At 37.9% G+C, this 144,179-nt stretch overlaps 5 protein-coding genes and 1 long non-coding RNA gene across 9 annotated transcripts in view; 1 reads left to right on the top strand and 5 right to left on the bottom strand.

Moving 5' to 3' along the window:
* Nucleotides 1-3,314, bottom strand: part of pih1d1 (PIH1 domain containing 1) — a 16,449-nt gene extending 13,135 nt beyond the window's left edge. The window contains exons 1-2 of the mRNA XM_042505763.1: nt 3,203-3,314; nt 1,049-1,135 (exon numbers count right to left, since the gene is read on the bottom strand). Coding sequence (XP_042361697.1) covers nt 1,049-1,129 — 81 coding nt within the window. The 5' untranslated portion in view covers nt 1,130-1,135; nt 3,203-3,314. The remainder of the gene's footprint in view (nt 1-1,048; nt 1,136-3,202) is intronic.
* An 8,187-nt stretch (nt 3,315-11,501) lies between these two features.
* On the bottom strand, nt 11,502-27,567 carry LOC121957224. 2 transcript variants are annotated; one of them, XM_042505761.1, is made up of 14 exons: nt 27,344-27,567; nt 21,332-21,398; nt 21,127-21,192; nt 20,459-20,509; nt 20,294-20,377; nt 20,074-20,182; nt 19,277-19,288; nt 19,053-19,091; nt 14,805-14,834; nt 14,383-14,406; nt 13,806-13,912; nt 13,549-13,608; nt 12,714-12,773; nt 11,502-12,181 (listed from the first exon to the last, which is right to left on the bottom strand). In XM_042505761.1, exons 2-14 carry the CDS (start codon nt 21,368-21,370, stop codon nt 12,098-12,100), a joined length of 765 nt encoding a protein of 254 aa, XP_042361695.1. In that variant the 5' UTR covers nt 21,371-21,398; nt 27,344-27,567; the 3' UTR covers nt 11,502-12,097. The 2 variants fall into 2 exon arrangements, with proteins under 2 accessions (XP_042361695.1, XP_042361694.1); XM_042505760.1 differs by having other exon boundaries at nt 20,074-20,185; nt 27,344-27,564.
* An 8,422-nt stretch (nt 27,568-35,989) lies between these two features.
* Nucleotides 35,990-79,416, bottom strand: cpt1a2b (carnitine palmitoyltransferase 1A2b). Its single transcript, XM_042505752.1, has 19 exons — nt 79,316-79,416; nt 73,797-73,939; nt 71,529-71,668; nt 68,394-68,571; nt 67,476-67,577; nt 66,608-66,745; nt 65,510-65,587; nt 65,158-65,265; nt 64,598-64,685; nt 63,540-63,735; nt 57,992-58,180; nt 57,441-57,546; nt 55,411-55,527; nt 42,988-43,152; nt 41,771-41,899; nt 40,770-40,925; nt 39,783-39,896; nt 39,487-39,579; nt 35,990-36,759 (listed from the first exon to the last, which is right to left on the bottom strand). The coding sequence occupies exons 2-19, from the start codon at nt 73,935-73,937 to the stop codon at nt 36,631-36,633; spliced, it is 2,367 nt and encodes a 788-aa protein (XP_042361686.1). The 5' UTR covers nt 73,938-73,939; nt 79,316-79,416; the 3' UTR covers nt 35,990-36,630.
* Nucleotides 79,417-86,594: 7,178 nt separating this feature from the next.
* On the bottom strand, nt 86,595-114,603 carry LOC121957237 (serine/threonine-protein kinase BRSK1-like). Its single transcript, XM_042505778.1, is given in 23 exon segments — nt 86,595-89,646; nt 89,842-89,931; nt 90,279-90,387; nt 91,531-91,632; nt 91,722-91,845; nt 92,400-92,448; nt 93,403-93,519; nt 93,522-93,644; nt 93,647-93,973; nt 93,976-94,012; nt 96,551-96,611; nt 97,148-97,298; nt 98,000-98,097; nt 100,608-100,772; nt 102,177-102,208; nt 104,583-104,729; nt 106,467-106,535; nt 106,655-106,688; nt 107,456-107,572; nt 108,279-108,419; nt 109,692-109,777; nt 111,014-111,108; nt 113,918-114,603. Coding segments are annotated over 23 exon segments (2,589 nt in total). The 5' UTR covers nt 114,006-114,603; the 3' UTR covers nt 86,595-89,419.
* A 6,018-nt stretch (nt 114,604-120,621) lies between these two features.
* The window catches only part of LOC121956321, a 29,417-nt gene continuing 5,859 nt past the window's right edge, over nt 120,622-144,179 (bottom strand). Inside the window, exons 2-5 of one of the 3 annotated variants that reach the window (XR_006106696.1) lie at nt 140,297-140,455; nt 133,396-133,541; nt 121,718-121,828; nt 120,622-120,984 (exon numbers count right to left, since the gene is read on the bottom strand). This is a non-coding gene — a long non-coding RNA (uncharacterized LOC121956321). Of the gene's footprint in view, nt 120,985-121,717; nt 121,829-133,395; nt 133,542-136,266; nt 136,361-137,362; nt 137,662-140,296; nt 140,456-144,179 lie in introns of those variants that run through there. The other 2 variants (XR_006106694.1, XR_006106695.1) reach the window with 2 other exon arrangements.
* Nucleotides 141,111-143,904, top strand: prl (prolactin). Its single transcript, XM_042504465.1, is given in 6 exon segments — nt 141,111-141,180; nt 142,492-142,604; nt 142,738-142,845; nt 143,054-143,104; nt 143,106-143,237; nt 143,508-143,904. Coding segments are annotated over 6 exon segments (636 nt in total). The 5' UTR covers nt 141,111-141,137; the 3' UTR covers nt 143,697-143,904.

Below are 144,179 nucleotides of genomic sequence, written 5' to 3'. Positions count from 1 at the left end.
GGGGTTCCCATACATTTTTCTCGGGCTGTCAGTGTCAACACGATAATTTAAATTGCTGGCCGACATTTCTGTCTTCAGGAGGCTGTCGGCTGATGCAAATCATTATTATATATTTTGGTCGGATGGTTTATATCAATGCAATATTCTAAACTCCAGGAGCATGAAAAACAACTACAACTCACTCACTCAACTTATGAATAGACATAGTTCATCAGATATATTTTACAGAGAAATTTAAATATTCCCTCATATTACAGCAAGATCATTTCACCAATACATGACTTTATACCTGATAAAACCAGCGCTGCCAACCATGTCATGCAAGCTTCTCAGTGAGGGGGCAGAATAATGCTGGAAAGTTAGGCTAAATTTTGCAGATGAAAAACCAGCATGGTCATTTCTATAGGAGGTCCCTTCATCTCTGACCTCCACCAGATATCTGAATGAAAATGTTTTTTTTCAGATATGCATGTGCCCCTTTATGCTGGTCCCATGCTGTCATTTGATTCCTGATCAAGATGATCTGCTAAGAACTGTGTTGAATTGTAAAAGTGGACTTCACAAAGTAATGGAATTGAAAAAATGTCCGCTTTAATTTTATTCGAACGATCGTATCGCTTTGCACATATAATTTTCAAGAACAAGCTTTATAAAACATTATTAATATACACTAATATTATTTTTTACTTTCATTGAGTTTTTTTTTTTTTTTATTTAAAGCTTTGATGGCTGTGGGATCAAAAATTGTAGTTTAAATGGGTTTCAGTGGCACATTTTTTGCACTTAACAGCATGAATGTATGAATGAATGGAAGCATCGTCCTATCAAATAAATAAATTCAAATTCGACATGGTGATCTCCATAGACGAGGACCTGCTCCGTATGTAGATATAAACATCTCATTCTAAGGTAACAAAAACACAGTGATTCTCATTTTCAGGTGATTTTACACTTAAGAAAAGACACTTTTATGAGTATTATGTTCCATTTCTGACTCTATATCCTAAGCAGTGGACCTTTAACCTAATTCACTTGAAAGTATTGTTACCTGTAACAGTAGCTGTTGGTACAGCTCCTCCTGCTGCTGTAACTCCAGCTCAGAGTTGAGGAGAGAGGAGTCTGTCGTCATAGCTACCTGCAAAAAAATCAGTTTTTTTTAATCAATAAATAACTTTCATTACCAATAATCTGAAGTTCATGTGTAAAACTACAGAAATTTTTGGCAAGCGCTTTTAACATTTAATCAGTTGTGGTAATAGTAATTATTGATATCAACAGTTGCTTTATGACCACACAGAATATAATTTTAACTCGTCAAAACAATAGTTTTGATTTGTCAAAAAGTCCACTGAAGAAAACTAAATCACTTGTCAGCCCTACTGATTAAATGTTCAAGGGGCTTGCCATAGGGAATGTCCCTTAATGCCCCTTTTCTTGCAAATGCTGTTTGGCTTGTTTTTTAAGATAATTTTACTTTTTACTTTCTACTAACTTCTTGCAAATTTTTGGGCCATCTCTTGATTAGTTGCTTGTATCTTCTTCCCTCGTTTTTGACAGAAAGCAAGCAAATTTGATTCGTATTCAAAGGGTTGAAGGGAATGTTAGAGTACACAAGGTAAATAATTGGGTAATTTATTTTTTGATGATTTGAATACTACAGGGGGTATACTATGAAGCAAGATGAACAAAGCCACTTTTGACACTTAGAAATGATTGATTGTGTGCCACCTGCTTCTGCCGTTGTAGAATATTAAACTGTATCACAGCACAAAGTAACACTGCTGCTTCAATTCAGAATAGAGCTGACAGAAAATGATGTATAGTGAATGTGCAAGTTAATATGGGCGATCTAATTAGGCTGTTGTGTCGCTCCGTTATTTCTAATGTGACAGCTGATCAGTCTGCAGCTCAGCAGATTTAAATATTATAATCAATAATCGTATTTAAGTCAGACACTGTCCCGTAATGACGGAAACTATTAATCACTTCAGCTTTTGGACAAATCAAAGTAAAATTAATTTTATAGACTGAATAATATCTGTGATAAATACAAACACACATATCTATCAGCTGTTATATAACAGCGGAGTAAAAACAGACTTCAGCTAATCAGAATTAAGCATATAAAAATAATAAGTGGGGACTGTATTGTATGATATGAAGGAATTATATCACATTTAATGTGAAATTAAATCATTCAAGCTTCTTTTAGAGCCACTGAGGACAAACTGAGCAGAAAACACCACACACACACACACATACAAACACACACACACACACACACACACACACACACACAAACATACATTCAGTCGTTCAGTCAGAGCCACAACCAGCATCTCTGATGAACTGCAGGCTCCTATGGGGGAAAAACAAAAGCTTTGCAATGCATAATGATAACTGCGCGGCTTAGTAAGGAGGCATTTGTGTAACATTACGGCTCATCAAGTAATGTACGAAATGTACGAAATGTGTTATTAACGTTTTCGGTTCATATGATGACACTGATTATGAGTGACGCTCTTTGAGGAAGATGTGAAGGACGCTTTTCAGCTGATTTTAAGCTGAACCTCTGACCATAACCTGCTGCACACCAGATTAAGTTTGACACATAATAAGTTACCATGGTGATCAAAAGCGAGCCACCGTCGTTCCTGGATTTGAACTCAACAAACCTCGCCAAGGCACTCATGTCTTCGTAGTACAGTTTCTCTTCAACACGCGTGTGCAAACATATCTACGTTAAAGTTAACATTAAATCAAGTTAATTAAGGTTACATGTCACTGAACTAAAGTGACATTTTCACAATAAAACAGAATCAACAGGTGGATAAGATTTCCGTGTTTTTCCTCACAGAAACCGGACACCTGCGTGGACGCTAGCTGTCAGTCAGCTAACTAGCTTCAGTTTGCGTGTTTTTTTAGTCCAGAAAAGGTCGTTTTTCTATCACAGATCACCAATACGCACATAAACCGACAGAAACTAACGTTAAAGTTTAGTGAATGTTTGGTGAAGGCGGTTGTCTTGGTTACATGTTGTCTCGTGAGGTGTTCCTGTCCACGGCAGTTAGCTTCGCTTTAGCTTCCTAGCAGAGCATGCTAACCGACTAGCTTCGCGCTTTGTTTTTTCAAATTAAATTAATTTCCTCTCTGCTGTGTTTACTCTGTGTTTAATGTGTGTGTGTGTTTCATGTTTGTTTACCGTGTTTATCTCCTGTACACACGTAAATAAAGCCGTGTTTACCTCTCCTCCGGTTAGCGCTGTGCACTGTCGCGCGCCGCTGTTTGACTCAGCAGCTCTACGTCACTTCACTTCCGATACGGGATTTTCGAAATAAAAGCGCCATGAATCCGTTATCAGCTGACACAATAAGAGCCTCGAGCTCGGTCTCTCTTTATTAACTGATCTTTGGAAAATAATTGAGTTTAATATATTTGAATGCTTTACTTGTTTCAAAACCGGTTTTACAGGCTTATATTGCTACTTTTTCTAAACAAGAAAAATAGTCAAATTATGGGTTTCTTCTCAAAATGCACTCATAAATCATTTAAAAATAATGACATTAAAAATAATAAAATTAAAAAATAAAAAGACTTGGATACTATTTTATGTGTTTTTTTTTGTCCAATCCAATGTAGAGAATGCTTAATGCAAAAAAACACCTAAATGTGAAAATTAAAATAAATGTTTTTCACATACTTTTGTTCAACAAAAAAATGGCAGATTTTTTAAATATAATTAACTTCTTGCTTTGAGACACACACACTTACAGACATGTATGTATGTAAAAAACTAACTAAAATCACACCATTTGTCATAGCCAGAAACTGTGCTTTAAAAAAAAAACAAAATAAGGAACTTTCTGCGCTCATTTAGTGGCCCAGAATTCCTAATGGCTGGCCTGCCTGTTGTGTGTCTCCATGTGCTGCTCATTATTCTGTTCCCATCCTTTATATCACCCCAAGAAATGTGCAAATTTAAAAGTATAATGTAACTTTTTCTTCTGCAAAATAGGGCTTTTGTTTCCATTTCTGTCTCCTCTTTTTTCGGGCAGAACAATTCATTCCTGGGTGACAAAGCTCTGTTATCAGCCTGATGAATATCCTCGTGGGCTTAAAATCCATCTGCCTGCGGCTCTGCACGCAGTGTCGCGACATTATGGCAGCAGTTAGACGTGTCTTTGTAACTGACTGTCATCCATCAAGCTTTAACTGTTATGTTATCATTTGTAGTTTTCCAAAAATGTCGAATTTCAAAAGTCAGTTATGTCTCTTTCATTGTCAGGGGTCGCGGGGGTGCTGGAGCCGATCCCAGCTGAGGGCGAGAGGTGGGTTACACCCTGGAGACATCAGCCGACCACCAGTCAACAGGCTGAAACTGGCTGACAGAGACATTTTCACCAACCCGCAATTTAGGGCCCATTTGACTGGCAACAGTTGTCGCATGAAACATTAAACTTTTTAAAGTTTTTTCTTGTCAACTTGCTCATTGCCTTCTCTCTTTTTTTAAGCCATTTAGCTGATTTGTTCAGGTTTAAAAGGGTTAACAGCTGATTGTTTGGAGGCCCTGAGGATTCAGTGACCTGCAAACTGAGAGAAAAACATGCAAAAAAAAAAAAACACAATTTAAAAAAAAAAAACAACCGACACACATGAATGGCATTATGAGAAAAACAAGCAACAACCTCCGAGGGTGGAAAAGGAAGTGATTACCTGCCAAAAATTAACTGCAGCAATTCCTCTAAAGACCAACTTCAGAGCACAAGAAACGTGTGTGCAGCCTGGTGAATTCACGATTGCAGTTCTTTAGATTTAAAGGAATAGTTTGAGATTTTGGGGAATTATTTGGTGTTTTACTGCTAAAGACAAAATGTTCTTTAATGGAGGGTTGTGTGAGAATCGCTGTGCATTCGATATTCAGGCACCAAAATGAGTTGCAGTGGGTTGTGGTCAAACATTATGTGATTTTCAGAGCAGAACTGCACATGGATATTAGTCACAGTTGTAATTTGAACTTTGCTGCCTTGGAGAAGGTTCTGCTAGCATGTGTTGACCGAAGCAGTTGGAGGCTTTTTAATAAAACTGCCAGGAAATGTCCTGAGGCCCGGACCTGGCTCTCAGCCCAGAGGCACTGAGACACAGGGACAATTGTTAGGGGGTAATTAGTCATTACTGTCCTTTTCTCTGCTGCTGAAGCTCTGCAGCTCTGAGTGCACTGCAGAGTGTTTGCGCTGCACGTCACTTCTGGGAAATAACCAACTGAAATAACAAGCTCATGTCTGTCCCACTTCCAGAGCAATTTTTTGGGACTGATGCCCAGAGAAGGCTGTCAGCTGCTGGTTAAGTGGGGAGACTTTAACAAGCTGATAATCAAGCTGCACAATTGTGTTTTTGTCTACTCCAGGTCCTTAAATAAATTGGATTTCACTGCATGTGCATGTCTGTCTGCAGCTGCAGTAGGTTTAGTTATAAAGAGTTTAACCATAATTAACTTTTTTTTAAAGAAGTGAAAGAAACTGAAACTATTTCACCAGAAGACAAGTGTGTTAAGTGGAGGCCGTTAAAGCCGCTCCAATCAACATTTTTATTTATTTATCTGTCTATAACTTATTCTATTTATTGATTCACGATTGTGTTTTGGGAAGTCCCCTAAAACAGCTCCAATTAGTATATATTTGAGAAAAAAAAAAATTCNAGGCCGTTAAAGCCGCTCCAATCAACATTTTTATTTATTTATCTGTCTATAACTTATTCTATTTATTGATTCACGATTGTGTTTTGGGAAGTCCCCTAAAACAGCTCCAATTAGTATATATTTGAGAAAAAAAAAAATTCTATTTTTATTATTCATTTATTCATTATTGATTTGAAATTATGTTTAGGGCACTCCCTAAAACCAGCTTCAATCAATATTTTTTTTAAAATAAAAGTTATTTGTTTTTGTATTATTTATATATTCATTATTGATTTATGTATTTAGTTATTTAAATTGTGTTTAGGGCAGTCCCTTAAAGCAGCTTCAATCAATATTTTTTAAAAAATTAAAATTAAAAAAATATTAATTAAAAAATCAAAAATAAAATGTATTTGTATTTGTATTTTTTTATGTATTTATTTATCAATTTATTGGCTTAAAACTGTGTTTTAAGCCAATAAATTATTATTGATAAAGTGAAACAATCAAAGTAACAATAATAATAATAATGAATGATAATATTTTCAACATTGGTATAACATTCACATTATGCCATGATATTGATATTGTTGATGATTTTCTTTTTTTGCTACCGTGGCGCCGCACACCTCCATACACAACATAATGTGTACAACCATAACAATACATTTCTTTACATTTTGACATAATAAATACATTGCAAAAAATACCACACGGGTGAAATAATGCGGACGCCAGGCGTCGCTTAGATATTCAGTTTACTATTCACAACATAACGGAGTACACTTATCTCTGAAATATGCTGCAAACATGATAAATATATAACAATCTTTCTTTCCTAAACATATGCTATGACTCCTCGTACTCAGGGACGTCTCATGGACAATTTTGAGGCGGTTAGACCTCAGCAGACGGAGGCTGAGTGGAAACTAACTGGACAATTTTAAGTGGACGACATAACTTTCCATGGAAGTCAAGATGCTTTGCGAAATAATCAAAAGTAAGAGCACAAAACAATGCAATGCAGAGGCGCCCTTCTGGCAGAAAATACGGTGAATTGTTTATTACTGCGCGAAAATGCTTAAAGATGACTGTTGAAATTTATAATGATATAAACAAATCCACTTGGAAATATTAAGAGTTGAAACGGTGTCTATTTTCACTTTGACCCTTTGAAACCCGAAGAAACTGGCTTGGTTTCTTTCAAAAACATGGAAAGAAAACAATAAGCAATGACAGTAGCGGCCCACTGAAATAACACGCAGGACGCAGAGAGCTTTGACTGGTGTTGTTTTAATCGTCTCCTCTCCTCTCACCACTGGCTTCCCACACTTTCTGTCACCTTATGACACCGTGAAAACTATGAAAACTGACAAAAATGCAAATGCTGTGGTGTTATATCTCAGAAAATAATACATAAATCGTGTTCACATTTTTAACTTAATAAACAATCATTTTTAGTAAACTCACATAATGAATTTTACATGAAATAATCCGTTTTAAACAGTAATGAATTGCAGCTCATATGTAAATAAAAAATAATAACAAATTCTCTTGTCTTAAATCAATGAAACACTCGTTTCACAAGGAATACACCATTAGTCTCATCATACCTCCTTCTGCTTGAGCTCAGCCTGCTGCAGCCTGTCTTCCGCACACACCTCGCGGTAACACTCCTTACACAAGATATACAAAACACAAAAAAACGCGAAGCGAACCACAATAAAATAACTTTCTACAAGTTCCAACACAGCATACAAGAAGTAAATAGTTCGTTTGCATGTTTTACCAGCTCTGAAGCAACGTGAGCATGTTGTTTTCTGAGCCGGGAGCAAGAAGTCAGGCTTCGCAAAACAGGAAGTAGCGAAGTACGAGCGGCGCTCTTCAAAATAAAAGCACAAAAATAAAGTGGCAGAACTAAATATCATAAACAAAATTCACTGCCATTTACAGACAGAAGAAGCCATAAAAAAATAGCAAGGAATTTGTAAAAAAAAAAAAAAAAAAAAAAAAAAGAAAATTTGCAAGACAACCTGCCCACCCCCACCCCCACCCCCAAAAAAACAAAAAAAGAAACAGAAAGTTTAAAAAAATAAACAACAAAATGACCTGTGAAAAAAGTGCTTAGATATTATCATTTTAAATATGTAATTATGATGAGCTTTTTTCTTTTTTCCGTTAACATTTTTTTCTTTTCTTTCTTTTTTTTAATTTTAAAAATAATTTCCTAAATCTACAGATTTTTTTGCAATTTGTGGAATATTTCTGACCAAGTTGCTCATTATTTTTTTTCCCTCATGTTTTTGATAGAAATCAATCTGCTCACGGTCTTGGAAAGCGTCTAAAAATTACACAAGAAAAGTGATGTGGTTCCAGGTTTCAAAGGGTTTTCAAAGGCTTAAAAAGGAGTTATTTCAGTAATTTGTGACCTCACTCTTTACCTATAGGCTCCATCTACCGAAATTTCTCTTAACCACTAAGATTATTTCTGCCTTTAGGGCAGCTCCTCACCGTCCTTACACTTCAGTCTGGACATTATTACTCAACACTAAGTGAATTTACAAGAATCCAAGTTGAGTGCATAAAACCACAGCACCATTATTTAACTGGATCTTAAAAAAACAAGCGGAGCACCATGTTTGCTGAATGGTTACACATGGATGAAATATGAATGCATTCAAAGACTAAAAGCACCAAATAAGCAGGACGAGACTGAATATTAGAAATTATTCCAAAAATAATGAGAAGCAGATGGGATTAAAACACAAAATAAAACACTTACAATTATGAAATGCTCCGAAAAAGGAACCGCTAAGATAATAAAAATGCTTCTGGAAGGCAGAAAATACAGTTAATTTATATCAGATGGAACCATTTATACACGTCTGAAGAACATACTGTATATGTGAGTGGATCCTCTGTTTCCAATATTTAAAACAGACTGAAGGACTTATATTTATTTAGCTTATCTGGAGGTGAAGTGGCCAGAATAATACATTTTCACATCTGTATCTTTTCACAGCTTATATGTATATTAATATATTAAAAAATGGTTAAGATGCTGTTAAGTGGGCTGTTTTTTTAATCACATTTTAAAAAACCTGAGCTACCAAAATATACCACTCTGCTGCTCGCTGTCTCAGTGTTACACAAAGGAAACATCTTCGTAACTCACATTTAAAACCATAATAATACCAATACATTTCCAGGACTTTTCCAAGACTTAAAGGCAATTTTTAAAAACCAGACATAATCTGAAACAACAACCAATACTTCTTTTTGGTCCCTTTTCATTACTATATAACTGCCTTTGTAAATATATTTATTAAATAAATAATGAATTTAAAACAGAATTCAAACTTAACATTTAAACATAAGTTAGGGACTGTTGGTTATTATACTAAACAATTTCAGCAATTTTTGGGTCCTTGAAAATGTTTTTGAAATTTTTAAAGAAACATTTTTTGGTGATTTTGGTTTTTTTTTATTAAAAAGTTTTTGGCAACTTTTACAGACAAGACTTTTTGGGTGATTTTTTTCAAATAAATCTTAAAATGTATTTTGCTGATTATTTTTTTCTTAAGAAATTTTTAAAGAAAAAAATGGCTTTGTAATTTTTTCAAATGAAAATATTTGGGGTGATTTTTGAAGAAAACCCATCTTCCAAATCCACGGCCCCTGAACACATTTTCTTTAAAAATCACCAAAAATGACACTATTCATAACAGCCAGAAACTGTAAAACAAAAAATATCGTTGGATTTTCAAATGTCCGACAGTCCTTGAACACGTTATGCATTACCATATAGGTTTTTGGAACAAAATTCCAGGACTTTTCTTAAATCTTCAGTGTATATTTACCTTTCCAAAACTCCTCAGGGCCTAAAAATTGCTATTTGCAAATTCCATGACTTTTAGTTTTTTCTGACCACACAAACACAGTTTAAATCTGCAAATAGCTCAGTGAGTAAAAAAACAACTTACAATTTTAAAAGCTAAAGCAGTCTCAAGCATTTCCTATCTTCACAAAATGTGCAGTTTACTTCACATGCACATTTTTCACTATGACTTTAGACAGTTTGACTGGATTGAGGAGTAAACTAATTTTATCACTTGACATTAAGGCTGTAATGTTACTTATTTTTCTTTATCCATACTGAATATATATAACCATGAGTGGAATAATTTAACATGCACATTAACAGATTCTCTCCATGCAGTCCTCCCTGTGTGAATGCCAGTGTTGCCTGTGTATCACATCACATTTTTTCATGCATCAAACACAAACACATGACTCCAATAGTATTTAGCTTCACAACTGGCAAATTTTACAGGCATTGCAGCAAACAAACAGCTGTGCACACATGTAAGAGCTCAACAAGTCCTCCAACTGGCGACCACACAGGTTGTTTGTTACCATAACTGGTCACAGTTTTAAACACATAGTTGACATTTGCACCAAAACTACTTGGTTGGGTTTAGAAAAACTATTGTGGCTTGGGTTAAAATAAGTGCTTTGCTATGTAATATAACCCTTTGAAACCTTAATTGCATTTGGATGCCTTTTGCAAGCTTTGAAAAATGAGGAAACTGGTTTGATTGATTGATTTATTTCCCAAAAACATGGGGGAAAAAGGCAGTCAGCAACTTGGCATGAAACATTTCGCAAATTATGAAAAAAAAATATGAAAATGAGTTCAGCCAAGAAAGAGAGATAAAGAGGGAAAATCGTTTTTAAAATGATCAAATATTTAGGGATTTTTTTAAAACTAACTATGTCATAAAGGTTACAGAAAAAATATATTTTTTAAAATTTCAGGTAATTTTCGTGGAACTTTTCTTTTTCCTTTTTTTTGGCTACTTTTTGGGTAATTTCTTGTTCAGTTGCTGTAGCCTTCCCTCCACATTTTTGTGAGAAAAGCCATTTGCCGTGGTTTCAAAAGGTTAACCTACACGTCAGTTGATTACATATGTCACATGATGCTGCTTTGGTTAATAACTAATGTCTACTTTTGGTTTTGCCTGAGACATAAACAGCTGTCTCCTGGATGAAAGTCATGTGTTTGTTTGACCCGTCCATCCACCCTGACCTTCTCTGAACAAGGACTTTGCCACTCTTCATACAACGTCTCCTAACGTTCTCCTTTGCTCCCGTCAATTTGTACCTCCACTAAAGGTTGTCACCTAACAATAAAAAAAACATGGGTTGTAATATGGTTGCTATGACGATGGCAGTCAGTAGCTCATCAAATTCTGGCTACTTTTTTGCTATATTTTCCTATTTTTTTGACTCCATGTCTCCTTTCTGCTAAAGCATGACTTTTCCACGAGAGGCACTTAGCAACATCGGGAGTTGTGTGGAGTTTGGACTAAATGCGGCAGACCGCAAGAGAATCTCGATGTACTCCGAGCAGCCAGTCAGATCAGAGGGGAGAAACAAAACCAAAAGTGCCTGACGAAGAGAGGGAGCTGGCATCATGGCGAGGCTGACCCGATTTGGACTGAGAGCTGTTCCTCTACTAAGCCTTCTTCTGTCTGATGTCCATTTGCAAGACAATAAAGTGGATGAGATGTGATTAAGGTTCACTCAGCAACGGGAGATCAGAGACTGCTCTGCACACATCTTCACAGAGACATGATTAACCTCTAACATCCTGGATCAAGCTGTTGCACTGGATGGACGGGCCGTGTTCAGAGCCGACAGGGCGCAAGACTCTGATGCAAATTCGAAAAAATGCCCTTCGGGAATTGAATGATGCCATCAGCAGCAACCGGAAAGGAAATTTTCACAGTAGCTGCTGATTTAAATCAACTCATCCTTCAACTCCAAATATGTAGCAGGATCAAGGACAAATGTAATTCCGTTTTTTAAACTTTGTGTAAAGCAATGACTAATAAATCTAACTTCTACCTTCTTCTAACGAGCTGCTTGTACAAACCACCTCTGTGGTCATATTTTGGAGGACAGACCCATTATACCATTTAGACCATTTGGGTTTGGCATAAAATATTCCATTCAGGCGTTTAACCCTGCTGTCCTCTCTGTCCTCTGTGGTTAAACAAACTCCCGTATCGAGCGTCTCCACTGTAACTATCTCAGTGCGCCTCTGTTTGGTCGGCAAAAAACAAACGTGTCACAAGAGACACAGATTCATCAAGAGTAGGTCCAGACAAGTAGCTCAGTCAGAGTCCCATTGCACTTCATTTCCCTTTGACTTGGCGCAAGGACATTATCACTCCATCTTGATCAGAGACTGATGGGCAGAGGCGGCATGCTGCAGCTTGTTCATGCTCGGCGTAATACACCTCCGCAGTCCTCTTATAGGTAGTGTAAAGCTGATCCTGCTGGCATCCACACACTTTGTTACATCCCACAGCTGCGTTGCGTTAAGAATATACAGAGGCCATGTTGTGGGTCAGGTCCTTAATGTGGCATTTCCTCTCCAGTAGCACGGCAATCCTTATTTGTATCAGCAGAATGTGCGAGGACGGAGACACACACGTGAGGCTGTTGGACAAAGACAGAGACTTAGAGACTGTGGTTTCAGTCTTGGCTTTCCAGCTACAAATATGGTTTCATCAATATAAAACGCAAACAAGCTGAGACAAAACAACTGCTCCACAGAGATCCAGCCAACAGATAAAAACACAGACAGACAGATAAAGGCCAAAAAAAATGAAAAACGCAAAAGAGATGCTAATGTTGATGTCGGCTAGATGTGTCAGTGTGAGTGCAATTTGAAAAAGGCCCTGTCTGTTGTGTCTGAAAGTCCTAACCATTGTGCTTCAGATATGTAAAGCTTTTTTTAATCAGGTAAGTTCCATTGAGATCGAGATCTAATTTTTCAAGAGACCAGAGTACATCATACAAACATAGAACAATATAAAAATGTAAAATATCAGTCATAAATAAAATCATAAATTATAATAAAGCAATACAGTACAACAATGAGTCAATTAAAACAAGTAAAAAACAATCACAGTTAAAATTAGTCAGGATTTCGACTATATTTTTATATAAACGTGAACTTAAAAGTTACCGTCATTAAGTGTGAATTCTCTTCTTCCGCCCACTTTTCAGATGGCAGTGGTGTGTCAGTCTGAAAGAGAGAAAAGTGTTAAAAACATAACCATCAATTCAAGTCTGATAAATGTGTTTCACCAAAGGTGGCATGTCATTAAAGCTAGCTAGCTAGCTATGTATCAAATATCATAATTCTGTCTCTAATATCTTTTTTATATTGCTGTGAAAACATCGACACATTTTTCTTCAAACAGCTGAATTTATTCACATAGTTATAAGACATTTTTGTGAAATTTGTATGAATTTCTATGAATTCCTGAGTTATGACTGAAAACATGTTTTATGAGGTCACCTTGACCTTTGACCAAGTGGACGTTGTACCAAAATTTAGGAAACTCCCTCATCTTCAGATATTGCGTTCAGGACAATGAGACAGATGCATGGTCACAGTGACCTCTGAATACCAAATTCTAATCAGCTGATTTTAGAGTCCACTTGAACATTTGTGCCAAATTTGAAGAAATTCCCTCAAAGTGTTCATGAGATAAGACATTTACAGGAATGAGACGAATGCAAGGTCACAGTGACCCTGACCTTTGATCACGAAAATCTAATTACTTCATTGTTGAGTCCAAGTAAACATTTGTGCCAAGAGATTCCATAAAGGCGTTTCGTGAAAGATCGCTTTCACGAAATGAAACAGATGAGGTCACAGTGACCTTGACCTATGACCACCAAAATCTAATCACTTCAACCTTGAGTCCAAGTGGATGTTTGTACTAAATTTGAAGAGAATCTTGAGATATCTCGATTAGGAGAACGGGTAGATGTAAGTATGTACATATACATACCTTGATCTCTGTCATCGACTGAGCTCCCGCTAAGTTTCCATTCGAGACAAGAGTTAAATTCTGAAAAAGAAATCACACTTAAATTGTAACTGATGCTGCAATACGTAGATGGCTGCAGCACACTCGTACGAGTCCTGAATATTACTTATTGTTTTACGCTGATAATACTCTACTTTATACTTGCTATTGGGCGTACTAATGTTCAGGCTGAAAAACTGGTTGTAATTACATTAAAACACCAACATGCTCTCACTTACCTTCTGTTTCTTGCCTTGCCTCCACCGGTAGCACATGAACAAGATAACTACCAGCGCAATCGCATTAAAGGTCCCAGAAATCAACAATAACACCTTCAAGGTGTTTGCTAAAGGAGGGATCAGAGACAACTTTCATGAATTTTACTGAAAAAACAGACAGATCATAAGTGATTTAAAAAGAATCCCTTTTCTTTGTATGTTTTTCACATTTAGCAAATATAAATATTTCACAGATTCAGAAATATTTCTTATTTAGACTTATGTAAAACATGATACAAAATGCACACATACTAGTGGATTTTTATTTACTGTAACACATTTATTTAAATAGTTTGTACTCACATGGATAAAAAAATAGGACAATGAAAATCAAAAACCTGCTCATTTTGATTTACGTATTAGCACTCTGTGCGTACGAGCAAAAAGAAGATTTAAACTTCTAAAAACAAACTAACTAACATATCCTGTAAATTAACTCAACTAATCTGATTATTTCTGGTTCCACAGCAGCTCAAAATCTCTAAAATATTTCTGTCAAACCAAATAAGCTCATTTAAGTGAAGGGAAAAACACTTACCACTGTTGTCTGTAGTTTCATTGTCTATAAAAAGATTTAAAAAAAAAAAAACAAACAATAAAATTAAGGCAGTAAAGATAAGTTATGGCTAAACATGGGTGCTGATGATCATCCAGTAAAGCAGCTAAGAAAACTAAATTTTCATTAGTGTAACAACTTGAAAATAATACAACAAAAGAAAAAGAAATTTCGACATTAAAAGGTTGATTAATTGATTGGGTAATTTAGTGACATAAAACATCACTGGATCTTTAAAAGTAAAGATTGTCTTTTTTCCTCTGTTTTTAACTGAAAATCTTTGACTGTTGCTCGGAGAAATCATTCAGTTTAAAGACTTCTCCCTCGTCACTGTTTTAATGACTAAACTGACATATTTACATCAACTAAACACACAAATTTGAATTAGTTGAAAAAAAACTTACCTTCTTTATATTTATGTTCTAAATGGTGTGCTATGGAGAGATAAAAAAAAAAATATCAGTACAATTGAAACTATTGGTATTAATCAAAAATGCAGAATATCATAAAGTACTATCAAAGCATGGAAGATCATTTAGAAAAACTCTGAAACAAGAAAACTAATCTTTTCAGTTTTGAAATATAATAATGACAAATAATGAAAAGCATCTTATTCAGTGAAGGGTTCGGCTTTCTCACCAAAAGCACAATTTCTGTAAAAGACATGCAGCTACAAGCAAAGGCGTGGCTTTGTCCTAACACTGGGGGGCTCAAATATGAAATGGGAGTTTGGGGGTCGACCACCAAAACTTTTTTTTAGCATCAGTCGCCTAATTTCTTGCATTCTCATGATTTTTTTATGAACCAATTTGTGAATTTTCTGCATCAATTTATGGTGCAGTGTCTCACCAAACTTCTGCTCCTGTTATGATTTTGAGGAATTGCCCAAAAAGTATTTTTGCAGAACATTTTGATGTCACAGTTAAGTTGACCTCTTAGATGTAAAATTTCATCACTTCATAATTTCATCCTATTAAACATTTGTGTGAAATTTTGTCACAACTGGCATACAAATCCTTGAGTTATGGTCAAAGGCATGTTTTGTGAGGTCACAGTGAACTTCGACCAGCAAATTCTGATCACCTCATTCTTGAGTCCAAGTGGAAGTTTGTGCCAAAATTTGTTGAAATTCCCTAAAGGTGAGGGATCACTGTGCCCAAGTGGACGTTTGTGCAAAATTTGAAGAAATTCACTCAGGGCAGTATCGGGATCACAAGTACGTCTGTTTTATTTTAATGATGGCCAATAAAATTAATTTATCAAAAAGTGCAAAAAAATCAAAATTCAAATTAAAATGAATAAATAAAAACGGTGACCTGAGGTTTTATAAAGTAAAAGTTCCTCCCATGCTGACAATTTCTTTGCACTTTGTAAAATAACCTCAGGGATCTACTTTTATTTGTTCATTTTTAGTTAAATTTTCACTTGACTTGCTGTATTTGATGTTGAAAGTTTCCGTTTTTATTAACATTTGCCAAAGGCATTTAAACAAAGTTCTGCGTTGGAGTTTGTTATATTCCAAATTCTAAATTTTGACAGAAATATTTTTCATTTTTAGTGTACTAAAACTACTAATATATCATCAAATGGCAATAAAGGAATGTTGTCCACATACTCCATCAACAGCTGTCACATCAGCGAGCACACAGTTCCCTCCAGCCTGGTTTCATTATGTTTTTAGGATTCACTTCACAATATCTAAACTGGTTTTGGCTCACAGGGGACGACAGTTTAGAGCTTGTTGCACATCTTGTTAAGACTTGATCTCGTTCTAAATGTCTAAGTTTTTCTTTCCAGCGGGGGAGTAGGATTAACAACCAGAAGCTGACATGACATGACATGAAAACACTCAACTTACATAGTAAAAATAAAACCTTTTGAGTAGTGATAAAGCGCTCTGAGGAAACCCAAAACAAGCACCCACAAGATCAAACAAAAGTGACAAAAGTCTTTTGCTCCACCGTTTTACTGACTCAGACACGGCCACAGAGCACTTAAATTGTCATTTATTGTTCAAGATTTGAATGAATTTACTAATGTTAGGTTAGTCTTGTCAGTGAGTTAAAGTACTGGAGTGTTAGGTATATTTTTGTTTAGTTCGGTTTGGGACTGTTTTCCAGCTGCATGATTCCCAAACCTCAGTCAAGCTGCTGTGTGCTGCTCTTTATTGGACATGAGGAAGTTAACATGCACTTGCCAGTTAGTCTTTGTTAGTTTATTTAGTCTGCATCTCTGTATGTCCGTACGTACATCCCCTTCTTGTGACCCTGATATTGCATGAATGCCTTGAGAGATTCATTTCAAATTTAGTGCAAAAATCCACTTGAAATTAACGATAAACAGATTCCATTTTGGGGTCACAGGTCAAAGGTCACGGTCATTGTGACCTCATCTGTATCATTCTATTGAATGTTATATCTATCCGAATTCTGATTTGAATTCAGTGTGCAAAAGTCAAAATTCACTGTGACCTTGTGTCCATCTCAGTCTCGTGAATGCAATGTCTCAAGAACGCCTGTAGGGATCTTTATCAAATTTGGCACAAACGTTCAGATAGACTAAAGGATGAACTGACAAGAATTTGGTGTACACCGGTTAAATTTCACTGTGACCTTGCGTCCATCTCTCATGTATTCAATATCTCAGGAATGCCGGGGGGGGATTTTTTTCAAATTTGTGGACTTGTGGATGAACTGATTAGAATTTTGTATAAAAAAAAGGTCAAAATTCATTGTGACCTGGTGTTTGTCTCACTTTGTGCATGTGATATCTCACAAGGTTTTGAGGGTATTTCCTTAAAATGTGGTTCACCTGGGCTCAGAGTGAACTGACTGATGAAGAGGTGCAGCGATGGGGGTCTGCACTATCTCACTCAGGAAAACTACATTTAGCCAGCTGCCTTTTCCTTCAGAGCATCTCATCACTAGAATTCAGTACAAAAATTATTTAGGGAGTCCCCATCATATAAATAATTTAAGTGTATTGTTAAGAAATGGTTTATTGAGAATCAACAATGTCAGCACTGATTTTAGGCTAATCTGAACCTACTTTTAAAATGACTGAAGTCACACTGTACCTACATTATCTGGGATTTTGGATTTTTGGATATCTTCTAAATGAGTTGCAAGGTCACAATGACCTTGACCTATAACTACCAACAATTCACTATTGAGTCCAGTTGGATATTTGAACTAAATTTGAAGAAATTCCCTCAAGTTGTTCTTGAGATATTGCGTTCACTAGAATGGGACGTACACATGCACGGCCTATCTGAAAACATAATGCATCTCGCTAAAAGCTTTGCTGTAGCAGAGGGGTTAAAAAAACATCTATAAACAATAAAGGAGCATTTGTTAATAGCCACAGTCTCAGTAGTACTCATCCAATCATATAAAGTGCCATTTAAATAGCTTACCCTTGATTCTGCTAATTGCGCTCTGTGTGTCTGTTGCTGACAATGCTGTTGTTGCTGTTGTTGTTGTTGTTGCTGTTGTTGTTGTTGGAGCTATTGTTGTCATTGTTGCTGTTGTTGGTGGTGCTGTTGTTGGTGGTGAAGCTATTGTTGTCATTGTTGCTGTTGTTGGTGGTGCTGTTGTTGTTGGTGGAGAAAGTCAGTCAGTCAGTCATGAAATGCTACAATATGAGCTTTGTTGGCACGAAAACCAAAATATGAAGTACCAATAAGAAGCATTAAACACTGTAGGGATTAGTCATATTAGTAGCACAAGTGATAGATTTGGTAAATACAAAGGCAGCATTTAAAAGTACAGGGAACTTAAATATGGGGAATGTATTAATATGTGTGCTGCATGTTTGAAGATTTTAAGTTTTAGGAAACTGCATATTTCCCGTTGCTTAAAATACAGTCACCCTCATTTCCTGTTTTTGATGTCTGTTGTTGCAGAACTTCTTTTAGCAAGAACTGGATACCATAAAAATAGACTGTTTTTGTGTGGAGACATTTTGTGATGTTCAGCAAAAGGATTGTTTTTGTGCTAAATGTGTTAGTTTTTGAATTGTGAGCATGTTAGCATGCTGATGTTAGCATTTAGCTCAAAGCATCACTCTGCCTGAGTTTAGTGTCACAGATCCGCATTCACAGCAGCAGACTCTTACGTGGTTAATTATTACTGAAGCTGTCCTGAATACCGGTTTTGTGGAGAAATATTTGTAATCGATCGAAGTGTCCAGGGGGTGGGGAAGATGAGAGACAGTAGGCCGTTTTTTTTTAAATAAGTGGGGTTTTTTTGTGGTTGCACCTAAAATAACCAGAGCTGAGTTACACAGCAGCCGATGACAGTGACACACTGAAGGAAACTATTACACACTGAATTAAAATGGCCTCTAAAGATTAATTCATTACAATTATTATTATTATCACTACAATTACATGTATTTAAATGTCCCTTAAAATGATTTAAAATAAAAACTAAGCAGGTCAAAATGTTATTAAAAGCATGAAGATTGAGAAATTGTGATGTAAAGTGCTCGAAAACTGCAGAAGCTCTAAAAACGAAAGGTCACATGTAGCCGTGTTTTTTTTTGAGAGATCAGACTCTCTTGTGCAACAGCAGGCGCGATTTCTGGGATTTCACACATGCACAGCAGCAACATGCACCTCTGCATCACTTCAATAAAAGAGTGTGACTCACCCGTAAATGGTGTTCGTGAATGAAGCGCACACACAGTGTCTAAAGAAAAAAAAAATCAACATTACATCAGTATGGGTTAACATCAAAATTATATGGTTCAACAAATTCAAAGACACAAAAGGAAATGCTGGATGTGTTTTGGTGTGTTGGTTGGCACATGTCCACATAACTACACGCTTTTCATCACACACCAACACTCACAACACAACAGCGTGGATACTCACCGTATTCACAGCCTGTGATGCAAAAAAAGACAGAAAAGCAAATTATTAATGTGACATTTTAAATAACAGTTTTACACCAGTAAACTACTATTGATACATACATAAATATTTTTTTCCTGAAATGTAATGTTTAGAGTCAAAGTTTTTCACAGAGAGAATTCTCTTTCTATTATTCAAATAATCAGAAAATACAGTCGACAGCCAAAAAATAAAATTAAAAATAAAACTATTTCACCGTGTTTTTTTTAATAAATGCGCTATAAAGTTGGCTTTGAATTAAATGTGAAGAAACTGCTTAGTAAAAATCTTTCAAATCTAGACAAGAATACGACAAGAAAATTTGATATATGTAAGTGCTACTGAAGTGAAGTTATTCTAGTTCAAAAAACGAGAAAAAAAATGATTTGAGAAAATGGCCTCTAAAGATATGTATCGTGAAATTTCATATATTTTTAGACTAAAAATAAACATTACAGGTGAATAACCTAAAAGACATTTTTTGGGGCTATCAAAAGTTTTCTAAAACTGTATGTTTAAAAATGCAAGTGGGGCATTATCCAGTTAAATAAGTTTTCATAAGTTTTCAGAAAACAAAGCTGAACATTGGATAAACTCAAGCTGAAAACTCTTGTTTCATTTTGTTGACGTAATAAGAGTCAGGGGCTTTAACAGAGGCAATTTTGGAATTTTTTATCATGCCATAATCATAAAAAACTGCCAACAACTATTAAAATAATCAATTTTCAAAAGGTCCATAGAAAACAAGAGCAGTGAGATAAGGTGTGTGTGTGTGGTACCTTTAAGAGGCTGGCCGATTTCTTTGGCCACCAAACACGCAAAGTGATGGAAATGGACTTCTTGAGAAATGTCCCCTTTACACTCTTCACTCTCCATTTTTGGGCATTTCTTCTGTTCAAAAAGGGAAGAAAAGTGAAAAATTGAATTTTAAAATCGCTTACAAAAGTCCCAACAAACGTGAAGCAAACAACGTTGAAAAGTTGGTGTTTTTTCACTCACCAGGTCAAAGCAGTGTCGCAGCCAAAAACAATATTGTGTTACTCCATTTAGGTACTGTTTCTCTATTGTGCATCTCACCGTGTCCTGCAGAGGGAAGAACACACATGTTACACAATAAAAAGCTCACATTAATCTCATTTTTTCCTCTCTGTTTCAGTCGCTCACCTTGGGATCCTTAGTGCTAACGATGGGCACAGTGTCTGTCAGATTTGCTACCTTAAGAGTCAAACAGGGACGTGGACAAAAAGGAGACATTATTATTAGTTATTGATTTAATATTTGTCAGTATGAAAGGCAATAAACATTCACAGATGAAATTGTAAAATTATAATAATAATTCAACAAATAAATTAAGGAAAAAGGGTAGAAAAAATGACAGCTGACCATTTACACTGATTAAAAATTTAAATGCACGTTTTGCTTGTTATCATTTTCAAAGGTTTAAGTTCTCTTCAAAACCTAATCAAATAGGCCTGATTTCTGTCAAAAACATGGGAAGAAAGTAATGAGCAACATAAAAAGAAAATAACCCAAAAAATAAGCACAACATTAGTAAAAAGTATGAGAAAATAACCCAGAATTTTTTTCTTTTTTTTTTTTTTAATTAGAAAGGTACAAAAAAGTTGCAAAATAAACCCCGCTGGATGCCCAGCCCATTAACTGAAAAAAAGGAAGAAAAGAAATGACCCAAAAGTTTACAAGAAATTTGTAAAATAAAAAAAGAGGAAAATAAAATAAGGAAATGACCTCAGAGTTCAGCGCTTTAAGTACTTGCAGCACAAGAAAAGTGTTGCTGTGAAAAAAAAATAAAAATAGAAAGATGAACACATTACCCATTTGTCCATCTTTAAATAATCGAGACATCCCTCCTTTGACGGGTCAATCAGACTCAGGAACACCTGGAAGTGAAAACAAACAGCAGCATTAAAGGTTTGTTTTTACAGACTGAAGATTGAGACAAAACATATTTAATATATTTAATAAGTTATACTGTTTTCAGTGCTCCTGTATCAGCACTACGAGAAATATTGTACTTACGAAGAGAAACAGGAGAGTCATGTATCTCCATGATGTCATGCTGCCACAGTGACCATCCACACTCACACTACAGAAGAAGACACAGAAAAATAATCATTTTAAAGCATACTTTTTAAGTTAAATTAACAAAACCAGTAAGGAACAAAAAAAGGTTAACAAAGATAATATACATATATATATATATATATATATATATATATATATATATATATATATATATATGTGTGTGTGTGTGTGTAAATAAAAAATGACACAAAGAAAAAAAAAACGAATTACCTAAGTAAATAAATAAATAGATATGCATGATAAACTTTTTTGGAGAGGTCACAAATCATTCACAGCTCAGAGAGCACTCAAAATTCACAGGCTGATATATAGAGTGATTTCATGTCACAGGATTACTGTTAAGTTAAAAGAATCAATCTTTGTTCTCAATTTTAAACACGGTGTGTTTTTGCTAATAAAGACGCCAAAACTTTTTGTGATTTCTGTTATTGAATAGAATACATATTCTATATTCTATGCAATAATAACATTATATATATATATATATATATTTTGGTTTCAGGTGAACTACTGGGATAATCTTTCATGATTTTCATTTTTCGTACAGGCACATTTCCGTACTCCATCACCAAATTTGTTTTAAAAAATGTAAAAAATCAGTACAGGCTAGATTCTGAGTGTGCCAAATAAAATATGGGAACAACCAGCTCATATCCCTTCAATATATTGTTTTACAAACATGTTTAAATTGGTTAAATATCTGACTTTTTATTATTTATTTAATATTTTGTTTTCAGGTCAGAATTTAAGTGCTTTTAATTTGATCAAGAGCCGATCTGTCAGTTCTCTGTCAGCAGACGTGTTTCCATCACAGATCTGTGCAAAAGTTAAGCGATATTTTGGAAATGTGGATAAAACATGACATGGAGCTGACTGTGTTTCCACTGAGTGATGTCATGTGACTTCTCCTCTCGTGATAACATCCCAGTAACCATGGCGATGGATGTTCAAAACATCAGCAGCTTTATTTCTATTGCAGCCACCGCACTAGCCGTCATTATTTCCAATCCGAGGGCACGTAGGCGTGTTATGGAGCCGTGATGGAAAGGCGAGCCCCTTATATGCGGGAGCATCATGTGACCTCACAGCATCATGTGACCTAGAAAAGACTAAAAAAGGGTTTCCACTGCAGTTCGGACAAATATGGCTTTTTCGAATCGCCTTTAATACCACCTCAAGCAAGCGTAAAAACATTTTTGCAATATTTATATTCACAACTTCAATTTGTGCAATTTGAGGGTTAATGGAAACCCGCCCTCATTTTGTGTAAAAGGCACTGCATATAAAGCCCGCCAACATTTGTATGAGGGGCCCACGTGGGGTAGTAAATGGGCTGAAAAATGGGGCCAAGTGGGCCCTTCACGAGACGCCCACCACTCTTGGTATTCAGGTGGAAAACTCATTTGAGCATGGGGGCCGTACATAACCTGCAGACAATCCCATACAGCGACAGCAATTTACTCATCACAGCGGCCCCACATGTTAATTTATGCCAAGTGTTTTTCAAATTCGGCACAATGGCGGTCTTTGTTTTCGTCTTTGAGTATTGTGAAAAGCGCTCCACTAATAAAACGTTTTTTTTTTGGGTTGGGGGGTTTGTAATGAAAAACTAAGATTTTTTTGCCTCTCAGGGCCTCCATATCATCACTTGCATGAAAGAAAAAGCCTTTGTTCAAACCGTCTTTGGGATAACAAAGACTGAACGAAGCTCCTAAACAATAACCGAACTTGTTGTCTAACGACGAGTCCTTTTTGATGTTCAGAATTAATCAGCTGCATTTTCTCTTTAGCAAACCCACCTCCAAAAACAAAAACCCCGTATCAAGGACAAATAAGGTAAAAGTACAAGAGCAAACAGCCAGTTTTCAGGGAGGAAGTGAAACTTGCATTCCACCTAATTATCACCACGACCCCGTGCCATTTCACGCCAAGTCACCAGCGACACTTCATAAAGTCCCTGATAGGACGCACTGAGAGGACAGCCAGTCCGACAAGTGTCCCGTTCACTTCGTCTGACCTCAGCCGGGACACCACACACACATCAGGGCATAAAATACTTCAACAACACACAATCATCAAAAGTTTATTTTATGTTTTTTTAGAGATATTGCTAACATATTAAGAATCTAACAATCTCGCAATTTTGCAAGATGACTGTAAATGACACTTGAGACTAAACAGTTAAGTATTCCCAGCAGCAGATGTTCTCAGTTAATTGGCTGAGTTACAAGGCAAGGTTTATTTTGCAGCTTTTGATAGTGAACATCTGATGGCAAGACAGGAAATATGAGACACTCCTTGGGCTTTCAAACCTGGGTGTTTTCTAGCAACCCAATATTGTTTTTTCAGTGTCTTTTTAGGCTCCAAAGTACACGTTTTGAAGCAAACGTTTTGAAGTTTGTATCAAGCAGTTTTTTAGGCTCCAAATGTAGATGTTTTGTAGGAACGCGTTGGTGTTTTTCCAAAATCTTTTTAAGGTCCAAACGTCCAAAATGGATGTTTTGTAGCGACCCATCTGCTTTATTTTTCTGTTGGAAATTGCTGTCTGACATGAAGGTTAAGTGGTGAAAATACTCACACTTAAACTCGTAAAAAAAATTGAGGTGGAACTTTTTTTAGTTAAATTAAAAATTAATTTCGATCATGGAAAAAATAATAAAAAAGAGAAAGACATAAACAAGCACACACACAAAAAAAGTAGTATTTGCAGGCAATAAAAAACATTAAAACTTGACGACTTGGTTTACATTAAAAAGGAGAGCGAAGACGTACAAACTTATTTCATCCCACCGCTTCTCCATAAGTTACTGATTTATATTGAACAATCTTCCTTATTGATTTAAATCGCATGCACTCATATACCCAAAATCAAACGAGAAATTCCACAAATGCTTAAACTTTTATGAATCACTAAACATTTTACCCTCTGGTGAATTCCTAAATCCTCCCCCTCACTCATTATTAACCATGATTGCCATAATTCAAAGACATTTCGCCTGCAGGCATTTCTCTCTGATCATGGATGACAAAAAGTTTCTCTGTGCCGTTAAAACTGGTTCATCTGCATTTTACAGCCACAAGCAAAATTTGGAAGCAGCAGAGAGTGACTACGCTACATTTAAAGTAAATTCAAAAAATGACAGTGTTAAAAAACAGGGTCTCTCATGGCTCTGTTAACCCTAGATGAGAACTGCTTTTCTCGTGCTGCGTTGAATTTCGCGAGCGGCCCGACCCTCTCACACGTGAGGAAAAACTGGTTTGATTTCTTTGAAAAACATGGGGGAAAGGCAGAGAGCAACTTGGCTAGAAAAGTTTTAAAATTTACAAGAAAATAGTAAAAGGTGACAAGAAAAAGACCTGATTTTTTTTTTTCTTTTTTTAAATGTCGAAATACAAAAATAAGAAAAATGTTCTGAGAGCTTTATTAATTATTATTATAATTTTTTTTTTTTAATTCTACTCAAAATGAAGTATGTTTTTTTTTGTTTTTAACTTTAGTTTATATTTTATTTATTTATTCTGATTTGTCATACTGGTAAGTAGGAGGTTCATGCCGAGCTGATGTTGTTTGGGAAGTGATATTAGCCATAAAAGGGCACTTAGTAGAGTTGAAGATGGACATGAAAAGACCAAAAATGTCAAAAAAAAGTATGTGAACTTATTGTGAGCATCTCCCAATAAATAAATAAATAATTTAATTATTTTTTTGCAATTGTAAGCACTTTTTGGGGGCCATTTCTTGTTTTTCATCTTTTTTGTCAGGTAATTTTTCTTTCTTTTTTTAAAAAATATAATTCTTGGCAACTTTTTGGGCCGTGTCTAATGACACTGCTCTTTACCCCCGTGTTTCTGTAAAAATAAAACCAGCCTCCTCAGGTTTCAATGGGTTAACAAATGCTGTGGTTTCAGACATGATCTCAGTTCATTTATCCTGCCAGCACAAACTAAGTAAACCTAAAACGAGTCAGAAAACAAGAGACGAAACTGACGCCCCTCACTGCTGAGAGACAGCGCCGACACTATCAGCTGAATGCTACAGATTTCAGCACCAGGAGCTGTCCACACTGCGACCGACAGTCAGCGCATTTACATGACGCCGGAAAAAGTGAAATTATTATTCAGTCCGGCTGAAAACTGAACTTTTAAAATACATGTGAACTTGTTAGTGGGACTGAAATCGGATTAAAACGAATTTCTCAAAGTCGGATTAACACAATGTGATGGGAAGTCGAGCTATTCCGTCATGTAAACGTCAGTCGGACTTTAACTGGACTTAGCGTTGAGTCGCTGCACCGGCCTTCCTTGGTGGTTAAAGATAGGGACTGTTTGTTATTTATGGGGGGGGGGCAAAACGGGTCAGGCACCCAAAAAAAGAAAGCACTGAGGAGGGACTTGTGTTTTTAATTTTGGCTTGGAAGCGAATGGAGCTAAATATGAGACAAAAGTTTTGGGATTAGGATTCTTGTGCAGCATTCAGACACCTCACACAAGTATTTAAACCTTTCAATTATAAGAAAATTAGCTGTTTTTTTTAAAAACACTAGAAAAAAACATAATGAAACACTGGCAAGAAATTTCCCACAAATTGCAAAAACAATTAGTAAAAGGCAAAAAACAAACAAACGCTCAAATGCTATTCTGAAATCACCTCTTGAAAAATACAACATGAAATTTCTGGATTTGAAATTTCAAAAGCTGAATTTAAATATCCTTTTTTGCAATTTGTATTCAATAAATTAAATAAATAAAAAAGTAATTAATTAATTAATTAATTAATTAATTCAGGTTCCCAGAATCTGATTAATCAAAAGCTAATTTTTTTTTAAAAAAATGTATTAAATTTTAATATACCGTTTCAATGTTCACAAAAACAAACTGATCCAAAAATTCAAGTGACAGAAATTATAAATAAAACAAAATTAAATTTAAAAAAATAGTGTGGCAAAATTTGATTAATCAAATTCTGATCAAAAAAAAGTAAAAATGTCAAATAGCAACAGCCTGGCTTCCCAGAATAGGACAGGCAATCAAGCCTAAATGCAACTGAACTGAATTTGTGAACTCGGTCAGAAGCATCATTTGCATCGTTTATGTGCAAACTACAGAATTTTAGCAGGTGTTACTTTTTCAATTTTTCAGCTTGAATTTTTGACTCTAAATTGGTGAACATTGAAAAGAAAAAAGGTCAGAACAAATAAAGTCAGAGACAGTTCGTGGCTTTCAAAGTAAAATATCCCACTGCTATGAAGTCAGTGGTGTTTCAGTTCCAATATTAACCCCTTAAAACCTGAGCACACTTGACTTTTTTATCTAAAAAAAAAATGAAAGGAGGCAATGAGCAACTAAATAAGAAAGAGCCCCAAAAATGAACAAAAAAATTATTTCATGCAAATGAATTTAGTGGCGTTTGAATTCCAACATTTATTATCGAGCGGCTAAAATTCAAATACTTTTCCCTCTTTTTTTGCTTCCATACATATTTATATTTTGACTGCTTGACTCTGTGTGTGTGGTTGTATGTGTGTGTGTGTGTGTTCTGTATTTCGCAATGCTCACTCACACACACACACACACACACACACACACACCCTTGTAATCCATGCATTGTGTAGACAGGCAGTTTTGTGACGGATATTATCGGACATTCACGCACATTTATGAGGCTTCTCAGAGGATTATAATGAAACCTGTATCGGTAGCTTCTCTAAAAAGCTGCAGATTTGAATCCAGAAGCCAAAATCCGGCCCCGTGACGCCGACGTGAAATCCAAACGCGTCCAGACCTCCAGTCTGCAGAGCCAGACAGACTCCACAGTCTGCAGCTCAGACACGAATCTGTGTCTCTTTCACATTCAACAGGTAACTCAACTGTTACTCTCAGAGGATTAAAGTGAAAAAACTAACAAAAATATGAAATATAATAACAGTAGGGTGAGACTGGGCTTACCGCGCTGTGGTGAAGTCGCTGTCAGTGCGCTCCGCTCCGGGGTTGCACCCATCCTCCTTCTGACAACTTTACTTTCACTTTCCACCTTTTCACCAGCATGCTGGGTGATCTCATCGCCAACATCATCGCCCGCGGAGTTTCCAAAAACGAAGGGGGAGGGTCTCAGCAAGCACCTCGGCTGCTAAATACACTCCCTCCTCCTCCCCCTCCTCCTTCTCCTCCTTCTCCTCCTCCTCCTCCGCCTCTGCCGCCGTCTGGAAAGTTTTTAACTTTAGTCTCATTCGGAGGGGGCGGATTCTGGACTGCGGGTCAGCTGGGCGGACTTCAGCTGCAGGAACACCTTCAAAAACACCGTTACAACAATAACACACACTGTGAACATAAATATCCGTTTGTATGAAAAGATACCAAACATACCTGACTTTAACCCTTTAGGGACTGTTTGGCGCATTTCAGTTTCTTTTCCTCCTTCCTGTTGTGATAACTGTGTGTGTGTTGATGCATGTGTCCTAAATGTAGTCCAGATTGTGTATTTGAGTGTAATCAGTGAATTTGCAGCTCAGCTCCTACAATAAGTCTACTATCACTGTGGAAACTAAATAGTTACATTCAGACTGTTCAGGTCCAAAAATGCTCCATTGAAACCCATTCAAACTGACATTTTTGATCCCACAGCCATCAGAGCAGAAAAACAGGACTTGTATTATTTCTGGGTGTCATTCTGGGCTTTTGACTCTGAATTTGCCATTTTGACTATTTTCCAAACAAAAAAAAGAAGAAGAAGAAAGAAAAAAATAAAGAAAAATAAAAAAATCTACTTATCATGTAATAAATAATAAATTAAAAATAATTCTTTTTTTAATTTTCAGTGTCTTTTCATCTAAAAACATAGCAGCATCATGACAAAAAAATTCCATTTAGAGGTTTAAAAATCTGAAAATTAATGAATATTTCATAGCTATAATTAGGACATATTTTGCTTTAAAAATAAACTTAAAGTTGAAATAATATGAATGTATATTTTTAAAGCTTTATTTTGAAAGGTGCATTTTGTGAACAGAGCGATAGGAGTGTATGACACTGCACAAAAAATAATCCTGTATAAAAATCTATGTCACTGCTAATAATTGACATACAGTGGGGCAAAAAAGTATTTGGCAGCCATCGATTGTGCAAGTTGTCCCACTTAAAAAGATGAGAGGTCTGTAATTTTCATCATAGGTACACTTCAACTGTGTGAGACAGAATGTGAAAAATAAACCCAGGAAATCACATTGTATGATTTTTAAACAATTTATTCGTATAATGGTGCATAAAATAAATATTTGGTCAATAACAAAGTTCAGCTTAGTACTTTATAATGTAACCTTTGTGGGCGATGACAGAGGTCAAACGTTTCCTGCAGGTCTTTGCCAGGTTTGCACACACTGTTGCTGAAATTCTTCATGCAGATCTTCTCTAGAGCTGTGATGTTTTGGGGCTGTCGCTGGGCAACACGAACTTTCAACTCTTCCACAGATTTTCCATTGGGTTGAGGTCTGGAGACTGGCTAGGCCACTCCAGGACCTTGAAATGATGCTTTCGGAGCCACTCCTTCGTTGCCCGGGTGGTGTGTTTGGGATCACCGTCACGCTGGAAAAACCAGCCACGTTTCATCGTCGTCTGCCTGTTGAAGACGGGCTCATCCAGCCTTGTGCAGGTCTACAGTTTTGTCCCTGGTGGTTTTAGACAGCTCTCTGGTCTTGGCCTTGGTGGAGGTTGGAGTCTGACTGTTTGAAGGTGTGGACAGGTGTCTTTTATACAGATAACGAGTTCAAACAGGTGTCATTAATACAGGTAACGAGCGGAGGAAAGAAGAGCTTCTTAAAGAAGTAAAAGGTCTGTGGGTGCCAAATACTCGTTTTGCGCAAGAATTTACAAATAAATTGTTTAAAATCATACACATACAATCAGACCTCTCTCATCTTTTTAAGTGGGACAACTTGCACATCAGTGGCTGCCAAATACTTTTTTGCCCCACTGTATCTCAGGCTGTCATTATCAAATAAAAAACTACTTTATATTAGGACTGATAGTGGTTAAAAAAATAACTCAGAAGTAGAAAATAATATTTTTAAAGCTTGATTTTGAAAAGCACATTTTATGTGCAGAGCGATACGAGTGTATTTTAAGTGACATTATTCTGCATGTTCTCAAACAGCTCAGTGATATTTATTTACAACAAATAATACCAAATTCACCAGACCAAAAACAGACGCTCTGTCGGGTCAGTAAGTATTTTATTTCACATAAAACGTCGTCACCGTCAGTAAAAAGCCTTCATCACAAAGTCCACAACTGGCATTTAAATAAGTTTTAGAATGAAAACCACTGACAGAAAAACAGCAATAATAATAATCATAATCATAATAATAAGCACCGTTTGGAGTGTAAAATTCAGAAAAAACATGGGATCATTTATAACTACCCAAAAAATTCATCAAAAATGTTCAAGCATCAGGAGGAGTAAAAACAGTAGTTACAGATTACACCAAAATAAACTATAAAAGAGAATCCCAACATCAAAGTAGGAAGAAAAGACGGTGCGAATTCTTTAAGTTTAGTCCGAACAAAAAGCAAAACCTCGACTCTGGTTCTGCTGCTTTTTATTTGAGAGGCTCATTTTCCAAACCGCTGAACGCCGGAGGACACATGTTTCATCACAGATTATTTGGTTTTTAATAATAAATGTTGGCGCAGACTGAGGCACAAACGTGTTTTACTGGTTTTTTGTGTAACAGCCGGAGAGGCATGACGAGAACGACCATCACGAGTCATAGAAATTAATTTAAAACAAAAGTTTCATATTTAATGAACTGAACTAAAGCTCTGATCCAAACTGCAGCAACAAAATCATCTTAAATGTACCAAAAATATGAGATTATTAGAAACGAGGGACTCTGTGTGAGTTATCGTCTGAGTACGCAGTAAAAATAAAATATTTGTTTAACGTCATAACGTTTGTGTCCATGCTGACTAATATTTTTAAGTTGAATGAATTTCAGAAGCAGAAATCAAATTATTACAAAATTACTGTAACTTGTCTTCTCAAATTCAGTCAACTTAAAATTTTAAGGCAACTAAAAAACATATTTAAGCTAAAACATAAAGTTTATTTTTACAGCTTAGGGGTGGCAGGAGAGGACATTAAAGATGATTTTAAAAGGTTTGTTTGCATTAGGGGTTCATTTTTAATTTTTATTTAAATCATATTATATTTCTAAATATTTTTGTATTGTTGTTTTTGTCATTTTGTCTCGAACACAAACATTAAATGCAAAAAAAGAAAGTAATAAAGTTTTTGGGTTTTTTTTTAAAAAGTGTTTTTCCAAGGTTTAGTTATTTTGCTTTTGATAGCCAAATAACGATAAGCAGGAAACTAACTGTCTAATTTTTTAAAAAGTCGCATCACTGCCAGGAGAAAAAAGTCTGAAACATTCACAGGTGAGTGTTTTACATTTTCATGTCATTTCTTCATCACGCTTAAGTGAACACCTAAAATACTCTGAATTTATTGTAAATGAAATAAAACATTTAGTGATATTTTATGACCTCGATCCTTCTGACTGAGGAGAAGCAGTTTTTTTTTCTTCTTCAAGTTGGCAAACATTTTAACACTTTCTCGAGATCATGAATGAATGTTTTCTTTTTTTGATAAAACACATCTGTGCTGTTAAAATTACAAATCCGTCCCCTCAGAATTATAACGGTCTCTTTTTTTTAAGTCAAAATTGAGTTATTCATAGATTTTTCTTACGACATATTAACCCTTTAATAAAATTGGCTTGATTTCTTTCAAAAACGTAAGAAGGCAATAAAAAAGAAAAACGTGAGAGGAGATGACCTAAAAATTTGCAAGAAATTAGTAAAAAAAAGAAAAAAAATGATGGAAAATTAGAAAAAGATATAGGAAAAATATTAAATGACTTGAAAAAACAGTTCTTTGAAATTGATAATAATAATAAAAATTCTACAACATAATGTTCACAATATAATAATGCTTATTCTGAATAGTTTTCTTTCCCCAGTTTGAAAAAAATTCTCTAAATCTACATCTAATCATTTACTGCAGTTTGCAGGATATTTCTTGTTAATTTGCCTTTTTTCATGTTTTTTAAAGAAATCACACGTTTGCCAATTAGTTCAAAGGGTTAACACGATGTGAGTTTTTTTTGTTTTTTTTGTTTTATGCATATTTAAATTTTTTTAGAAAACAAAGCTTCACATCATTTTTTCCATTTGGGAACATAAAACTTTGAAGCTTGAATCTTTTAATTCTCAGGTAAATTCGTGATAACGTGAAAACGGAAAAGAAAGAGAGGTAGAGAGGTTGTAAGTGTGCATCGCTGCAGCTGTAGAACGTGTTTTTACAAATCTTTTTTTTTTCGAAACGTGCCCTGCGGCTGTTTGACAGAGTGATGGTAGAGAACGAGTCGCCGCTCTGTCAGTCAACAATTTGGGAAATGAGCCGTTTGATGTCAAACCTGAGACGGAAACTGAAGCCACTGTGGTCTGCTAAGATAGAAACCATAAAGTTAAAGTTAGAAAACACGAGCAGAGATGTGGTGGAGGTTTGACACCACATTAAAACCAAACACTTTTTAATAAATGTGTGTATTAGTGAAACGTTTTTTTAGTGGCGATGAGATTAATCTGTTTGACATTTTATGCATTTTTTATTTCACCACCACATCTCTGCACACGAGGACACATCCTGACGATTGACAGAAACCGACCGACTGACTGAAGTACATTCTTGTTATCACACACAGAAAAGACACTTAAAGAGGAAATGTTGGTATTTTGCAGCTTGGACTCTATTTTTGTGTCTGCATGACAAATAGAAACATTAAAAAAAACTGGTCCAGTACTGAGAGAGAGCTGGCTGCAATGTAACCACTCTGTGCATGTTTGACCGTCAGTTTACGTCCACTCGAAGTGTTTGTTTGTGTCACTGACAGGCTCGGGCTACAGAAGGGATCCCTACAGAGATACAGCATTTTGTTAAACAGCAAGATCCTTTTTTTTGTTTAACCAGAAACAGCCGAAAAATCTCCATCACCAAACTCCATTTCAATTAACAATCATTTTAGCGTGCAAAGAGGCAACATGTTTTCACCTCTAACTGGGTGAATTAAGGGTTAATTTCAACCAAAATAGAGCTTGTGATTGTTGAAATTGAAAATACGAAACCAAGGTGGCTTTTGTGAGTTTGTTTTTGTTTCTGCCGACTTTGAATGAAATTTGTTTCATGATTTTAAAACTGCTAATTATTTAAATGGAGTCTGGTGGATCTGGTTTGCTGTTTCTGGTTAAACAAAAACAGCCTCACTCTTTTGTAAAAGTACGTGTGATCTGTGCAGGTAGTTTTTATGCAGGAATATCATTATTAGAGTGAATTTAATTTTTATTTTTATTATTGTAAAACACACCATTAAAAAGGTTAGATGTGAAAACATGCCTGTATGCACGCTCACGTGACTGTTTGAATGGAGTTTGGTGAGTTTGGGGCTGTTTCTGAATAAACAAAAATCTCTCCATAATGTTGCCAAACACCTAGAATCACAATCTGAGCCTGTCAGTGACAAAAACACTGTTAGTGCATGTAAATTCCCCATCAAGTTACACTGCAGCACGTCAAAACTCGACCAATTTCAGTTTTCAAATTTAATTTCTCTTAGTTGTTTCCATTAGTCTCTTAGACACAAAAATGGGAAATTGTAGTCCATGTTGAAAACTGCAGTTCTGCTTCAAACAATAAATGTTACGAGGTTTCCATCGAGAATTGCATTGATTAAAAAATTGCATTGAAACTGTTTTACTGAATGAATACTTAAATTCAGGCACACGTGTTTCCTAAATGCCACATAGCTTTAAATCTGGAGATGAGTCACCGTTTGTGTGTGTGTGTGTGTGTGTGTGTGTGGGTGGGTGTGGGGGGGGGGGCATTACTGATCTCCAGAAAGTACCTCGAGCCCCAACGTGGACTGTTAGTATTTTTGCACTGTTTGTAAATCTAAATCTTAATAATGTTCTTTTGGATTTTTGGTTCTTTCTTCTTTGGATTTTTTGAAGTTGGGTTGTATTGGGTACTTATCCAAAGTTCGTGTATTACCTGAAGTAGATATCAGTCGGTACGCCCACGCTAAAGTACCACCACAGAAGCTAAGAAATGCACTGCTAATTTAGACAGCTAAAAAAAAAAAAATCAGTATCAGTGTGAGGGTACGCTGCAGTTACAGGGACAACATTTTCTCCTCCCTGCTGTGAGCCAGATAGCTGAAATCACAAGTACCGGCAGGTAGAGGGAAGGCAGTTTTATTGGTCCTTGAAAAGTCACTGAAAAAAAATATATATATTTTTGCAACAGCTGCAAAAAATAAATTTTCTGTTAAGAGAAGCAAATTAAAGACGTTAATTTTGGAAGTTAAGATTTTTTTTCCCCAATTTTTTTATATTACTTTATAGATTTGAAGTTTAATCAACTAATCATGAAAATCATCAGATTCATGAATCAGTTTGTTTTACTGTTTTTTAAACAGCTTACTGTCAAAAATAACTGTCTGACAGCAAAGTGAATAGTAATAGTAATAGTATAGCGTACACTTGAATGTTTTTTTTGTTTTTGGTGTCTAAAATCCGTTTTGCTGTTAGTACCTCATTCAAACCCCACTTCAAAAACCAAAACTTTCCCTTTGAGCACTCGTCGTCACAGATACGGGAACCAGAGTCTCATTTGAACTTTGGGAAAGACAAGATGAGCGTTTAAAAAAGGTTTCAATGCTGCTTCGCTGTGGCAGTAAGAATAAAGAGAAGGCAATGCCGAACAGTGACGGTTCTCTTCGGACCTCCTCCGACACTCGAGGTGAGTTTCATTCAACAACATCTGAGTCTCACAAGCTGAAGTGTATCAGTAAAATTATCTAAAACATCTACATCTCATTAAATCCACTGGCAATAAAAAGTAAAAATAAAACAACACAATGAAAAAGTTCTTTCTTTTCTGTCTCCCTTCATTCTTTCCTTCCATTCTCTCTATAAATAAACTCTAATGTAACGTTGGTTATTACCAGATCTCAGTCAGCCTCGTTTTTAAAAATATTATCCCTTTTTTTGGAGTTGTCTGATAGAGCGCTGCAGGGGTGATTTTTAATTGTAAGCAGAATCAGAAGTTCCCTCATCTTTTTCGATTGTTGCAGAAAATAAGATCTGTGGCGAACAAATATTAATGAATCTTTCACGTTTTGGTCAGCAAGATTAAAAAAAATCAAAAAATTTGGGGAAGAAAAAAAGAAAAGAAAACGTTTTCGAGTCAAAACAACAATGTCCGGAGGCTCCTTATCCTCAGAGCAGAGGACGAGATCAGCCGCCACATAACAGGGACGCTAAACGATTATTGTCAACATGTGATGTCATCGTTACTTTTAATAAAGCGCTGTCGACCAGTATGTCATATGACACACTAGAGGCCGACACTGTTAAAGTTTCTGCCTCTGCTGCCGCTGTTTGGTTCGGAGGGATAAAGATGGGACTTTGTGGCAGCTCTATAGCGCCATTTCCATGTAAAAAGGGTTAAAACGAGAGAGGGGGAGAGAAGGTGGAAGGTGGAGTATTGCATGCAATGTTTCCTACGTTACCAGTGTATTAAAAAAGAAAAGAAAACAGAAATCAGGCCTGTGGATGTGCGCAAATATTGAACAAAGAAGAAAATCTGAAGGGTCGCAAACCTGCACCTTTGTGTTGGTGTTTTAAACAACGATGTTGGGGGTTCAGTCGATGATTACTGACCCGGGTTTCAATGGTATGCCGGTATTGGTATTATAATGGTATATTTTCTTCTATTAAAAAAGGTTTCATTTTTTTTAATCAAAAAGCAACAAAAATAAGGTTCTATTTGATTTTTTTAAGGGGAAATGTGACTTATAATAATAATAAGTGTGTTATTCTGTGTACCATGAAACTGTGATTTTTTGTGAGACATTATAGTGCAGAACAAAACGTGAAAGTGCCTTTAACTTTAACCACAGACCTTTTGTGGAGCACCAAACCAAAAACTTTGACGTGCAAATGTGCTCATTTATTTCCATGTTTTTGGCTCATTCCTGCAGCGCTCTACACGCTGAGAGAGTCATCAGATTATCAACCTGAATCGTGTAAATCTGAGCTCGTATGAAACGACTGAATTCAAACTGTTTTTTTTAAAAGACTGGAATTAAATATATGATGCAATAAATAAAATTAAATGTAATGTAACTCTAGTCCCATTTGATACGTTAACCCTTTGAAATCCAGATCATTTTTCTTATGCTGCATTCAGACGTATTTTCACCTTTGACCCATCTCAAGGGAAAAAAGGAGAATAAGCAACTTGGCATATGAAGTCCCGCAAATCGCAAGAAATTAATAGATTAAGAATTGAAAAAAAATGCAAAGGAATTATATAATTCTAATTATCATAATTATTTATCTAAAATTATTTTACAGATTGATAGCTTAGTAATTACACAAATTTTTAAGCATTTCTTCCAGGTCATTTTTTAAAAATGTTTTTTACTTTTTTTTAATTTATTTTATTTATTTATTTATTTATATTTAGATGGGGGAACTTCCTGTTGAGTTTTTGAAAGAAAGAAAAATGTGTTTTGCCCAAGTTTCAAAGGGTTAAATTAAATGACAATAAAAATTGTGTCTATTTTGCTTTCAGTAACTCTTTCCCTTTATTTAGTTTTTATCTCTGCTTTATCCCCCCCCCCCCCCTTTTTTTTTGCAATGACTGAAACATGCTCTGTGTTGGTGAGCTGATCGGCACCGCGCCACTTGACACGGTCACTCGGGGTCACGTCCCCTTCTCCTTTATTGAGATTTAGGATCTCTTAATGCTTTCCTCCTTTTGTCTCAGACATTTGTCTCTCTTTCTCTGCTTCTTCATTTCCTTCTAAAAACTTCCTTCCTTTCTTGGTAACCTTTTCCCTAAAAATCGACCGTGGCAGGTTTCATATTCTCAGGGAAAGCAGGGAAGCGTTTTGCAGACAAAAAATGCAAAAATAACTTTCAACTGTTTTACCCAGAGTGCAAATCGTGTTTTTATTTTACGTCTTTAAACTGCTGACTGAGATCTCCCTTTAAATCTACTCTAGAAATTCACTTTAATTGATTTCAGCTCATTTACATGATGGGCTGTGGTTGAACCTAATGGGTTTTTAATGGTTTCTACATTCGGGGATGGTATTTGTCCGAGCTGGCGGGACTCAGAGGACCTTCTTGGCATGAGGCTGAGCGGAGCTTTTAGAGGCCGAGGAGGTTTTGGTGTCGGCAGCGAGCAGAGTCATGATGTCCTGCAGAGCGTGACTAATCTGAGCTCCGAACCTGTGGGAGTCCTGAAGAGGAGAGAGTCAATGAGTAATGAGAAGAGGGTGGAGAAAAAAAGGGAAGAACATCGAAAAACGATTGTGGGAAAGAATGAAAACCACACAGAGAGATGACAGGATGTGGAGAGAGAAGTGGCCTCACAGATGCCCCCCCCTCCCTTTTTGTTTTTTTGTTTTTGGCTGATATCGATAAAAATACCAGAGAATTTTAAACAATTGCTAACGGTATATCTGGATTTTTATTTATTTATTTTTTACACAAAAATTCTCATCGAGAAATATTAATATTTATCTGTCTACCTACCTATCTCTATATCTGTTTCTACATCTATATAAATCTATATCCACATCTATCTCTATATCTGTTTCTACATCTATATAAATCTATATCCACATCTATCTATCTCTACATTTATATCTATCTATTTCTACATCTATCTCTATATCTATCTATCCAGCTACGTATCTATCTACATTCTACATACATTTCTACTTTCTACATTTATATATATTCCTACATATCTATCTATTTCTATATCTACATATCTATCTATATGTAGACATATGTCTGAATCTGAAAATTTAAATGTAGTTTAAAGATGTAAATTTGAATTTAAAGGGACAGAACAGAAGAGAGGTGTGTAGTTTTAAGCTCCCATAACAGAACCTATTTCCAAAATGAGAAACCGTGTTTATGACAATGAGACGGACACAAGGTCACAGTGAACGTGACCTTTGACCACCACAATCCAACCAGTTCATCCTTAACTCAAAGTGGACGTTTGTGCCAAATTTTTAAAAAAAATTCTGAGGTGCTCTTAAGATGTTTACAAAAATGAAACAGATGAGGTCACAGTGACCTTGACCTTTGACCTATGACCACCAAAATGTAATCATCTCATTGTTAAGACCAAGTGTTATTTTAATTTTTTACTTCTTACTTTTAATTATTTGCTGTTATTAGTAAATGTGGCAGTCATGGTCTCAGATGTGTCATGTTTTACAGATGTCTCTTTGAACTTTTGTTAACAATTAAGTTGGAAAAAATCTAAAAAATAGATTTAAAGAGCGACTATTTCATTATATTTCAGTGGTGTAAACAGCACACTGGAGTCACTCTAAAGGATCTCAAACCTCTTTGAACATTTCTCTGCATCGATCTCGTGTTACTTATTGACAATCGTATATAACCTATAATATAACCTATACAAACGCGTCTGCAGTAAGCTCATATCAGTCGTTATATATCGCCCTGGCTGGTTTATCAGTGCGGCTCTATAAAGTCAGTAGATTCCACAGAAAAAAGAAAAAAAAAGGAGAAAGAGATCTCATGAAAAGGGAAGTGAAAAGAGACAGCGAAGCACTCCACAGTTTGTCCTGTCATGTGCTTTATGGTTGAGCAGTGAATGAACGATGATGCAACACCTGCCTGCAGCTCGTAAAGCCAGACGGCCCGCCTTCCTCAGATAACACAATATAATGTGTAACAATTCGCTGAAACATCTGAGTCAATCATCACGATCTTTTCCAGAAAAGTCTGCGGCACACGGGAGCAGCACACCTCGGCATTAATGAAACTTTATGTTAGACGCTATGATACAAATATATTAATTATGTGTAAATTCACTGGTCAGAGCAAAGGCAAAGACTTTAGAGCAGTGATACTTAAATTACTGCCTACAAGCCAAATCTAAAAAAAGTGCCAGTGGAGGATCCCCCACACCCCCGACAGAGGACACAGATAAGAACCTAACGTCCTAAAATACTAGAAATATCCTAAATTCCTGAAAAAAAATTCTCTAAACCCTCGTGAAACCCTAGAAATGTCTTAAAATCCTACAAATGTCCTGAAATCCTAAAAATGTCCTAAATTCCTAGAAACATCTTAAATTCTAAAAATATCCCAAAATCTTAGAAATGACCTAAAATCCTAAAAAAAAAATCTGAAAAATCAGATTAATATACCAGAATCTGGGAAATATCCTAAAATCCTAGATATCTTAAAATCCAAGAAACGTCCTAAAATCCAAGAAACGTCTTCAATTCTAAAAACACCCAACATCTTAGAAATGACCAAAAAGCCTGAAAAAAATCTTAAATTCCTTATAATTTCAGACTTCCTTAGATTCCTAAAATTCAAGAAATATCTTAATATCCTAGAAATGCAATAAAATGCTAGCAACGTCTTGAAATTCCGGAAAATTCTACAAATCCTAGAAATATATTATTTTAGAAATATCCTTAAACCCCACAAATGTCCTAAAATAAAAATATTCTAAAATCTGAGAAATATCATAGAAATGCACTAAATTCCCAGGAAAGTCTTGAAATTCTGGAAAATTCCTCAAATGTCCTAAAATCCTGAAAATGTCCTAAAATCCTAATGTCCTAAAAAAAGTGGCCCCTGAGCAGAACAAAACGAGCATCATTGCGAGAGGTTTTCTCTGCCCTGTGACTCAGGCTGGAGCCTCCTGACATGTTTGCAGAGAGCGTAAACAAAGCTCTCAGCGGGAACATGCCAGGAAGTCTCAGCGCCGCAGACATGAGGAACAGAAAGCGTTTGTAGCTGCGGGTGTGTGAACGTCCAAACGGTGCCGACAGCTCCGATTCCAGCGAAGCCGCTTGAACATCCCGGCCGCAAACGTCCAGTTAACGTTATTAAAATGACAAAATAAGGGGATTCCATTTTTTATGATTCATCGTTTTTGCCGATGACGAAACAGAGGCTTTGCTTACCGTCTCGCTGCAGGAGCGTTTGGACGACACGTGGAAGTTGATCATGTCTTCGCCCACGATGATGTACGAAACCCCGTAACCGTCGTCCGCCACCTGACACGAGCACAGAGATCAGACGAGTTAAACTTTAAAATGTAGAGTAACAGCTTCAGGTAGACGGTACACGGAGTTATTTCATAAAGAACGGCGCCTCCGTCTTTACGTGTCTGAACATCAGCTCTTTCACTTTAAAGCAAAAACGTGCTCCTGCTGAGTTTTTATTGTAGTCACGACAGGACAGCGTGTGCGTCACTCACAGGGCCGAAGCCTCCGCCCAGCGATATGAATTCGGGGTGGTTCTTCAGGTCGAACAGCTCCATCTGCTGAATCGGGGTCTGACTGGTGGAGAGACGCCACGGCTCCGACAAAACCTGCGACGCGAGCAGGAGAGAGAGAAAAGAAAGAAAGATTATATTCTGTCACCAGCTGAGTTTACATCACAGATTTGTGCAAAACTTAAGCGATATTTTCCTAAATTTCAATAAAACACAGATGACTGCGTTTCCACTGAGTGATATTATGCAACTTCTCTCATGATAACCCGCCAGTAACCATGGCGAGTTTTTTCAAAAGTGGCGTGTTTCCATTAGGCGTATTTTGTATTCACACTAGGGCCGCAGCTATCGATTATTTTAGTAATCGAGTAATCTACCGATTACTCTTGCGATTAATCGAGCAATGGGAAATGCGCGCTGAAATGTTTTCATTTGATTACTTTTGCTTGATTAAACGGTGATAGTGATACACAGAGGAGAAAATAAGACAGTCCAGGGTTCCTTCTAATGAGTGAGCAACCATAACTGCCTTTTCCTGCAGAAAAATCTATATTTTTATTGGTAACAAAAGTGCAAAAGTCTCTGTGAAGTGAGCAGTAATAATCAACTAAACCTCAAAACTAAACCCATTTAGTGCATTTAACGTCGACCATATTATTCTGGGTTTTAATGAGACAAACATTTTTTGAAATGCATTATATCCATCTAATCTAATTTAGTGCATTTAAGTGCTATAACACCTTCCTCTGGGGTTTAAAAGTATTAGGCCTATACTTTTATTTTTTTAATGAAGCGGCACTCTAGTATCCAAACACCTGCTGCACACACACCTGCTGCACACACACCTGGTGAAAACACACACCTGGTGAAAACACACACCTGGTGCACACAATTTGCGCAATTTGAGGCTTAATAGACACCCGCCTGCTGAGACAGTCACAAAAAACTCAAAATAAACGAGAAGCTCACCTCTTTAAGGAAAGGCGAGTCCACGCCCAGATATTTGGACACCACGTACAGACAGAAGAGGTGTCTGTCGATGCCGGCTCCAGTCATCGCCATCCGATAAAGGTTCTGGTGTCCTTCTGAAGCCAGTCGGAAGAGACGTCTGCACTGATCGTCTGTCTGTCAAACCAAACCACACATTTAACCCTTTAGGGACTGTGTTTTGTCTGAGTTGATGCATGTGTCCTAAATGTAGTCCAGATTGTGTATTTGAGTGTAATCAGTGAATTTGCAGCTCAGCTCCTACAATAAGTCTAAAATACACTGTGGAAACTAAATAGTTACATTCAGACTGTTCAGGTCCAAAAATGCTCCATTGAAACCCATTCAAACTGACATTTTTGATCCCACAGCCATCAGAGCAGAAAAACAGGACTTGTATTATTTCTGGGTGTCATTCTGGGCTTTTGACTCTGAATTTGTCATTTTGACTATTTTCCACCTGATGAGGTCATTTTGACCATATTTGGCATATGGAGGAAATACATGCTATTTCCACTCGGTGACCTGTCACCATATCCCAGACTGTGATCATAAAAAAATCCACTTTAACATAGTATATCAAAAATAATTAATTTTTATAAATGTTTTTTGCATCCACAAACACAGTAACATCATAACAAAAACCTAGCATTTAAAGGGTTAAAATTCTGAAAATTAATGAATATTTGATTTTTTTATTTATAATTACAACTGATGCTGGTTAAAAAAAATCAATACGTAGAAATTAATTTTAATGTAGAATATCTTTTAAAGCTCGATTTTAAAGTGCATTTTGTGTGCAGAGCGGCATGAATTTATGAAATTTACCAGAAATAAAACACTAAATTGAGTGATGGTGAAGAGTAATTTTAGCTGTGACAACATGCTGTCTCCTGAAGTTTGAGCAGATTTTGGGATCAGCGGGAGGATCTTTTGTTTTTTATGTTTTGAAGAAGAAGCAGAATGAGGGGAGCCGTCTGTACCTCTCCGCCCTCCAGAGCTTTGACAAAGGCACAGCTCTCGTTGGAGCAGGACCGTACCGTCTCCGTGCGGCCCTCCCTGAACAGACGGGTCATGGACGCCTCGTAGGTCAGACAGAAACCACCACGATCCTGATGGAAGAAAAGGAGGATGAGAGAAGAAGTGTGAGAGGAGGACGGGAGAAGAGGAAAGAGATGCAAACATGTGATCATAATTAAGTCACATTAGGATTGCAAAGTTAATAAAAAGAATGATTAAAAGCAAAAGTGGCTGACATAATTTAATGTTATTTTTGTTGTTATTAATTATGGAGATTTTAAAAATAAAATAAATAGAAGGACAGAAATAAATTAAATAAAATCATTTATTATTAACTGCAACCAACTACAGCTCCAGCATATTTAATAACCACAACAACCACAAAATCTAGCCAGGAGTTCAACGGCCCACAGCCCAGAGTCTGTAAAGTCCCCTTCAGCCTCTCTTACTTCCTGTTTTTCTCTAAAGTTCTCCGTCTAACAGAGACTAACAGCCTGACATAAATCCATCATCATGCAACCAACTGCAGCTACAGCACTTAAGCACCGGAGAGGGACCTAATCTTTTATTTTTATTTTACCAGAGGGGCAAACAACTTAAAACAGCTGCATTTTGTATTTAATGTACCGTATATTTTGAAGGAAAACTTGTCAGGAAGCATTTTTCCTTTAAAAAACACTTGACATTTGTTTTTCAATTTTTCAAGAATAATAAAATATTTGTATTTTTTACAAAAAACTGGCACATCATTTTCTTTAAAAAGTTTTTGTGTTTGTTTATTTTAAAACATTCCCTCCAAAGACACGTTTTCCCTAAAAATCACCAATTTCTACTACAACTACAAAATGTAAAAACAGAAAGTGTTGTTGGATTTAATATTGCAGATGGTCCTTGAACACCTCGTGTTATTATGCAGGTTTCTGGAACAAAACTTTAATGAAACTTTCAGGGTATATTTAGTTTTCCAAAACTTTTCCCAGCCTGGAAATTACTATTTGCAAATTCCATGACTTTTTCGTACAAACGGGTCATTTTAGATCCTCAACTGGTGGAGAATAATGTCCGAATGTCGCTGATGGACAATATCGTTATTTTGAAACAAGTCAATTCACTTCATTTCCAGGACTGACATGAATAAGTGAAACTCCAGCTCCGCTCCGCAGTGTGTGGTGTGTGTTACCCTGTAGTACGCCAGCTGTAAGCCGATCTGTATGAAGGCGTCGGGGCTGATGCGCAGCTTCTTGATCCGTCCTTTTCCAAACTCTCGGAAGGGAAACACGTGACAGTCGACGTCGTCCGCCAGCGCCTGAGCGACAGCCAGAGAGCTGCACACCTGAGCCTGAACCTGACGCACACAGACGAGAGGAAGAAATGGGACAAAGGTGATTAATATTAATTTCACCAACATGGCATGTAAAGTTTGTTTCTTTTGGCAGCGAGTCAAGTCATCAGAGTTGACACACGGTGCTGCGAGGCAGAAAAAGGCAACGATGAAGGTAATCAGATGCAGCCTGCGGGCGACGAGTCGAGCGTGAAACTACTGTGCACGCTCTTTTCTTCTTTCAAGTGAAGAAGACATTTTTTTGTAATGCGAAATTACAGACAAGCGATAAAAACCTTTGATCTCAGGCTGCCTCCAGCACCTCTCAGTACATGTGTGTAAAAGAAAAAACCGAGAAACTAACACATGAAGTCAAAATACGAGGAAAAATGGCCATTTATGAAAATATAAAATAATACATATTCGTGGTAGACGGGCAGTTGCACAGTGAATAAACTGTCAGCAGGAAGCATTTACGGCTGTATCTCAAAAAATCTGAATATCATCAGAAAGTTTGTTTTTCTTCCTAATTTAATTTTTTCAAGCCTTTTTTTGTTTTTATTTTGATGATTATGGCTTATAGAGTTCATGAAAATCAGAAATCCAGTATCTCAAATTATTAGAATATAAAATGAATATAGAGTGAATTACTGCATCAATGTGGCACAGAGTCGGTCAACATGTGCAGCACAGCCCTCAGTTTGTCTGTATTTTTGGGTTGGGTTTTTCCTAATATTTTGAAATTTATTTTATTTTTTTATTTACAATTTTCTAAGTTTAGGCCATAATTATCATAATCATAACAGGAAAAAATGCTTGAAAATTGTAGTTTATGCAATTAGTCTAGGATATATATATATATATATTTCCCTTACTTAAATAACTGATGGCAACATTTAAATAAAAATGAATAAATAAAAATAACACCCTGAGGCTTTACAGAGTAAAAATATTCTCCTATGGGGACACCTTCTTTGCAGTATTTAATTGATCAATTTTATCAGTGAAGATTAAAATAAAATGCTATGCAGATCATCTGCAAAAGGCTCAATAAATATCAGCCCTTACTTTGAAGTTTCTCAACTCTTTCCATATATTTTAATTCATAAGAGCACCAGATTGAACTCGCAAATAAATTCATTAATTCACTGACAACCGGCTATTGCGGCCCTGAAGGACCGTCCATTAGCAGCTTTCCTCCTGCTCTCTCTGCAGGAGAGAGCCAACGCAGCCAAAATGGCTCCACTCACTCAAACAAAGGAGAACACTTCCCTCATAACACCCATTAATATTTCAGTAATGCTATTTCTCACCAATAGTGAAAGCATAGATGAGTTTCACTTTGAGTCCTGGGCAGAGAGGGTAATGTTTAGAAAGCACAGAGCTTCCTGCTGCATGACTTCTGTGACACTTCATAAAAAGATGAAAAGAAAAGTTTTGCAGCTGTTTGACCACAATTAATAAAATAGTGAAAATATTCGCTGTTTGCGGTTTCTGCACAAATACAAAGCAACACTACATAAATATCTGATTTTGAGGAAAAAGACCCCTGATAATGATTCTCCACAAATGACTACACCCAACATCCATCGTCTCAAATGCTGGCTGGCCCAGAGCTCCTGCAGCTGAACGTTTACAAGAAAGTGGTTACAATGATTAGACCTGGGACTGTTGATGCTTAAACGTCAAAACACCTTAGCTCACTGTCTCAAAATTAAGCCCAAAAAATCTCAGTGTCAACCTGGATAATAACCTCAACTTGAACAAGTATGTAAACGCAGTTGTCCAGTCCAGTCCAGTCCTGTCCAGTCCAGTCCAGTCCAGTCCAGTCCAGTCCTGTCCTCGAGTCAGGAGACTCTCTGAGATCAGTTAGATTTCATCCCATGACTCTAAATCTAGAAACTGTTGGGTAACATTAGCTATGTGATTCTAACAGTTAGCCCTGTCGCCATGTGACTCTGCCCCAGCAGCAGTCTAATGATAAACAGAGAGAGGCTGAGTGAATCAATACGCTGCACATGGCTCTACAAGGAAATTAGATTTTAACCTGTTTTAAACAGTCAGTTGCAGAGAGTTGGACAAAATTAATAGTTTGTGAGAAATTATCAGAATTTGTCTGAATTTTTCCTGTAAAATTATATCCTTCCCTTTCTGCTTAACACACTAACCTGCAGTTTTTTTCCCCTTTAAAATACCCAAATTCAATTTGCACTTTAAATGTAATCCCATAAAAAACAGAGTGTGTGAATTTTTTTTAGAAGTTTCTGATAAATCTGCCTGAAGCACAAGTTGTGATTAGTCACTCTGTACATCAGCACGCACTTCCAATAACACACATGACTGCAGGCAGAATTTGTCACAAACTTAAGAAATCTCTCTGTGCACTTTTCCGATTAATTTCTGACTACGTGCAGAAAACCTTCTCATGTTTTTTTTTTTTTTAACAGATTGAGAGATTGGCAAAAAGGATGATGGGATCACAAACACAAAGCGGAGTCAGGAAACAGTAAAAGAAACAGGAAAAGCAGTTTTGGAGACCGCTTCATTTAGTTCTGCGTGATTAATGAGATTTACTGCACACAACCCAACACAAGACCAAATACGTTCAATCATCTGGAAAAACCCTAGATGTGCTGTAGTAAAAATGGACACACGTTCACATATTTGGAAAATGTGCTGAGGGAAGGAGCCAATTTTACCGCCAATTGTTCACTGGTGCAAACCAGTGAACAATTGGCGGTAATCTTAGATTATCGCCCCCATCTGCTTTCAGGTGAATGTGCGTGTTGTTTTAAGGTACCAGACATGTTAATACTTAAAATATTTAAGATATAATCAGCAGGATTTACCTAAGAAATAATGCATACATAGGTAATCCCATGCAATCTTCACTTATGCCTCAGTGTTTAGCTGTACATCTATCTGCAGACGCTCTGCCATCTGACTGGATTTTCTTATTTTCTGTGTTCGGGACATTTTTGGGTGTTTACCTCCAGAGCTCTCAGTTAAGGCTTTATAAAAAGGTAGCGACCAGGTGCCCAACCTGAGAAAAATTCACCCATGTTCACATGACCGTGACAGCCCAGGTCAAAGTGACCTTTGACCACCAAAATCAAATCAGCTTATTGTCGAGTCTAAGCGGACGTTTTTGCCAAATCTGAAGAAATTTCCTTACGGTCTTCATGAGATATCGTGTTCACAAGAATGACAGATGCAAGGTCACAGTGACCTTGAACTGTCAACCACCAAATTCGAAACACGTCATCGCTGAGTCCAAGTGAACAACGGTGCCAAAATTAGAAAAATCCTGTTGGTTCTGAGATATCACATTCACCAGAATTGGAAAACTAACAGACAACCCAGAAACATAATTCCTCCAACCTGAAGACATGGATGTTTTGTAGAGACCTGTCAATCTTTTTCCAGTGCTTTTTTAGGCTCAAACAGGTTTTGTAACCATTCTTTGTTGCATTTTTTGGTTTCAAATGAGGGTGTTTTGTAGCAAACTGTTGGTATTTTTCCAGCAATATTTTAGGTATAAACATGGTTGTTCTGTGGCGGCCTGTTGGTGTCTTTTTATGGGCTTTTAGGCTACAAAGATGGGCGTTTTGTAGCGACTTGTTGCTGTTTTCCCACTGGGTGTCGTTTTATTGGCTTATTAGGCTCCAAACATAGGTGTTTTGTAACAACCAATCTGTTTTTCCAGCAGCTAATTAGGCTCCAAACATGGATGTTTTGTAGCGACCTGTTGATGTTTTTCCAGTAGATTTTTAGGTTTCAAATGTAGGCGCTATATACCAACCTGTTGATGTTTTCAGAGCGTCTTTTCAAGTTTCAAATGTGTTTGTTTTGTAGCGACTTGTCTGGGTTTTCCAGCAGCCCATTAGCCTGCAAACATGGGTGTTTTGTGGCGGCCTGTTGGTGTTTTTCTATTGGCATTTTGGCTTCAAATGTTGGTGTTTTGTGGCAGCCTATCTGTGTTTTTACAGCAGTTCTTAAAAACTGGGCCACGGGCCATGATTCACCCCCAGGCCGGACTTAAACAGGCCTGACTTATACGTACACAACACACAGAGATTTTAAACAAACATGTTACGTGAACCGCACATCCAAAGCAGAAGTGTGAGCCAATGTACACAGAGTCTGAGACAGGTTTATTCCTTCACTGCTTATCAGCTAACTTTCTTTAAATTGTCTCTCCATCATGTGGTCTGACATTTCGTCACTCGCACTGAGTGTACAGGTATTGTTTTTAGAAGCAGCTCTGTGATTCAGAAAGCAACTGACACTCAAGCAATGATGCAGCCTGCTGACAAACGCAGGGCGTGCTCCGATCTGCGCAAACTGAGAATAATCTGTACTCTGGACTTCCTCATTCATGTCCTTCAGATGACTTTTACTGTGAGGTCAGCAGAGAGGGTAAAAACAGCAAAGACGCAGACTCAGTGAGAGTTAAAAGGTGAGCGCGGAGGGAATGACACAAGGCAAAGGTATCAGTAAGACCAAATTTCATCAAATTTAACCTGGAATCATAACTCCAGCAAGTTCGCAGCAACTAAATGTCTATAAATCGGCACAAAAATCATGAAAAAGGAAGCTAATAATAACTGCAGAACTTGCCTCTGAATCATCACATTTTTAACTTTTCTTTATCATCACAGTAACCCAGTAATAATAACTGTCGGTACATGCATGATTACACTTCAGACTAGAGCTGCCAGCGGCTGATTCAGCAGACATTAACTGAGGAATTTTGCCCCGAGAGGGAAGCACATTGTCACACTTCAAAAAAAAAAAACTCTGCTTCACAGTATCGACCGCCTGCTTTTGTGGCAGGTTGCCAAAATTCTGTCCAATAAACTGTAAACTTAAACTCCATGTGTATTCGGATCAGTAAAATAAAGCACTACTTAGAGAAAATGCAGCTGTAATTGTCATGAATCAAAGCACAAAGTGCAATTAAGGACGTGTAGCAGCTAAAGTACAGTTAATACAGGGGTGCATCAGGAAAAATACACTTTCATTCATACAGTATGTGTGACTCATGAATGCCAAGTTTGTAAAAACATACCTACAGACCTACAGTATGGATTAACCTTGAGGGCCCGCTTTTATATTACATACACTCCATTTCAAAATCAAGCTTTAAAAAAATATATATGAGACGAGCCTCGGAGATATGTCGACGCTGGTTTTCCCCCCCAACATCAGTCCTAATCATAACTATCAAATATTAATTTTCAGAATTTCTACCCTTTAAATGCCAGGTTTTTGTCATGATGCCACTATGTTTTTAAATGAAAAAAAAAAGTCTACATGCAGTTTTCGTGGGTTTCAATGGAGCATTTTTTGACCTTAACAGTCTGAATGAAACTGTTTACTTTCCACAGTGTATTTTAGACTTATCGTAGGAGCTGAGCTGGAAATTCACTGACTCAACAAGAATACACAGTCTGGACTAAATTTATGCCATATGCATGATAACAGTCAGAATTATCAATAAAAGGAAGTATGAAAAGCACGTAAAATGTGTCAAACAGTCCCTAAGGGTTAAGGGCCTCATTTATCATGTCAACCTGTTTTTTTTTTCCCAGCAGAGAAACTATTTTATTGCCCTGTTCTTGGTATTATGGGGCTTATTAACATGCTGTGCCTTTGCAGTGTTTTTACGTCACAATATGCACTTTTTTGTTGCAGTGCTATATATTTAATACGTTTTAGGTAATTGCCATTTATATTTGCAATATATTTTATTTCATCGTGCCACGAGCCCATGTGTTCACATTTTGTGAAATAAAATTCAATATGTGCCAATTAACTCTGAAGTAATGATTACGGAGAAATCTGGAGCCCGTGGCTGAGCCGCTGACGTATACTGGAATGTGCAGGTCTGTGTTCGCGATGCCACAGAGAGAAGATTTTCCCATGGAGGACGACTCATGATACCGACATTTTACAAGAAAAGACATTTGTCAGTGTCGCTCAACATCTGTAGGGTGTTTACTTTGGTCTTAAAGCTTAGAGGTTCCCCTCTAACAAAACAGAACAGGAGCAGCTGGTGTGGCAGCACCTGCTTTTTTTTCAATAACTCACTAAAGGTTTTTCCTTTTGGGCTACGGCTCCATTTTTTTCGAGACCTTTCTCTGTTTGGCATGTTTTTTGATGTTTATTTATTATTCCTGGAGTTCCCGCCCTCGCTTTGTCTGATTAAACACTTTGTAAACACCTGTTTTTAAAGGCGCTATATAAATAAAGTTATGATTACTATTATTACTGTCTAACTTGCAAATGAATCAATTTATTGCAACAATTCGGTAACTAGACGTTAAACAGGAAAACCGGGTCTCTGTCTGAGGTTTAGTCACTGAAATGTTGCAATAACTTGATTTATTATGAAAGTCAGACAGTGTGCAGGAGTTTGTCTGCAAAGAGATGACAGCCCTACTTTAAACACATGCAGGCATGCAGGCACTGAACACACGTGCACTTCTCTGCAGGTTTAACACTGCTCATTATTATTAATGTTTAAAATATTCCATTCACTGCAAAATAATGAGGGGAAAATTAAACAGAAAGCAATTAATAGACTGTGACTCAAGATGAAACTGGCGTCATTTAAAGGTCTCCCTAATGCACGCCTCAACAGACGTTCCTCCTGACAGGTTCCTCTTCCGTGTGCTTCGGTAGCCACATTATAAAACCAACCCGGCGCTCAGGCAGTTAAAGGGAAAATCCCGGCCTCTCCCCTCAGCGGAGCCCACGCTGAATAACTTGACAGCAAGAACCACGGGACTTTTGCCACAGGAAACCACCTCTCAGCTCGCCAGATCAGAGCAGAGTTTGTTTAGTTCACATCACTTATTGACATCTACTATCACTGATCTGCAACCTGCAATCACTGAAAAAAAATAACTGTCGGGTGAGTTTCTGCTCCAAATGAACAATTAAACGTTTGTGTTTGCAGCTGAAATAGCTGAAAGCTTGCATCGCTCTTTGGAGCATTTTCACTTTTCTGTTCGTGATGAGAGTGAAAGGAAAATGTAAGACTCGTTGGACCACGAGGGACAAAAACACAGGATGAGGTTGTAAACTTGGGTCATTCGTTAATGGTTTATCAGTTTCAGCTTTATCATTTACCGAAGGGGAGAGATTATAGTTTTCCGTATTTTCTGTCACAAATATATAAAAGTAAACAAATAAAGTTATAAAGTCTGATGTTCATATTTAGCGTGTCCAAAGTTTCTAATAATGAGGTGAACGTATGCAAAGGTAATCTCTCTTCAGAACGTTCTGAATACCTTGTTTCTAGGGCTTTAACCCTTTAACTGCCAGATCGACTGTTTGGTTGAGCACATTTTGAGTATCGGCCGACCGATATTATCGGCCGATATTTAAGACGTTTAAGCCGACACCACTTTTAACCGTGAGGATTCGTCCACTGTGAGCTGGAAGCAAACTCACGGCTCTCCGGCTCTCCGGCTAAGATTTCAAAGATTTCAAAGTGGTCGCCGTGTTTCGGTTCTTTAAATGAATTCAAATTAAGACATTACTTTGACAGCCCTAGTAAAAACTCGCAGCGAACTAACAGGGGACTTTAGCCGTGCATGCTGCTTTTAAATATCCCCTCTAAAGACGAACCGCCTTCAGTTAAAGACACATCGGATCACCGAGTTGTAATAAAGAAGCAAATCCCTGCCGAGTCACGGCACGCCAGCACAGGTGGTCTCCTTCAACTGCAGAATACGAAAAATACTGTGCGCCTCCCTCCGCCCAGTGGTCCCACAGTCTTTGTCTTTGAACTATCAGGATAATTTCATACCATGTTTTCCCTCCGGCTGACAGACTCATCCTCTGTCACGACATCTGTTCCTACACGCCAAATAACTCAGAGGAATTTAACCCCCCCAGTTTCATGCTTTCACAATGAGCTGCAGCTGAGTGTAACAATATTCAAATTTCTGTGACAAACACATCTGTGACTGCTCATAATAATTTGTCACTGCTGAGTTGTGGAAGAAGTCACTTTTTTACCAAACTGGTTCAAAGGTTTGACGCTCCTGTCAAATACCAACCAGCCTCAAAAACTGCCTGCGGAGAAAACGATTATATTGTAGGTTAACCGTTCTGGATTACAGTAGATTGCATGTAATATTTTTTTAATCTATTTTTTTATTTAATTTAATTTGCTTTTTTAATTTTTTTAATTTGACTTAATTAAATTGTTTTTTAAGCTGTTTTTTTTGTTTAGATTTGAGTTGATCTGATAACTTGGGGATCACAACCAGGAACCCCCTGAAGTGTAAAACATCAGAGGTGATTATATTACACCACCAACACTAACTGGCCTTAAAAAACTGCCGGTGGAGTTAAATAAAAACGGTTTTTAATATATTGTATCTGTACTGGATTACAGTAGATTGCATTTCTCTCCTCTCGTTTTATGTCTGATTACTACTTAAAAAGGTTTAAGTGGAATTAAGTCATTAGCTGAAAAAAATCATCACATGCTGGGGCTAAACAGTGTTTATTCTATTAATTCAAATTTCACTGATTTTTGGGGAGGTTCTGTTCAGTGTTCATTGTTTGCATGTTATGTGTGGAATTTCACCAATAAACAAATATAGAGGGGAGTAATAATAGAGGGGAACACTGCGTGATAATGACACCTCCTCAGTAAGATTTTGGAAACATTGGCAGAGGTTTCCTGTATTTGTGAACATGGCTCATGAAAGTTTGTCGAGAATGTAAACACTCAGGGAGGCAGGATGTCAGAGGGGGGTGAGACGTTCTGGAGGAAAAACAATAAGACACTAGGTTCGGCCAAAAAGTAACCTTGAGGTCAAAGACAGGACAGCGATGGAAAAGAGGAAAAACCAAAAACCAAACCTGTAAATCAGCCACACTGAACCTGTTCTGCTTATGGGCCACTTCAGTAAAATGACAGGAGGCCAGGGGCCCCACACATAAGACCAGGACTTTAGGACATTTCTAGAATGATAGGACATTTCTCAGATTTAAGTACATTTTTAAGTTTTAGGACATTTTTAGGATTTCAGGGCATTTATTTGATTTTTGGACATTTTTAAGACTTTTCTATGATTTTGAGGACATTACTCAGATTTTAGGACATTTAAGATTTCAGGACGTTAGGGTCTGAGGACCTCTGTGGGGGGGTGTGGGGGATCCACTACTGGCACTTTTTTTGGAAAACATAACAACTCTGCCACTTTACGTATACTAAAAGTACAAAAACAATTCCCAGTGTGAATTTAATTATTTTTATTCTGAATCAGAATCCAGTTTGGGGCCACGTGGCACCCTCTCAGGGACCAGATTTGGGCCTTGGGCTGTAAGTTGAGCATCAGTGATGTAAATTGTTCCTCTGAGTCACTTTGAGGCTGCTGGATTGTCAGACTGTAAAAATGTCAAAGGTTGAAGTGGAATATTGACTCAGCCTGTTATCTTTAAACCTGATCTCGTTATGGACACCTGCACTTCTCATTTAACTTTTTGTTTATCTTGAAGCCAAATCCTTCAGTTGTTTCTTCATTCCCTCGAGCCTCTGTCAGCTCACACAGTAAAACTGAAACTAACATTTTTAATATTTGTTACATGTCGTCAGGCATCAAGAGGCTCATAACGATTTAATTATAAAGAAAGATCGAGCAGCATCCCGCCTCAAAGAGGAACTCCAAGCTGTTTCTTTTTGCACTAGAAACATAAGCACATAGATTCTCGTTGCCATGTGTTGTAATTAGGTGAAATGCTAACAAAAAACGTTTTTTTCTGCTTTAAGTTTGCTTTCAAAAAAGGAAAAGTCCAAATTCTTTGATTCTAGCTGCTTAAACATGAATGTTTTGTGGGTTTCTTTCCTCCTCTGTGACAGTAAACTGAATATCTTTGAGGGTTAAGGACAAAACAAGACTGTTGAGGACGTCATCTCAGGCTTTTGGAGACACTGATGGACATTTTTCACCATTTTATAATAATTTATAGACCAAACAACAAATGGTTAATCAAGAAAATAACCAATAGATTAATCAACAGTGAGAATAATCATTAGTGTTTAACTCTTTGAAACCTGGTTGAACAGCAGTTTGAGTTTCTTAACTATTTAAATCTTCGAAATATTAAGCAATTTGGATGATTTCTTTCAAAAACAAGAGAGAAAAGACAATCAGCAGCTTTGAAAAAATGTCCCACAATATGCATTAAAAAAAGTTAAAGGTGGCCAGAAAATGACCTAAAAAAAAGCTTAAAGAGAGAGAATCATTAGAAGTTTTTCAAATAACTAAAGAAAAATACCAATAAATCTGTGTGTATAATTATTGAAATGATCAGAAATTCTTCTTCTTATTATTATTTTTAATATCATGTTTATTATTATATCTAAGGACTGCTTTTCGGGTTATTTCCTGGTTTTGTTTTTTAATTTTCCTTTTGTTGTTTGGTTAATTTTAGGTAATTTTCTTTCTCTTCAAACTCTCCAAAATGATACCGCCAATGAAACAGAGAGTAAAACTGAAATAAAACCTCGTCTGTGATTAATACTGGTTGTTTTTTAACTGTAGCCTTTTTAACTTCACGGGGCTTTTTTCTTTTGCGTGGTTTTCTGAAACCTGAACCTGCAAACCTGCGTGTGTGATGTGTCGTGGTTGTCTGTGCAGGATGCGGTCACATCGTCCTCCTCCAGAGGAGCAAACAGCGTTTTGTTTTCTCACCCAGGAGCTAAAAATATGATCATTTTATTTCTTTCTGGCACTTTAACACAATACATTTCATTAAGATGAACTGTAACTGACAGTATATATTTTTTCTAACGTTTATCCAGTGGGAAATTCAACTATATGTTCATGATAAATCCGTGATGATTAACCCTTTGAAACCAGCATCAACGTCACTTTTCTTGAGTTGTTCTGATGCCTTTCACAAGTATTTAAACCCTTGAATCCAGAGCAAATTGGTTTGATTTCTTTCAAAGATGTCCCCAAATTGCAAGGGATTGGGAGATTTAGAAAAAAATAAGTATATTGTACATATTTATTTTACTGAATTATCTTTTACACATTTTCTTGTTTACTTGTTGTTTAATTTATTTTTTACTCCTTTATTGTTTGTTTATTTTGTGCTTATTTTCAGGTAATTTTCTTGTATTTTTTTGACTAATTTCTTGCTTTTTTGGAATTTATTTTGTTTTATTGTTCATGTTCTTCCAATGTTATTAAAAGACATTAGGCTGATTTTCCTCTTACTCTGTCTTGCACTGTTTTTCTTTCTTCTCGGTAACGTGACGATGAATCTGAAGTGGTTCGTACGGGCAGGTCAGCTGGGAATAACTCTGCATGATCTTCATGTCACACTGAACAGCACTTGCAGCCTTCGAACGTGTTCCCGCTCTTACCGGCAGGCTCAGGAAAGAGAGCGAGATTTGCATACGACGACGATACAATGACAGCTGAACATGAGCGGTTTGTCTGGTCCTGAGTGACTAAGAGGACACAGAGCCCTCAGGGGCTGTTTGTACATGTTTGACATTTTTGATCCCACAGCCATCAAAGCATAACAACGACTTCCTGCCTGATGACATCATTCTTTACCATATTTGGCATATGGAGACAATACATGCTCTAGCAGGAAGTAGGTGACCCGTCACAATCACTGTTGCTGCTAATCATTGTGATGTTCCCAGGCAGTCATCAGCAAGATTAGATTTTTAATCTAAAACATAGTGGCATCAAGATAAAAACCTGGATTTTAAAGGGTTAATATTCTGAAAATTAATGAATATTTGATATTTATGATTAGGAGTTTTGGTTAAAAAAAATAACCCAATGAAAGCAGAAAATTATATCAATGTAAAATATTTTTAAGGCTTGATTTTGAAAAGCACATTTTGTGTGCAGAGCGGCGTGAGTGTGAGTATTTGACACTGCACCAAAAATGAATGTATAAAAATCAATGTTGCTGCTGATCATTGACATAACCTAGGCTGTGATCATCATCATTTATGTTGGTTTTTTTCATCTAAAAACATAGTGGCACCATGACCAAAACCTGGAGTTTACAGGGTTAAAATTCTTAAAAATTAATGAGAATATGACATTTATAATTAGGACTGTTGTTGGTTAAAAAAACCACTCAAGGAAAGTAGAAAATAGGTAAAATGTTTTTTAAGGCTTGATTCTGAAAAGTGCATTTTGTGCGCTGAGCGATACGAGTGTGTGTGTTATTAAAGCGGGCCCTAAGGGGTTAAACACAGACAGTGTCTCAGGGTGTGTGTACCTGTGAGGGGATGTCCCAGGCCAGTCTCTGGGGGTGAGGCAGTGAGCGGTCCACATCGCCTTTACAGTGTCCGTCCTCGGTGTATCCCAGCTGGAAGGCGTCTGTGGCCAGAGTGTACTGCCGGAGGGAAAGCATCACGTGAACACACAGAAAACAAAACGCTCTTAAAGGACTCCACTTCTGCTCATTTTCACGTATGTTTACATGCGTTAGTGTTCAAAGACGGACATCAAAGACCTCGTTCCGACTGATGTGTCTTATCACGTCGTCTGTGCTGCGCGCGAACGCACCACAAAGACCACAGACGACCGGCGAGCACGTACAACCTGCGCCCGCATGAGTCGAAATAACTCTGCATGTCTTGTCTTGTCTGTACTTGTGATTCAAAAAAGTAAAAATTCAGAATCACATTCTGTGTATGTGCTTGTTTTCATGTGGCAGAGTTTCTACAGCTCAAAGCTTATTTTAGACGTTTTTTAGACATTTTCTGCTTACATTTTCTCACTTTCGCTGGAAAATGTAAAGTTCATTGGTAATGTAGGAAAATTCCACTTCTGTCTCGACCAAAGAGCTCAGCGGGGGAGATAATAACGCTTATATTGCAAACAGTCTCACAGCACTCAGCAGCCAACATGGCAGCCTTTAGATCTTATCTCTGCACTCATACCATCAGCACCGAACACATCCCAAATCTACTCGAGGAAATGAGTCATCTTCCTCCAAAGGCTCTGCAGACCCCCGACGCCTCGGCTCTCTGCATCACATATCAAACATTTATGACATTTGATCCTGCTGCTGCGAGAGAATCGCCGTCTCACTCAGCTGCATTTTTTCATTACTGAAAATGAATCGGAGAGAAGAATACGGATAATCGCAGCATTTGCAGGGCAGCTGTCAGGTGTTGAACAAACATTTATCTTTCAGAGGGATCTTTGTGTGGATTATGGCGTCACAGGAAACGACTCAGCTCGACGACTGAGGCCGACTCGTGTCACAAAGTGCAGACGAACTTCTTAAAGCCATTCACAGGCCGCAAACCAAGAATCACTTTTGGCTTTTTTTTTTGCAACCTTGTATTTTTTAGTAACCATGATACTAAACTGAACATTTTCAAACAGCAGCTGAATTTTTCTTCTGTTTTTTTAACCCTTTGAAACCTGAGATAATTGGAAAACTTCTCAAAAGACATTGGAAGAAGGCAATAAGCAGCTTAAGAAACAGCCCAAAAATTTGCAAAAAAATGCAAAAATGTTAAAGAAAATAACCCAAAAATAAGCCAAAAAAAGAAAAAGTTAAAAAAGAGAAACAAAGAAATAAAAAGAAAGTTTAAAAAACACAAAAAATAACCTGGAAAAAATACTGTAATTGTGTAACATACGTTGAAATATACTAAGTTTATACATTTTTAATGATAATTAAAAATATACTTTTTCCTTCGCTTTTTTCTTTTTATCTTATACATTTTCCCTTTTTTTGTTGCCTTTTTTAGTATGTTTTTGAAAGAAATCAAACCACTAAGGTTAAAAATGGCTGTAGAGTGTTGTCCAGGACGTTCTGAGGTGGATTTTCAAAATTAAAGCCCCTTAAAAATGCCTCATACGACCTGCGTGTGCTCTTAATCCAGATAGCGTTTACCGGGCTGATTGCACTGGTATGATCACACGCACCAAAGCGCTAAATAAACATGTTATTTTCCACCAAATGTAAAACTATTGATATCTATACTGCATATACTGTGGCCTAAAGACACCGAGATGTTGTTTGTTAGTCACATGACGCGCCGCGCTGTGCTGCAGCACCAGTAATTGGATGCTCAGCAGCTGCGGCGACGGCAGCAGCTTCATCATCGTCTGTGCTGCTTTCTTTCTCTCTAAGTATTTCTTCTACAATCAGCATTTTCTCGGAAATGACTCTCTCACTGCGCACAGTTTCACTCTCTTCAGACAAACAGAATGTGACGCTCGTAATCAAACACACACGTGAGACCAACAAAAGCCCATGAACACACACACACACACACACACACACACCTCCCAAAGGTGAGCCACGGTGGGGGCATCGGCCCAGGAGTGCTCCGCGTTCAGTCCGCTCTTCCCGTTCTTGTAGATCACGATGGAGAAGGATTTATCAAACCACCTGAAGGACGAGAGGAGATGGAGATGAGAAAATGTTACTTTTATTAACAAAAAACAGCAAAGAATTTAAGAAATAAAAGATAAACTAATAATAACCCTCCCGATTTGATATTAATATGTATTGTTTTTGTTTGCCTCTTTTTTCATTTACTTGTGTATCTATATTATGATTATTATTATTATTTTCTTTTATTATTATTATTTATTTACTTATTATTTTCCATCACTGATGATTATTATAATCTCAGTAGAAATGATCTGTGCTCTCATGTATGTTTGTGTTCTTGTTTACTTGACAAATATGGTTGAATAAAGTTGTAGGACAAAAATAAAAATAACAATAAAAATAAAAATAAAAAAAATTTTTAAAAAAATTAAATAAAAAAGCAGCTGCAGTCGAAGATAACGAATGACTGTGTGCTGCCGCAGGGGTGTGTCCTGCTCACCTGTCATAACATTTCCCGTGGAGCAGCGACTTGGCGTAGCGGTCCAAATTTCCCGCCGGGTCGTCTCCCCTCATGCCCTGCTCTTCATTGTCCAAAGTGACAAAGAAAGCCGCCCTCTCGATGATATCCAGGGATCGCTTGTTGATGCCAGAGCTGAAGTACTGCTTCCTCATCTGGGACCAGGGAACTCTGGGAGAGAGGTGACGCACGCACAGTTCAACATTCAGGCTCCCCACACATTTTCATGGACAAAATTTCAAAACTTTTCCAGGACTTTGCAAGGATGCAAAACATTTCTTTCATTGCTCTTTCTTGTTTATAATGCAGTACATTTTTCTTTTCATCCCTATTTTTTACTTTACTGTAATGAAAATCAGTGGCCTTATGTCTATTTTATGAACTTAAACACTGTTTAAGGTGAACAAATAAATTACCAACAATCATGAATCTCAAGAAACAGCCAAAATGTCTGGAGTACCACAAGGATGTGTTCGTGGCCCCCTCCTCCTTCATCTTTATTATGCTTATAAAAAAAATTGTAAAAACACAAACACAAAAACTTCAACATCAAAAATAGATAAAACACCCCCTAAAATTCAAAATTATAATAAAAAAAAAAGTTTTAAAAGGAAGAAAAAACACCTAAAAGCACCTCAACGTTATGGACAACTAGGTCCAGAAGATTACTGTAAATATTGATTTTATTACAACAAAATTCCATGACTTTTCCAAAACCTTTAGGGATTTTTACTAATTCCATGACTTTTCCAAAACCTTTAGGGATTTTTACTAATTCCATGACTTTTCCAGGTTTTACATGACTTTGGGAACCCTGAACATTAGACTCATGACCAATTTCCTTTTTCATCGGAACAAAACATGCACATGCACACTCACGCGCACACACGCGCACACACACACACACACACACACACACACACACACACACACACACACACACACAGAAGTGTAACAAATCACAAGTGCTCAGTAAAAAAAAACAATAAAACATTAGGCAACAGACAGTCTCAGAGTGCAGGAAGTTCATTAAAGAGGAAACTGCAGATGTTTTTAGAGGATTAATCTGACGTAACTGAACTCTATCAGCATCAGCATTTTTGGCTTTTTTTCAAGAGGGAGCTGGTTTCACTCCATTCTCACTTTGTCGTGTTTTCAGAGTTAAGTTTTCATCTCACGAGGAAGACACTACGGTAAGAAGGCCTGAAATATTGCAAATAGACAATAATATTGCAAAGCCATTTAAAGTTGAATGCCCCTTCCTTCAGCCAAAAGTGCTTAAAGAGCTATTCATTTTATTATTTGTCAAGTGGGCAGACACGAAGGGAGAGACAGAACGAGGGGAGAAAATGACGAAACTTTTCTGATGAACAAATGAATACAACAAAACGCTGTCACTCACTGACGCATATTACGTCGTTACGTCGTCAGCTACAGAAAATTTCATTAGCACTATTACTTTTCCAGGCTTGGAAAATGTGATTGTGAAATTCAATGACTTTTCTAGGTTTTCCTAAAAAAAAAAAAACAACCTGTTGCTCGCTTTGAAAGCACTGCTATCAACGAGAAAGGGCTGAGTCATGAAGGTGAAATGAGGAGTAATTTATATGTTACCTCCTGACGCTGCACGTGTGTCTTTTTTCTGTTTAGGTAAGTTGTGATTTTTGAATATCCTTTGCTGAGGTTTAACCGTTCCCTAATTTGAAATGACTGGGAATTTTGCAAAAAATGAGTAAATTACCTGAAAATTAGCAAAAAAACACCCACCAAAAAATCAATAAAAAGATAAAAAAATTTATTTTTTTTAAGAGAAAGGAAACAAGTAATCTGAAAAAAGTGTTTTAAAATACTATTGATTTTGTAACATACTTGTCAATATATAATTATAATAATTATGAATATAGTTTTCTGTCTTATTTTTTAATAATTTTCTAAACCTGCTCATTTCTTTCAATCTGTGGGTCAATTCTTGCCTTTTTTCCTATGAAATTAAACCAATCTGCTTAGTTTAAATATTTGTGAAATGCATCTGAGCGCAGCTCCAGAAAAGTGGCATTGATTCAGGTTTCAGAGGGTTAAAAATCAAAATGCTTCATGTGTTTCCAACGTTACCACACATTCCAGAGTTTATCGCTTCCCGTTGGCATCGTTTCATTTGTGTGATTGATCTGTTATTACACCTGCAGTCTGACTGAAAACAGACTCGGTGTCGGCCGCTCTGACGGTCTGCGTCACAGATCACATTCATGTTTGACGTCATCTCGTCACGTATGAAGAAATCAGAGCAATGGGAAGCGGCCGCAGGAAGCGGTAACAGTAACAGTGTGTGTTTGTGTTTCATGTGTTGCTCTCGGGAAAGGGAACCTGCTCTCTTATCGCTCCTGATCGTCAGCACAAACACACTCAGGCTCAGAATACATACACACACACACACACACACACACACACACACACACACACACACACACACACACACACACACACACACACACACACACACACACACACACACACACACACACACCCTGCTTTCCCTCTCCCACTCACAGAAACAACTCACTCAGTCTATTTTTGACACCAGTTTTCTCCCTTTTTCTTCCTCTATTTCTTCCTGATTTCTCACTCGTCTGCTATCTGCCCTCGTTTGTGTTCTTTTCTTCTGACCCAGTTTTTTTAACAGTACAACAGATACAAACAGCGACATGCAGAAATAATAACATAATAATAATAACTGTGTCTGTTGTGGGATGATCTGCCTGAGGATCTCCGGGTCACTATTTTCTTTTAAATCATTTCTGAAGACTTATTTTTATCAAAATGCATTCCTATCATTTTTTAAATTGCATTTGAGTCTTGCACTGCTCTGTTTTTACTTTAAATTCAACCTTTTTTTTCTTTTCTTTTGTATTTTTTTGCTTTTTACCTTTTTTTCTGTGTTTTCTTTGTTCCTGTCTTCTGTGGTTTTCTGTGTAAAGCACTTTGTAATGTTGGTTTTTTAAATATGCTATAAAAACAAATTTATTATTATTATTTAAAAAGGCAATCGGCAACTTGGCACAAAACATCCTGCAAACTGGAAAAAAAAGAAAGTAAAAGCTGACCAGAAAAAAAGAGAGAAACATTCTAAAAATTAATAATAATTTAGGGAAACATATATGTATAATTATTAAAATGATCAGAAATTAGTATTACTACTTTTTAAATTATTCTTTTCTTATCCTTCGTCTTATTATTATTATTATTACTTAATTTTTCTTGTGTAAGCTGATCCCTCACAGACTGAAAGAGTCGAACAGTCGAAAAAGCAAAATATTCTTTTCTTTTTCCAAAATATCCCCGAGAAAAAACTACAGCGTTTGGAGTGAAAAAGCTGAGCGCCGTCTGAGCGAGAACATACGGAGTACGTTAACGTGATGACTTTTAAAACGCATAACCATGTATGTAGGACTGCCAGATGTTTTTTCTGATTTAAACTTCCTGGCTCCTGCTGTGACTCTCCGTCAGCATCAAACTACGCAGCTGATCTTTGATCTCGGCTCCTCTTTTATTTGTGAAGCTAATCTGGGGATTAGATAAAGTACACGGATTACAACATCAACCATCTGCAATAAACTGCAGAGTACGAACATGAGGCTGTGGAGGTGTGTGTGTGTGTGTGTGTGTGTGTGTGTGTGTGTGTGTGTGTGCGCGCGTGTGTGCGTGTGTGTGTGTGTGTGTGTGTGTGTGTCTGGGTATTTGTACTCTGCTGCCTCCCAGTGATCATCAGTCATATGTACACTCCAGAGCTACACACTAATACAATACACACCACATTAATATAACACACACAGTCACCACACACACACACACACACACACACACACACACACACACACACACACACACACACACACACACACACACTACCCACAAGTATCCAAAAAAACAGTAAAACAGGACTACAACTTTATTATTTTTTTAGCTTCTAAACTTCTCGAAAATGAAAAAATACATCTGTTTTACTTCTGTAATTTTATAAATAAAACTCAGGATGCACCGATTGTGAAATACTGGGAAGATACGGAAAAATGTTCGGGGGAAAAATAAATTAAAAAGCTGGGGCAAAAACAAATAATAATCAAAATTAAATATTTTAAATTATGTTAAAGAAAAATATAATGCTCTGCTGCCTCCCAGTGATCATCAGTCATATGTACACTCCAGAGCTACACACTAATACAATACACACCACATTAATATAACACACACAGTCACCACACACACACACACACACACACACACACACACACACACGACTTAAAAAAAAAAAAAAAAACAGTATTACCTTTTCCTTTTGCTTTTTTTGCTTTTTTGCTTCTCAGCTTCTCGAAAAATGAAAAAATACATCTGTTTTACTTCTGTAATTTTATAAATAAAACTCAGGATGCACCGATGGCGAAATTCTGGGAGGAAACCAGATGTGGGAATCCCCAAAGGAAAAAAGATACAATATTATCACGATACTTTAATCAAAGTATGACATTTTTGTCATTTCAAATTCATTTTTTCCCCACTTAAATATTTTTTTTCTAGCATCAAAATGTATCTAGTGGACTGAAAAGAAATTAATTTCATTGTTCTACCAGGCAAAAAAAAGTTTAATTTGTACTTGCAAAACTAATAAGTTATATGTTTTTTTTAATCTGGGTAACGGTACAATTGTGCCACACAAAATATTGCAATACTTTGTTGTATTGATTTTTCCCCCAAACACTAGACTATACTCACACTGAAAATAATAAGTTCACTACACTATTAAAAAAAAAGATTTTTCATGAAAATCCTCTTATTCTGGATGTAATTTAAAATTTTAAATTAAGCCGTTTACACAAACTAACCAGCATGCACTAAAACAGGGAAAAAATGCAGCTTTTTTCAACTCCAGGATTTTGCCTTCGACTTTTAACTTTGAACCCCCTCGTCCTCTAATAAATATCAAATATTGGTTGGTTCCAGCTTCTTTAACCATTTGAAACCTGGAGCGACATCACTTTTCTATTACTGCTTTCAGACGCCTTTCACAAGTATTTGAACCTTTGAACCAAAAGTTTGACAAATTAAAAGAAAGGAATAAAAAAGCTTATGAAAAACTATGTTTATAATGCCCACAATAACATATTTTTAAGTCTTTTTTTTTCAGGTAAATTTATTTTACTAACTTACTAGTTTTTGGGTGAAGTCTTCCACCGTTGCTTTTTGCCTTCTTACCATGTTTTTGAAAGAAATCAAGCCAATTTGCTCAGGATTTAAAGGGTTACTGTGAGAATTTGCTGATTTTATTTTCTTAATTAGAAGACAATTCTTGAGGTTTTAAACTGTTGGTCGGACAAAAGAAGTCACTTTGGAAATTGCGATGACCATTTTTCACATCTTACTGACTGAACGATTAATCATGAAACTAAACGTTAGTCGCAGCACACACACACACACACACACACACACACACGCGACTATTTTCAAAAAAAACAAAGACATTCTGGACTGTTCCTACCTGTCTCCCGCCGTCAGCGCTCCCAGTTTCTCCTCTCCGGGCTGCGGGGGCGAAGGGTCGTCCAGGATCTTCTGGATCTGGTGCTCGATCTCTCGGGGGCTCAGCAGCCGGCCGGCGCGGTAAACCCACAGGCGGAAGAAGCGCCCCCTGTGGTACACCGCCACAAACTCACTGTCCTGCCAGTGCTGGAGCACATCTGTGGACCACAGGAGGATTCTTCTTCTTTATTTATTTATTTTAGGTTTTATTTACTTTATTTCCTTATTATTGTCACTTTTTTTGGCCTTTTTGTATTATTTATAGTGACATTTTGAGTCCTGCATCTTGTATTTTTTGTCATTTTTTAAAAGGTGCTATGTAAATAAAGTCGTTATTATAATTATTATTGCTATTATTATTATTATTATTAGTCAGGGTTCATACATATTTTTACAAACAAATATCCAGGTCATTTCCATGACTTTGAGGCAGATTTTAAAGATCATACATTCTCTGAAACTGATTGATTCTTTATTTATTTATTATATAATAGCTTTTTTTAAAGGTATATTTTTAAAAAATGGGACTGTTTGGTATTTATAGTGGTGCAAAAAGGAGGACACGTCATTTTTTTTTTTTTTTTTTTTTTTTTTAGGTACCAGGGAGAGAATTTTTCTTTTTACTTTTTGTTTTTGGACTAAGGTGAGCGACCTTCGACTTTAATTTGCTGTTTTGTATTTATTTTACTGCTGATTTTTAAGGAAAAAAATGCCTTACAAACAAATTTTTCTTTTTTGTAAAAAATTTTGGACATTGTTAAAGAAACGGAAATGCTTTTTTTTCTGATATAAAAAAATGTTGTTTTTTTTTTAACTTTTGGTGTTTTTTATGAAAACATGAATCTATCTTTTCTTAAATGTATTCATGTTTTCTTAAAAAAATAAATCTTTGAAAATTTCATTACTTTCCTGTATTTTTCATTGTCTTCCAAACCCTGATTATTCTGCAATACATAATAATAATATTAATAATAGTGTTGTGTGTGCGTGCGTGCGTGCGTGCGTGCGTGCGTGCGTTACCTGTCTCGAGTCCCGGTGTGCGTGTCGTGTTGAACATCCTCTCACACTGAGCGGCGCACAGAGGGATGACGGTGCCTGGAACTCGACTCTGAAACACACACATCGAATATTCAGCTTTACTGTTTATTGTGACGTCCACAGTGTTTATTTACAGTATTTTCCACAGAAGACGTTTGTAAAAACACATCATGCAGACCACATCCTCAGAACAGCTGAGTGTTTTCCTTAATAACGCTGGTTAGCAGTCAGGTATCAATATTATGTGTTGAAAAACTGCATCGATTCTCAAAATCACTGTATCATTTCTTTTTGTTCATTTATTTTATTTATTCCCTTAAAGTTCCAGTGTGTAGGATTTAGGGGGATATATTGTCAGAAATTGAAAAAAATGTATGTTTTCTTTTGTGTGTAATTGTCTTAAAATCAGATTTATTCTCAATAAATCACAAAAAGACAATTTAAACAGTCCGAAGAGCTGCTGAAATGTGTAGATGTACATCCATACAATAGTATTCTATAATCTAACTCACAGATTATTTAGATTATATACAGATTCTGACCGGTTTGAGTTCCTCCCGGTTGACCTTGCGGCGGTAGAGCAGCAGGGCGGTGATGGTGTTTCCTGCCCGGGCCGCCTGCACCGGGGTCGGGGTCACATACAGAAAGTCCTGGAGAACAAACAGGACAAAAGAATTAAAAACCAAAAAGTGAAGATTTGTGCTTTTAAAGACAGAAGAACAGATGGAGGAAGAGTAAAATGATCCAACTGTGATCAACCAGAGGAGAGAGTGAAGGTGAGACGGGAAGATTCATGAGACGACGTACAAACAGTCAAATTCAAGGTCAACTTTGTCCCAAATATCTTAACACAACTTTTCTCTCTGTAACACGGTAAAAAAGGCCGTTTGTTACCATGCCATAGTAGTTACTGTTGACCATGATGGGCCCGCGACTCCTCAGGTAGATGTACTCCTCCCACCAGTCGCTCACCTGGACACATCAGGACATTAACCCTTTCAGACTGTCTGCAGCCAAAATTATTTAAAAAATTAAGAATAAAAAAAATGATGCATTCATCCATATAGCATAACTTTAGACAAGATTGTATATTTTTTTATATTAATATCACACTTTTCAAAATCAAGCCTTAAAAAATATTACACAGTAATATGATTTTCTGCTTTCACTGAGTTTATTTTTTAAACTAACATTAGTCCTAATCGTAAATATCAAATATTCGTTAATTTTACAGAATTTTAACCCTTTAAATGACAGGTTCTTGTCATGATGTCACTATGTTTTTAGATGATTAAAAAAAAGAATTATTTTAAATATACTAAATGCTAAGTAGATTATTTTTGATTATCACAGCCTGTCAGTGATCAGCAGCTACATTGACTGTGACAGGTCACCTAGTGGAAATAGCATGTATTTCCTCCATATGCCAAATATGGTCAAAATGACCTCATCAGGTGGAAAATAGTCAAAATGACAAATTCAGAGTCAAAAGCCCAGAATGACACCCAGAAATAATACAAGTCCTGTTTTTCTGCTCTGATGGCTGTGGGATCAAAAATGTCAGTTTGAATGGGTTTCAATGGAGCATTTTTGGACCTGAACAGTCTGAATGTAACTATTTAGTTTCCACAGTGTATTTTAGACTTATTGTAGGAGCTGAGCTGCAAATTCACTGATTACACTCAAATACACAATCTGGACTACATTTAGGACACATGCATCAACACACACACAGTTATCACAACAGGAAGACTGAAAAATTTTACTAAAGGTTAGAAATGTTGGCAGGATTTCTATTAGAAGTCTGTGAGCAGGATGAAAAATGTGCAAAAACACTATGAAATACAGAACTACTTTTAAATTTAAGCTTTGATTTGTAACTCGAAGAGCAAAATGCAGGACGGAGCTAAATATTCGATATGTGCAGAAATCCAGCAGTAAAGCTGAGGAGGCTGAAATGTCGTCAGCTGCTGTGTGATTAAGTTCACTCACATAGTTGGTGGCCCACAGAGCTTTGAGCTTCAGGTAGCGCTGCAGCCGGTTCCCTAGGTTCGACTCGAACTGATTGGCCAGTTCGGTCATCCGTTTGTAGTCCGGATCGCTCAGCAGAGGACGCACGGACTTCAGGTACTGACAGAGACACACAGAGCTGCAGATTTAACCTCTAAACCCTGAGCAGACTGGGTTAATTTTGTTTGGAAAATAGAAGGAAAAATGCAACCTGGCAAGAAATGTCCCACAAATTGCAAGAAATTTTAAAAATTATTTTTTAAAGCTGTGGAAAAATCTCAAAACATTTTTTTTAATTATCCTAAATTTATATTTGAAATTATTCAATGGGTTTATTATAGGAGAAATAGGCAATGAGCAACTTGGCAAGAAATGTCCCACAAATTGTAAGAAATTAGTAGATTTTTAAAATTATTTTTTAAAAGCTATGTAAAAAAATGTATTAACCTAAATGTATACTTAAAATTTTTACAAGTAATATGATTCCAAGGTTGTTCATTTGTTTTTGTTTTGTTTATTTTATCATTAACATTTTTTTACTTTCCTTTTGTTGTTTTTTAGTTGTTTTTTTTCTGTTAGTTTGTTTTGGTGGTTTTGTTCAAATTTTACGTAATTTTTTTTTTTGTTTTTGCTAAATTCTTGCTAATTTTTGGGTCATTTCTTCGTGAGCTGCTTATTTCGTTCTTCCTATGTTTTTGAAAGAAATCAAGCCAAAAGGGAAAATATCTGATTTACACAGAGACAGATCCTGTGTGTGAGGACGGGGCAAATAAAGATGTGGGAAGAGACTCTGTGTGTGTGCGTGTGTGTGCGTGTGTGTGTGCGTGCGTGTGTGTGCGTGTGCACTCACCCTGCTCAGCGTGTCTTTGATGGTGGGGACAGGCAGGTGAGGCAGAGACGTCTGGTAGCTGTACAGAAGAGGCTTCCTGCTGGACAACAACCTCAGCAGAGTCTGAGACACACAGAGACATTTTTAGATATTTAGAGACACTTTCAAGGTTCATAAACATTTTTACTAATTAATTTCCAGGACTTCCAGGGGGAGAGACTTATGTTTTCTATGTTGGCTTTAGAGGAGGGGCAAATAACTTTAAGTGGCTCTAATTTTTGTTTCTGTGTTCATTTTGCTACCGTTAACAAATAAATAAATAAGTAAATTATTATTGGCCACTTCTTTCTTTAAAAACAAATTTGCAATTTTTAAAGAAAAAATGTGTGATTTTATATTATCTTAAAAAATTGTACACTTGTAAATGTTTTAGTGATTTTAAAAATATGTTGGGTTTTTTTTTCTTTCCTTAAAAACAAAAAAAAATCCACCAAAAATGACGCCATTTTTCACAGCCAGAAACTGGAAAAACAGAAATTCTCATTGGATTTTTCTAATTTTCAGAAGTCCTTGAATGCACCATGTGTTTTTTAGGAGGTTTGTTTCCATGACTTTTCCAAAACTTTAATGGTAAATTTACTTTTCCAAAACTTTTCCAGGGACTGAAAGTTGCTTTTTGCAAATTAAACGGCTTTTCCAGGTTTTCGATGACCGTATGAACCCTGAACTTTATATAACAGACACCACATGCATGTTTTTACAATTTCAACTTTTTGTTCTGGTTTACGATAAGACGGTTTTATTAAAGCATCCTGTGTCTGGTGTTAGAGACCACGCTGCACTTCCACTAAACTTTCATTTTTCAGTTCAGGACTCAAAACGACGCCTTCACAGCGGCCACCAGGTGGAGCTACATCACAGAGCAGAAACAGGACTTACCACCCAGACTTTGGTGGTGTTGGAGATCCGTCCGTGCTGCTCGAACATCCACTGGTGGTACGAGAGGAGCAGTTTCAGGCAGAAGCGGAGCGCCAGGATGAGGGAGAGCCACAGCAGCGTGCTGAAGACCAGCGCGGACAGCATCGTCTGTCCCTGGGCGCTGAGCGAGACGTGGAGGCTGCACAGAGGGAGGCACAAAGAGCCACAGCAGCGGTCAACAATATTTCTTCAACCTGACTGAAATCATTTTGATTAGAGCCGATTTCATACGCTGCAGATCCTCCAATAATCTGTCTGAATGTGTTCTTCATTACAGCCAGCAGAGGGCCGATCATTCACACTGTTAACAATGAAATACAATTTAAAAAACACAATAAAATAAAACACAGTGAAATACAATTTAAAAAACAAACAGTAAAATAAAATTCAATAAAATAAAATACGAAAAATTAAATAAAACAAAAAATAAAATAAAACAAAAACATGACATTATTTAGCCCCAAATGTGATGACGTTTTTTAACTTTATTGCCATTTTAACTTTTATTGAACAGCAATCAAACATAAAATCAGAGGAGAGAAAACCAAGCAGAATGATATTTTTAAATCAAAATATACTATATCTACTGTAATCCAATACATTTAAGCCTTTCATATAATCATATAAACAAGAAGGCCATGCTTTTGAACCAGTTTGGTAAAAGTTAGTGATAATGAATAATAAGTAATTATTTCCATAACTCAACAGCAACAAATACAGTTTCTCACTGCTCATAATGCGTGTCGATGTCACCGTCAGCAGGCTGTTTATCCAACTTTTATATCAAATAACAGTTTTCTGAAGAAGAACTGAAAAAAGAAAAATGCATGTGTATATATCCACTTACTGTCACTTTTTTGTGCTTTTTTTCGTATTTGTGAATGACTCTAAAACAGTTTTTTTATAGTATAGATTTCTTTGTTTTTCTGGCAGAAAATGAGGAAGAGATACAATAAAAACAAGTAAACAACGATATAAAAACATTGGTATCGGTCCTGAATTTCACAATTGATACATCTCGAGGAAAATCACATGTCCAGCTGTAAAGTTCCTGTTCATCAGCCCTTTACACTGAATTAACCCTTTTGTGCTGCTTTCAGGCGCCTTTCACAAGTATTTACACCTTTAAATTGTGAGCAAACTGAAGTGATTTCATTCAAAATGACAGGAAAGAAGACAGGAGCAGCTTGGTAAAAAATGTTGCACAAATTGCAAGAAATTAGTAGATTTAAAAAAAAAAAATTGGATTTTTTAAATCTAGTGAAAAAAGTCTGGGGGGAAAAGGGAAAAAAAGCTAGAGAAAAAATACATGATTATCATAATCACATATTTTTAATTATCATACAGAATTATATAATTTTTAAAGCACTTTTTGTCAAGTCTTGTTAACCTTGTTTGTTTGTAATTTTTGCATTTTTTTTTTTTTTTTTTTTTTTACAAATGTATTGCTAATTTTGTAGCTTGTTATTTATTTTTAACACAACTGACAGGCATAAAATTAAACAATAATTCCTGTCAATATGACTAACACATAAATATTAATAACATTTTTTTAAAGAAATCAGGCCAGTTTTCTCAGACTTTAAAGGGTTAAACTTTTCCGGCAGTCAGTGTGTCCTCAAACAGCACTAAAGACTCTGTTTACAGTCTCCATCACCTCCATCATCCTGTCAGTTTTTCTGTTATTGCTTCACATTTACAACCACTCATTTCAGCAAGAATGACACCAGTGTTAACAGGTGTGTGTGTGTGTGTGTGTGTGTGTGTGTGTGTGTGTGTGTGTGTGTGTGTGTGTGTGTGTGTGTGTGTGTGTGTGTGTGTGTGTGTGTGTGTGTGTGTGGGACAGTGAGTCAGCGGTGTGGTCGGTCTATAAAGCCACAGTTAGTTGGTGAATCGACGGCTGCTGAAGTGGGGCAGAGTTCATGTGCAGGTGCCACGCCCACGCTCCGACACAGTGACTCAGTTTAATGTGCGGAGCAGGAGGAGGAGGAGGAGGAGGAGGAGGAGAACAAGCGTTTGTTTGGATCAGTCGCTCTTTCTTCCTTCTGCTCGTAACTCGACAGACTGGACTCTGAACTGCAGCCGTCGCTCAGCAGGCAGCGCTCTCCACAACACATCAACCAATACTGGTTTTCTCAGTTAAAAAAATTTAAAAAGGCTTTAATTTGTACCCAGATACTCATTCATGGACTAATAAACACAATCCTTTGAGCTGTGAGAGCTTCATAAACGTTTAACATTTGAAATGCTCCATGTTGGGGTTCGCTTTATTTGTGCACTGTGAGCACAAAACGCTCCGGGTTTGTTTTGCTCTTTGCTGTTGCACTTTAACTGATAACACATGCTACCGCGCCGGGACGCTCCAAAAACCAAACAGACAAAACCACGGCGGCCGGTGAACCGCCAGCAAGGAGGCGCACGAGGAGGAGTCTGATCTGCTGAAGACACCGCAGATATGATGAAGAACACATCAAACAGTGACAGTCTACGACGCACAGAAACGTGACGGTTTTCCTGCAAGTTTTCATAAGCGCACTGCGATTTCCCACCTCTCTACCTCAGTGAGATTATACGAAACAGGATATCAGCTGTCACTGCACACTTCAGTCCACTGATGCCCAGCACTGGGGTCCCGACCCCCACCAGTAATAATAATTAGTATAATATAGTATAATATAAGAATAATACATTATTATTATTATCATTATTATTATTATAAAATTTTTAACTAGGGGAAAATTTCAAGAAAATATTTTTTTTGTTGTTTATCTTCTAATATCATTTAGTTCTATTATTTTTTTTTTTTTTTTAATTTTCAGCACAATTTTCAGGTAATTCTTGTTTGTGTATTTTTAAATTTTCTTTATTTGTGTGCTTATTTTCAGATTGTTCTTTTGTTGTTGTTCTTTTAACTAATTTCTAACTCATTTTCGGGCCATGTCTTGTTAAATTGCTTATTGCCTTCTCCCAATATTTTAAAAACAAATCACTTATTTGCTCAGGTTTTAAAGGGTTAAGAAGGTAAAGATGATGAGTTTGAGTGTGTGTGTGTGTGTGTGTGTGTGTGTGTGTGTGTGTGTGTGTGTGTGTGTGTACCTTAGAGGCAGGTGTTGCTGTATCTTGGTGATGAGCCCCATGCTGGGATCCGATCGCATGTACATGGTGGCCAGGATCGCTATGACGACAAAGAGCCAGGAGGAGGGGCTGGCCGGGTACACTCCCTTTATCACGCTGTTCTGTTACCACAAAAGAAGAAACAATATTAGGCATCAGTTAAAAAAAAAAAATGTAAAAAATTGTTTCCCGTCTGGAACACGGAGACAAAACAACTGGGATATCCAGTTCAGTAAAGTTTTTTTTCCAGTAAATTTCTGTGGCTTTTAGGCAAATTTTCAAGATTATTCATTTTCGAAAATGACCAGTTTCATAGCAGATTTGAAGAAAAAAAATGGCTTTTTTTTTCAAAAGTTTTTGGTGATTTTTAAAGAAGAAAAAATTGGGGGATTTTCTTTTAAGTAAAATTTCTTGGTGATTGTTTTTTCTTATATTTTTTGACAGCTTTTAAAGAAAAACAGGCAATTTTTGTCTTTAAAATTGTTGGTATTTTTTAAAGAAAAAAATGGCAATGTATTTATGTTTTTAAATGTCTTTTTTTTCTTTACAAAATTTGGCTTTTTCGGTGATTAAAAAAAATGTGTGTGTGTGTGTTGGGCAGTGTTTCTGCGGGATAATTTTGGTGATTTAAAAATCACCAAAATTACACAACCTATCACAGTCAGTCCAACACCTCGCTCAGAAAAATGTTTTTTTTCTACTTTTAAAAAATCACCAAAATCACGTTTCACAGTCAGAAACTGTAAAAACAGCACATCATGTATTATTATACAGTTTTGTAAACCAAAATTCCATTCCTTTTCTAAACCTTCAGGGTATATTTAGTTTTTCAAAACTTTTCCAGGCCTGGAAATTGCTATTTGCAAATTCCATGACTTTCCCTGTTTTTCCAGGGGCGTGGGAAGCCTGTATGTTGGGTACATTCTTCAAACCCAGTGTGTTGTAACAGCTGTGTCAGTTCATCACATACAGTACATTCCCCAAAAGGTAAACATGACACTTCAACACACGTGTAAACCGTCAAATCTGAACTTGTAAAACAAATATTTCTGTGGGTCTGAACGATGCTCGGCGTCTGAGCATTCACCTGCACGCGGCGGCTGGATCACTGAAGACAGAAACCTGTTAATCAGACACTCAGCTGCACGTACACGACCAGCCGCGTGTTTGTGGCCCAGCAGGGCCGCAGATGCACGTCAGCACGTGTCAGGAGAGGCTGCTCACTCCGAACCTACACTGAGGGGAATTTACACCCTATAACGAGGCCTCTGAACACACACACACACACACACACACACACACACACACACACACACACACACACACACACACACACACACACACACACACACCCCATCCCGACTCACCTCCTCCAGACGCAGAGAACCTGCAGCTGACACGCGAACAGACGGTAAAATCCTGAGATGAACCCGAGGTTTTTATTCACTTGTGAGAATAAATCTGATTTGATTTGAGGCTCTAAGTGTAAATGTTTGAATCAAAATATTTTCTAACATTATTTCACAGCTTAAATCTTCTGTTAATTAAAAAAAAACATGCGTTACACTGATGCTTATTTAACGGTAACAGTGACATCATAACACCATGTTACCGATTCAATGTGAGTAAAAAAATGAGTATGCAATACGCTCGGACAGAAACTGGCAAAAGGACTTTTGGGGTTTCCTGCACCCTCAGCCTGGACTCTGTGGCAGGATGAGTTAAAACTCAGAGAGCTGGTGTTGTTAACTGCTGTCTGTCTCAGCCGGGTCTCCTTTGTAGAAAGAGATTATTAATCTCAAGAGGACCACCCTGGTTAAACAACGGTTAAATAAAAATGAAAAAAAAAGACTAAATACTTACGTTTGTCTGCCGTGTTTCTGAGTGAGACATAAAAGCAAACTAAGAACCAACATTTTCACCAGCTTTCCTCGTTGTTCAGAGTTTAGGCTGCATCTTTTTCTGTCTTCACTGACTGATATAAACAACCTTTTTTTTCTTCAGTCGGGATCTATTTTTATGAAACCGCTCGGTTTAAGTCACACCTCCCCTCAGCGAACCGACCGGCTCGACTCAAACCGAATCACCAGACATCAAATCTGATTAGCGTCCGCACTATCGGGAGGTCCGATTAGAGAACAGGTGTAGAAACTTTAATAAAATGAATAAATTTGTTTCTCATTTTGGGAAAAAATGAACTAAACAAGGACAGTGTTCACGTGAAATAAGGACACTCAGCTGGCTCCTCACCCTCATGCGGCTGACTCGTTTCTTCCAGGATCGGACTCCGGACAGGTAGATCTGGTTCAAGGCCTGGTAGGACAGCTGCAGGTCAATCCCTTCCGGGGTTATGGTGAACTGGAACGCCACCGCCTGGTGGGCCTCTGCCATCGCTATGGAAACACGAGCGAACAAAACTGTGAACACACAATATCAATGATCACTTTTGAATAGAGCCCGAACGATACGGGACTGTTGAGACCGATTACGATTTTATAGTAGAAAAATAAGGCGACCGATATGGTGAAAAACAACTTTTATTTAACAATTTACTTATTGAACATTACACACAAACAACAATAAAGAGTAAGCATAAAATAAGCATCAGTACTGGATATGTGTTCAGCATCAGTCTTTGCTGACCATCCAAATAAAGAATATAAAAATGAAATACACACTAGTACTTTATGCTCTTTGCTGACCATTTAAATACAGAATAAATACAACAAAAGCATCGTTTTCTGCGTCGTATGGGCTGTATCTCACTGCAGAATGTAGCAGTATATTTTTTTCATTGTGTGTGTGTGTGTGTGTGTGTGTGTGTGTGTGTGTGTGTGTGTGTGTTTTATAGTCCTTTAAGGTGAAGAATGTAACTCTGGATAAAAAGGTAATGGATTACTAAGTCTGATTCCCTGGATTTTAAGTATCAGGGAGCCACCAACACATCGTGTCAGGTTTTGACAATTAAAAAAAAAAAAAAAGACTTAACATTCAGCTTCTCCAGAGTTAAAAACGGGACCTTTTCACTGCAGCTTAAAAATATCAAATATGTATCACTTCACTCGGACTTTGGGGTAATGTACAACAGATTATAAAGTGGATTTATTATCTTTTTGTCTGTTTTTTTTATATTTAAAGAAAAAAATTGGTGACTTTTTTCTTTACAAATTTTTGAAAAACATTTGTTTCTCCCCTTTAAATTTTTTTTGATGATTTTTCCTTTTTTTGGTGATTTTTTTTTCATGTTTCTAATTTGTTTAATGACAAACGTTGTGGAGGTTTTCAGCCCGGTGTGTCTGCTGCGTGTCTCTCTTGTATGAACGCTCTGTGTGACAATACTTGAGTAATTGAATGTGTCAGAGGAATGTTGTTGACTCTGAATCCTGCTGCAGCACCAACAACACGGAGCTAAAGCTGCTCGTGCTGCACTGCAGCTTTCATAAAAAGTCAAAGAAATACTAAAAGAAGAAAGTCATTTTGTTTGTCACTTTAAACTTTAGGTGCTCTGTATGGCCCATAGTTTGAATATGTACATTTTTGGAAATCGCTGACAAATTCCTGCATTTTTACTGCAGTCAAGAGGTGAAAGTGCCGTGCAGAGGTAATATCTGAGTCATGGAGAGTCATTCCTCTTTGTGGGTTCAACTCAGGAAACTCAATATTTGCCCGAGGACAGTCAGATGTTGAGCAACCATCAGCGTCACTCGACATTATGAATTATTACTTTCTGAGCTACGAGCTCCGGCATCGCCCCGGCAGCGTGAAGAGAACGGACGATGTCATCACGTGTTCAACATCCAGGATATTTCCAGCAGCACTTTCCAGTTTTTTAAACAATCGGTGACCCTCTACCTCTCATCGGCTGGTTTCACCATTTCTCAACTTATGAAATATATTTGAGGAAGCGTGTGACTAAACCTCCTTTCTCCTTTGAAAGGATCCTTTAAAAAACAGCGTTTTTCCCTAATTCCAGAGAAATAGCAATTTTTGCGATATTATATTTGTGCCTGACAGAAGGGACACATAATTATGATAATTATAAAAAAAATAGTTTTTATGTACCTTTTTGCTCCCTTGGCAATTTTCCCTAGCTTGTTAAAATATAATTTTCTATATCAACTACTACATTGCATTTTTATTGCATTTCCTTCCATGTTTTTGAGAGAAATTGCACCATTTTGCCATATTTGCATCTGAAAGTAGCGAAGGGAAAGTGATGTAGCTTCAGGTTTCAAAGGGTTAATGACAGTCATGCTTAGCTGCTGCAGAGGAGCGAGGCCTCTGACACACAGCTGACGATGACATGACATCTATACGGTTACAGTCACACGTCCTGCAGAAAGTAGGTCAACATATATAATCTCTCCGAGGTCGTGTGTGTGTGTGTGTGTGTGTGTGTGTGTGCTGTCACCTCTTCCTCTTTCTCTCTGACTGGCCGAGCAGCTCGCTGCTGCATATTTTGCACTTCCCACAACTTTTCAAACTGCGTGTATGCGTATTACTGAGTGAAGGAGAGACAGAGGGAGAGGACTGAATGAGACAGCGGAGGACGAGAGAAGGTGGGAGGACGAGTGTGGGCGGCGGCTGATGCTGAGACCAACACGAAATGTTGGTGCACGTTTGAGCGCAGATAGAGAAACGAAGATGGCTCATTAGCTGTTGTATCGTACAGGCGAGTCCTGCTCTCTCAAAGAGGAAACAAACAGGGCCGCTGCGTTTTTTCTGGATAAAAATCACTATAACATTTACATTTCGAAACGGGTTTCAATGAGTTCTTTTAGTATTTCTCGCCCGGGAAAATTTTTTTGATAAACAAGCTAAGTTTTGTGCTTTTTTTATGCACTCTGGCAATAATACTCAACTTAGGGGCCTGTGATATGGTGAAATGGAGAAATGCCCTAAAATCCTACAAACATAAAACCTGAGACACATCCTGAAATTAAATAAATGTTCTGAAATCCAATAAATGTTCTGAAATCCAATAAATGTTCTGAAATCCAATAAATGTTCTGAAATCCTTGGCACATCCTGAAAAACTAGAAACGTCCTAACATCCTATAAACATCCTGAAATCCCAGAAGTGCCCTAAAATCTTAGAAATATCCTACAATCCTAGAAATGTCTTAAAACCCAAGACACGTCCTGAAATCCAAGAAACATCCTAAAATCCTAGAAACGTGTGTGGGGAACAACGTGAATGAAAAAAATGAATTTAATTTAGTAACATGTATTTAGTATTTACAAATTTAGTAACATGTATTTTAATTGTACGGTTATTCATGAATTTTACGCTTTATGATTTGAACACTTGTTGGCCTCCATACGTCTGTGTGTTGGCGGATGAATAAAGTGAGATCACGTCTGAAACGTTTGTTAAAAGCTGACAGAGACGCTGCGCTGTAACGTTATCTGCAGCGTGCTTTAAAGGACTTACATGTATGATTAGCTCTGGGACTCAAACGTAACATTGATACTAATCCAAATCCAAGTGTTGCCGTGGTAACAGGCTCACTATTTAGGCTGCAAATATTTTGTCTCCAAGGAGAAGCTGATGAGCGTCCAAACAGAGACCAGACGTACGCAGCAGCAGCAGTGATTTCACATCACTCAGCGAGTCAACCTCATTCTTTCTACTATAAAAAAAACGCCTCGTTTTGGAAAAAAAATACCAAAAATATGAAAAAAATATTAAACAGGTTTTGCTTGAAGCTCCAGCGTGATTAAATTAGGGGAATATTTTAGCAGAATGTGAATATTATATTGTGACTGTTTGTCATAGTGTATAATTACCTAAAAAATAAGAAATGTTTTTGTTGTCTTTAGAGTGAGCCATTTATATCCACACAGGGAGCAGGTCCTCGTCTACGGAGATCGCAATCGCACCGCCATGTTTCTACAGTAACCCGGGCATCTTTTGTTTTCTGTTTAAACTAACGCCAACGCCAGTTTCACACTAGATGCGAAGCAGTGCCTGAACGTCGCCTGGTTTTTTTTTTTTTGGTCAACAAGTTAGCCCTAAATTCCAGCAGGTCCATCAGCGGCACCTTCGTGGACGTTGTAGTCAATGCTCGTTATTCCACCGGGCGAGCCTCACAGCGTCTCAGCACATCCCAAAGCGGCTCGTTGCTCTGCGCCGCATGAAATATGCGTCGAGTCTATTTTTGCCGGACACGGACAGCAACCGCATCAAGCCGCAAAGAGCAGATCGTTACCAGGCAGGAAGTCAAGCAGCACTGCAGCCGGTCAGATTTCTAAAAACATACTCACGACAGAAGACATTTAAAGAGCCGAAATTCTGAACATGAATGAATGTTTGATATTTATGATTAGGACAGATGTTGGTTAAAAATTTTTTTAAAAATTAAAGTAGAAAATAGTAGTTATGTATAATATTTATAATACTTTTTAAAGCTTGATTTTGAAACAAGTGTGTGTAATATTAAAGCTAGATATTATCGGCCGATATGAGCCTTTCACAGACGTATCGGACCATATCGACGTATATTTTTTTTGATAAGCTCTGATAAGAAGACTTTTTTACAGTCCATATGATGCAGAAAACGATGCTTGGGTGGTTTATATAATCAGTGAATTTTTCCACTTCAAAATCAGTATCAGTCTCAAAAATCCCATATTAAAGCTCTAATTAAAGCAGATTAATTACTGCATGAGTAAGCAGCCATAAGAAGCACAAATAAAGCTGATCACTGAATAAATGCAGATGTCAAAACTAATTTAAATGCACAATAAAATACACCAATAATAATGATTATAAAATGTTATAAACTTTGCAGCAGAGAAACTAAATAAAGTCATGTTGTGAAATCTGAAGCTGCAGGATCATAAATTGGCAGGACAGTTTTGTCAAACAGGTTTGACCTGCAGGACCAGAGGGACAGGTGTCCCCAAACGAGAGACATTCATTCACGCAGACAGGTTCAGCACGCGTGCACGACGGCGGCGGGAAGAAACGCGCGTGCACGAATGCATCTACACACAACATACAACACAAACACACTAAAAGCTAAACTGTGGCTTGTTTTAATGCTGAATAAACCGACTGCAGGGTTTGGTAAGTCAAATTAGAAAAAGCTTAAACTGGTTTTAAGCGAATAAATGAAAAATATAAACATGTGTGTCTTTTATTGTGCTAGCAAACAAGAAATTAGCTCTAATGTGTCATTAGCATCGTTTTTCTTCATTGAGGTGCTCTAATTCACAAAATGCTTGTAATTTATAGCTTTTAATAATCGATGAGTGTTGTGACTTTTAAGATGTAAGCTTCAATAAATACAACTCTGCCTTCAACAGGTTAGCCTGTTTAGCTTTAGCTGCAAGTATCCACACAGAAGGCAACATTTTTCAGCTCGGACCAGTTTGATCTGACCAAACAGCAGCTTCCTTTGAGGTAACAGTCTGCAGCTCTGCATCACTGCACCGCCGTGTGTGTGTGTGTGTGTGTGTGTGTGTGTGTGTGTGTGTGTGCGTGCGTGCGTGCGTGCGTGCGTGTGTGTGTGTGTGGAAACAAACACACACACACACACCAAAACTATACATGCAAACAGAAACACACAGCACAGTGTAAAACTAGCATCCGTGTGTATGTATACACACACACACACACACACACACACACACACACACAGGGGTCCATTCATGCTCGGAAACATCTCCGCCCCGCGCGCCGATAGCAAACACACAGCAAAAATTTACCATCAAATCCAGAGAAAGTGTTCCGGTTTCGGAGTGAATCCGGATTAAAATCGTACCTGCAGTGAGTCTCGAGGAGCTTTTTGTCGGTTGATCCAGAAACGTCTGCGTGCACCCCTCCCTGCTTCTTCTTCTACTGCTGCTGAGAGAATCACTGCCGCACACAGACAGCCCCGCTGGGACAGGAGGTCTCACTCTGAGGGGAAAAACAGGGGGCCGAACTTTCACTGCGGAAACAAAAAAAATGTAGGCGGAATTGATGGCGCATGCGCAGTGTTTTACCTGCGTAACGAACAGAAACGATAATAATCCTCACTTGAACAGCACGTGCAAGAGTGCTAAACATAGATAAAAAAAAATATTATTTATAGATAGAAAAATTATATATATGTGTGTGTATGTGTGTGTATGTGTGTGTGTGTGTGTGTGTTAGTTTCCAACTCCAGTCCCTAGTTACACACACACACACACACACACACACACACAGTTACTATATATATATATATATATATATATAATATATATATATATATATATATATATTATTATATATATTATATATATATTATTGGTGACCTTGAGTGTTTTAAAGTTGCCCACAAATAATCATAATTATAATAACAACAACGATAATGATAATATATATACGTGTACCAACCATGTTGTTTAATTCTCAACTTAACAGCACAGTACATAATGTGAGAAATTCTTAATAAAGAAAAAAAAAAGTTTAATTAATTTATCCAGATTGTAGCATTTGTAATTTGTTTTTTAGACAATTTAACTGGACTGTGTAGTCAATGCGTTTGTGCTGCAATTTATATAATAGAAAAAAAATATTATTTGATATATTTTTTTATTTATTTTTTATATTTAGTATCAGATATATTTGAAATATTATATATATTATTTGTTTCACTGAGTTTTCCTTTGGCACCTTTCATTATGCAAAAACACCTCTGGACACTTTATTCGTGTCAGAGTGAGACTTCTCCACTTTCCATTCCCCCTCTGCAATAAACTACAAATATGGAGACCCACCCACTTCTCACACACTGGGAGCATGAAGCTGTCCTGCCTTCACCCCGCTCTCACCTTAAAAAACTTGACGGTTCAGTGTCTGTTCAGCTCCCAAAGCATCAGGTGAAAAAAAAAACAAAAGCTTTATTTGTAATAACAGAACAGCAGAACTACAAACCTCCTAGAGCCTGACCGACGTACTTCTCCCCAAAAACTACAGAAACTCAAAACATGACATTAAAATAAATTTAACACAGAGAAAGAAAAACTCACCTTTAGTGATCCTCTGCCGATGAATAATCTGTGAACATTAAAAACAGGTGACAACATGAAGGATTTTAGAGCCCTGGAGTTAAACAGTTAAATTTTCAGATTTAAATATTTATGCCATTTGCTTTACTTTTTCAACATTATACCTTCTGTTCATTTTCTCCTAATATGTGATAATTGATATGCTGTTTCAACCACCTGATATCTATCAGTTTCCCTGCAAAAAAAAAATCAGATTTAAAGGAATAGTTTGAGTTTGTCACTTTTTTAAATATGCTCTGCTTCGATTGGATTTTTTTTTTGCAGTTAACCCTTCAAGTCACACTAAAAAATACCATTGCAAAATATTATACAATATACATTTTTTAAGAAAAAAAAACATTTTCCTAGTATACTGCATTGTAATATAATAGTTATATAAAAATAAAAGTAACGTCATACAATAAAACATATAAAAATAAAAAAGAAAAAATAATTAGATGCAAATAAAAATGTAACTAGTAAAAAAAAACAATGTATAGATAACATAATTGTTTTAAATTAAAAATCTGACAATAAAATTAACCTAAATACACAAACTAACAAAACAAATATATAGATAACATATAGATACAGTAGATATAAATACAAATAATAATGAATCTAGTAACAAAATCTGTTTAGAAATGTATAGTAGAAAAAAAATCAATTTATTATAATAAAAAAAAAAAGAACTGACGTTTTAGTGAGGCAGTTTGATCACAAAAATGTGCAGTGATAATGTCTGTTAAAGGGTTACATGAGAAGAAATACACCATCGATATGCCATCTTGTGCCTCCCACAGAGTTTATCTGTTTACCTTTTATATTTTGGTTTAATTTGGCCCTAAAAGAGGAGTGCCACCTTTTTTCTTTTTTATTTTTTTGCCAGTTTGCCTCCTTGTGAATTTGCAGACGTTGAACCCAGAAACTAAAAACCTGCTCATGAGTTTCTGGTGATTTGCACCTTTTAAACTCATGCAAATGAATGCACTCAGTCAGGAAAACAAGATAGTTTTTTAAGATAGCCATTTAAAGTTGTATGTCCCTGCCATAAGCCAAAAATAAAAAAAAAACATAAGTCCTCCCCAGTGCATAAAAAATATACACACTATATACTAAGACACTGTAACGTTTATTTATCTGCAGTTTTGTATACAGTTCATCTGATAAAAAAAATACTCTGTGTGTGCGTGTGTGTGTGTGTGTGTGTGTGTGAGTGTGTGTGCATGTGTGTGTGTGCGTGTGAGTGTGTGTGTGTGTGTGTGTGCGTGTGTAAAGACAAAAAAAGTTTGTGATTTTCTCGTTCCTCGAAAATATTATTGTGAAATTCTACGACTTTATCAGGTTTTCGGTGACCGTGGGAACCCTGAAGGACGCGTGGAAAAACGCCGGCAGTGACGTTTATGACATTTGAAACCAACATATCAGTTTTCAAACGCAAAGAGATTAAAAAGAGTCTTTCACTATTTTAGTGATTTTACCAACATGCGAGGTAACATTTTGATGAGTTCACCAACCAACAAAACACAAGAAACACACATTATATTTCTGTTGTTGTTTATTGGTCGGTATTTCTCACAGGCAATAATAATCATTGTCATAATAGTGCACTTTTCCTTTTTTTGTTATTATACTACAGACATTTCTCTTCGTCGTCGTCATCATTAATTTTTCTCGACCCACCCTCCCCCCACACACCTCCTCCTCCCTCCAGTTTTTTGTTTTTTTTTTCCTTTTCTTTTCACGAATTCCTCCTCCTATTGTCACGTGGAGGGGAGTTCACGAGATGGGGGCGGCGGTGGTGGTCATGTGGGCGGGGACTGTGGCAGGGGCAACATGGACGGGAGATTATACAATTCTAACTGCAGAAGAAGAAGAATGAGCGATAATAATGATGAGAGGAAGAGTGGTACGGTGACTACAGTGTCGATAAAAGATAGTGAACGCTACATCGATATGGAGGCATACAATGAGACAGAGACAGGCATACAGTGTGTACACATGTATACAGCATCTGTGCAGAACATGTATACAAGGGCCCATTATATACGGGGGAGATATGTGCAGACGAGATACAAAGAGGAGGCGGGGGGGGGGGGGGGGGGGGGGGGGGGGGGGGGGGGGGGGATGTAAAGAGAAGGATGGTAAAGGAGGAACGGGGGAGGGAGGGGGGAGGTTTCTTTTGGGAGTGTCGAGGGTCCCGTTGTGTCTTTGAATGCAGAGCGAAACTCTTTTCTTTCCTTCCTCGTCCCGTTTCTGTCCTAAAACTCGCTTCCTAAAAGTGGATGTGAGGTGAACTTGACCCTGTGTTAAAAAAAAAAAAAAAAAGAAAAGAGGATAACGTAACACTTTCTTCGTGTGTGTGCGTAAAACTTTAAACCTCCCTGACCTTTGACCCGGCATATGTGTGGGGCCTCACTGCTGGATTCTCGTAAAGAGGGCCCCACTTGTAGGAAAAAGAGTGATTACACAAGAGGGGGAAAAAAATGTCTTAACTCTTTTGTTCAGACAGAAAATCAGAGCCGTTGGTTTCCCCAAAGATTTCTTAAATTATTCAGTAACCCCATGTTTGTGTAGACTATGACGCCGTATTAGGGCCATTGTAGATTTAAAAAGAAAGAAAAAGAAAAAAGAGAGCAATATTTTGAGAAAAGAACTCAAAATATCCAGGAAAAAAGTCAGATATTCTCAGAGTTTATAAAGTGGTATGAGTTAAAAAGAAAAAGTCCGAAAAATTATGTTTTTGTTTTGTTCGGTTTTGTTTTTTGGGGTCAAGGAACCACATCTCTCTCACAAAATTCAGAATTAGGCCGTTTTCCCAATTTAGCATTTTCAGATTAAGACGTGGGATATGCGGTTATTTTTCAGGTTTTAGGAGCATTATTTGGACATGTATACAGCCAGTTTTTACTGCAGTTTGTGACACGCGGCCTCTCGTCGGTTTACAGTCGGCTCTGTGCGTCGTCACGGATACGTCGTACACAAACAGTTTGCAAAGCTGTGGGGTAGAGATGCACGCAAAAGAAAATCCCACATGTCCGGTCTGAAGGAGAAACTCGTGTGCTTTTAAACTTTATGACGGACCTGGATATCAACAGGATTTTGGATACGAGCAAATATCGCAGCATCGACCGACTCAAGAAGGTGAAGGGAAGAAAGAGAGTCCAAAAAGTCCAACAACATTAGGAAACTTAAAAAAAAAAGCTAAACGAAAGGTGGCTCCAGCTGTTCTACTGACGCGATAAACAACATCATCGTTATCAGAGTGTGCACGTAAACAGCTCAGTGTCTTCTTTGCAAAATACGGACTATTTTCTGCATGTAAACATACTCATTGTTTTGTCAGTCACAAGTTAGTCTTAAGTCTCTGCACTCAAGTCCCGAGTCGAAACAGGCAGGTCCAGAGTTACAAGTTCATACGTCGAGTTTTGAGTCCTAAGCGAGTCCGTTCTCATTCCAAAGGCATCGATTACTGTCACGCAGAAGGACACCTTTAGCGTCAGTTTGTGACGCATTGCAAGGCGTGGACAAAAAAACAAAACATCCCTCACATCCACATGGGAAGCGAACTCCGGACTCAAGTTGCACAGAAGTCGGTTGTTTGTGGGACCCATCCGTCCTCCCAATAAACGCACTCAGGCTCCTTAAATTACGTGGTTACTGGCAGCGTTATTCCCTGACCTTCAGAGTTATGCTGTCCGTGTGTGTTGCATGTGGACGCGCCCGGTGCCGTATGGAATATTAACGCCACCGGCTCTCTCTGACCGAAGTCTCATCTGACGGCGTCTGTTAGGACACGGAAGGTGGCTTTTGCCGTCACGCCTGTACGCCAAAGGCACTGACAGAGCGGAAGTATTTGACAAGTTCGAAGTGAGAACTGGCTGGATACACCGCTGGACGGCGTCAGATTGAAATGCTGACGATAACGATGTTATTTAAGAAGCTAGGAAGTCACTGTAGGATGGTGCAGGTCCAACAAACTCTGGACTTTCATCGAGGACTTGGTGGAACTTGGTGGGACTATGTGGGACTGGGACTAAGTCATCAGTGCAGGACATGTTTTGGTGACAGCGCCTTAACGCCCTTTAACTTGTTCACTCTATGTAGAATTGGACGAAGTATTGTGTGAACATTACGAGTTTTTCCCCGTGGAAGGAGACGTTCTGACACAACCGCTAACGTGAGCAGCATGTAACTTTGCACGGGCAGTAATGAAATATTAATACAGGTGGTCAGCTGGAGACGCAACGATGTGTCTCAGCTGTCCTAATGTGTTTGAATCACTAAAACGCATGTTAATATCAGGCTTAAAAAGGCTCATAGAGACGCCAGAGGGTCCCATCAGCGTCTGTATCGCACGCCGAGGAGCGTGACAAAGTATCTGACGACCTGAAAACCAGAACGGGCTTGACGTGACCATCCATACAGCCACGTGGCTAAAGGAGACTAATAATTTGAGAGGCATTTGTGTGTGTTTGATCTATATATGTAACAAATTCAGCAGCTTAGCATCCCGCTGTCTTCGCCTCAGGCGACGACAAAAACATCCGACTGAACAGAACAAACGCCTGAAGGAGTGAACACCTCAGCACTGATAAACATCCGCAGATTAGAGCCTTTGTCCTCAACATGAAGCTGAAAAATGTGAGCAGCTACGGAGGCCAGCGGTGCAACATAGACAAAATGAAACAGGTTAAAACACGATGTAAAGCCGGGAGGTATTTCTGCAGCATCAGTTTTCTGAACGTCAAAGACAAAGGAGCTCCTTTTTTTTTTTTTTTGCTCGGGGAAAGAAATCTTTTCCCCGTCTTCTCCTGCTTTTCCATTCATGAAAAAAATCGGCAAATATATGGCAAATAAATAAATAAATAAATACATCTTCAATAAATATATGAAACAATGTGTACACTATTTCAAAAGAGTTTTTTGACATTCACGTGGTTGGCGCCGCCCACTTTTCTGCTGGTGGCGAACATAAAGGACAGAAAGACAGGAGCGGTGTCGAAAAAACAAAGTATGGAAGGTAAAAAAACAAACAAATGAGTTAAACTTCATTCTTTATGTGTGGCTTCATTTTTCCTCTTCATCTGTGTGCAGTTCTTTTTTCCGTCTTGTAAAAAGTACATTATTTGTTTGTCTCTCTGTCCTCCCCGTGTCTCCGCTCTCAGAGACGCAGGACAGGCCGAGGCTTTTGTTTGGGGCTTTGGCGTCGCCCTGCATCCTCCTGCTTCTATTGTCGAACACAGAGGAGCGTAGGAAGGGTTTCGGTTGACTAATTGTGGGTTTAAAAAGCTCCTGTTTGACCAGCTTCTTTATTCTTACTTCTCTTCTTCATCTTCAGTTACTGTAATATTACGGACTTTAGTTCTCGTCTGGGTTAAAATGGAAAGATTTGGGCTTTTTGCAAGTCTTTCATACATTATTCACATGCTCATATGTACATTAACAAAGAGTTCTGGGTCAAATTTAATTATTTCTACGATCCATACTGGGTGTGACGCGATCGCAAGCACAAATAAGTTCAGCTGAAGCGAACATGAGGACATTGCTAAGAAGGACAAATCAATACGGATATGGACCAAATTAATTTGCCTCCTACTTATAATTCTGATTTAGCGATATCTGGAACTTCTGACATTAGGCAGGTTTCCTTTACAATCTGCACAAAACGTAAGCGATATTTTGGAAATGTGGATAAAACACAACGCTGACTGTGTTTCCACTGAGTGATGCTGTGTGACTTCTCCTCTGGTGACAACATCCAGTAACCATGGCGACGGACGTTCAGAACATCAGCAGCTTTATTTCTATTGCAGCCACCGCACTAACCGTCATTATTTCCAATCCAAGGCCTCGTAGGCGTGTTATGGAGCCGTGATGGAAAGCCGAGCCCCTCATACGTGGGAGCGGCCACGTATGAGGGATTTCTGGGAGATGTAGTCCAAGATTTCACAGAGGAATTGTGGATTCAAAAGTTTGCAGCATCCTTGACCTTTGACCACCACAGTATGATCAGTTCATTGCTGAGTCCAACTGAACATTTATTCAAAATTTGAAGGTGTTTTTGAGATACTGGGTTCACAAAAATGGGATGGACGGTCAGACGACCCAAAAACATAATGTGCCTCCGATCGCAGAAAAAGAGAAAAGCATCACATTCTCAATTTAGGAAACATGAAGCCAGCAAATGTTTTAAAAAAGCAGCTAAAATGATCGTATCATCAAAATGTTTACTATTCAATTTTCAGTTCATCAACTTATCCATTAAATAATCAAAATAAAGAAGGCTGAATTCTATTTTGCTTCGGTTTCAGGGTCCTGGTTTTGTGCACACTGGCTCACTGTTAGAGAGTTTTTTTCGATATCGACGTGTTTTCATCAGGCGGACTTTACATTCGCAATTTCAATTTGCACAGTTTGAGGGTTAATGGAAACCTGCGTATTGAGTCCAAGTGAACGTTTGTGCCAAATCTGAGGATTTTCCCTCTGGTTTTCTTGAGATTTTTGAAAATGAGACTTTAGAAAGGTCACAGTGACTTTGACCTTTGATCACAAAAGCTCGACTTTTCAAGGCTTTCTTGAGATTTAAAAAAAACCCACTGCAAACAAGAACTCTTTCAATGTGCATATGCCACATGATCGTTGTATTGATCAAGACTTTGACTTTAGTCCTTCCTTTGGATACCTGTTGCTATCTATCCTCCGTTTCGTCTCCATCTATCTATTCATTTTTTCCTCTCGTGAAGACATTCTACCTGTGGTGACTAGTGTCCGAAAAATGGGGCTAAATCTAACTAGCTATCCACTTTTTCTCCTCCTTTTAAAGGCAATACGGTATCATAGCTTCATCAGTGTAAATCAGAGATAACTGTGGGGATTTTATGCCTCTCAAACACTCGAGGAAAAGTCGTCTGCGTGGCCCGATTCAGATCCGTCATCTCGCTCTCTGCTTTCGGACTCCTCAATTTTTACAGTTTGACAGATAAAATCCACTTTAACAATCGTGTCCAGATCCAGGCTCTTCCTGTCATTCTTTCTTATATTTCTTCCTCATTTGGTTTCTTTGCTTGTGAAGAAATTTCAATCGAAAGTGAGGAGAAGAGGAGATTTCCTGTCATGTGACTCGTCGTGTTTGGTCAGGTGGCGTTGAGGAGACGTGATGATTCAGGTGAAAATGATAAAAGAGAAAAGCTGTGTTCGAAACGGTTCTCTCACTCACTGTTCTCACTGTGTATCAAATAAGGAACAACCGAACGAGATTTCGGACACCACGCGGAAACTTTCTGGACATCAATGCATCAAAAGAAGCGCGGCATATTCGTGTGACGCAGCGCAGTAAACAAAGCGAGCACTCAGGAGGACCGATCACAAAGGTTATATCCATGTTGCGTGTTAGGTTTTCTGTTAAATCCCAATTAAATTGTTGAAATCAGGATTCCTGCAGCTTAAGGCGAGTTACATTTGAGACTTTTTTGATTTTTTTAATGCCACTTGGAATAAACTTTAAGACCAATTTTCTAATAACCAAATTAAACATGCACAATTTTATTTAGCCCAAATATTTATTGTAAAAAAAAATAGACTTTTTTGTCCAGTGAAAAAGTTAGATTATAGCTTTTGTTGGAAAAAAACCCTCTTTTTTAGGTTGGAGCAATGAAGATATTATATTATCATAAAGGAGCGGGAAATATCTGGTGGTTTCTCAATCTTCATATAAGACTGCCATCATAACCAGTTTAAGGAAAGTATTTTATTAAATTATTTCCTGCCAAAAAAAAGATGTTTCCAGTGATTTGACTGACTCATTTATCCTGACTGAGCATTGAGCATGTCTGAGCATTTTTAAGACTTTTGAATCATTAATTTAAGTCAGTTTAAAACCAATTAAGTGCTCATTTCTAGATCAATGAATTCAATGACTTTTAAGACTTTTTAAGGATCCTTGGGAGCCCTGATTTAAGTTCTGATGATGTGGAAGTGCGGTGTCGTCAGCGGCGGTCCTGTTTCCTGTTTCAGCCCTCGGCTCAGCAGCTGTGGCAGTGTTGCCACACGTACGATATTAATCGTATTTGTACGATAATTTTGCCCTCTGTACGATGTGCGATCAATAATTCCTACATTGCTGTTATGTACGATAATTTGATATAATAATTTGACCATTTTGACAATAAGCACTTAGTTTTGTTTTCCACGTTTCCTACATCATTCACGCATCACTTTTCACACGATCTCCTCACAGCCAATCGCGTTCGGTGCGGGCCGTGATGAGCGTGAGCCGAACGTGACGTATTTTAATGAGTTAAGCCCTCAAATACTTTAATGCAAAGTATCAAAAGGCTTCTAGATGGCTGTCTTGTAATCTTTGTTCGTTTTTGGATGGGGAACGGTTTCGAACACAGCTGATGATTTAAGCGGCTCTGTGGTTGGACGGTGACTTCCTGTGATTGATAGGACATTTCCTGTTGCAGTTGAAGCGTGTGTTGATTGGTCGGTGGGAAGGTCATGTGCTTTCTTGATCCGTCGGAGGGGTTATTTCTCCAGCTGTGAGCTTCTTCGGACATCCCGTCTTCGGGCTTGTCCCTCGGGGGCGAAGCTGCCCTTGAAGGCTGATTAGAGATCGGCTTCCTCCGCCGCCGCACAAATGAACACTTGTGATAAAATCAGCAGTTTGTGGGGAATCCGCCGTCTCGTCCCTACGTCAGCTTCAAGGACAGACGTCCCCCTCCGTCCCACTGCTTTGGACTCGAGGCAAGAAGTGAGGAAACGGGGAAGGAAGGAACGTGGGAAGGACTGAGGGGAGGAAGAGAAAGCGGCCGGGCGGACGAGCCTCGCCTCTCTTCCGCGACATTCTTTCAGGGGTGAGACTGCGTCCCGTTGGACGACGACAGGAGTCTGGTCTTGTCTTTCCCCGACCCTCGTCTCTGTAAGGACGTCCCGCTGCTGCTCCCGCTGCCTCCGCTCCCCGCCTCCGCCGCGCGCTCCTTCTCTCCTCGCTCCCGCTCCGATCCGCTCTCCGAACGCCGGGAGTTCTGACGGGAAGGCGTGCTGGGCTGACGGGAGAGCTGGCCGTTCTTCTCATCTGAGGGGTCAGAGGTCAAATCATCGAGAAAGGACGTGAAATAAACAAATACACGTGTGTGTGTGTGTGTGTGTGTGTGTGTGTGTGTGTGTGTGTGTGTCAGTGTGTATTTATATGTGTATGTGTGCGTCTGTCGGTGTGTATTTACGCGTGTGCGTACTTATACGTGTGTGTGTCAGTTTGTGTGTTTCTTACCAGCCAGTGCCTGCACAGAAGGCTGATCGTGAGTACTCAGCAGCTGAGCCTGAATGGTTTCCACCACACGCTTGAATCTGCGACTGGGACCTGACAGATTCGAGAGGCCGTTTAGGGCGAAATGCTTGAATGCCGGCACACTCACAACAACAGCATGCACGAACACGCCAAAAACGTGCACAAACACACTGAAAACCTGCACATACACACTGAAAATGTCCACATACACAACGAAAATGTGAATAAACACACTAAAATAGCACGCGCGCACACACACACACACACACACACACATTGAAAATTTCCATACATACACATCAAAAACCTGCACAAATACATCAAAAACCTGCACAAATACATCAAAAACCTGCATGTACACACTGAAAATGTGCAAATACACATCAGAACCTGTGTGTTGCTCTCACACGTCCTCCCACCTGTTATCAGGGTGAAGGTGACGCTGTAGATGCCCATCTCTCGTCTTCCTTCCCTCTCTGCTCGTTCCCTCTCTCGCTCCCTCTCTCCCTCGGAGAAAGCGATGTCCACCTGCAGGAGAGACGGACCGTAAATCCACGATTTCATCTCGCTCGCACTCGAACACCAACAAATGCTAACGTTTTCTTATCAGCTCATTTCATTCGTCTCATCAAAATTTCTTCTGAAACATAATTTCAGTTATGTAATTATGATCATTATAAATATCGTTTTCTGAACATTTTCCCTTACTTTTAAGAAAATACTTTTCTACACCCACAAAGTCTTGGAATGTGCAGGATATTTCTTTCCAAGTTTCCAATGAAAAAAGTGAGCAAGAACTTTGCAATAATTACAAGAAAATTACCTGAAAATGTGTTTTGAAAATCAAAAAGAAATGATCTGAAAATGCTTAGAAATAATAACAATTGCCAAGCTGCTCATTGCCTTTTTCCCATGTTTTTGAAAAAATCACACCAATTTGCTCAGAGTTCAAAGGGTTAAGTATTTGTGAGAGGCGTCTAAAAGCAGCACAGAAAAAAGGATGTCGCTCCACGTCTCAAAGGGTTAACCATATGGATGCATATTTGAAATTAAATAAATATGCACAGAAATATAAAAATAAATAAATACATAGATAAATGACTCTATGAATAAATAACTGAAATTAAAGCAAAAAATTTAAAAATAAGAGTCTTTACCCATGATTAAATAATTGTAAAATTATATAAAGAAAATTATAAATAAAAGTCTTAATTATCTAATAAATAGAAAGGTTTCTTAAAAAAAATAAATATGCACAGTAATTAAAAAATAAATACATAAAATGTATTTTTTTGACACAGTATATATTTCTGTATTACTTTATGTTCAATTATTTCCCAATTCATTTGAGTCTTTTTACTTTTATTTCTCATTGTACTCATTTCTCCATGTATTCATTTATTTATGTATTTCGGTGACCATTTGTTGTTGAATCATTTATTTAAAAGACATCAAACACAAAAAATTCTGCTTAAATTTTGGCTTAAAAGCTGCTTGAAAGTTTTACATTGTATTTATTTTGTGAACGTCTTCACTCGATGTTGACTTGAATTTGGCACAAACTGGTTTAAATGTTGCTGGTCAGAAACGTGCGTTTGTGAAGATGGGATTTGGCGTTTTTGTTCTGGAGGCTGAAAAGGTAAAATAATGTATATTAATAATGTATAATACCTGGAACTTGACAGGCTTCTGGAAGACCGAGGGGCCGCCGGACGATTTGTACTCGGCCCGGAAACTGTTCTGAGACACCACGCTGTGGCTGAGGGACGGGATCTGCAGAGGCGAAGAGAAAACGGTGACGCGCCTTTATCGCCACGCATGGCGTTTTATGTTGAGGTTAATCTGATGTGGACGACACTCACTGAGAGGAAGGCGTGCACGATGTCGGCCTTGATGGAGCTGAGCGGCTTGTCTCGAATTATCACAAAGATCTGCTCCTCTTTCTCCAGACTGATGAAGTTACCGAACCAGGACTTCTTAGCCAGTCTGCAGAAAAACACACATTCACACATTATCAGGCAGCTTTTGAGTCTCTTAAATGTGCAAAAATAAAATAGAAATAATTTTCAAAGCACCAAAGAAAATGAAAATTAGATCATTCAATAATAAAATGTAAAGAAAGGAAAGGAAGAGATCTGAGAAAAACACTTAAAAAATAATAATGATAATTGATAATGATAATTTTAAATAGGTAATTATGATGAATATAAATACATATACATCTCTGGACAAGTTCCCCCCATGTTTCAGAGGAAAGAATATGCAAGAAATATATTAAAAGTAAAAGAAAATTACCTTAAATCTGTAAAAAATAAATAAATAAAATAAAACAAAAAAAAAATAAAACAATCACAGCAAGAAAATGACCTGGAAAAGTGCTTACAATCTTTAAATCTATAATTATGATAATTATATAGTTATATAAATTCACAAAGCCATCGTGCAGGTTTTTAGTCCCTTAAAAATGCAAAAATTAAGACAAAAAGAAGCCGTGTAATTCTGAAAGCACCAAAGACAAACAGAGACGTGTGTGGACTCACTCTGGACTGGACTCTGGAGTCAGACTGGACATGTCCTCTGATGTGGGGACTAAAAAAAGACAAGCGGAGAAGGAAGGAAAAGGGCAGTGAACGTTGATGACAGGCTCTAATCTAATTGGCCTAATTTCAGATGATCAGAGACACGGTGCAGAGAGCCGCCGGCTGCACGCTGCAGCACGAGCTGCTCTCCGTAATAACGGATTCAGCTGTTCACAGTATGTTTACATGCACATTCATGCTCCACTGTTATTAACAACACGAAAATATTCTGAATTTGATGTAAACAGCATATTTTCGGTTTGGGTTTTCTGAATTAGGCCTCATATTTTTACATTATAAACCTTTTCTTATTATATACCTAATATCTTAACTGGAAAATAGTACATTCAGAATAAGATATTTTTTCAGGTTTTAGGAGCATTCTTTGGACATGTACACAGCCATTTATTCAAGTACTTTACTTAAGTACAAATCTGATGTACTTGTACTTTACTTGAGTATTTCCTTTTCATATCACTATATAGTTTTACCTCACTTCATTTCAGAGTGAAATATATTACTTTTTACTTAAATACATTGACCTGACAGCTTTAGTTAGTTGTTTAATTTTTTAGAAAATTCGGATTAATTTTATAATTTTTTGTTTGGGAGTGGGTTTTTTTGTAGAAAAATATAAAATAAATCCAAATTTTCTAAAAAATTAAACAACTAACTAAAGCTGTCAGGTCAATGTATTTAAGGGGAGTTTTTTTTCTTTTCTTTAAGTTTTTTTTCTGCATTGGTTATTTTTACTGTTAATACTTAAAGTACACTATCCTGAAAGTACTTACTTTAACATAAGTAACATTGTCAATGCAGGACTTTTACTTGTAACAGAGTATTTTTACAGTGTGGTAATAGTACTTTTACTTAAGTAAATGATCTGAATACTTCATCCACCACTTTCGTAAGAGATGTTTTATTTTAACCAATCAGAGGAGAGGATGACACCGCCATCACTCACCTTGCAGTTTGCGGCGGTGGAAGCGCGGCGAGCCCAGGAGGTTGTTCTTGAACGAGTTGAGCCTCGTCCTCCAGTGGGCGGAGCTGGAGGCGGCCAGACCGCCGCTGCCGCCGGGCTGGAGGGCGGCGTCAGCGACAGCGAGGCCCCGCCCGCTCCGTCCGCTCTGGAGGAAGAAGACGAGGAAGAAGAGGAGGGAGGGGTGGTGGAGGAAGGGTGCTGGATTTGGTGCACGGGCGTGCCAGCGGGGTGGGCAGCGGCGAGCCCTGCGGCGTGACCTGCGACACAGGAGGGGGAGTGGAGGAGGAGGAGTTAGAGGACGAGTGGACGTTCTTGGACTTGAAGACGGATGGAGACGGGAAGTTGAAGAAGCGTGGGATGGGGGAGAGGAGCGGGGACGGGGACGGGGAGGGAGAGCGAGGAGTCTGGAGGGGGAGGGACTTCATGGAGTGGAGCTGGGGACGCTCCGTGGGGCCCTTGGAGGGCAGGGTCTGTGTTTTGGGGTCGGGAGCCGGGCGGGTGGGCCGAGAGGTGGTGCCGCTTCCTGGTTTGGGGTCTTTGGAGGAGGAGGAAGGGAGGTGACCTCTGATTGGCTGAAAGTGAAGACCGGGCTCTGATGGACAGACAGAGAGAGATGGGACAGAGGGACAGAGGGACAGAGGGACGGACAGATGAGAGAAAGCAATGGTCATGACTTATGGTTAATGGACTGTTGAACAAGACTCGATCAGACGGAGGACGGACCTTTAACGCAGCTCTCTGTGTGTGTTTTAACTTTTTGTGTCCATGTCTACGGAGGACCAAAAGTGCCACAGTAAAAAATAAATAAATAGATCGATGACTCAATAAATAAATAATTAAAACAATAAAGAAATGTAGAAATTAAAGTCTTAACTGTCTCAAAAATAGGCAGGTTTCTTTTGAAAATAAATGAATATGTGAAGACATAGAAAAAAAAAAAAGAAAGTAGAAGTCTCAATTATCTAAAAAATAAGCTGTTTTTTAAAAATAAATAAATATAGGCAGAAATATCAAAATAAATAATAACAACATTTAGAAGTAAAGGTCTCAATTGTACAATAAATGAGCAGGTTTCTTTTGAAAACAAGTAGTAAAATATATATAAACCACTTAATAAATAACTGAAATAATGAAGAAAGAAATTTAAAAATCTAAATTTTAAAGTCTCAATTATCTTAAAAAAGCAGATTTCTTTTGGAAATTAATATCTGAAGAAATATAAATACAAATAAATAACTGACTCAATAATACATAATTGAAATAATAAAGACAACATTTTAGAAATGAAGGTCTCAATTGTGTAACAAATGAGCAGGTTTCTTTTGAAAATAAATAAATATGTGCAGTAATATAATTGGATCAAAAAAAACTCAATAAATATTAATGATAAAGAAAAAAATGGAAATAAAAGTCCCACTTGACAAATAAATAAGCAGCTTTCTTTTGAAAATAAATATGTGCACCAATATAAAAATAAATACATTTATTGATTTGACAAAGTATTTTTTTCTGTATAAATATATTTTCATATTTAATTATTTCCAAATTGATTTCTTTTACATTTATTTCTCATTGCATTAATTTCCCTATTTATTTATTTATGTCTATATGCCGCTGATGATGTGTTGTTGAGTCATTTATTTATTTATTTTGTTATGGCAGATTTGGTCCTCCATACATGTGAGCATGTGCACACAGACGTCTGTACGAGGCAGCGCGATGCATCTATGAAATGAAAATGACGGAGAATGTGACAGTATGATGAACAGGCAGCGACAGTCTGAGCAACAAAGAAACAGCATCACAGGAAATTTGTTTTCATTTTTTTGTTACTGATGGCATAAACTGATATTTATGTACTGAAGCAGCTGATAGTGAATATATACAATATGTTTTGCTACACAATATACTGTATGTTTATAGGAAAAAACTCCAAACACAGACATATAAAACAGCTTTCAGTCTGCAACACACACCACTGCAGCGAGATAACAAAGTCTGATAAAATGCAGCTAATAAACTAACAAGATGTTGCCTTCAGGAACCTGAACAAACATCTGGGAAACTGGGAGAAACCGCAAACCTCGGTTGTAAAAAATGTTCAAAACAGTTTATAAAGCCAAACACAGGACCAGACTGGCGTAATGAATTTTTACCACTTGGTTTTACATTAGATGCAACATCTGCATAAAACATCGTGTCCCAACAGAAAACGAGCGTCCAGTAACATCGGAGCTCTGAATTCATTAAATATGTACCTCTGCTATATCATGTAAACAAACCACGTAGCTATCAGCTGTGCACTCGAGATCAGCCCGGAGACGCAAAGACCTCAGAGTTGTTGAGTATTTAAAATCCTTCTAAGAGATCAATTATTCATGGAAATATTTCTCACCCTGTTTCTGCAAAATCCAATATCTGTCGTTGTTTTAATCAACAGATGCTAAAAATTAATAATGTGCGCACATTAATGCAGCTTTTAGTGCCAATCCCCCGCTCTCAATAGTGTAATCGTTTAGTCAGATTATGGGATGTAAAGTACAGGACAGCACATTTCACAGAGCAGGCACAGGGACATTAAGGTGACATTATACTGGAGAAAGCAGGTACCTGAGGTGTAACTTTAAAATTTCATGAGGTCTTTCAACATAAAGATGACTGCAAAGAACAGCATCAAAACAGAGCTTGTTGATCAAAAAAAAAGTGCCAGCGGATGATCCCCCACACCCCCGACAGAGGTCTTTAAAATCCTAGAAATGTCCTAAACCTTTAAAAAAATGCCCTAAAATCTTAGAAACATCCTAAAATCCCAGAAATTTCCTAAAAACCTAGATATGCTCTAAAAATGTCCCAAATTCCTAGAAATGTCCTTAAATCAGAGAAACATCCTAAAATCCGACAAATGTTCTAAAACCCTAAAAATGTACAAAAAATCCTAAAAATGTCCTCAAATCCTAGAAGCAAGTATGAGGCTGCTGCGACGGCCCCTGCCCCCTGCCATTTTTGCAGAAGTGGCCACATTGAGTCTCCCTGACTCAGACTTGTTTTTCAGTATGATGGTGAAAACTAAGTCAGCTTGGAAACAACAAAAACCACAGCTGAAGCGAGTCGAGCGGAGTGAAGGTCTTACCCTGGGACTGCTGAAAGGACTGGAGGACAGACCTGTGGACGCTCCGCTAACTGAACGAGACCTTTGGAAGACATCGACAAAAAACAGCAGAGACACTGAGGTGAACGACATGTTCAGATGCAAAAGTCAAGAGATATTCTGAAATTCATTATCCTAATTTGCTCTGAGGTTTATTTTTAACTCTTTGAAACCTGGGCTAATTGGCTTGATTTCTTTCAAAGAAGACGAGGATGAAATGTTGTTAGAAATGCAAGAAAATTACCTAAGAATTAGAGGGGAAAAAAAATCTGACATCAAAAAATAGGAAAGTAAAAAAAGAAAATTCTCTTTAAAAAAGACAAATAATAATAAATAATAATAATAATTCTATAAAAATGTATAAAATAAATAAATAAAATCAAACTTTGTTCTACTTTGACATTTTTTGCTCACTGACTTTTTTTCCATCTTTTTGAAAGAGTTTAAAGACTTAAAAGTGTCTGAATGCAGCACAGAAACAGGATGCCGATCCAAGTTTCAAAGGGTTAAAAGGGATATTTACTTCCACAGACAAAGATTTGATGTATGAAAAAGTCGTACGTCAGTGGCGGCTCGTACCTCTGGCTGTGTGCGTTGGTGTCCAGGGCCCTGCGAGGCGGGGTGGGAGACCCCTGTTCTGTGACGCTGAGGACCTCCAGGCTCTTCCTCTCTGGACGACAGCGGCCGTGACGCGTCAGCATCGGGGAGTCCACGCGCTTCCGGGGGGGGTCTGAGGACAAAAATATTAGAAAATAAAAGATTTAGTACAACTTTTTTAAATTTGCTTCTGAAGTTTTTTCAAATGAGCGAACACTACAACAAACCCGAAAAAACACTCAAGTACATTTACATACATGCAGAAAAACATTTTTCTTTTTCAAAAGACTTTCTTTTCTTTTCTTAAATGATCCTTTTGTTAATTTGTTGAATTATATTATCGCAAATATAATGAATGCCTTGTATATTTTTTTGCCCAAACCATCTGACACAGCTGCTTCATTACAATAATCATTTACATCTTATTCACTGTGAGGGTCCACGGACATGAAATTTAAAATTTTGACATGAAATGAAATGAATTAATTGACTTTCAGGGAAAAAGGAAAAGAGGAAATTTTCATATTATCATAATTGCATATTAAAAATGATGTGACAGAATTATCAGAATTTTAACACACTTTAGAAGTAAAACTGGACTGAAATTAAATCACCATGCACATCTACAGTTAAGACCTCTTTTTCGATTTTCTAAATTGTATTATTTTCCTGTCCCCACCCCTCCCTTCCTATCTGCATGTCATCCCTTTTTATTCTTGCAAATAAAAAAATATTTATTTTTTTATTTATTTATTCACGAAAGCACAATTCACAGATAAGTGAAAGTTGCTTTCATAATCTCGGTCACGCCGTTAAAAGGTCACGTGCTCTCACCGAGGTCATTTCTGGGCGGCAGGTCCTCGTCTTCACAGCTCGGGTATCGCTCCTTCCTGTCCAACAGGAGGTAGTAGATCATCTTCTCCTGGTTCTCCCTGCAGACACACGCAAAACTGAAGTCACAACTTTTTATTAACATTATTGAAAATATTAAACAGCAAGTACGCAACACTGATCAACTTCAGACTGGGTGTGTCCAATCCTCACCCCTTCATGATAAAAAGTTAAGGTTCGTGCAAACCTTTTACGTTTTTCCCGTGGCGCGGCGTACAATTTTGATGTCTGGCCATGAAACAGGATATTGTTGTAAGTTTGGTGTACATTGTCTGAAACTTCATAGGTTTGATAAGGGTCCCGCCCTGAACATCTGTATGACAAAATTCACTAGTCTTAAAAGCGCCACCTACTGGCAACAGGAGGTAAGCCTTCAGGGACAATTATCACTGGATTTAAATGATATTAACATGGTTTGGTCTACAAATTATGTACACCAAGGAAATTGTGTCCCCTCCTCTGCAACCTTATTTCCACTGGAAGCACTACACCGTGTGAAATATAATCGGGTCCAAATTCTCTGCGAGCAATATCCGACTTTCACAGTCAAAAACGACCGCTTTAGCCGGCTCGCCATCAGTACCCCGACATACGTTGCTGCTTGCAACTTTAACTTAAAGATGGAGCTTTTAATTTCTATATAATGCTGGAAAGTTTAATCAATAATAATTAGTTGAATACTCCTGCTGTAAACCATCTTCAGGGTGATCCCACAATTATCATCATAGATCATCAGGCCGATTATTGATGATTAATTAACAGCTCTCACATTTAAACAGACTTTTCAAATTACTGCACAATCCATAATAAAATAAAAAGATCATGAAGAGGGAAATAATGACCTAAATGTAAGCTGAATTAAAACTATGACAATAACATGATTTTTGGGGCCGAGCACCAACTGTGTGAGGACCCTCTTAGAATCGAGGAATTATTATTTTTCTCCCCAATGAATCACATTTTTGGAGGCCTAAACATGCCCAAAAGCGTTGGTATGCTTGTTTTGGTGGTTTTGGTTTTTCAGCAGGAGGAAGCAGAGAGAAATAAAAGAGCCTTTGTTGATACTGTCGCTCTTGTTTCTGCCACACCAGGCAGATTAATGATGTCGGTAATTGAGCGTCCAGAGAGACAGAAAGACACTGTGAGAGAAATTAAATTCTGCTCTCACACTCAGGGCACAGCCGTGGCCATGGCTGCCCCCGAATCTGGCCTCGCTGACCTGCAGAAAATCGGACGCCCAGCGGCCACCGTGACCTCGGCGCCCCGCGCTCCGCCTGGTTTTCTCTGGCTCTGTGTCCTCGACTGTAAACTCGACCCCGGCGGCTGAACGTTTGTACACGTGCTTGATTGATCGTCATAAACAGTCACTCTGGCACAAACTGGATTCGGAAATTCGGAGCGCTGCTCGAACAGATGTCCTGTTATTAACCCTTTAGGGATTGTTTGTCGCATTTTACGCACTTTTCATCCTTCATTGTTTGATAATTTCGTCTGTGTTCATGCATATTGCATAAATGTCGTCCAGAAGTCTAAAATACACTGTGGAAACTAAATAGTTACATTCAGACTGTTCAAAAAATGGTTCAAAAAAAGGTCAAAAAATGCTCCATGGAAACCCATTCAAACTGACATTTTTGATCCCACAGCCATCAGAGCAGAAAAACAGGACTTGTATTATTTCTGGGTGTCATTCTGGGCTTTTGACTCTGAATTTGTCATTTTGACTATTTTCCACCTGATGAGGTCATTTTGACCATATTTGGCATATGGAGGAAATACATGCTATTTCCACTAGGTGACCTGTCGCTGGGCTGTAATAATCAGAATAAAAAAATAAAAAATCTACTTAGCATGTGGTATATCGATAATAATTAATTTTTTTAAACTCAATGAAAGTAGAAAATCATATTAATGTTTAATATTTTGCATAGCCTGATTTTGAAAAGCACATTTTTTTGTGCAGAGCGATGCGAGTGTGAGTATCAGACACTGCATAAAAATCAATGTTGCTGGTAAACATTGACATATCCCAGGCTGTCATCATCAAAAAATGTACTAAGCATGTAGTCTACTGAACAGTTTTATTTTTTTGTGTTTTTTCATCTTAAAACAAAGTGGCATCATGACAAAAACCTGGCACTTAAAGGGTTAAAATTCTAAAAATTAATGAATATTTTATTTATGATTAGGACTGATGTTGGTTAAAAAATGTACTCACTGGAAGTAAAAAATCACATTAATGTATAATATTTTTTATAGCCTGATTTGGAAAAGTGCAAATTTTTGAATGCAAAAAAGAAAAAAACGCCTGTCGAGTTCAGTGATTCGAGCACATAATTTCCGGCGCTGCTGACGGAAGTTTTGTGGCATCTGTTTTACTTCCGTGACTGCAAGTTTAAAGGGATGAACAGGCGCAGTGGAGACACAGGTCTGATGGTTTTCATTCTTTCATATGAATATGTTGTAACTGAATCAGGTTTACTCGTATTCTCGGTATTCTCCTCGGCAGCACGGCGAGGTGAAAGTGTTTGATGGGTTTTTATTTACTCACTCCTCACTTGTAAGGTCCTGTGTGAGTCTGACCCGGTCTCTGAAGCAGCCCAGCGAGTACATGCTCTCCAGGACGTCGGGGTCCAGGTCTGTCAGGGACAGGATCCGCTTCACAAACACCCGGCGGGGGGGCGGCTGCTCCGGGCAGGGCTCGTTACGACCCCCCCTGACAGGAAAGACGTTACGTTAAAGTGACAACAGACAGCAACATTTGTGAGTTTCTCTCTGATCCTGCAGGTGTCGGTGCAGCAAAGTGCCGACATGTCGCTTTAGTACCAATATTTATTATAAAATAACCTTCAGGAGCATCGCAGCTTTTGTGCTAACATCACTAACATCATGTTAACCATTAATCTGCCGTATACTGTAACTGATAATTTCACCCGACTGACCCTTCGAAGCCTGGACTATCATCACCTTTCATAAGTATTGAAACCTTTGAGCCCTGAGCAAATTAGAGCGATATCTTCTGAAAACATGTTGGAAAGGCATTACGCAATTTGGCAAAAATGCCCCGCAATTTGCTAAAATTAATTAATTAATTAATTAAAAATAAAATAAATAAATAAAAATCTCTCTCTCTATATATATATAGAGAGAGAGATTCTAAATAATTAATTAATAATAATAATAATATTTTTTCAAAATTATTACATTTATTACATTAAAAAAATAGTGAAAAATATCTAACATGAAACTATACTTATGCTAAAATTATTTTACAGAGTTATATTTTTTGAGCACTATCAGGTCATTTCATTGTATTTTTTATTATCATTGTTTTAACGGCTCATTTTCAAGTATTTTTTTCCCCCCAACATTTAACATATTTCTTGATAATCTTTGGGTTATTTCCTCTTACAGAAATCAGGCCAACTTGCCCAGGTTTCAAAGGGTTAAAATGAATAGAAAAAAGAGGTGATATATGATATGACCCCAATTTCTCAGTTTTGAGATCAATAAAGTATATCTATCTATCTTTATACCTCCACACCCATGTACATAGCTGTATATAAGTCTATTTTTATTTTCATTTCTATCTTTTTTATTCTTATTCCTATTGCTATTTTTTTTACCTATTTTGTACTTAATTCTGTAAAAAGCTTTTGTACTTTGCACTGAAGGAATGGAGAAGCTCTCCAATCTCGTTATACACTGTATAATGACAATAAAGAGCATTCTGATTCTGATCTATCTATCTATATATACTGTGGGTCTATAATAAGAGGGATGTGGGTGGCAGTCACTTGGGTGGAGAAAACACAAAAAATTCCAAATAAAATAAAAACTGCGCATTCTCTAAATGATCTTAAAAACAGGTAAAAAAAAAAACCAAAAACAAAAACAAACGCAGACGACATTTTTATGTGAAACATCCTTTTTAGGACAGTTTAGACTGGTTACTGAACTTTTAATTTAATTTTTCTAATTATTATTTTCTTGACTTTATTGGGGTATTCTGATGAATTCTGATGAATTTTGCGCATCATATTTTAATTTATCACATAAAATCAATCAATGGAACGGGGAAAATGCAGAGGAAGTATGAAAATAGAAATGTGTTACTTACTGGTACCAGGCGTGTTTCTGTATTGCCTCTAGCTGTAATCAACAGAAAGAAAAGATGATATTACAACAATGATAAAAACATATTTTCTTTTTTTAACAGATGATTTAATCCTAAATTTATACATCTACATGGCATGGCTATACACGCTTGTTTGTTTGTTTTTCCTTTTTTAATAACAGTTTTGAAACATTTTGAATCTGTACATTCAGTGGTCAACACATACACAAAACCAGACAGATACAAAAATAAAATATACAAAAATATGGACACACAAAAGGGTTTACCCAATTAGTTATAACGTTGTAAGATTTGCATGAATTAATCGTTTTGGTTGGTTTCAAATGACATATTTTTAAGTTTGATATTTTTTTCGGTCATGTGTCAGCTCTTAGTCTGTCCTCCACCTCACCTGCAGTCCAGTCTTAAAAATTTGGAAAGCAGGGGACACGTCCCCCATCATTACTGACATAAACGGCCACAACGTGACTCACAGATGCAGCAGTGCCTCTGGGGAAGTCAGTGATGGCAGCATGCAGCCGCAAAAACAATCTGCCGTGAAACAGTGAACGGCTGAAGCAGGAAGCAGCGGGACATTTCCCCCATAGACTGATGCCGCAGTGTTTGACACTCAAAATTTTGAGCCCCCCTGCCTAATAATGTGTTGAAACCCCCCCACGTCCCCAGTGCATCTTATTCTGCGTGTCCCCTCTGAGCATCAGCGCTGCACAGAACCTCCTGAGGTTCTGAATGACGAACGCAGCAGCTGCAGTTTCTGCAAACGTGAAAAGCTAAAAGTGGAGCTGCAGTGACGCTGAGAGCAGAGAGGACAGCAGCTGAACGCAGGCAGAGCGTCACATTCGTAAACTAATGACGGGGACACTCCACGTGCCTTGTTTGGGGCCACTTCTGCAAAATGACAGGAGGCCGGGGGCCAGTCGCTGCAGGTCCATGCATGCTTCCAGGATTTTAGGACATCTGTTAGAATTTAAGACGTTTCAAGGATCTTATGACCTTTGTAGGATTTTAGGACATTTCTTAGATTTCTGGACATTCAAGGATTTTGGGACGATTTTAGGATTAAGGACGTCTCTATGATTTTAGGACTTTTGTAGAATTTCAGAGCATTTCTAGGATTAAGGGCGTTTCTAGGATTTTTGGACATTTCTAAGATTTTTGGACATTTATCACATTTTGGGACATTTCTAGAATTTTAGGACATTTCTCTGATTTCAGGACATTCCTAGGATTTTTGGGCATTTCTTAGATTTTTGGATGTTTCTGGAATTTTGCTAAATTTGTAGGACTTCAGGACGTGTCCATGATTTTAGGACGTTGGGGTCTTGGCGTGGACCTCTGTTGGGGGGTGTCGGGGACGCCCACTGGCACTTTTGAACTGAAATCTGTCTCCTTGCATGGTCGTAGGTTTTTAATGGATGCAGCAGCAGACCGCCAGACAGACAGAGAGCAAGACACACAGACAGACAGAGACAGCGTGACCTGGTTTCAGGCTCCATTAATCAACAGCTCATCAGACGAAGCCGCGGCTCTGATTAAATCTGCTCTGTTGTAGCTGAGTGACTAACTGACCCGTCCTCCTCTCTGTCCGCAGTCTCTGCAAACCACATCATCACAGCTGTCTCCGTCCCTCTGTCTCTGTGGCACAGACTCGTCTCCTGTCCGCACGCTGCTGCAGCCGAAACAACCTCTCTAACCCGAGCGCAGGAGTTTCTGCCATTCACTCGCTCCGTCTCCACACGTGCATCTCTCTTCAGTTTCCATGAGTCTTTAAATAAACGTCTTCCTTCCTCTGAGGCTCCGTCCTGTCATGACTCTGCTGCTGCCTCACAGCGACACCTCAGGCTCCCTCCTCTGTCCCCACCTCCTCCTCCTCCTCCTCCTCCTCCTCCTCTCTAAGGTCTCGTGTCAGGGTCGGTTTCTGTCACATCTTGAAGCAAAGCCCGAGGCTCGCTCTTTTCTTCCTCCTAAATGTCTCCTTCATGTTTCATGTGCTGTGAAAACTGACGTGCTGCCCTGACGTCTTTTTTTTTTTTGCTTCTCCTTTTTTACTCACCTCAGACAAGTTCACTGACATATTTTCAGAACTTTTCCATGACTTTTCAAGGACCCAAAATATAGATTTTTTTTTAATCCTTGCCTTTCTCGCCAAGTGTCTTTCCAAAATTAAAGATTCAAACTCTATTCAAACATAATTTCAGGGTCCCCAAAGATGTGTTCAAGGACTGTTAGAAATTTTAAATCCAACAATAATCTTTTTTTACAGTTTCTGGTTGTGATAAGCGTTGTAATTTTGGCATTTTTTAAAGAAACTGCAAACTCCAAACCTGTTTTCTGAAAAGAAAAATTGAAATGAAATGTTTAAAGTTCCTCCTGGGCCGCCCTGCTCACCGTGAGTCTCTTGTCGGCGTTGACTTCTATCATTCCCTTCAGCAGAGCCTGGCAGTCCGGAGGTATAAAGTGAGGCATGTGGAAAACGCCGCTCTTCACTTTCTCTAGAAGCTGCCGCAGGTTATCGTGGTCAAAGGGCAAGGCACCCTGGGAAGGGACGGGAGGGGACGGAGAGACAGAAAGAAGACAAAAAAGGATGAGAAAAACAAACTGATCACTCATTTATGCAATTATGCAAAATCAGCGTTTGAAAAAAATGGTAAATTTTTTGAGAAATATGCAAATATACTGTGTAAAATGTCAAATATTTTCCTAAAAGCAGCTGGTCATGTTAGCTTAGCATAAAGTCTGGAAAAGCGCTGCCCAATATATGTCATATGCCGTTTGTTTAAAAAAGTGTAAAATAGATTTTTTTGGATTTCTTTAAAAAATACATAAATCAGAGAATGGCAATGAGCATCTTGGCAAGAAATTGGTAGATTTATAAAAAAATATTCAAAAAAGCTAAAAATTCTAGAGAACAATGCTTGTGATACCTCTTTCAAACATTTTTTAAACAAATGAAACCCCAGAAAACACTGCATGTATATTTTACAAAATTATTATTATTGTTGTTTTGTTTTTTGAAAATACATTTAACATTTTTTTCGATGTCATTTTCGTTTTTTTGTTTTTATTTATTTGTTTCTTTCTTTATTTTTACTTTTTTGTTTGTCTGTTGATTGTTGTCTGTCTGTTTGTTTGTTTGTTTCATTTTGTTTTGGGCTAATTATTAGTTCATTTTCTATTATTTATTTTTTTCTTTTCTGATTTCTTGATAATTTTGGGGGTCATTTCTTCCTAAGCTGCTCATAGCTGTTGCCCATGTTTTTGAAAAAAATAAAAATAAAAAAATCAATCTAATAATTTGCAAAAGTTTTTTCGGCTGATTTTGTTACCTTTTTCAAACCTTTTCTCACCAAATGAAACCCCAGAAAACACTGCATGTATATTTCAGGCTTCACAAATGTGTTATTTTACATTCATGTGTGCTCGTCGCCTTTTTCTCGCTGCTTTTTACATTTCTTGGCAGGTTTCTGCCACCAAATGCCATCCAGTGGAAGAGTGTAAAGCCGGCGTTACACACACACACACACACACACACACACACACACACACACACACACACACACACACACACACACACACACACACACACACCAGCGCAGCTCAAGATATAAACAAAATGGTGAGCGGCTCATCACGTCGCTTCACGCTGCCAAAATCTGCACAGGAGACTGTGTACGAGCTACAATGTGATTATTGTTCATGACTTTAAAAACAGAGAATCAGAGAGCGTATGGAAGCAATTCAGAGATTAAAATATTGGACTAAAAACGTCACTGAATACTTTATATTTGAATTTAAACACAGCTGAATTATTAGCACTGAAATATTTTACCTGAAAACATATGCATTTAAGTTGTTTGTTCTGAATTCATTTGAATATTTTAGTTAAAGAATTTAACTATGGGGTTCCACAAGGGTCAGTTTTGGGCCCAAAACGGTTTGATTTGTATATTAATGAGATCTGTGAAGTTTCGGAGATACTACAGTTTTTTCTGTTTGCAGATGACAAAGATATTTTTTGCACTGAAAAGGATTTGAAGACAATTGGAGACACAATAGTGTGTAAAACAGTCAAACCTAACAGCTGGTTTGATAAAAAAAAAAAAATAAAAAAAAAACTTGAATTGGATAAAGTTAAATGTATGATTTTTGGAAATTTGAAAAAAAGCACAATCAAGATTCAAATATTTATGTTTCTTATTTTCTTCTGTTCAGAAAAAAAGCTTGTAAATGTAAAAAAGAAGAAGACAAAACAGAGAAAATGGATTTTCTTACCACAAGAAGAGCAAAGAGAATGACTCCACAGCTCCAAACATCTGCCCTGCGACCGTCGTACTTCTCCCCCTGAAACACACACAGAGGACAGGACGGTGTTAAACAAGGACAGACACACACACACACACACACACACACACACACACACCTAAAAACATACAAACACACTGAGGAGGAAAGTAACGCACCCTAATGACCTCTGGGCAGGCGTAATGTGGAGATCTGCACAGAAAAAAGAGGCTGTTATTAATCATTTAAGCAGATAAACAGAAAAAAAAAGAAGCCGATTCACATAAAAACACCCCAAAAACTGAGAGCGCCGGCTCTTCATTCACTCAGCAGGTGAATCCAGGCGGACGCAGCAATCCCTCACTAATTTTATCTGTGAAATCCACCTGAAAATATCTGAGCTTTTAACCCTTTAACAGGCATTGATCGACATTTTTGTGATCAAACTGCTTTACAAAACCCAATTTTATTTCATACGCACATTTTTACACAAAGCATGCACGTTTTTTTAATTGTGCTGAATTCTATTTTTATTATATTAAACTGACTATTTAGTTTTTTTCTATCATTGATTTCAAACAGATTTTGTGACTAGATTCATTATTTGTATGTTTTATTTCTTTATTTTTTATCTTGTTTGTTTATATGAATATTGTTTATATTTTATGAAGTTACTTTTACTTTCAGATTTTTATTATATAACACTTATTTTTTTACCATATATTTCATAGAGGTTTTTTCCTTTTTTTTACTAGATTCATTTTTATTTGTATCACTTTATTTTTGTATGTTTATTCTCTAAAGTCACTTTTATTTCTATTATATTACATTGACTTTTGCACTTCTATGATAATAACAGTTTAAAAATTATCATTATTAATAATAATAATGATAATAACAACACATAAGCCAAGCTATCACTTTAAGGACAATAAATACAAATACAAGCTGATTTTAACCCCTTCTGAACCAGCACTCACCCACAACTGGTTTCCAGCAGGCTGTCCCCGACCTGCAGCGAGGCCATGCCAAAGTCTGCTATCCTGATGTTGTTCTTCTCATCCAGGAGGAGATTCTCTGGCTTCAGGTCTCTGTGACTGCGTGCACGCACGCACGCACGCACGCACGCACGCACGCACACACAGACACGCACAGACACACACACACACACACACACACACACACACACACACACACACTCAGTAAAAGCACTTATGTCTTTTTAAAGACCATAAGCAGACACTTAAACTAACCCAACCTTGTCTCTGAGTTATGGTTCTGCTTCGGGCAAAGGTAAGTTTTACATTTAGGTTACAAATCCCTGACAACAACCGGTAAAAGTTCATTTTCTGACATTTTAAGGAATGGTGAAAACACTAAAACACAGTATTGTGCACACTCACTGTTCAAAGAGTTAACTCAAAATTAAACCATAATTAGAAAACCATAAAAAACCATAATTAGAGAAATTTTCAGCTTTTCAATTTAAATTCTAAATCACCTTGATTCTAATTTCTGGGACCTTTAGCATCCTTATTGGATTAGTTTAAACAGAAAAAAACCCATCTTGACTACAATGACTAAAACATTTTTAGTTTTAGTCGACTAAAATCACGAAGGACAAAAATGAATAAAATGCGACTAAAACTAATAAGCATTTTCATCTCAAGACTAAACCTAGAATCGACGCCAAACTTAACAGTGCACTGCACACTGAGAGGGAAACAGACTTTGACACAACGCTGGAAATATTTTCGTAAAATTAGGAGACAAAAGTGGAAATATTCGTATCCTCTCACTGACCATATGGAGTGACTGTGGCAGAAGTCGAGGGCGGAGATGATTTGCCTGAAGAACTTTCTGGCCTCTTTGGGGGTCAGCCTGCCCTTCTTCACCAGGTAGTCAAATAACTCTCCGCCCGACACGTGCTCCAAAACCAGGTACCTGAACAGCACACAGCAGGACGCAGAGGTCACGACAAGAAACGCTGGTCACAGAAGAATGTGAAAAAATTATCAAAATTTATGCACACAAGTCACGGGTGCTTCTCCGAACATAAAACTGTGTCTGCTGCTTATTAATCGCTGTTTTGTTGTATGCTGCCTACATGCGCTCCTCTGAATTATCGTTTTTACGAGTTACGAGCTCATGAACGGCCCTCCAAAGTTGTAATTAAGAGTGGGAAATTTCGATGATACCCCAGTTGCTGAGTTGTGACATTTGCGTGATGACGGAAAGCATGGAAACAGTGTCAACAGTTGATGGTAAAAAATGATATATTTGGTCATTTTGTTCCCCGTAGCTCTCATTGACTTTCAGCAGAGTCACATTTTAGTTTCTTCGTCTATTAGCTGCAGCAAACTGTGAAGTATAAAGCGGTTCTAAAAACGTTCTGAGGAGGTTTAAATGCGTTACGTTCCCAAAACGTTCTGGCAACATTCTCTATAAACATCAAGAAATGTTTTTTTGTTTTGTTTTTTATTATAAACATGTCACATTACATTTTCATTTTTTAAAAAAAAGTCTGTAATCTCAGTTCTTAATTACATTTTATCAATGTTGCTTTGAAAATGTTCTTCCTTAGTTCTCATGTAACATTGTGGGAACGTTTTATAAAAAAGGACATTTTATGATCTGTCAACATCACCAAAACATCCTCAGAACGTCTCAGCTCAAACGTTACGTCTCAGTCAGCGTTTAACCTCACAGGAACATTAGATTAAAATGTTTTCTTTAAAACATTATTGCAACTCGTTGGTAACGTCAGCCAATGTTGTGGGAACGTTCCCTGCTGGCTGGATAAACATGGGGGCAAAAGACTGTTTGATCAACGGTAAGAAACTTAAATATTAATTTGTGATCACATGTAAAGTGTAATATGGTGTTAATGTTGACTGCCGTCCGTGTAGAGTGACCTAGATTAAATACAAAAATATGATATATACAAAATAAAATATACAAAAATAGAAATAAAGTGGAAGCAGCCATCAGCCTGAGCGTTAAAATGCAGCCCATCCTCTGTGTAGCTTCATGTTGTTCCCACTTTACCACCTCAAAGCAAGTGGGAAGAACGACTTCCCAACTCTGAAACTTTCCAACATCACATGAACGCATCATTACAAAACCTCTGTCTTCCTCTCAGACTGAAGGTTGTTTCAGTTACGGCAGAGATCCAGAGGGAAGATTAAAAAAGGAGGAAGATGAAGAGATACTCACAGGTATTTGTTATTCTCATAGACATCATGCAGCTTCAGAACGTGAGGGTGCTCGATTAGTTTAAGAATAGCTATTTCTCTCTCCACCTGGACGGACAGAGGGAGGGGGGAGAAAGGTTAAGAGACGGAGAGAGAAAAGAGGTTAGAAATGACGGAGAGTGAAATGTCAGGAGGAAGAGGAGGGTACATATGATGTGAGGCAGAGAGAGAGGGAAAGCAGCGAGAAGGCAGCGTTAGGTCAGGTTTAAATGTTATTGTCAAATTATTTAGTGGCAGAAAGAAGTCGTAGACTGTCGGCAGAATAAGCAAATGATCTTTCACTGCAATGAAAAGTGTTTTAAAAACGTAAAAGATAAATCGAAGACAGAAAAGGAGCACAGATATAAATGAATTCTGAATGGCTAAATGATTCTGTGCTGTCATTAACAATTTTCCACGTCAAAGCCAAACGCCTCGTTTCCACACAGTGGAAAAATTGCCACTTGTTTTAAAGAAAAAATGTTTTCTAAACCCATTCATTAAAAGTAAATTTTCAGAAAAAAAAGAAAATCACCAATTCTTTTTTACATTTTGTTTAAAATCGCCAAACAACATTTCCTATAAAATCATCCAAAAAATTAGTCATTTTTTAAAGGAAGAAAAACAAAACCATGCCTTTCAACCCTGTGGTTTTCATTAAAAATACATTTTAAGAGGAAATAAAAGAAAATTTCCATTTTTAAATATTTTTTTCAATTGCAAAAAAATAAGAAAAACAAATTGCCAAACATTTTTAAGTTGTCTGTAAAAATTATACAAAAATTAAAAAAAGAAAAAAAATTGTTCCATTGCTTTTTCAGGCCTGGAAAATGTAATTGGGAAATTCCATGACTTTTCCAGGTTTTCTATGAGCGTGGGAACCCTGCATGTACTAAAACATATGAGACCTTGAAATACAACGTTTCTTTAAGTGTAGAGTTTTTCCGGTGCAGCGTGCTGTATGTTAAAAAGAGAAAGTAATCAGCCACATTAGAAACGCCAACGTGAAAAAGCTATTTCATTTCAGTCCAGCGTGTTTCAGCTGCAGCCGCTCTCATCAGAGGGCTTAATTAGCAGAATGAAATCATCTCTATTGTTCGGTTTACAGAAGCCGTGCCCACACACAGACCAGCTTTTCTGGACTAAAATAAAGACTCCATTTCTGTTGCTATTTCTGCAGGCTGCAGGCTGAAAGCCGACATGATTTGAGCCTCGCAGCCACCGTAATGAAAGTCACAGCGATTACAGGAGATGCAGCTCGGGGACAGATGGACACGTAGATGAGGTCCATCATGAGTACCGTACCTTCATTAGAACTGATTCAGAGAGTTTTTCTCTGTTGACAATCTTTATGGCCACCTTCTGTCCCGTTATACAGTGGACGCCCAACTTCACCAGCCCTGAAAGACACGCAGAGGGAGAAACTGTTTGAATATCACAAATCATCATGCAGCGTGAAAACAGGACGGATGTCATAAATAATTCAGAAAGCTTCACTGACACTGTCACAAGCACTGACCAAACTCAGCTCACAAAAACACTGATTGGAATTTCTGTAAAGAGGCCGGCTGTGATGTCGTCTCCCGCCGCATGAGGCTTAAAAAAAATAGATCCTATGATGAATTTTAGGCAGCCGTCACCCGCAGAAAATGTTGGCATTTCTGCAAAAAATCTGAATTCGTAATTTTTTAAGTTTGTAAAAATTTGTAAGTTTCACACATGTTACATCAACATTTCTAAAGTGACGCAGTATAAGAGGTGGAAGGGAAGGTGGATGCCACAAACGCAAAAGAACACAGTCGGCTGTGTTTTAGTGAATCATTGCAAATGTGGGTGTTTTGTAGCAATATGTCATTTTTCCAGTTTCGTTAGGCCTAAAACGTGGAGGTTTTGTAGTGACCTGTCTGTGTTTTTCCAGAAGCTTTTTCAGCTCTAAATATGGTTGTTTTGTACCAACATGTCATTGCTTTTCCAGCAGTGTTGAGCTCCAAATGTGGGTGTTTTGTAGCGACATGCCATTGTTTTTCCAATTCATTAGGCCCAAAATGTGGATGTTTTGTAGTGACCTGTCTGTGTCTTTCAGAGCTTTTTAAGCTCTAAATGTGGTTGTTTTGCAGCAACACGTCAGTGTTTCTCCAGCGTTCATTTAGGCAAAAATCACAGGTGTTTTGTAGCAACCTGTCTGGTTTATCTTTTCAGCTGCATTTTGGGCTCCAAATGCGGGTGTTTTGTAGTGTCTTGTTGGTTTGTTTCAGGTGATTTTTTTTACACTGTATAACACGTGTCGTATTGTGGCTTTTTAAGCTCAAAATATGGGTGTTTTTTGCAGCCTGTAGATGTGTTTCCATTTGCTTTTTAGGCTCCAAACCTAACTGACTTAAAGCAACCTATCTGTGGTTTTCCGGCAACTTTTCAGACTCCAGTTGTGGGTGTTTCGTGGCAACCTGTCAGGGTTGCTAGAGTGTTTTTTTATAGTTCCAAATGTGGTTGTTTTATAGCAACCAGTCTATGTTTTTACCGTGGATGGTCAGGTTCCAGAGGGGGATGTTTTGTGACGACTCATTGGTGTGTTTCCATTAGCTTTTTAGGCTCCAAATGTGGGTATTTTGTAGCTATCTGTCAATGACTTTCCATTAGCTTTTTTGACTCAAAATGTAGGTGTTTTGTTACGACCCATTTGCATTTTTTCAGTAGGTTTTCAAGCTCGGAAACAAAGGAATTCTGTAGCTACCCATCTGTCTTTTTTCAGCGTTTTTTAAGGCTCCAGATGTTGGCATTTTATAGTGACCTATCATTTTTTTCCAGCAGCGTTTTAGGCAGCGATCCTGAATGTTTTATAGCTCCCTGTCAGCGTGTTTCCAACATCTTTTTATCCACAAATTGGGTGATTTGTAGCAACCCGTCTGCATGTTTTTCCAGTGCCTTTTTAGGCTCCAAACAGGAATGTTTTGTAGCGACCAGCGGTGTATTTCCAGCAGTTTTTCAGGCACACACATGGGTGCTTTGTAGCGACCTGTCAGTGCGTTTCTATGGGCTTTTTAGGCACCAAATGTGGGTTAGATAGCTATTTTGTGGTAATCTGTCTGCGTTTTTCCAGCATCTTTTAAGGCTCTCAATGTGGGCGTTTTGTAGCAACCTGTCTGTGGTTTTAACTGAGACATTGCTGTGTTTCCTGCCAAAATTGTGCCACCAAAACTGAGTATTTTAAGCTACAACACAATCTTTTCCCAACCCTAACCAAGTGGTTTTCGTGCCTAATCATGCATTAAACACAGCATTGTTGAAACAAAAACAGTAATTTGCAAATGAAACGTATCAGTGGTTTACAGAAATGTACAATGCTTACATTTATTCTGGTGATTGGGTTAATGTTAGGAGATCCCTTGAGAAGGTGTTAGCACCAAATCCAAGTAAGATTTGAAGATTTAGAGGAGCATGGTGTTTGAAGGTCCTTGAAAAGTCTAGATGTGATAATATATACTATATTTACCACTATAATGCATTGTAAAAAGTTCAAAAGTCAATGTACTATAATAGAAATCTAGAAAAAAAAAGTCATTTTAAACAATAAAATATAAAAGAAATAAACCAAAATAAATAGATACAAATAAAAATAAATCTAATGGAAAAATATATGGTTAAAATATATGGTAAGAAACTGTCTACTGCTATATAGTAAAAATGTGAAATAAAAGTTACTTTATACAATAAACACATAAAATAAATAGATAAAAATAAATATAGAAAAAAAATGTCCATGCTATAAACAAAAACATAAAATAAACAGATAAACAAACAAAATAAACATAAAAAAGAAACAAATAAAAATAAATACAAATTATAATAAATCTAGTCACAACATATGTTAAAAATGTATGGTAGAAATAATATATATAGTCAATTTAATTTTAACCAAAATACTAAAATGCTTTGTATAAAAACATCTGTATAAAATAAAATTGGGTTTTGGCAAGTTCTTTTTTAAGCAATTTGATGGCAAAAAAAAGTTAACCGTGCGGTTACAATGGCTGTTAAAGGGTTAAAATGATATTGAAAAGGTCTTACAAGCCTTTTATTTAAGTGTCTGGGACCCTGAGAAGGACTAAACTATGAGCTCGTGAGTTAAAGTGATTCTGAAGGCTGGAATCAGCTGATGCACCGTGCACGCGCTCTTGTTGGGCTTTGTGAGGTGATGGAGGAGTTTCCTACCTGTCTGTCCCTTCCCGAGGGTCTTTTCCAGCCGGTAAGGCCCCACGTACTGGCTGGACTGGCCCACCGTCAGCTCCTTGCTGCTCATCCTGTCCTCGAGGTGGATTTCTCTTCCTGAAATAAGGCAGATCAGGCTCGCGGTCGCTCCGGCTCCGTGCGTAATGCCGTAACGCACATCACAGGCGGCGGAGAGAAGCGGAGAGGTGCGGAGGACTGGTCGTGATGTGACGCCGGGCCCTGCAGGCTACTCCCATGCACTTGTTTGTCATGCGGCCAGGTCCCGGTTTCCACTCTGTGCCTGGGCCTGGAATTAAAAAAAAAATAAAAGTGTGCGTCCCTGCAGCGCGGACAGCAGCAGAGGAAAAGGTAGAAAAGCTGAAGAGGACGCGTGAGGTTTGACCGGCGATGAGAGTCACATCAGCCCCCCCACCTCTGCTAAAAATAACGGTCGTTTAAAGCTGATTGATCGCGTGGAGCTTATGCAGCTGGCCAAAAGTGGAGCAGAAAAGAGAGATCTCATTCAGAGCCGGACTGGGAGGCTACATTTGCCACAGATTGATTTCTGTAAGAGCACAGTCTCAAATATCCCAAGTCAGAATACCCCTGATTGAATCCTGATCGATATCAGGGACCCCCCTCCTCCTCATCCCTCCTCCTCCTCACTGCTGCTCCAAAAATGTTCTCATAATCCTCCTTTTTCTCCTCAGAGCCAGGCCTCGGCCGCTGCCTTTCTGTGCGTCGCTGTGCAGATAATAATCTATTATCACAACAGCATCAGCAAGAAGAATGGGTTTTCCAATATCCGGTGCACACTTTGGCTCACCCCTCCCCGGCCCTGCATCAGGAAATAGAGGAGGGAGAGCGGGGGGGAGAGCAGCAAAAACAGCCACCGGCGCACCGGGCCAGACAGGCGGGATACGCGCTCAGCGGCAGCCGGGAGAGGTGCTCGGTGTGCGGGGGGAGGATCAGCGCTCGGCCCGGTGGTGACTCCCGTCTGTGGGAACAACAAACATCCTCAGCTGGCCTGGTGGCAGCCGACTCCCCGCCTCTCCTCTCTTCCTCTCTGTGTCTCCCCCCGGCCGGCTCTGCTCATCATATCACCGCACCTCCTCCCGCAGCTCCTCCTGTCTCCCGCACAAAGGAGAAAAATGAGGAAAATGTGCAAAAAATATCAGGTTGTCACAAGTTGCCCGCACCCACAGAAGTGTCCATTACTGACGGGATGGCCTCTTCCACTCCGCTGCTGTCCGTAACACCCCCGGTTCTCTTTCTCTTATTCTCCACCTCTCACACTCCTCCTCCTCCCTCCTCCTCCTCCCTCTCTCCAGCTTCCTTCTCTTCATCGGTCAGCATCAGCATCCGGGTTCTCCCCTCCCCACCACTCCCCTCTCTGCCGCCGCCACCCTGTTTTACTCCAGCAGAGTCCCGCATGATGTGATTGGCTGCAAGAAAAAATATTGGCATGATCCAAGTCAGCATCACACTTTAAATTCATAGAAAAAAACGTCAAAAAAAGATTTTTATTTAAAAATGAAAACCCATTTTTTTGTTGTTTTTCTTTAAAATTATTTGCAACACTTGGTTTTCTTAAAATAATAATAATAATAAAAAATAAAAAACAACAATAAAACAAAGGAAAAAACTTTTTTCATTTTTTTTTAAATTACCCAAACTTTTAAAGATTTTTTTTAAAGGCTTTCTATAAAACCAGAAATTACCAGAAATGTCAGAACAGACAACAATTAACATGATCCAAGTCAGCATCACACTTTATACTCATTTAAAAAAATATTGCTAAAACTCAAACCCCTGGTTTTCTTGAAAGAAAAAAAAATTAAGAAAAAGAAAACAACAACAACAAAAAACATTATGGTTTTCTATAAAAACCTAAAAAAAAAAAAAAATTAAAAACAAATTCTCTAAAAATTTCTAAAGAAAAAAAACAAAAAAATATGTTCTTTAAATTGCAGCTTTAATTTAAAGGGGTACATTGATTTTAGGGAACAAAACATTTATGGCTGGCACCTGCTAAATGTTTTTAAATGTTTTGCTTTTCTGTCTTATCAACAACAATAATAATAATAATAATTTAACAAATGGAACAAAAACTCATGATCCACCCCACAGCTTGTAAATGTGACATAATCTTGAATATAGATTTTATATTTTTTAATACGCTTAATTCTCTTTAGATGAAATAAAATGAAAATGTGAATAAAAGCCTCGATGAGCCGGCGCAGAGCCACTGTACCGACTGACCTCTGAGACGGATCAGAACGTGCTCTGAACCTCTGCATGCTGTGATTAATGTTCACATTGTGATATCTGTATGACGCCGACTCCCAAATCTTTATCCCCTTTAATCTTAATCTCTTGATGCAGCTCAGATTATCTATTGATGTCGTGTGTGAGGATGTGGGTCCGTGCCTGCCGTTTAAATCTGCGGGACGGACAGTTTTCAACATGAGCAAGCAAAAAGAGACAAAAAGTTACAAAAAACAGAGAAAAGTTACACGACAAAAAGAGAAATTTTTGTTTTCTACAGTTTGATAAACATTTCAAACCTCCATTTGCCCGCTTCTTTAAGCACCACAGTGTTTTTTTTAATATGTTATATTAAGATGTATCATTGTGATTTATTTTGTCACAGAAAAATCTCAGAAACATGTTGGTCACAATGAAATGTTGAAGTTTTGGGAACTGTAAGTGCATTTTCTGACCACAGGATGGCGCTGTTATGTTATCTCTTTTTTACACTTTGCTATGAGGACAGCAAAGCGTGAGCAGTGGGATTAACCCTTTAAAACCTGGATCAAAATCATTCTTGTGCTGCCTTCAGACTATTACTTCAGACTCCTACAACACTGGATTTAACCCTTTGAAAACCTAAAAAATTAGTTTGATTTCTTTCAAAATTGTTGGGCCATGTTTGTGTAGTTACTCGTTGTCTTCTCAAGTGAGAAGACAACGAGTAACTACACAAACATGGCCCAACAATTCGCCCAAAAAAAGGGTTAAAAAAAGTTACATAAAATTACCAGAAAACACAGAAAAGTGAATGAAAATGATTTTTTTTTAACATAAAATCATTTTAATTACTAGTATTATTAGCAATTTGTCTTCTTGCCAAGTCCCGCCCCCGTGTTTTTTAAACCACTGTGCTCAGGTGTCAAAGACTCAAATAACTTCTGAAAACCGTCTGAACGTAGAGCAACAAAATTTCTAATTGTAAAGGGTTAATTAGATGAATCCAACGAATCCTACCTCTCACACACATGCACACACACACATGCACACACACTCACACACACACACACACACACACACACACACACACACACTCTCACACACACACACACACACACACACACACACACACACACACACACACACACACACACACACACACACACACACACTCACACACACACACACACACACATACCACTGTACATGACAGCACATGATGCAGTCACATGAACGCGAGGACAAACTGCTGTGGACACTGTGGACATCAGATCCGTCTGAGGGGAGGAGAGACATATTTGTGCTGCAGAGAGAGAGGAGCCTAAAGGCCAAAGGGTGAGGGGAGGTACAGCTGTGTGTGTGTGTGTGTGTGTGTGTGTGTGTGTGTGTGTGTGTGTGTGTGTGTGAGTGAGAGAGTGTGTGTGTGTGTGTGTGTGTGTGTGAGTGTGTGTGTGTGTGTGTGTGTGTGTGTGTGTAAGAGAGAGTGTGTGTGTGTGTGTGTGAGTGTGTGTGTGTGTGTGTGTGAGAGAGAGAGTGTTCATGCATGTGTCCTAAATGTAGTCCAGATTGTGTATTGGAAATATTTTTTTTGGCGGGGGTTTTCATCTAAAAACATAGTGGCATCATGACAAAACTGCCATTTTAAGAGTTTAAAAACAATTTGAAAATGAATGAATATTTTATATTTATCATGAGGACTGGTGTTGGTCAAAAAAGTAGAAAATCATACTGATGTATTTTTTCATTCCTTCATTTTGAAAAGCACATTTTGTGTGTGTGTGATATAAAAGCGGGCCCTAAAGGGTTAATGCTGCTGTTTCTGCTGACTCTTTGTAAAGATCAGGCTGAAGATCACAGCTCGCTTCGCTTCAATAACCGTTCTGTGTCGAAGGATCCTCACAGGTCGTCTGTGTGTCTTTCACATGTTGATACCAGGAGAACATTCCCGGAAACACGGCACGGTCATGTATGTTGTGTACACACACACACACACATACACACACACACACGGTTACATCACATGTGCACACCTGGACTGTCTGACACACACTAAACTGCACAGGTCGTTTTATCATCTACAGTGCTGGAAAGTATATTTGCTTTTGTATTTAAGTATAGTAAGTAACAATTTTGAGGTAAGTATTGTTATTTTATGGTATTTCCAGTGTACTTCTACTCTACTGATTAGTAATAAAAAAGAATAAAAAATAAGTCCTTTGAAACATGGAGCGATATCACTTTTCTTGTGCTGCTTTCAGACAACTTTCACAAGTATTTAAACCCCTGAACCCCAAATGATTGGTGTGATTTCTAAAATCAAATAAAATCAAATCAAATCAAATCAAATCAAATTAAATTAAAAATTACAGAATTCTTATCATTTTTATCAGTTTTTGTTCTAAGTTCTTGCTAATTTTGGGGTCTTGTTTTGTTTTTTTTTTTTAGTCCATTGCCAATTGGCTAATATTTCAAATTACACATAAATTATGATGTATAGTTGTAGATTAAGAAAAAATGTTATTGATCACAAGGGTCAATTCACACACTAAAATATTAAAAATATTTTGCATAAAAAAATGAGATCATTAAGTATGATATTTTGTTATAAATTACTGCGTTTATACAGTACAGCAGCAACAATCAATCAATATAAATATATATTATTATGAAATGTTCTTCTGCACAATGAATACTTGTACTTTTGGTACTTTTAGTATATTTTGATGCTAACACTTTTCTACATTTAAGAAAAAATAATAATGCAGTACTTTTACTTGTCAGTTTTTTTATACTGTGGTAGAATTGCTTTTACTTGAGTAAAAGATCTGAAGTACTTCTTTTATGATACTACATATATGATAAATACACAATGAGTGCAGCAGGTGTGGCTCCCTCTGGTGGTTCTTTAAAAAACACAAGAGACCTGTGAACACTTTTGATATGGAGATATATATTTTTTTAATTGGTTATATTGATGTAATGTAATGTAATGCAGGAATAATTAATAATAATAATAATGGGAAAATATAAGAGAACTGATGTGTTGTTCTCACATAAGAACAGCCTTCAGTTAAATCATTTATTATTATTATCATTAATAATAATGACAATAATAATAATTATTAATAATCATCAACACACTAATATTATTAATTATTGTTTTTGTATTATAATTTATTTATTTTCCATTTTTTGACTGACCTTTTGCTCACCGCTTTAATTATTTATGGATTTTAATATGACAAACACGCACACACACACATGCACACGCACACGCACACGCACGCGTCTGGCTGAATCAGAGGCTAATCTGGGAGCGAGCGGGTGTGAAGCCAAAAAAGTTCATATGAACCCCGCGGGGCCAAACAGACAGCTGACAGTATTGATGTCTGCTTGTGTGTGTGCGCGCACTTGTGTGTGCGTGTGCGTGCGTGCGTGTGTAGTTAGGATGAGTTGGGCTCATTTTTTTAATGTAGCAACATTTCAGCCTCATAAATTGGATTTTTTAAAGGTCGGATTGTTTTGTTGTCATTATATAAGAATAGTGACAGTTTGACTGTCGGAATAAATATCGATGTCTCTCAGGCGCTCAGACAGTAATCCTTTTGGGTTTGGGGTGGATTACCTCGTCTCTGTCGTTACCTGAGCTCCAGTTTTGGGGACAGAGTTTAGTTCCTGTGTGGGAGTTAAAGAGTTAACGTGCTGTGGTTGTGTGTTCCGCTTTCTGGTGTGAATTAAAGAGCGACTGGAAAACTGCAAACAGAGATGAGGGTTAGAGAGCTGACAGGTGGGAAGTTTGCTGCAGCTGGTTAACCCTTTCCACACAAACACAACCTCTGTCACATAACACTGAAGGTCTTCTCATCAGTCCGCCTTTCTTCATCATTTAGCTGTTCACAGGGAGAGTTTAACAAACACAGAAACACGGTGAAACGAGTCACACTCACCGCTCACCCTGATTTACTCCTCTCGGTTCCCTCCAAAAAGACGCTGTGTCACTTCCTGGAAAGAGGCTCAATGGAATTGTAGTCTTTTTTAAAGGGGAGGGACTACAAACCAACAGGATGGAAACACAGTAACACAGCAAATGATGAGAAAGGTAAAATAAGTAAATAAATAAAACTACAGTTCTTCTAAATATATTTTATCAGAGAGTTTTTTTTTGTTTTGTTTCGTTAGAAAAAAAAATCTTCCCACTGATTAAATAGTGAAATTCAGCACACATACCTAGAAGACTCAGTAAAGTATAAAAAATAAAAATTTTTTTCCCCCTTTATTCTTTTTCGTGAGGTTTTTTGTAAAAATTTGGGATTTTTTTTCTTATTTTCTACGAATACACAGAAATGGTTCTCACGTACGAGGCAAAGCTAGGACTCTATATGTTCAGGGTTTATATTTTCATGAAAGATGTCAAATATTGAAACAAAAAGTGGCTAAAAATCAAGAATCAGTTTTTATACCAATTATTTGATACTTTTATTTCCATTTATAAGTTTTCATCTCAAGTCGACAATTTACATTACAGCTCAGCTCTTCTGGAATTGTCTACATGTCGAGGTGCTGCATGTCAGCCGTACGGGGAGCAGGAGGGCGGTAAGACGGAGGGACACCAGATAAGCCTATAACAGGGGGGAGGACAGGGGGGAGGAGACCGTGGTTACTGCCACCACATCCCAAATTCAGCCCGAATCAACACATTGTTTGTCACGCCGTGATCGTCTTCATCCTCATCGTCGTCATCGTCACCGTTGTCATCATTCAGTCCAGTGTTGTTGTGCAGAAGGGAATGCTGGGAACTTGGAGGACTCAGTGCAGTGGACCTGAAGGAGAGGACAGAGGGATGAGAGGAGGAGGACGCCGTGTGTGAGCTGAAACTAGAGAGCGGGTTAACCCTTTGAAACCTGGAGTGACGTCAGTATTTGTTCATTTGTTATTTTCAAGGCAGAACAAGAAGAAAGGCCGCTAACGGGCGCAACTAATAATTATCAGGTTTTTTCGTTTCTCCAACAGTGAGATTTGCGGCTTGTCCGTCATATAAAATAGAAATCCTTTGGATTTTGTGCTTTTGGTTCAACATAAAAATCACATTTTACGATGTTGCCTTGGACTCTACAAAGTTAATTATGTAACAATCAAAAAATATAGAATCAATGTATGAATTTTTGACTTGAGGCCAAAAATTTGTTTTGTGAGGTCACAGTGAACCTGGACAACCAAATTCTAATCAGGTCATTGATGAGTCAAACTGGATGTTTGTGCCAAATTTTGAAAATTACCTTGTGGTGCTATATACATTATATCGTGTTCGACACACGACACACGAGGTCACTGTGACCTTTGAGCTCCAAAATCACATCAGTACATCGTCAGGCCCAAGTGGACGTTTGTGCCAAATCTGAAACAATTCCCCAAAGATGTTCTTTATAGTTACTGCATTTACGAGAGTGAAGAACACGTTTTCTGCACCTAATGAGGCTCTCTGCAGGTGAGTCACAGAAATAGCTTGATAATTAACCCCGATGAGTGAACGAGCAGCTTCTGGGACATCCTTACATTTGAGGTTGGAGGGCGACTCCTCATGACGTCCCCTCAGCTGCACTCTTCACACAAGCAGCAAAGGCCTCCATCAGATCTTTGCAGCCCTCGGCTCCCTTCTCTGCCACGCTGCAACAAAGAGGAGAGACGGTCAGATCTCACCTTTGAATAAAAAGCGTTTCATTTCAGTAACGGCAGCTGCATTTCACCTGTTCACAAAGACGTCATGTGAGCTGGACGCAGAGCGAGGGCTGACTGAGCTTCAGCTTTAGTCAGCAGTTATCGGACTTAACTTTCAGTCCGACTCTTTCTGTTGACAAAACAGATGCGTGTTTCGTTTGCCAACAGGCTTCAAAGGCAGAAACAATAAAACGTGTGAAGATGGATGAAATGGTTTTCCTCCTCTGGAAGATTATATAAAGACATAGAAAGTGATTAATAACGTCAGGGTGCTCAGCGTCCTTCAGTGCAACATCAACTCAATAAAGTTTGATCGCAAGCACTTCTGGAACCAGAATGATGATTCGATCCAGTAAAATTTCCCCAAAATGACGATTATTCTTTGAATCTGAAATACAACTGCTGACAAAGACAGAAAAAAAGGAGAGAATAGAAGACGGGAGAAAGAAAGAGGTAGAAAACAAGTAGAAAAAATAAATATAGAAATCAAGAAAGAAAAGTAGAAAGCAAGAAATAAAGAAATGTATAAAAAATAAGGTAATGGTAAAAAAAGAAGGAAATGTAGAAAGAAAAGTAAAAGTCAAGAAAAATGGAGAACACAAAAAAGAAATGTAGAAAACGAGAAAAAAAGTATTGCTTAAGACAAAAAAGAAATGTAGCAAACAAGAGAGAGAGAACTGTAGAAAATTAGAAAAAAAGAGAAAACAAAGTATGTAGAAGTCAAGACAGAAATGTATAAAATGAGAAAACAAGAAAGGGAAGCAGAAAACATGAAATGTAGAGAAAGAAAAAACAAACAGAAAGAAAGAAATGTAGAAGTCAAGACAGGAATGTGGAAAATGAGAAGAAACTCTGAAAACAGGGAATGTAGAAAACAAAAAAGACAGAAATGTAGAAAACAAGACAGAAAAGTTGAAAAAGGTGAAAAAAAAAAAAAAGTAGAAAACAAGGAGGAAATGTAGAAAACAATTATTGCAGAAATGCCCGGGGACAACAAAAAAAAAAACAGCGAAAGGTTGAAAATATAAATAATAATAAATGAGAAAAAACAAAGATAAAAACAATTTTAAAAAGAAGGAGACAGGACGAAAGGAAAGTAAAAGGACAAAGGAGATGAAAAGTGAGAAAGAGAAACAGAGAAAGCCGGCTAACAGATTATTTCAGGCTCCTCCTCCAGCAGACACTGCCACAGCGCATCAGGCTGATGGAGCGAAGAGAGGAGGGAGTGAAAGAGAGGAGGAGGAGGCAGAGGGAGGAGAGAGAGGGGAGGAGGCAGAGGGAGGAGAGGGGGACACAGAGAGACATGTGGACGAAGCCATCGGTGTGATAGGACACCGCAGGGGGAGGAGGGAGGTTGCGTGATCGAGCCGAGATGATGAGACTCAGATGAGATGAGAGGGTGAGCCCACAGTGGGAGGAGTCTCACGATGCATGAATGTAAACCCAAAACCCTTGGCTCCTCCCATCACATCATGACATCATCTCTGCTTCTCCTCCAATCCCTCCTCGACCGGGACATCAGCCCTCGTCCCTGAACAATCCCTCCATCATGACTCAGTTCGAAATTAAAACACGTGACGACGCTCTAAATATCGATGTCACTGCAAAGAAGCTACTGAAACACGGACGCCTCACACACAGGAGCAGATTCAACATTAGTGCCACCAATTCAGCATCTGACCAAATGTGTCCGCTTCTGTTACGGAGATATGACGTTCGGTAGTGGCCAGAAAACGTAACCGCTTCATCTTATTTTTTTGGACATTCGTGTGAAATTCTGTTATCATTAATGTACCAATAAACTAAGAAAATTTAATAAGTTCATTGTTGAGTCCGAGTGCCAAATTTGAAGGCAATCCTTCAAAATGCTGAGATATCCTATTTCTGAGAATGAGACAGACGATGTCACAGGTGCCTCTGACAACCAAAATCACACCAGTTCATCCATGAGTCCAAGCTGGCGTTTGTGCCAAATTTTAAGAAATTTCCTCAAATTGTTTGTGAGATATCGCGCTGACAAGAATGAGACAGATGCAACACCACAGTGACCTTTGACTACAAAAAAAAAAAATCACATCAGTTCATCATTAGATTTAAATGACGTTTGTGCCAAATTTGAATAAATTCATCTAAGGCATTCTCGACATACCATGCTCACAGAAATGAAACCGAAGCAAGATCACAATTTGACCTTTGACTTATGAACACCAAAATAAAATCCGTTCATCCTTGAGCCCAAGTGGATGTTTGTGTCAAATTTGAAGAAATTTCCTCACGGCGTTCCTGAGACATTACGTGCAAAAGAATGAGACAAACGGTTGTTGCTGACATGGAGGCATAAAATCCACGTTCATTTAAAAAAAGGCATTTAAATCAGTAAGAACTGAGACCAGTACACCAGATTCTGTATCACACACACGTAACACTGAACAGGATTAACCCTTAGCAGGTTTCATTAAGTTACATTTTTAAGCGAAATCACTCCTAATCATAAATATCAAACATTCATTCATTTTTAGATTTTTAACCCTTTAAATGCCAGGTTCTTGTCATGATGCCACAAGGTGTTTAGATGAAGAAAAAAAACGCAGTATTTTCAATGTACTACATGCAAAGTAGATTATTTTTTGCTGCTGACAGTCTGGGATGACAATCTGTCGTACACACACACACTGTACACTCACACACACACACACACACACACACACACACACACACACACACACACACACTCTCACACACACACACACACACACACACACACACGGACACACACACACACACACACAGCCGCCGCCTGACTTTCTGAAGGAAACACAGAAGGGAGAAAGTACTGAGCCAGCTTTGCAGTCCTGACACTCAGCTCAACTCACATCATCTTGTGTGACACTGAAAACACACTCTTGAATTTGTAATTTTCAACAACAAAGGTTCAAAAAAAAAAACTTTATTGTTCTGATCATCACCCTCAGCCGCAGATTCAGCATTTGAAATCCATCTTGAATTCATTTTGACATGTTTGATACATGTGTATATATTTGTGCACAAAGAGGCATCACAGGAACATCATCAATTGTGGGGGGGGGTCGGTGACATCACCACCGCCGCATCATGCAATCTCCCGAGAGACAACCCGACTCTGAGCGAGGTCACGTTACAGGTTCACGGGGCAAAGCTGGGTGACAGCGGCAGATCCGGTCAGTCCACGTGGCGAGGCCCTACTTGTTAAGACTGTATTTAACCCTTTTTCTGCTTTATTTTATTTTTTAAAACAAGTAGAAAAGGTCCAATAAAAATATATCTAAAAAAGGTCATGAAAAAACGTAAGTAAAAAAAAAAAAAAAAAACATAAAAAGAGCTGGAAAAAAATAAGTTTTTTTCTATGACATGATCATAAATATAAAAGTGTTATTCTGTGAATATTTTTCAGGACATTTTTTTTTAATTTTATAATTATAATTTTAATAATCCTCCCATGGCCCAAGAGTTGGCAATACATTTGTAAAAGGGTACAATAAAATTACCTAACAAATGGGAAAAATAGAAGTTTTTCTATGATAGATTATAAATACAAAATAATTATAATCATAAATAGTTTTCAGGACATTTTTCCCAATTTTTTGGATGATTTTCTGCTACATACTCCCCTCTTTTTCTTAAACTATTTTTTCATCTTACTAATTTCTTGCAATGTGTGGGACATTTTACTTCAGGTTTTAAAGGGTTAAAGAGCATCGGAAAGGTGTCAAAGCAGCACTCCGCCAACTGGGATGATTATAAAATTATTTCTAATTTGGGAATCTTTACTCAGACAGTGAATTTATCCACATAAAATCACCACAGCATGATTCAAAGATCTAAACTTCGTGCTGAGGTCCGACCGCTCGCCGATGAGTGAAAGTGACGGATCGTTTCTTTTCTCAGGACACAATCAGGAAGTGAGGGCTGAATTAAAGATGGACGGCGCGCTCGCTGTAGCTCGTCCTCTGGGACCAACATGCATAATGGATCAGTGAGCAGGTGCGAGCCGTAAAACATGATGTCCAGGCCAAATATCAGCCGGGAGATCATGTGATTAAGGCTGAGTGTGCACTGTTAATATCCGCCGGGGAAACACGCAGATCAATAACGGGCGTCTTTGAACTGCGTTTCAAACTTAGAGGTTGTGACCTTGAAAACAAAAAGGCGTCTTTTTGTAAACTGCTGATTTTATTTTTGCTTTGTTTGAAAAATTTTGTTTTAGATTTTAGAAAAGATTGAAAAAAGCAGAAAAAAAAAAACTAAGATATGAATAAAAAAATGTATAAATAAATAGGGCGATGAATAAATTCAAATAATGCATAAATAAAATGAAATGAAAAAAATTTAAAAAAGCATAAAATGTGTAGCAGAATTTTTTTTTTCTGTTAATAATTCATGCCCCTTAAGATTTAACTTACAAGTATAACTGTAAGTATCTTGGTATTATTTGGTATAAAGGATTATGAATCTGAGCAGGTTTAGGAAACAATCATCTCCTTGCTCATTTTTGTGCTAAAAATATAAAAACAAAAAACATGCTTTTTCTGATTGAAAAGTAAATTTTGTATGAATAACAAAGTATAGATCGTGCCTTTTCCTTTAAACGCATTTAATTTTATCTCATTTAATTTGTATTACTTTGATGTCTGTTATATCATTTTACTTTTACTATTAATTAATTTATTTCATTATTTTTTAATCTAATAATTTATGTATTTTGGTTAATTTATAAGCCAGTGATTATTATAATTATTTTCATTGTTCATTTTAATTTGTGTTCATCTGTGGGAGTGTGTGTGTGTGTGTATGAGGGGAAATATATTTCTACATTGATGTACATGTTATATACTTGAAATTTAAATAAAATATTGTTTAAAAAAAACTTTAAAAGGAATATAAGAAAATACATAAAATAAATGTAATTTTGTTTTGTCAGCTGAAAAATTCATTAATATGATTAGGAAAAAAAAAAGCAAAAACAAATGTTAAAAATCTTTGAGAAGTCTTTCTAGAAAAACCCCCAGAGCAGGTCAGTGCTGTAAAAAAAGTCCTTCTGGATTTGTGGTAAGTTAACCGGATATAACGTTTTTTTCTCATAAATAAATAAATAAACAAACAGATGCTCCCTAACAGCTCTGTGACTTGAATGCATCAGTAGGACACATTTCAGCCAAAATGTTTTTTCCCCCCACCGGAAAACCGGCGATCCTCAGGAAATGCCCCGCTGGGAGCTATTTTACAGAATATCCTTAAAATTAAAAAGTCCGCAAGCTAGAGTACTTGCTCTAGTTGAAGGGCGTTTTGAAGAGGATTTGTCTCGCTGCGTTTCACAAAGTCAAGAAAATCAAAGAAACTCTGACTTTAAGGTGTGTTTACTGGACCGATAGACGGTACAGCGTGCAGCGTGCAGCGGGCGGCCCAGCCGTGCCGCTGTGACTCAACTACAGCACTCAGATTTCTGACTTCTGCAGAGTCACCGAATTCCTAAATGAAAACCAGCACAGTTTCCACCAGCAAGAATGTACACGCATGTGTGCACATGCAGCTGCAGGCAATCAGTAACAGTTTTGTGTGTGTGTGTGTGTATGTGTGTGTGTGTGTGTGTGTGTGTGTGTGTGTGTGTGTGTGTGTGTGTGTGTACGACAGAGCCTGGAGTGTCAAAGTACACCAGCTCACCACTAACATGTTACTGAGGGGTTTCATGGTAAATATTAGCAGAAAAACTGCAGCGTATGCCAGTAAAGGTCCTATAGCTCCTGTGTCCAAATCCACACTGAGCGTTTAACCCTTTAACACCTGGATCGACATCAGTTTTTTTTTTGGTGCATTCAGACGCCTTTAACGAACTTTAAACCTCTGAAACGTGGGAATATCGATTTGATTTCATTAAAAAACAAGTAAACAAATAAGTAAAAAGTGACGAGAAAATTATCTGAAAATTGGCTGAGGGGATCAAGAGATATTATTTAAAAATTCAATTATACACTTAAAAATGTGTCAAAAAAACAGCACAACATTTGTGCTCTTTGTTTGTTTTGCTTATTTTTAGGTAATTTTCATTAACTCTTTACTATTTTCTTGCTATTTTTTTGAGTTGTTTCATGTTAAGTTCCTTGTCACCCTCTTCCCGTATATATGCCTTTTATTTTATTTCATTTTACTTTCTTACTTTGACGTCGGTTACATCACTTATTATTATTATTATTATTATTATTATTATTATTATTATTAATTAGCTAATTATTTGTGTATTTCAGGTATTTATAATTTGTTACCGTTTTTGGAATTATTATTGTTATTATTTTTTTTTTTTACTCATCTGTGGGAATGTGTTACTGTATGTGGGAAATATATTTGAACACTGATGTACTTGTTTTGATGTACTCTTGAAATTGACAAATGTTTTTTTTTTTAGTTTTGGGAAAATTCGTGAAGATGTCTGGATGTAATTCTCGACATCGTGATATTGACGGTCAGTGATTCCTCTCTTCTAGTATTCAACACAGCCGCTCTTCATCACTGCTGCCGTGATTCTAACGTCTGAAGGGAAAAATCGGCACGTAACAAAACATCGAAATATTAAAATATTAAGATGCCGCGTCTGAAGGTAAATATTCTGCACACGCAGCAGATTAAAGGCTAAAACACGAGCCTGCTGCTCATGTTTGACCTCTGCGTGACCTGGACAAGGTCACAACTGCTCGAACCGAAACAAAAAAGACGAATTCTTCTGTCAGGAAAAGTTCATCCTGAAACAAATGTGACCTAAAGTGAGCGCAAAGACTCTTCTGATCACCTCCACATGAGGACAACATGGCCGCCTGTGTGTGTGTGTGTGTGTGTGTGTGTGTGTGTGTGTGAGGGGTGTGTGTGTGTGTGTGTGTGTGTGTGTGTGTGTGTGTGTGTGTGTGTGTGTGTGTGTGGTGTGTGTGTGTGTGTGTGTGTGTGTGTGTGTGTGTGTGTGTGTGTGTGTGTGTGTGTGTGAGGGGTGGCTGTCTGCTTAAAGGAGCAGGTGTCAGGTGGAGTGGTAACGTGATCTATAGGACATGTCACGGTATGCTGCACATACAGCCTGATGCAGACACACGTCTGTCCACGCGCTCTATAAATACACGAAGGTTCTGGTGTGGATTACACCGGCGGCCATGTTGACTCGACAGCGAGCTCCGAGGGAGCGTCGGGACGACGAAACGGAAGATCCGACCGGAGAGCGGCATCTTTCAGCACGTGATGATGCGTGGGAGCGTTCGACACAAAGGCCGCCCCACATGCAGAGCTTTGAGGGGACGTTTACACGTCAACGGTTCCTGCTTGTTTTTGCGGATCCGTATGCACAAGGATAATTCGCAGTGTTATTATAAAACTGGTTTTTTGTTTTATTTTGTTTTGTTTTTACATGCTAAGGAAAGACTTTCCCGTTTTTAGTGGGTCTTCATCTCGTCTAAACGTGGCCTCAGATTTACTCGCCAAACACAAAACACAAAATCTTCCTGCATTTAATTTTTCTCACAACTTATAAATACAAATCATCGTTTTGTGGCTGAAGTATTCCTTTAATATAACATAAATGATGATAAAAGCTGGCTTTAAACTATTTTCTGACTTTTGTACTTTCACGAGTGACGAGCACGTCCACCTGCGGCTTTAACTCGATGTCAGATTGTTACTTTGACACGTCGCCGGAGACGATGTCAAAGGCGCTCATTGGGCACATAGTTGACCAGAGCCGAGGTCGGTGACATCTTGACGGTTCTCAAACAGCCGCGGCATGTCGAGTTCACAGCTGAGGGTCGAGGACGCAGGGCCAGCAGGTCAAGTATGCAGCGGTATCCTGTGAGGGGCCACTGTGGCCCTCAGATTAACACTGGCAGTGATGATTACAGTTACCGAAATCGACAGTCGATCAATCTGTCGCTAAGAAATTAATCGAATTATATTCTAAATGTTATCATTATACATATTATACTATATATTTTATTAAGCATTTATATGTTATAAATGTAAGTTATATTTAAAATTTTTTTATTATATTTAATGTGTATTGTATGTAGACAACCCCACTTGAAAAAAAAGATTAAAAAAAAAAAAAAAAAAAAAAAAATTCTAACTATCCCTTTAAGGATTTATACGCTGGTGTCGACAGACCACCTTTCAGTGTCATGTGTTCATGTGTTGCTGATATGCGCATGTAACGGCCCACATGCACTAATGACCCAAGACCACGACATGCACAACGAGACCTCCTTATCATCATAAACACCCTGTGCGGCGCTTTAAAGCCGCCTATAGAGAGCCGACCTTGGCCAGAGTTCCCAGTATAGACCTTTAACAAACGGCAGTAAAGTTTAAATTCGTCTCCTCGACCGGACTGAACAATGTCTGCAGCTCCGACACGAGAGCTCACACTACCAAAGACTGACGAGCTGCTTACTGGGATTCAAAACCATGTCTGGCATTATTTTCCAAATGCTACAAACTGCTGCAACAACCACCAACATTTACAAAATGTTTTACGTAGAAAATGCAATAACTAAATATGTAACCACATTATGGTTTTCTGTTCTGTGCATTTTGTGCTATTTTGTGTTCAGGGGCTGAAACTGTGTCGTTTTTGTGTCGATTTATTATTTTTCTTCAGAAATATTTCAGCAAAATCTCCTGAGTTGGAACATCGTGCACACCTGAAATTTTCACCAAGTTGTGCACAAATGCAAACCGGATAAATTTGACTCCAGTCAACCTGATGGGGGCGCTATAATTAAAGGTCAAATTTGAACAGTCATAATTTCTACAGCATGAGTCGGATTCACTTGAAATTTGACTCACAAGTTGAGCTCAATGTGATCTACAAAAAACGCCTCAAGAACCATGAAGGTCTGCATCTTCTGCCATTACGAATTTTCTGAAAAACAACAACTTTTCCTAACACATAGACCTGATCTGTACCAAATTTTCTGTGGATCATTATTAGACCAAGCTCATTAAAGATTAGCAAAAGTTTATTGATATCTCATTGCTTTTTGAAAATATTGATCCATTAAATTAAAAAAGGGGCGTGACTCAGTATTTAAATAGACCTAACTCTATAACCGCTGAGCCAATCACCAAAAAAAACTTTAGGTTGTACCTAAAATACAACACCTGAAAAATCCATCCAAACTGACCACTATGAGGTGTACAAATGCAAAAAAAAAAAAAGAAAGCACATGGCCTAACACAAATCAGACTCTAAATCTGAAATAGTTTGTCTAATTGTTACAAAACCTGCAGGATATGTTAAATAATAATGATGAACATTGGCCTTTTCCAAAATCTGACCATACATCAATGAACATTTCTACAAACAACAACAAAAACTTCAACTAAACAATAGAATCAAGTCGCCAAATTTTTTCTGCAGTTGATTAAAAAATCTGAAAAGTGTTAAAGTAGAGATTTGGCTGTAAATAAAAGAGTTTCTACCTAAAAGTCGTGAAAATTGTTGGTTATCTTTATGCAGCTGTTGTCATCTGGTAAAGGTCTTAATCCTTCACAGTTTAACGTGAAAACATATGCATGTTGCTGTGAGCTTTGACTGCACATTTTTTGTTTTTTCTTTTGCATTTCATATAAAGCGTCTTTGAGTGCCGAGAAAAGTGCTGAGTCCTGTCTATTATTATTCTATTATAAAATGCATTTGTTATTGTTTGAAATAGGCCAAGTTTTTTAATGTTTTTTTTTGAATAACGATTAACTGATCATTCATTTTACAAATTCATCGATTAAAGAAAATGCTTATAGTTTGCAACCCTGATTATTATAGATCATTTATATTCAAAATACCTAAGCACTGACCTGTCAGAGAAATGTTAAACTATCAGTAAATTTAAATGGGTCCATCCTCTGACATTAATAAATAAGTCCAGTTGACACTTGTATGACTGTTACACACGATTAAGTAACCACCCGCGCCTCCTCCGCCTCAACCTGTCGTCTTATCTAAAGGCTTCACGCCCACATCGTCACCTTATCAAGACCCACAGTCTGACGGCAGCAGACGGGACGGCGTTCACCAACAACTCAATGTCTTTACTCTGCAGAAACAAAACACGAAAATGTACACGTCAAATCATCCCTCGAGTGTTTGAGATGATGCCAACATGCCTCCATGCCTCCACTCTTAATATACACGTGACTGTTATCGCCACCTACAAATATAATTATATTTATTATTTTTATGTCTATTATGAGTATCATATGTTGTGTTATTGTTACCATCATTGCTGCTGTGCATTTCTGCTTCTCTTTCTTTGTCTCTCCTATTGATCATTTTATCATCTATTGTTATATAACTGTTTTTTATGACACTATTGCACGTCTGTCCGTCTCCTCAGTTGCTCTTCCTGATTTTTCTACCAATTTTCCAACTTTTTTTTAATTCATTTTTTATACATATTTATTTCCTGATGTCTATTTTTGACACTGCTCTTTGTTTTTATCTGTTTTGGGTTTTTTGAAACTGAGCCATGCTCGTAGTTTCGTTCTGCTTTGCATCTCTGATGTCTTTGCTGAATGACAATAAAAAGTTTTTTGGGGGGAGTTTTGGGTCCGTCTATGTGAGGCTCTAAGGACAGACGGATGGTGTCTGCTGTAAAGTCCTCTGAGGCAAACTGTGATTTGTGATAATGGGCTTAAGAATATCAGTTTAAATCCAGCAGATCAGAGACAAAAGCTCCGGTTCAGTGACCCTCCATCACAACCTCCGTCTGCAGAAACTGAAACTCTTCCAGAGAAACGAACGGCTGATTTACAGAAATCAAGATGTTCACTGAAGTGTTGCTGCACATCTTTCTGCACACATACAGAGAACAGTGTCAGCTCCAAATAAATGCAAACCCCCCAAAAACACCTCTGAGCTGGTGTCCTTGACAAAACGAGGCGAGAGGAGACGACAGGGACAAGCTGACGCAAGGAATTGTGGGGGAAAAGGGAGGCTGGTGACGTGAGCAGATTCCCAGCCTCCATCCATGCGTGCGGATGAGCATCAAACATCACGGCGCTGCCGCACATCATTAATCCTAAAATCACTCTCCCTTACAAAGGAAACCCCAAGTTTTCATAACCCTCGCCCCCCGCTGAGTGCAGGGACGTCCAGTTCAGTTACATTTCAACGTGCATCTCTGTTGGTGGTTTTCTGCGGCGACCACGGCGAAGAGACTCCATTTTAATATGGCGCATTTTAGGATGATGCTGTCCTCTATAATTCAGTCGCCATTAAACCGGTGCAAGGTTCGATTAGCCCTGAACTTAGAGTAATATTTGCAGCGAGCTTGGACGTGATGTGGAGCAGCTGGACAGCTTGTAAATGATTGAAATTTTTTTGAGTTTCTGCTCAGGGCGCCGTCATTTTCAGCTGGTCATCTCAGCGAATACGAACGTTTGAAGGAACTTGCAGAACATTCAGGAGGTGAACGCAGAGCGTCCCGCGAGTTTAGTGAAGAAACAACATCACCTACCATTTGTCCAGGTCGGCCTTGATGGCGGCGCAAGCGGCGGGGACGGGGGCCTCGGCGGGGGCGGCGGCGGTCTCAGAGTCCGACATGTCTGCGGTGCTGCTGTGTGGTGTTGAGGGTGCGTGTCCTGTCCTGTTCCTGTCCTCCGCCTATGGACCCAGAGCCACCAAGAGAGACAGAGAGAGAGAGAGAGACAGTTGAGAGTGAGTTTGTGGAAGGGGGAGGGCGCACGGGACGAGGTGGGAGGAGATAAACATGTGAGTGGGCAGCACACGTGTGCACACAGAGGTCAGGGGCGGAGGCGGGGGGGCCGGGGTGAAGGGGCAGTGACCCGGAGTGAGGAGCAGAGGCTGAAGATTGGGCAACACGGACAAAAGAGGTCAGGTCACTAACTGCTGCAAGAGGAGCTCCACCCACCTGAGCGTCAACTTTACACGCCGTTAATCCCAAATATGTCAAAAAAGGTGCAGAAACTGAGACATTCACTAATTTATTCACAGCTCATCTGCAATGCAGGGCTGGAAGAAGTATTCACATCCTTTACTTAAGTAAAAGTACTAACAGCACACAGTATGATGTACTGTACTTTAAGTAGTACTTTAAGTATTAAGAGTAAAGGTACCAAAATACAGAAGAAACTGAAAAATCATACTAAGGAAAGGAAAAAAGATATTCCCAAACTCAAAATTATTCAAATCAAATTAGAAAATTTAGGGAAAAAAAGCACCAAAATGCAGAAAAACAAACAACCCAAAAGTAAACATTTTGAAAGAAAGAAAAGTAAGAAAATACAGAAAGAAAGACAGATGGAAAGAAAGACAGACAGATCCATAAAAAATAAAAAAACAGAAAATTTAGAAGAAAATACAAGCACACACAAAAAAACAAAAACATCTTAAACATCTCAACATCTTAAAGTCTAAAAATTTCAGAAAACACCCAAAACTAAACTTTTAAAAACAACAGAAAATACACTCAAAAAATTGAAAACTAAAATATAAAATAGAAGACACAAAATAGTTTTAAATGTACTTTCTGCCCTTTGACTGATTAATCAACAAATTGCTGCAGCCTTTTCTGCATAAACGGTTCTATTATTTCATTTAAATTTCATTTCATTTAATCTGTAAAATAACTAAAACTGTCAGATAAATGTAGCAAAGTGAAAAAATACAGCATTTCCTTCTGAAATATAGGAGTAGAAGTATAAAGTGACATGAAAATAAAATACTCAAGCAGAAGTACCTCAAAGTCATGCTGAAATACTTGAGTAAATGTACTTAGTTACATTGCAGCACAGGTCACAGTGTGATGGAGTGCGTCCTGCGTGCAGTTGTGCCACCTGGTGGCAGATTTAGCGCCGAGCTGCTGCAGTTTGAGCACATGGCTGCACGCTCCAGAGGTCAGAGAGGGACGGTAAGACAGCACAAAGTTTGGGACACAAACAGAGACAAGAGGACATTTGTCTCTCACCAGTGTCTTCGTGATTAGTATCGCAGTAGAGGGTATACGGCATTAATTCAGGCTGAAGCTGAAGCAGCAGACACACGGAGACAAGCTGTTCAAGGTCAAAGAGTATGAAGCAAAGACAGAGACGGCGAGTTTTGGCATTGAAAAATAAAAGTTGGAGTTTGAAAAAAAAGGAAGAAAGTTCCAGTTTATTTATATTATTTAAATTATTAGCAGGTCTAGTTTTAGTAGGCTGTATTAAAAATGAAGTTTTTAGATAAATGTAGCTATATTAGCATTTATATCTTATTATTTTCTGTTGCACCGCTGTGGGCCGGCATAAAAGCATTTTGTCTTTTACTGTGAGCAGATACATCAAACAAATGACAAATAACTGAGTCCTGAATCATCTTAAGTTTAGTTGCATCTCTCATCCAAACTTTCAAATATCTGTTATGGAGCTAAAACGGTGACGCAAAGTTTTTGCATACAAAATACAATTTGCACTGAAAAAAAAAGCATGTATTTAAAGTATTTATGTCCATAATGGAACTTTTAAAGGACAGACTAGGGCCGCAAATATTTTTTTTAAATTACTCTTATTAGTATTTAGTTTAAAATGTCATGAAAAAAAAAACAAACAAAAAAAAAACAGAAATGCCTCCAATATGAGATCCTGGAACTATATAATATTCCATTTTTAATTTTTGCTTGAACAATTATTGAAACAAACAGTTTTTAAAATGTGTATTTTTCTGTCCATAAACTGAACTTTTCAGTTGAACAACAGAAATGCCATATTTATTTCTTTACTAATACTGAATGCCCACAATAAGCTTTTTTATATAATCTAAGTAAACATGATCTGAGTTTCTATTATGTTTTTTGTTTTTTTTGGCAAAAAAAAAACTACAAAGAAGCTTGAATTATAATGATGACACCATTGCCTTTGATAACTGACTTATAATGCTAATTTTTATTTTTCAGGATTTTTTTTTTCATCGAAACTCGGAGCACAAGTGGATTTCATTTGCCTCAGTTTCATTTCTGCGCCTTCGTGCTCTGCACAAAACAAAAGACGAAACGCGATTTGTGTGAACTGGCCCTTTAACAAGATGAAGCTCTGTGATCGACATTTTCATGCACCGTCGATGCGACACATTACGCACACTTGTGTTACGTTAGACGAGCGACGACGTTACACAACAACCCGCCGCTGCAGCAGCTGCAGCTGCAGAGGTCAAACTGCACGAAAACCAGCAGAAGCGCTCTGTGTGCACAGAAATGCAAACTCATCAACTCCTGCAAACTTTGCACCCTGATTATGAAACTGCGCCGACACCAGTGCGCACACTCCTCTGCTCTGCTTCCAAAACACACAAATTAAGCGAGTTTAGATGATTTAAATTTGTCCTGGCGTCTCACCTGTCTCGTGCGTACCGACAGCTCTCTGAAGGATCTCTGACCTTTACACCGGCTGCACACCTGGCGAGGATCTGCTAATTTAAGGCAACCTATGACTCATGGGATATGTAGTCCTCATGCCCTCGTGAGCGCCTCCCAGTTCCAAACTACTTCCACAGGAAAACCCTGCATCACTTTTTTGGTATTTAAAACTTTAAACTCTGAGCAAACTTGATTTCTTCCAAAAACATGGAAGGAAAAAAAAGCAATAAGCAACCTGAAATTATAAAGCTAGGGAAAATGTTTAAGGAAAAAAGAAGAAAAAGCTTAGTGAGAAATTACATTTATAATAATCATAAGTAGATATTTAAAATTCTCTTGCAGATTTTATAATATTTTTGAGCACTTTCACATGTCTCAATCGCCTTTTTTAAAAATTCAAAATGTATATTTTATTTTATTTTTTACTAATTTTCAGGTAGTTGTCTTTCATTTTTTACTAATTTCTTGCCTATTGTGGGGTTATTTCTTCTGCTGTTGCCTGTATTTCAAAAGGTTAAAAACTTCATTACTACTACTACTTTTAACCTCTGCTCAACATGCACAGCTCACATTTACCGGCCTCTGCTGTTTCCTAAAATAGTTCTCATTCATATTCCAAAAAGAGGAGGAAAAAAAGTGTGCAGAGCCTAAATTACATCAGCATAAAATGCCAACCAATTAACTCCCTGCATGGAAAAACCTCTTGCAGACATAAAGCTCTCATGCATAAATAAAATGTGTGGCATGAGGACACCAGATAAAGCAGGCACAAATTAGACTCAAACTGCACCATAAAGTAGCAAAAAAGTACAAAAGTAACACTATATATGCATGCTATATTATATTAAGAGGAAATTCTTGACATTTCTTCAAATCCTACAGGTTCTGCAAAGTTTCTGAGCAACAAAAAAAGCCTCCTCCCTGGTCAACGGGCAGCTCGCCGCACGCCTCCCTGTGGGTCCATGTGCATACAGACAAAAGGGAACATGGTGTACTTTGAGCAACACATGTGTCTCCCTGTGCAGAAACTCGTCATAAGAGGCTGAATTCATCAAACAAACCCATGAAGTCCTACCTATCTGCAGATGGGGCGCCTTGGTCCTGAGAGTGACGGCTCAAAAAGTGCAGGAGCGAGCAGAGAGGGGCTTCAGTGTGCTGCAACTGAATGTGATCTCTCTGGCTGGGGGGTGTGTAGCTCTGCTTTACGAGCTTTTGTGCATGTGTGTGCATGTGTGTGCTCATGGTATGTGCACTGCCAGCGGCGGGGAGGCAGGCTCAGTGGGGGGAGGGGACGAGAGAAAGGGGAGAATAAAAAGTACAATTGAGAGAGAAGTTTGAAAGGAGAGGACTAAAAAAGAAGGCATGGCTGTTTGAGATTCCACGCGGGTTAAATGTATGGATGTATATAAAGATAATGCAGCTATAGGCAGAGGGAGCGGGGGGGGGGGGCTGTGCATGTGCACATGTGTGCAGCACGTCTGCATGTCTGTGCTGGACTGCGGCAAGGTGGACATGCAAGCACATAAAAAGTGAAATATGGCTCCTGTGGTTCTCACATTGTGTCCTCGCAGTCTTTATTTCAGTCTTTATTTCAGTCTTTATTTCAGTCCTTATTTCAGTCTTTATTTCAGTCCTTATTTCAGTCTTTATTTCAGTCTTTATTTCAGTCCTTATTTCCCGTTTTTTGGCTTCTATCTATGCACAGTCATCACTCATTAGACCTCCAGGCTTCATGCTGACTTCGCCCGCCAAACACACACACGCCCTCATTTTTGCTGCGTAACACGACACCAGCAGCCTGTTTTTCCTGACAACAAGTGGACTTCAGTTTGTAGTTTTTGGGGGATTTGAACATGAAATGGTGTCTCTTAGCGGTCTTCATACCTTACAGGTGATAAAATCCCTCAAAGTCAGAGTGTAGGTCACACACGGGCTGCGCATGTGCTTCAGACTGGCAGCAGAATGTGATGTTTAAAGCAAGGGGTCATGGGAAAAATACCGGTGACCTCCTGAACAAGACGACCTGTGTCCACAGTGTCCTTGAGCGGAGAGTTGATGTGTAACTTTCTGAGGAGTGTCCTGTTCTTTAACCTTTAGGTTCCTATTTAACAGCTCAGAGTTACGCAACAACGTCCACTTTCAGCGTCACGGCTTTTCCTCAAAATTATCAAAGTTGCTTCTAAACATTAGTTTGAACTTTTTACAAATCTGCTACAGAAAATGAGTTCTGTCGTCTTTATTTTAACATCTGGATCGACATCAGTTTTCTTTCGCTGCATTTAGGTGTTTTTTTTCACCAGCTTTCAAAGTTCTGTGAAAAAAACTGGTTTGATTTGGTTCAAAAACACGGGAAAAAACATAATGAGCAACTCTGCAAGACATGTCCCAAAAACTGCCAAAAAATTTAAAGGTGATGGGGAAATGATCTGAAAATAAGCGAATGACAGATATCATCAATAAATGTGGGATAAAATGTCCATAAAACTTTATTTATTAGTCAATTAATTAAAAATGACTTTTAGAAAAAAAAATTCTTTTCTTGAGTTTTTTGTTTTGTTTTGTTTGTACTTTTTTGTATTTTTTTTCTTTTCAGTATAACACCGAATCTTTGTTTCTGAATGAATGTTTGACAAACAAAAGGAAAACTTTTTCATCCCTTCATGCACAGTTTTATATCTGCTGTCTCTTTGTTTGGGGAAATATCAGCGCTCATAGTAATTTTTTGTATTTTCATTCCTAAAATGTTCAATTTGTAGCAAAGGCAGAAGAAACCGGTTGACCTGCGAAACATCAAGGTAGCACGCAGTAAAAAAACTCTTTGGTGTTCAGTCCAAATAGTTCTTTTTTTTTAACATTTGCGTCCTTGTGTTTCTGCAGGGCTCAACGTTTTTGTCTTCAGGCATCAATAAACATCTGACTCACTTGTCCGACCGGGTAAGTCAGTCAGAAATGTAGCTTCCTGCCCAAAGTCAACTTCTACTCGCCCTCGTGCAAATATTTGTATTTATTTATGGTTATCAAACAACAAGAAAGCTAAGAGTCATGTTAAATGGCTGTGAGGAAAAAAACAAATATTTTCCATGTTAGTTTACACCTTTATGTATTTTATACTCTTTTTTAGCTTTATTTTTAATAATGTCAGTGAGTATCATTTATTTATTTTATTTTCCATCTTGTGTTATGCATCATGTGCATTCATTTTGTCCTTATGTTGTCTTACTTTTACTAGTATTTTCAAGACGGTTTTATCAATACAAAAACTCCATCTTAAACAAACTTCAGGTAAATTCATGCACACTGAGAGATTGTGAGAGTCGGTTAGAGGTTCTGAATGTGGCTTTCCATTATTTTTCCACTAATTAACCAGCAGTACTCCGTAAAAAATATTGTTCTCATTCTTACATTTTATTAAAATTTGCGCACAGGTCCGGACAGGACAAAGTTTAGGTCCGGATCCGGACCGTTGTCCGTCAGTTGGTGATACCTGGCTTACAGGTGCATGTGATGAGTCAGTGGTATGAGCGCTATTTATAGCCACCTCCGTGTGTACTGGTTACGCGCTATGACAGGTGTGTTTGTTGTAAAACCTCACAGGTGCGAGACAGTTTGTAAAACTGCTCCAGTTGAAGCGGGTTGTCAGACATGTCCGCGCACTGGAGCGGACTGTTGGACATGTCCGCGCTGGAGCGGACTGTGGGACATGTCCGCGCTGGAGCGGACTGTTGGACATGTCCGCGCTGGAGCGGGGCGTCGGAAATGTCCGCGCGCTGAAGCGCGTTGTCAGACATGTCCGCGCGCTGGAGCGGACCGTTGGAAATGTCTGTGCTGCTGCGGGCTGGGATTTTCAGAAACTTAAAAAAAAAAGTTTTGCAGCCAAAATGATGAGATATTTACCACATACCGTTTTTACATTTTATAAAACAAATTCTTCACAGTCAGAAAAGCACATTTTGCGACTGATGTCACGTTAATCTATGAGTGTGTGTCCCAGCTCTCTGTCTGTCCGTACCTCTTCTTCTTTCTGTTTTTAGTCTGTTTTGTGTGTCATTTTGGACCTGCTTTTCCACTGATGTCCACCAGACGTCCCCGTTGAGCTCTCGCAGCTGTCCATGAACTCATTTGTCTTCTGGGAGCTGATGTCTGCAGGCCAGCTGCAGTAAATGTGTTTCTGTCCGGAAAAAAAAGTGTTTGCATCAAAATTCTGTGACTCATTTTTGACTGAAAAACAAAAAGAGTAAATAAATAATGTAAATATGAAGCTGTAATAAAATAAAATAAAAAATAAATGATATAAAAAAAAAATACAACAATATTCTGGATGTTAGGATCTGATTTTTAGAAGAAAAGAATATTTAAACAGCAATTCAATATTACAGATATCGATTTTGATGCAGGGCAGGAAACAGCTGCATTCTGCAACTCTATTTTAAGTTGTTTTTTTTTCTCACTGTCATGTCTAAGTGTCCAGACAGCTGCAGGTGGCTGAACTGCCCGGTTACTATGGAAACATCCGGTCAGTGATGAACTTAAACGGCCATCAGTAATTTAATAAATTAAGATGCAGTGCTCTTACCAAACATCACACACACTGAACATCTGTGTTTTTATTTAACCTAATACATACATATACACACACACACACACACACACACACACACACACACACACACACACACACACACAGCGTCCTGTCTGTTGCATCCATTCAAACCTCCTGACCATGTTTCTCATTAAGGGGAACAAACAATCAGCACAAACTGCTGAATAACCCAAAAACTGAAGCTGAGGATGAACTATAAAACTGAGACGAGATGAAGAGAGACAGAAACGACAAACGCAGAAGACAAACGATGGATCACAGAAGAAACACTGGAAGCAAACTCCTCATTCCCGGTGAGATGAGCTCAGCTTCTTTTGTTTTTTTTTCTCTATAATGCTTTCTATTATTTCTATTCCAGTACAATAGGTTTTTTTAAAAAAAAAAAATTTATACAATGTGTACTTACCAGACCAATATTAGACGTAAGTGATTATATCTGCAGATATTGGCTTTAAAATGAAATGTCTGCCAACATTCTGTCAATATCATAAACCAATATATATAAATAACAATATAAATATATTTTTATTGACTAAGTGCATGAAACACAAATTCTGCATTTAAATATTTTTCTTATTTTGCAAAATTAATTAATATAACATATATTGAAAAACATCATATATATATATATATATATATATATATATATATTTATGATTGGGCCATCATGAAAATATGTTTAGTCCACAACAGAAGAGACTTGATGATCATTCAAATTAGGTGGAGAAAAAAGTGGATGTATGGATATTGGTATCGGTTATCAGCCAAACAAGTTGATATACAGTATTTCGGCGAAAAATCACATTTTCCCTTAAAAAAAGAGATAGATATTTAGAAACACTGTTGCCAAATATACTGGTTACAATTATTATGACCAAATTTAAGGGATCAGAGTCACAAATAAGTGTTTATGTAAATAAAACATCAATCACTATGTTGATATTAGAATTTTCTAAGCTTTAAAATCCAGGATCTGTCATACTTACATTTAAAAATTGCCATTTCAAAGCCAATAAAATTCTTCAATTTATTAATCACTTATTGATTAAATTAAGTCTGTAGAGGGTTAAAAACTATCCAGTCACAAGAAAAAAATGTTGGCATTGTACATTTCTGCAAACTATGTTACATTTGCACAATATTAGGCAGAAAATAAGTCAAATATTTAAGTTCATCGACACGGTGGTTAAATTAAGTTAATGCACACGAAACACACTTTAAGAAAAGATCATATTTGGGCTTAAAATACTCGGTTTTGGGGTCAGAACCCATCAGGAAGCACAGCGATGTCGCTGCAAAAAACCACCCACTTTTTCAGGCATTATCTCTGAAAAACAGGTAACAAAAAAAAACACCCACTCAGCTGAAAATGCAGCAAAAAGGTGTCACAGCCTCCAGCCACTGAATTTTAGCTCTTATACGTCGTCACTTTAGAAACGCTGATCTGAAACGTAGGAAAAGTACAAATGTAACACTTTCAGGGTTTGCAGGAACATAAAGTGACAACATTTTCTTTCTGGCGACTGATTCAAAGACAGTGAAATATGATAAAGTCGTGCTGCTGGTGTCTGTGAACCAGGAAATCACTGTTCTGTGCTCTGCAGTGCTGTATCTGGCGGCGGCGTGCAGCGGCGTCCAAATCAGTGACCTGCTCGACCGAGCCTCTCAGCGCTCTGACAAACTGCACGCGCTCAGCTCAACTCTCACCCACGACCTGGTCTGTACCGATTCCCCTGAGTCTGAACGTAGCCCGTTATACTTCAATATAAGTCCCGTTTTCTCACATCGTGGTAATAAAATGCAACATAAGTCGCATGATAATATAATAATCACCTTCTGTCCCGCTGCAGGACTTTCACTTCCCTCCTATAGGTCGGATGATCATGCCCCGCCCCTCGATGTGCCACACCTCCTCTCTGCAGACGCCCAATGACAAGGAGCAGGCTCTGCAAGTATCAGTGAGTCACCGCGGCGCTTACTTCTTATTACGGAAGTCCTGAAAGGACATCTTTCTCGGTTGTTTTTTTTTAGATGATAACATATTTCCGTGCAGACTTTTGCAGTTTAATATGACCGCCTTCTCTCAACATTTAGATCCCTCATCTCCCCGGATACGCCTCAGCGTACGGTTTCATCTCATTATTCTCTGTCTGACTTCCTCTCCAGGAGTCCGACCTGTTGTCATTGGCTCGCTCTCTGCTCCAAGCCTGGGCCGACCCCCCTGGTGGTCCTGTCCACCTCCGCTAACAGCCTGCCCCACCCGGCCCAAAGCACCATATCCAACAAGATCCAGGAGCTGCAGCAGCACTCCAAGAGCCTCGAAGACGGCCTGGATATCCTGTCCGGGAAGGTGCGCAAGTGTGTGGACAAATTATTTTATTTTATTTTATTTCATTATTATTATTTAAATTCATTTTTATTTTTTGTTTTGTTTTATTTTTTCACCATAATTATCATCACAATTATTATTATATTTTCACCATTATTATTATTATTATTATTATTTTCATTATTATTATTATTATTTATTATTATTATTGTTATTTATTGTTATTGTTATTATTATTATTGTTATTATTATTTATTATTGTTATTGTTATTGTTATTATCTTCCTCCCAGATGGGTCCGGCGGCTCAGACGATCTCCTCGCTGCCCTACAGAGGAGGCAACGACATCGGGCAGGACAGGATTTCAAAACTGGTCAACTTCAACTTCCTCTTGTCCTGCTTCCGCCGCGACTCCCACAAGATCGACAGCTTCCTCAAAGTGCTGCGCTGCCGGGTGGCAAAAGTCCCAGAGATGTGCTGAAGATCGAATCGATTTTTATCGCAGCTATCAGCTACATTAGCACCTGCTAGAAATCTGAGCTAATATCCTAAATACTGAGTAGTCGGCATTTCAAACTTTCACGCGGTGAAGACGAGGAGTTTCATGGCACACACAGGAGATGATGAATGTAGGAGAGAGCAGAGATGATGAATGTAGGAGAGAGCAGAGATGATGAATGTAGGAGAGAACAGAGTATGAATGTAGGAGAGAGCAGAGGAGATCAGGCCAACAAAAAACATTGACTTTACCAATTCAGTACTTGTTGTGAATGTATCGATACTAAAAATATATGTATTATATATATATATTTTTTTTTTCTCTCTCCCTTGTAAATTTGCAAAATGAGCAAAAGTTCCTACACAGCTTCCTTATTGACTTAACCCTTTGAAACCTGGAGTTATATCATTTTTTTGTACTGCATTCAGACACCTTTCACAGTTATTTAAACCTTTAAACTGAGAA

The sequence above is a fragment of the Plectropomus leopardus genome, chromosome 17 (assembly GCF_008729295.1).
Source record: "Plectropomus leopardus isolate mb chromosome 17, YSFRI_Pleo_2.0, whole genome shotgun sequence".
NCBI classification, from domain to species: Eukaryota; Metazoa; Chordata; class Actinopteri; order Perciformes; family Serranidae; genus Plectropomus; species Plectropomus leopardus.
The sequence above is the reverse complement of the archived record's forward strand: the minus strand, read 5'-3'. Positions and strand labels throughout refer to the sequence as shown.

What these genes read in the sequence shown, in the direction of transcription:
- LOC121957224 (XM_042505760.1), bottom strand. Translation starts at nt 21,370, where the DNA reads ATGACATCATGGAGATACATGACTCTCCTGTTTCTCTTC. An exon ending in ATTTAAAGATGGACAAATGG is followed by an intron (nt 20,510 to 21,126) that starts GTAATGTGTTCA and finishes TTGACTCTTAAG; the next exon opens with GTAGCAAATCTGACAGACAC. An exon ending in AGAATTCACACTTAATGACG is followed by an intron (nt 12,182 to 12,713) that starts GTAACTTTTAAG and finishes TTTGTCCAACAG; the next exon opens with CCTCACGTGTGTGTCTCCGT.
- cpt1a2b (XM_042505752.1), bottom strand. Translation starts at nt 73,937, where the DNA reads ATGGCAGAGGCCCACCAGGCGGTGGCGTTCCAGTTCACCATAACCCCG. An exon ending in TACAGCTGGCGTACTACAGG is followed by an intron (nt 41,900 to 42,987) that starts GTAACACACACC and finishes TTCTTCCATCAG; the next exon opens with GATCGTGGTGGTTTCTGTCT. An exon ending in AAGCTCTGGAGGGCGGAGAG is followed by an intron (nt 40,926 to 41,770) that starts GTACAGACGGCT and finishes TTGGTTTGACAG; the next exon opens with ACAGACGATCAGTGCAGACG.